The sequence below is a fragment of the Procambarus clarkii genome, chromosome 11, assembly GCF_040958095.1.
Source record: "Procambarus clarkii isolate CNS0578487 chromosome 11, FALCON_Pclarkii_2.0, whole genome shotgun sequence".
Taxonomy (NCBI): Eukaryota; Metazoa; Arthropoda; class Malacostraca; order Decapoda; family Cambaridae; genus Procambarus; species Procambarus clarkii.
The window spans coordinates 33622506-33766684 of NC_091160.1; the positions used below are offsets into that span (position 1 = coordinate 33622506).

At 42.9% G+C, this 144179-nt stretch overlaps 2 protein-coding genes and 2 non-coding genes across 5 annotated transcripts in view; 2 read left to right on the forward strand and 2 right to left on the reverse strand.

Moving 5' to 3' along the window:
* Window positions 1–4109: 4109 nt before the first annotated feature.
* On the reverse strand, window positions 4110–61831 carry LOC123758286 (ovaries absent). 2 transcript variants are annotated; one of them, XM_045742478.2, is made up of 10 exons: window positions 61699–61831; window positions 54415–54671; window positions 48984–49142; window positions 46470–46652; window positions 19991–20179; window positions 18286–18384; window positions 17515–17675; window positions 14814–14933; window positions 13075–13190; window positions 4110–9305 (listed from the first exon to the last, which is right to left on the reverse strand). In XM_045742478.2, exons 2-10 carry the CDS (start codon window positions 54523–54525, stop codon window positions 5302–5304), a joined length of 5142 nt encoding a protein of 1713 aa, XP_045598434.2. In that variant the 5' UTR covers window positions 54526–54671; window positions 61699–61831; the 3' UTR covers window positions 4110–5301. The 2 variants fall into 2 exon arrangements, with proteins under 2 accessions (XP_045598434.2, XP_069178639.1); XM_069322538.1 differs by lacking the exons at window positions 46470–46652; window positions 48984–49142; window positions 54415–54671; window positions 61699–61831 and adding an exon at window positions 29565–30431.
* A 24670-nt stretch (window positions 61832–86501) lies between these two features.
* Window positions 86502–86572, forward strand: TRNAG-GCC (transfer RNA glycine (anticodon GCC)). Its single transcript has one exon. It is a non-coding gene; the product is annotated as a tRNA-Gly (tRNA).
* Window positions 86573–87711: 1139 nt separating this feature from the next.
* TRNAG-GCC (transfer RNA glycine (anticodon GCC)) lies at window positions 87712–87782 on the forward strand. The gene has a single exon. It is a non-coding gene; the product is annotated as a tRNA-Gly (tRNA).
* An 8621-nt stretch (window positions 87783–96403) lies between these two features.
* LOC123758285 (serine/threonine-protein phosphatase PP1-gamma catalytic subunit B) overlaps window positions 96404–144179 on the reverse strand; it is a 52498-nt gene continuing 4722 nt past the window's right edge. The window contains exons 2-7 of the mRNA XM_045742477.2: window positions 141097–141228; window positions 100544–100774; window positions 100006–100220; window positions 98946–99059; window positions 98511–98654; window positions 96404–98164 (exon numbers count right to left, since the gene is read on the reverse strand). Of these exons, the coding sequence (XP_045598433.1) occupies window positions 98066–98164; window positions 98511–98654; window positions 98946–99059; window positions 100006–100220; window positions 100544–100774; window positions 141097–141228 (935 nt within the window). The 3' untranslated portion in view covers window positions 96404–98065. The remainder of the gene's footprint in view (window positions 98165–98510; window positions 98655–98945; window positions 99060–100005; window positions 100221–100543; window positions 100775–141096; window positions 141229–144179) is intronic.

Genomic DNA, 144179 nt, shown 5'->3' on the forward strand with positions numbered 1-144179 from the left:
AAATTCCATGCCAAATTTTCACGTAACAGTTTGCAGGAAGAAGCAAGTGTGATAATTGAAAGTGAAGAACATTTACAAGCTCTTATCAATGGTGAATTGATGGATCATCAGCTGTAACAAATGTAAATTGTGTGTGGGGTATATAGGCTATGGGAGTGTGTTTCAAAGACACTCATACCACACTAAAACTAAAAGTTCTGAAGCATAACATAAGTAATTCTCAAATGACACCAAGCCCAGGAAACTACAAAGCACTGTCTGCATCTCAGAATATTCAAGTCCCTAGATATCATGCAGATGTGAGAGCAGAAAGATAAGATGACATTAAAATTAAGATGAGCATTGCCCAAGGAATCACATTCACCGAAGATTTCACCAATGGACAAAGGAACATTGGTAAAGCAAAATTTTTGAGGCAGAAAGTAAAATGCTTAAATGTGTAAAGCCATGTTTATAAATATATTGTATCATTCACTAATAACACACTGTTTTTGCAAGATTAATGAGACAACCTGTTTCTGTGCATCAGTCTTCTTGTCTGTAAGTGTCCACACACTCATTGCATAATACACTCCACTAAATAATTGCCTTAAATTGTTTCCTACTTTACTTTTGTGTGCAGATCCACTATTTCGTAACGAAAGTTCTGCACATGGCTGACAGAGGAACTCTCCACAGTACTAAGATGGCATAAATCAATGCCAAGAAGAAAATGGGTTCACACTTTAACAGTCATTAAAACAAATCTGCCCAACTCTTCAAGTGCCATGCATCATATTATATAAATTACTTTTATTACAAATTGGTAGATCTGAATTCAAAAGTATGGAAAATAAACAAAAAATCTTATATCTAACCTTATATTTTGGCCAGGGTGGTTGGTGGTCAACATTCCTCCTGGCATTGGTCAGCAATATGCCGTAATAAGCGCCAGGGGACCAAACAAAAATCATATTTTTTTGCATGAAATATATTAAAAAATAAGGGATCTGTAAGCAAAAGTAAAAAAAAAAAAAGAATACCTAAATCAATATATATACAGTGATAACGGGAGAACATTTACTCCACATTATTGGATATCCTCCCATGACTGCTGGGAGAGACCACTGTGGTATTGCAACCATATGGTTAATATCAGTCTTCAAGCTAACAAAATGTAGAATCATCATATGAGGATGACCACACTTTGAGGGGGTTAAAAGATTGCCGTGACACTGTGTATAGTATGAAGTGCATGTAGCTGTACATTATGTAGAGAAGAGGCTTTTCAATATATTAATGTACTAACAACAAATAAAAATTCCAAGACAATACAATAAGTTCGAAGAAACAAAGACTGGCATCAAGACTTGGTAATATGCTATGTTATGCCCTGACGTGGCAAGTAGCCATGCTGGCCTAATTTGGGAACTGTCTAGGAATTTGTTAGGCCTTGCTGCGACCATGACAGTGCTAGGAATACACAGCAGAAAGGTCTGTTCTATTTCTTTGTGACTGGAACAAGGCATTGTATAAAGACAAGTTATGCCGGTGATGTGAATGATCTATTACTAAAACTTTGTATGTGATGGCCATAACAGTGATACTTATATGTACAGTAATGTGTTGAAACTCAAGATATAAAAATAAAGTTTAGTTTGTTGTGAACCGTTTGAATTGCCACAACGACAGTGTACAGGTCACGGCAAAATACTTTTGTACACATGTACATCACGGCAAAAGACTTTTGTACACGTGGAGATGTAAATGACTTGTGCATGTACATGTCATTTACATCTCCACCTCCAGCAATAGGAACCTGCACAAACGTGCTCTCGTACCTTAACGACACTCATCACTCAACCTGCCCCCTCTAGCTCCATTATAATAGTGCAAAGCATAAGATGCAGCAAAGATGGACACATAGATGAACATTTAACATAATCAGTAATAAACAATAATAACCATTATATGTACTTCATACATTTCATTCCCATCTATCAAAATTCTAATTACATATGGAGAACCCTCGACAACCTACTTCTGTTACTTGAGGACGTAACAAATTACACATGACTTAATAATTATATCTTTTATTATAAAACATGAGTAACAGCAAAATACTCACTCAATTACTCAGACAAGCCAGTGCAGTCCATAAAAGTATAAATATTCCATTTATACAAAGTTTGCATAATGTCCATTCTTCATTGTCAATGACTACAAATTGCATCTCAAAAATTCTCAGACCTTGCAGATTCCTTAGGCCCCCCCATACAAACACGACTAAAAAAAATCTTGACTTGTGACGTATTAGCCAATGTGAGCAGTGGTGGCGGTGCATGTTTGTTCTCCAGTGTGAGCACGATCTCTCCCCAGTGTCCACACCACCACCGAGGCCATGCTTGACCCATGCAAAACCAAAATCATGGAGAAGTAACTATATTTCCTCTTGCATTATATAGTACAGTACCAATATTATTCTGCCAGCACACAGGATTACTCAGAAAACTAGTATTCAATTTAATTTGGGTAGAATATTTAGCTCCTGCTAGAAAATGTCTATAAATTTCTTTCCATACCCGAGCAGCATAATCGCTCAGAACACTGATGACATACAAGCCAATAAAAAATGTAAAAATGGTATGATTTATCTATGAAGTTTATAATGGCATTACAGTACGTTCCATTACTACATTTTGGCTAAGTAAATGCTCTTTAGCAAAATGTTTCTGCTACTTGATCAAAAAAAAAAAAAAAAAAAATCGTACCTAGCCCCATTTACATTATATCAAGACATTTAAGGAAACAATCCAAGAAATCTTTTGTCTATAAATTTCCTTGATAAAAACAAGGATAATTTCTGGTTGAAATATCGGAAAAAATACTACAATTTGTTCGTCATAAATGAAAATGTATGTCATGCATTTTAGGCAGTTACAACAAACCAAATTTTCTCGCAAAATTAAGTTTTCAAAATGTTCTCATGCATTAATAAGAAATATTCAGCTCAAAAAACATGTTTCAAATTTTTTTTTTATTTAAACTAAAACTAACTTAGCAACCTTGTCTAACCTTAATATGCCTATTAACTCCTAACACTGCCAAATGTATGTACATATAATTTATAAAAATGGCATCATTAAAATGCTGAGTTTAAAAATGAAATCAGCGTTAGAACAAAATATTAACCTGCCTATTTTGGCATGTAGATGCTTGATAACTAGACCAAGTTGGGCCTACAAGGCCCCATTATATCTACAATGCAGTATACAGCAATGTATGTATACACAGTATATATGCTGTCTGTTCACAGTATAATTAAGTGAGAAGTACAGTTATAAAAAAATAAAGTAATACTGTTTAACCAAAATATTATCAATTTGTTGCAGTGGCGTTCAATACCAGAAGATTGAGGGAAACCTGAACATGTCTGCCGTTTCTTCCAAGCAGACACAAGGAAGAGTACATCAGCAAGAGTTTCTTCCAAGCAGACACAAGGAGGAGTACATCAGCAAGAGTTTCTTCCAAGCAGACACAAGGAAGAATACATCAGCAAGAGTTTCTTCCAAGCAGACACAAGGAAGAATACATCAGCAAGAGTTTCTTCCAAGCAGACACAAGGAAGAATACATCAGCCAGAGAAAAGATTAAGGCTTTAGGTAACCGTTAAGCAGTTATTGTTTTTATTCAGCACTTAATAGCCAAATACAATTATAGTTATAATTTGTTTGTTTCTTTACCACAGGAAAAACTCTTGTAAACTGACGATCAAGGAAAAAGAAAAGCACTAAAATTAACGACCAATATCTACATACCTGAATCACAGATGGTCTTTGAATACTGGACCACCAGCCCTCGTAATGTTACCTTACAAGTAACCGCTGTCATCCACACATTCTTTATTCATTTAAAAACATTATATTGAAACAATTTTATTTCCACTCTCCAGGAAATCAGACAATTGTTTACAATAAACAAAAGTAATTGGTTTTCCCTATCTGATAAAATCTTCTACCACCCTGAGGAACCTGATCATACTACTTGTGGTAATCTGGTTTTATGCGTCACAGAACCCTCATACGCACTCCAATACCTCAAATAATTAAGAGATTTGAATGAAGTACAAATATTTACTGTGCCTACCTATTTACACATTAATTTTATCACACTGCATAATACTCTTTTCCAACTGATTTACTGCTCTCTTTAATAATTATTTCAAATTTTTGTACACACACGGACAAAAATACCGAGCTATTCATCCAACGCCCATGTTAAGATTCAGACAACAAATCCCTTCAGAATCCTAATGATCAACACTTTGTTGACAAACTCCACACCTTACCAAGTATAAATACTATCATCAATATTCCTCCACATTATGAAGAGTGCCAACAGCACCAAAACATTACTCAATAATCAGACGTAGCCAGCTGCTAAGTGTGTGAAGTTCACTTGTAAATATCTTGATATGTGAACATTGTTGCATGACATGCCTTCTCCCTCCACTCGCATACCATACAACTATTTAAAAATGTAGCCACATTTAGTCATTGCCAGAAAACTGTAGACACTATTTAAGTATAGAAATGCATCCTGAACAGAAGCAGGTGGCGGCGTGGTGCCCACAACACGGACCGCACCATTATCATCATCTTATTCTCCAAAGAGGGAAAAATAACGTCTCCCAATATTACGTAGAAGAAAAAGCTCGTAAAAGTACTCTCTTCCTGTAATGTAGTTGCCATCAAAATTATACTGTAAATAAATATTTTCATTTCATTCTAAAGACTGGTCACTCAAAAACTGCACGATGATTAAACTCATTACAATATACATAATGACTGCCATTGTTGTTCTCAAATGTTATCTTTGGTTGCTGCTCAACAAAATGAAACCAAAATGGAAACAACATAATTACAGCTCTAAAGACAAAAAAAATTACAATAATTATAAAGAGTATACATTAAACTTAGATTAAATTTTTCATATACCAAGTTTCTTTTACCCACGTACACCACATTGTTTCTTATTGTTATACACAACAAAAAAAAAACTGCGGTTGTAAGTTTTACAATAAATGAAAGAAGGGGCAAGTTACTGAAGAACATGTATACAAACCTTTCAAATTCTATGAAATATCCCAATACATTTCAGTAAATATTATGAAATGATCAATAAAATATTTTGTCAACCGTATCAGACAAAATGGAGATTGGTAATTTTGTAGCGCATATCACTTTACTTGAAACAAGTCCTCATAATAAAAGCTTACAAGAAAGTTGATACAACACATATACCCTTCTAATAAAATCATATTCAATTTATGACTGGCAGGTTAAAGTTCAACACGCACATAGCTCTCTCGGCGAGCAATATTTGTCGATGGGAACTCCGAGGGGTGAACACTTCCAAGTTACTAACAACATTAGTTTGTGACCGTGTATTTCGTACCTGGCACCGCATGCGTGTTTTCGTGGGGCTATTTGTCATGCCAGACTTAAGCAACACAGATGGAAAATTTATTGAAGGGGTTGGTAAAGCACTTCGGGTAGTTCTGTAGCTTCCATCTCCACTTTGCGTCCTGATATTTCCCACATGGCTGGCTCTCCTGAGCTGTGATACAGATTTTAATAAGTGTCTTCCCACTCTGAGCTCCTTGCATTCATCACTCAAAAGTCCAGAAAGTTCACGGTTCATTTTAATTGACAATTTTTCTTTTTTTCTTCTCACATCTGAACTCTTTATCTCACCTGTCCTGTGTCCATTTATTGACTGTCCTTTAGAATGATATAATGGCACGTCATCTTCATCCGAACTGGCATTTAGATATTTAACATCTTCCGAACCAAGATAATCAGATGGATGGAAGCCCGTTCCACGAAGTTCTTTGTATTCGTCTTTCCCTAGATTGTTTAATTCCCGACATAGAGATTTAAATATCGATCTCTTTTTCTTTGGGTTTGGGGCCTGTGGTTGTACAGTTGACCCAGCCACTTGTGTACAATCCAAAACTATTGACTTGGAAGTTCCAGAATCTGACACCAGTATGCTTTCTAACTTATTTGAGTATCTGTTTTCTTGTGGTTCTTCAGGTGTTGGAATTCGAGCCTGTAATGCCCCACTTTCTTCTGCAGTCTCGCCCATAAACCCAGACTTTGCATCCGTCACAAATGTGGGCGAAACATCCACATTATCTCCAACAGGAGATTTAATTCCACAGTGTGTCTGTCTTAATTCTTTTCTTTTAATCTCCGATATAACAAATTGTGAAGGATTAAAACCCATCCGAATGATTTCCTTACATTCATCCTGAGCAAGAGATTTCAACTCTCTTACCATTTTTACACTATTTTTCTTAAGGTTCTTTATCTGTTCATCTATCTCACTTGACTCAAGTACAGTATTGAGACAGGCTGCAGATCCCTCCAGTCTTGGAAATTGTTTTTTTAAATGCCCTACATTCAACAGACCAGGTTTAATATTTGTAACAGGATGAAATCCTCTATGCTGCATTTCCTTCCACTCATCACTAGTTAGATTTACAAGTTCTCGAGTACTTACACTAAACCTCTTTCTTTCAGTATTTGTTACGTCAAATATGCCTCTTGCCGCAACACTATTTTCACTACTTAATAAAACACTATCTTTTATAACTGGTTCACTGTGTACTGTACATCTAATTTCTTTATTACTATAATTATCAGTAAGCTGTTTTTCATTATTTACATCTAAAGGTCCCTTTCCATGAAACATATTTTCAGTTATTATAGATTCTCTGTATTCTTTAGAGTTTTCTGAATATAACCCAAAACTTCCCCGTTGCGCAACACCACAATTCGAAGAACTATCGACTGATTTACCGTCGAGTGTCAAGTACGAGGCTGAATTTCCATTTTCATCCGTACACGATATATAATCTTCTGGCATCACCGAAGGACGTGAGGGACGAGAATTACGAGTGCCAATTATTTCCGATTGTGTCCTGGTTCTTGAATTAAAATGATCTGTGGCACCCACCGCTGATGTATTACCAGATTCACTCTTTGCTGCAGTATTTCTGCGGTAATTTAAGCCGTCACTATTTTTTCTTCTCGCTTTGCTAGGTAAAAATTTTTCTAGAGATCTTCTTGTTAATCGGGTCTCTTGCACATCTAAATGTCTCAGTTCCCCTAACCCTTTACACTTAAGTTCCCGACACTCATCCTTAAAAAGTTGAACTATTTCAGATTTCCTTATCTTGTAGCTAGTATATTGAAAAGATGAAATTTTTTCAGTTTGTTCAGCACCATTTTTGTCTTTTAAAGGTTTTCCTATACCTAACATTTCACTGTGTAATCTATTTGAAGTCAAACTGCTCATACAGTTGTGCCTTACATCTTGACTTGCATCAGTTCCTACCCAAGATTTGAAGAATTCCACACCTTTATTAACAGTATTCACAATAGTACTAATAATTCCACCAACTTGAGTGCCCACAGTAGGAAGGTGTTTATTCTGGGTCTCTGTTACTTTCAAAGGGGTCACACCCTCTGTGTTGTGCTCACTCTCTCTCAAGTTCACAGTTGGAACACGGAAGGAGATATCTTCATCTACACGAAAAGGAGACTTAAAGCTAATGTCTTCATCTACGATAAATGACTTGTTAGTTGCATGTGAATATTTCCTTCTTTCAAGGGCACCACTCTGATCTGATACCTTCAGGAGTGTGGCTTCTGTCAATGGTGTTAAGTGAGCATTATTTAACTCTTCAGGAGTAACAGGAACAACCTCTTCAGGGATTACAGTTACTTGGTTGTCTTCTTTACTAAGCAGAAATTCTTTCGAGGGTCGAGACTCTTCTGCAATATTCCCCTCCGAGGAGATCACTCCTTTATTGGATATGTCTAAAATTATCATCTTTCCACCACCACAAGGAGGTTCCTTACTTTTTCGCTTCCGGCTATTGCCCTTCATCTCTGGTCCTTGGGTGGCCGGTGGTGGAACTGTGTCATTAGGTAGGAACAAAACATGTGGGACGGGTGAAGTTGCTAAACTGGGCGGGACATTCGGCGGCTGGCCATTGGTCGCCAAGTCCCCTACGTGTCCGGCTCCACAGTGGGACTTCTGTTCCGACGACCAATGGCTACTCCCATTTTTTGGCAAGGAATAATCAGATGAATCTGGCACTTTAGCACCAGTGTGAGGATAGCAGGCAAGGCCATCAAGCTGTTGAGGGGCATTGTCTGCTTCACTCTGGCCACGAGCCCGAACAACATCGTCATCGTCACTAGAGAGATCAATTATTTCAATAGAAGAGTTTGTTGTCGGATGTGATATACTTGAGAGAGTAATGCTGGTATTGTTCAGTGACACTGCACTACTGTCCCTCTCTGACATACGAGGCACTATTTGGGAATAAATGCTCTGACTGCCTTTTGGCATGCTTTCACTTTGCATATGTGTAAGGTGTCTGTTTTGTTCTTGTTGGTGACCTGTTACACTTATTCTTGAATCATTGTTACTTTGTTCACTGGCATTTATTTGCTGAACATTTGACCGAGAATCACAAAAAGCATATTTTTTTCTCGATAATGGCTTCAAAATATCACTATTTAATTGTCTATTACTTCTATCATGTTTAACTGATGTCTTTAGTGGAATTAGAGATATGTCTGCAGTAGAAGAAGCATTCATCTTCAAGGATAAGCTCGTTCCATCAACAGAATATGAGGTCATTTGGCCTAACTGATTCTTACTACCAAACTGACCTATTTGAGATTTCTGGATGAAAGCAGATTGGAAAGCATGCTGTTGATTCGTGAGCAAGTGCTGACTCCCGAGCGGTAACGGAATAAATTTTAAAGAACCCTGCTGAATGGCCTTATTTGAATTTAGTTCACTTATGCCTAATTGAGCAGTACGATTTGAAGTAAGGATACTGCTGAGTAACCCTCCAGAGTTTAAAATTCCACTGCCCCCAGGAACACTCACATTGTCAGACATCTCAGGCAGGCCATCCAGCCACTGTATAGTACCAGCAAGTGTGCCAGATGATGATGATGCTTTAGGGCTAAATGGGTCCTCATTTGTGCAAAACTGTGTTTCTCTACTGCTCCAGGGTGCTGGTCTTGAATTAAGCAACATACTGTTGTCCGCTAAAGCTGGGTATCTATCAAATGCCCACATGTTATCCACTTGACACTCGTCAGTTAAATCAATGCATGGAGCAGTAGGCCCTCCCAATCGCATAATTCTATCCACCATTCTTTTCTGTAGACGTTTCATTTCAATCTTCAGTGGTCGACACAATCTCAGTAGTCGTCTGCTTCTCCAGTTCAGCCCTGGAGAAGATTAAGAGGAAGAAATAAATAACAGCCTAAAAACAGGAATGTCTGATGCTCACAACCGATAGTAAGGGGCACCAAGGGGCTGCTTCAAGAGTGGCAGTGACTGCCTTATGTACAGACCAAGAGAGACCAAGAGATGCTGGTTTAGTATAAATGTGAAGACCCAAGAATTATTAAACCAGTAGAAATGGATAATCTAAGAAGCATGAGTGCTGTTATTTTGACCAGACAACACACTAGAAGGTGAAGGGACGACGACATTTCGGTCCGTCCTGGACCATTCTCAAGTCGATTGTGACTCATTCGACTTGAGAATGGTCCAGGACGGACCGAAACGTCGTCATCCCTTCACCTTCTAGTGTGTGGTCTGGTCAACATACTTTAGCCACCTGATTGTGACTCATCGCCTGCATAAGTGCTGTTATAATGTGCTCCAAAAGGGTTTAGTCACAATGAATGGATGTTGATAGGCTGGTGAAAGGAATAATCAAATAAATTAGAGAGGACGAGACAGAGATAAAAGCAGAAGAGAAAGTGCAGACATGGTGACTGTGTGGGCACAAGCAGAGATTGAACGAATAACATACAAAGTATGATATACTGGAGGTGTCGTGCTGTTAGTTATCCATGATACCCGCCATGTGTTATACAAGACATGATTAATGCATGAGTGCCATACAGTCCAGTCCTGCTCCCTTTACCTCTTGAGGCTCATGCCATGAGAGGCGAGATACACGGTAACAGTGATGATGACACTTCGAATAAAGCAGCTATAGAGATAATTAGCACTTACTGGACATTTATAATTAATGATGTTTAAGACAAATAACTTGTTGTATTTAGTGCATTTAAAACCTACAATTTGAATTTAGAGACTTTGTGCTATAAAATGACAGACTTGCCCCGAGTCAACACAGTAAAATCTGGCTCAATCTCCATAAAATACACAGTTCTGAGGGCAGTGTAACTGATCCAGTACTCTTCCACATCCTCATATCCGACAGAGACAAAGACTTGGGCTACGATGTTTATCAACTTCTGCAGATGACGCTGCCATTTTTATGAGAGTACAATCTACAGAGGACACAACACACCTCCAAGTTAAAGTAAACCAGAACACTCAATGGCTCGTGGAAAACAGCACATCTCCCGCACTTCAAAGCGTTATATGACAAAGAGTGCTGGGAAGATGGAACACCACGAGCATAGCTCTCATCCTGTAACTACACTTAGGTAATTACTATGGTAAGAATGAACAAATCAAAACTCAAAATACATATACAGTGTTGTCAAACCACACAACAGAAATACAGAAAGCAAAAATAACAAACCTGGAAGTAATCATGATGAAAGTCCTCATTTTTACAAAATACTGTACAATAAAGTAGCTGGCACAAATACAACAAAAATAAATGATGGGCTGCATAATAAGAATCTTTCAAACAAGAGATGCCAGACCAATGACGGTACATTTCAAGACAGCAGTAATATCTAAGGTGGAAGATTTTGCACACTAATTCTCCCATTCAAACGTGCTGATAGAGATCGTGTAGAAAACACTCACTGCTCAAATAAATTCAGTAAAATATTCATAATTGGAATTTTTTAAAATTCCTCAATCCTGGAATGCAAGTGCGAGAGATACATCATAATTTACACCTAAAAAATACTGAAAAGACTGGTTCCAAATCAGGACACCGAAATACTTCCTTAGACCAGAGAAATGGTAGAATAGATAAAATTACCCAGTTGATAATTAGGGACGCAATAGGTATTAAAAAGAAATAACTATAAATATTAACAGCACAAGAATTTAAAACTCCATCTCTAAAGAGGCTCAACTAAACAACCTTTTGGCATTCAAGAGGAAACTTAATAAAACCTCCAAAGAGGCTGATCAACCAGGCTGTGACTCATACGTCAGGCTGCGAGCAGCCGCGTCCAACAGCCTGGTTGATCAGTCCAGCAACCAGGCGGCCTGGTCAACGACCGGGCCGCGGGGACGCTAAGCCCCGGAAGCACCTCAAGGTAGGCCCTAATCATCTGGACTGTGATTCATATGTCAGACTGCATGCAATGCCATCCAACGGCCTGGTTGACCAGATCATCAAACACGAGGTGCTGATCAGAGACTGGCTCGTGAGGATACCGATCCTCGGAACCAATTCAAGGTGCTCTCTACCTTTTCTTTTCCGTTTTCTCATGTGTATATTCGCAGACCAAAGAGCCAGAGCTCAACCCCCAGAAGCACAACTAGGCAAGTACACTGTGGCAGTCCTCATTTTTAACACACGTTCATGTATAACAGTGAAATTGTTCAAACTTTACTTAGTCAATTACCAAGCCAGGACTCATCAAACATTTACACAATATACAAAGTCTGTAAATGTTTTCTCAATCATGGTGGCTGTTTATATTTATTAACTATTTTACAAGCTTGGAAAAAAGGTAACTATTGTTATAAACAACCCTAGTATTGCTTTGAAGTTCCTCAACTGCTTAATATATGTAAACAAAGCTGCCATGACTGAGGACAGACCTGCAGGTGTTGTAAGTGGAAACATGTATGCTTGAGTAATGCTGGCCCACAACCTGCAAGTCTTAACAAAATATGTTAAGTATAGTACTCGTTTTAAATCTTCAACGGAACCCCTTTAAGGTACGTGTTGTTTGGAACATTAAGTTACGTAAAGCCACCCCCTTGAGGCAGGAGAGTTTCGAGAGGAAAGAAGTGTCACACACACACACAAGAGATCTCGTGGTACAGTTGGCTTCATTCTTGACCCTCAATCCGAGATCCTGGGTTCAATTCCCAGGAATTGGAACAGAAATGGCTGGCCACTTTTCTTTCACCTCATGCCTCTGCTCACCTATCAGTAAGTAGGTACCTGGGAGTTAGGCAACTGTTGAGGGTTGCATCCTAGGAGAGGTCAGTAGTTTGACTTACAGGGGACCTCGATACAAGCCTAAAGAATACATATACACAGGCTTCCTCTCCTTGACAAAATTAGTATTATTCAAATAAATATGTATAGCTCCGGGTTCTCAAATTTTTATGCCATTTGTCATTTTTCTTTCTAAGATATAAGTAATGAAGTTTTAAGTTCTAGTAACATTTAGTTTAGCAAAATTGCAAACAAATTTCTAAATATATTTAGTTTATACTTTACATAACAGGATCAGCTTTCATATTTTGTTGCAACAACAGTGATTCAATATTTGTTTAGCATGTGTCGTGACATCATAACGTTCAACAGCTCGGCCTGTTCATGTATGCATTCCAGTACTGTTGTTCATCAACAAATAATACCATGGGGCACAAGGGCACTACTCAATAGTGAATAAACGATGGCTCCTGAATCTTAATTAAAAAAATAAACTTATGCTGAAATATACTATAAACGTAAATAATATACTATAAACGTAACAAAATGCAATTGGGATCTGACTAACAAAAATGATCGATAATGGGAGATATAGGGAGAAAGTGCGATAAGAAAAGGAATCTGGTACCTATAAGTGAGGAGGTGGAATTATAAATTAAAATGTGTTGTATCCTGAGCAGTTTGAGTCTACAGCCTCACCTGAAAAATATGAAAAATGGTAATTGTTACAATGAACATCATACTGCAATAGTTTATTAACTTGTACATGAACTGTTATACTAGTTTTTTTACTTCCCCTGATCCCAATTTCTCAAAGTGACTATTGATACAAGTCATCATTGCCAAAATGTCCTTTGAAAATACTCAAATCCTCCTACCTGAGTTGATGGTGATTCTACGATCTCGCCGCTGTCCGCTAGTGAAGCAGTAGAGATGGACCCACGGTTGCTCTTCCTTCCTGTCCCGCCATACAACAATCCATCGACTGTTACATCTGTTGATAATTATAGCGTACTGAATTGTGCTACACTATACCTTATTATTTTGAGGTTATCTTGAGATGATTTCGGGGCTTTAGTGTCCCCGCGGCCCGGTCCTCGACCAGGCCTCCACCCCCCAGGAAGCAGCCCGTGACAGCTGACTAACACCCAGGTACCTATTTTACTGCTAGGTAACAGGGACATAGGGTGAAAGAAACTGGCCATCGTTTCTCGCCGGCGCCCAGGATCGAACCCGGGACCATAGGATCACAAGTCCAGCGTGCTGTCCGCTCGGCCAACCGGCTCCCGTCATGGCAACGTTGACAAAAACAACAGTTACAAAGGAAATGGTGGATTTTAAACATAAAATTAAAAACTTCTGTTTAGGTAGATAGAGAACAGATGTACGTAAGGTATGAGGTAAAGAAATTTTAAAAATACAAAACTGGTATAAAACACAGTAGATAAAAGCAAACCAATAATTTTGGGGGGAATGTAAAAGGAAGGAAGTTGAAAAGAAGTTGAAAAGTTGAAAGAAAAAGTTGAAGAAAGAAAAAATATATGTTTACAATATACAACATACGAGACTGAAGCTGGTGTATGCAGCACAGCTGTGAAGAATCTACTTCAAAAAAAGTTATACAATATAAACAATTTAATGATCAGAATTCTGCAGCAAAATGACTACCAGAACTACAGGGAAGAATTATAGGAACTTGAGCTACAGAAATTTATAGATAGAAGAGAGAGAAAGGAGACATGATAAAGACAAATTAGATAATGTATATGATGGAGAAGCTAGAGAGGGACGAGACCCCTATGATCAGTACTGAACAGAATCAGGTTTTAGATACAGTTGAAACAATAAGAAAGCCACAAATACTCTTTTACAAATAGCAGACGAACAGAATGTACTACAGGATTCAGTAGTCACTTCTAAAGTGACACAGCAGTCATAGTACAAGATAAGATGTGTTGACCAGACCACACACTAGAAGGTGAAGGGACGACGACGTTTCGGTCCGTCCTGGACCATTCTCAAGTCAACAATCGACTTGAGAATGGTCCAGGACGGATCGAAACGTCGTCGTCCCTTCACCTTCTAGTGTGTGGTCTGGTCAACATACTTTAGCCACGTTATTGTGACTCATCGTCTGCAAGATAAGGTGTGTAAAGATGGGTCACCACTACTACAGATAATCCTGAAATAATACTTAAGTAAATTACACCCTCCCTGCTCCTGTGCCTGTCTAACACTATATAGCTTTTACTCTAAAATCTCTAAGTTCTTACCAAATTGTAACATTATAAAAACATCACATTCTTAGTTGCAATTGCAGGCGATGAGTCACAATAACGTGGCTAAAGTATGTTGACCAGACCCCACACTAGAAGGTGAAGGGATGATGACGTTTCGGTCCGTCCTGAACCATGGAGAATGGTCCAGGACGGACCGAAACGTCGTCATCCCTTCACCTAGTGTGTGGTCTGGTCAACTTAGTTGCAATTATTTGAACTTATTTTATCGAGGGGGGTATACTACTTATAGGGGGGGTATACTGCTTATTATATAAATATTATAAGGAGAGTAACTATAGAATTATGAATTTAGGCCCAATATTTCAAGCATGACCCACCTATCTCTGCTCAAGTTGAAGTCAGTGTTCGGGGTAGCATGAAGGTGGCGTTCATACCGCATCACGTTGTGCTGCGATGGCTGATATTTGTTACGAAACTTGGAGTGCGAAAACAAAAACCTGTGGAGAGTCATATACACAACTGCTGGTTTTATTCATCTAGACTGTCACATAAAATACTTGTGCATTTAAAATAAGGATGTATATTCAATACCTGTAACAAGATGTATGGCTTCCTTCAGTTCTTCATTGAAGTTTTCTAAATCAAACTGCAATGCTTTAAATACACAGAAGAAAATGTCTAAATTCTTGCTGTTCTACCAATAAACTAACTAAACAAGGTTCCCTGATCAAGAAATACATCTCCAGTTCAGCACATACACGTAGTACCATGATACAGACAGGGGTCGTTAAGTACAGGTTCACTTTACAATCTTAATGAGTAGAGCCATATATAATGAATATATGGGGTATCGTGAGTTCAGACTGCTGTAATGAATACAAGCTGATTGTATGTATGGCACCTTTAGTCTTCACTGGATCTATCCTGCATTTCCTACCATATCTTTCACTGCAATAAGTTGCTATTCTATTTTGCATTTTTGTGATCTGTTCTTCAAGTATTTTACATGCATATGTGACATCTCTCGTTTCTTTTCCATAGATTTCATTCCAAGTGCTTCGAGACAGTCCCGTTATTTTAGGAGAGTTACTGCAGGTATGTCTGTATATTCCCCATACTCCCTCTTTTTTCAGATATTTCTTCTACATGCGAAGGGGAGGTGACTATCGAACAGTATTTAATGCAGGAGAGTACAAGTGACTTGAAAAATAGGAGTATTGTTGAGGCATCCCATAATTTAGAAGAATCTTTTACTTCACCCTTATTATTTTCCCCCGACTGATGCTATGTTTGCCTTATTATGCTCACTGAACATTAGGTCATCCCACATCATTGTTTCGAATTCCTTTATGTCATTTTCCGTCTTGTTAAGATATTTAATTGGGTCTTGTAACCTGAATCCAATTCAAGTCCTTATTTGTTTCCTCTAAATACTGTACCTGGTATTTATCACTACTGTATTGAAAATCATGTTGTCCGTCACCCAGTGAATACATCAACTAGCTTTATTATATTAGCTTGTACAGTATGTACTGCAGTGCACCAGTTGCTCCCAACTGGTGCACTGGTCGTGCACCCCAAAGAGGGTCATGACCCCAAAGAGAGGTCACGAAATGTTTGTGGTGGGGTCACGGGACCTAATTTCTGAGTACAGTACTAGTATATCTGAATCACGTAGAAATAGTAAGTGGCGAGTATCCTGATTAGGAAATTTGTTCAATTAAAGTGGCAGGGAGGGGGGGGAGGTGGGAGGGTTGCAAGTCTTTTGAGTGTCTTAAATAGGACTGTACAAAAAGATTGGGAACCACTGCACTACACTTATGATTCTTGCCAATATTGTTTCTGAAATTAAAATGTGAGGAAGCAGATTTGTTAAGTCATTCTATTATTCCCATTTATTTACATTACTCATATAGAGTTCATTACTGCTGCGGTGTTGTGTCCCCGAGGAGAGTGGCGAGGGTCCAACACTGTTTGGGATGTGCTAGTGAAAGAGGCAAGTAGTGGGGAGTCGGGGGTAATAGGTGGGTGGCCTGATTTGATACCTGGTTGATGGGGTTCTGTGAGTTCTTCTACTCCCCAAGCCCGGCCCAAGGCCAGGCTTGACTTGTGAGAGTTTGGTCCACTACGCTGTTGCTTGGAGCGGCCCGCAGGCCCACGTACCCACCACAGCCCGGTTGGTCCGGCACTCCTTGGAGGAATAAATCTAGTTTCCTCTTGAAGATGTCCACGGTTGTTCCGGCAATATTTCTTATGCTCGCTGGGAGGGTGTTGAGCAACCGTGGACCTCTGATGTTTATACAGTGTTCTCTGATTGTGCCTATGGCACCCCTATGGCACCTCTGCTCTTCACTGGTTCTATTCTGCATTTTCTTCCATATCGTTCACTCCAGTACGTTGTTATTTTACTGTGTAGATTGACATATTGGCGGCATGACATACTAAAAGGACTGAAGAAGAGGCAGAAGTGGCACAAGGTTGAGGGGATGGGGGGTAAGGAGATCAATAACTGCTGTATCTGACACAGTAACAAGGTCATTAGGGTAGCTGGGAAATGAACTCGAGCTGAACTAAGATGGGAGGTAGAATGACATCACGTTACATTTGATACCAGATGCTGCCAATTGTCTATATAGCATGCAGATAATTGTCAAATGCTACCATTTAGTCTGAAGGCTGAAAATAAATATGGTTAATTACACGACATTAAGAAATGTACAAGAATTCTCCAAACAAGACTCAATTCTGCAGTGCATATTCTGAGATACTAATCACAGATTCAAAACCATTGATTACTGTAACAGTATAATTTTGCTATAATTGCAAAACAGAAATGGTTGCAGTGGCAGTGATAACAATTTACAAAATAAACTTAATTGCAATTTTTAAGAAGTATGAGGAAATTGAATCTATAAAAATAATATTAAAATTGTGAAAATATATATACTGTTCATTACTGCTCTAAATAGTATAGTCAAGACATTCACTGTACAAATTTGAAAGGAATATTAAAAAACACAGGAATCACACATTGGAAAGCGAGTTCTGACCCATCATACCACACGTTTAACCACTCACCTTCCTAGAGGGGAGCTGATTGCTATAGAGTCATAGCGAGGGTACATAGGCCCTGGGATTTTTCGGGGAGGGCTGGATGAACTTCTCTTTCTAGGAGACATATATGGTTCAACTCCAGTATGTTTTGCTGGTTGTAGGTTGAAGTATGCAAGGAATGGTACCTGCAAATATTAATTACAGCAATAAAACTTTGCATTTCTTATAATGGAGCTTAGCAAAATTTGTGTATTTTAACTTCCTCGTCAACAGCTTCGACACCTTTGCCAATATTTGTTTTGCCCCACTGCCTGGATAGCTGGTAGACTTTGCATGAAAATCATTCTTTGGTCCTGAGATATGTTATCCAGGAATTTTATGATAATTTTATACTTTATGAATTTTATGATTTATCTGAGATGTTGCAAGCTGGCATGCCATTCCTACACACCCAGAGTTACACACACAGCCTTCTCACAGACCTTTAATTTGTATACACACCTGCACAAGAAATGTAAAACCTATTTTTACCCTTTTAATTTTCAATCCACTCCTGGTCTTAATAACAAATCCTCTTAAACCCTCCTACCACCGACTCATCATTCTGCCACGTACCTCAAAGCTTTTAGCAACCAACCACACAATACAGTACGAGTGTTAGCTATGCCAGTAGCAAACTCTTAACCTCACTGATTACGGAACCACCAGTTAAAGAAAATGCTTTAGTGTCAAATGTCCTCTCCAATAAAGCTTCTCTTTCCAGGTTTGAACTATTGGGCAGGAGATGGCTATTACCTGTCCAGCAGGTTCAGGCTCATCGTCGACCAGGTCAAGCTCTGGCGAGGGAGCAACGGGCGACGATGGCATGTCTCCACGACACTGCTTTTCATGTGTCTGAAAATGCATACAACATTGAAGTTCACATCGAACAGATTAACTTTTTCAGAGTATGAACTCCAATCCACGATGTTACTGAAGTAATAGTTACAGATTTTAATAAAATACAATATTTTTACATTTACATGGGTAATTTAAACATCCACTCATGTACAGTATACATATATTAGTTATAAAGCAGCAACTAATCATTTCTTTTAACTATTCCGATAAAATCAATGTTAATAATGATAACAACGGCAATTGGAATAATAATTGACATTATTATTCTTATCCACTGGCTTACAATTTGTGAGGCTGCACATTAAAGAATACTGTACACAGTAGCACGTGCAGATCTTAGAGTGACTAATCTACTTCCCATGTTGGATGGCCCCGACTGGACCTGGGGCCAGAATCACGAAAGCACTTACGCAAGCACTTACGAACGTGTACATCTTTCCTCAATCTTTGACAGCATTGGTTACATTTATTAAACAGTTTACAAGCATGAAAACTTCCCATTCAACTGTTGTTGTTATAAACAGCCTCCTGGTGCTTCGGAGCTCATTAACTATTTAATAACTGGAAACAAAGCCGCCAAAGATTGAGAAAAGATGTACAGGTTCGCAAGTGCTTGCGTAAGTGCTTTTGTGAATCTGGCCCCTGGTAACTCAACTAGGCATGACTTATATAATGGGGTCCCAACCAGAAACTGTAAACAAACTGGTTCACTAACTGCAAACAAAATATCTAAACTAAATTAATTATTAAGGATACGGTATTGAAAATTAACTGTAATTTTGGACTGTATTGTGGTGTTTATTATCTGGCATATTACCTATAACTCAGTTGTAACATGATTAACTTGATAGGTAACTAACTGATGGATAAGAAATCGGTCATTAATCAAATACAGTACTGTATATTGTCTTCTGATCTAAATAATGAAAAACATTCTGAACCCTTCGGGGTTCATAGAATTTTCAACTACATCTAATACAGTATTTACTTTTTTTGTTTTGCAATAAATATAGAAGTGATGTGTTTAAGTACTGTTGTGGTAATAATCTAACATGCCCTTGCACATACAGAACATTATATTTACACACAACATCAAAAGGTAATGGGACTTTACTGCAGTTCAGTGCTATGCATATTAAAAAAAAATCCATCTTATGCAAAACTTATAAATATATAACTATTTTTTTGTCCCTGGGGTAGCAAGTGCTCTTTTCTATGATGTCTTGAAGGTGTCTGATGGCTGCCGACAAAGCAAAGTTTGAGGGGGAAATAATTAGCCATTTTTCTATACTTTGGAGGTACATACCTGGATAAGCCATTATAAAATAACGCTTACTGCCCGAGGGATACAAACTGTGTTACACCGTGTTCAAGAATGTTGTGCTTCCAGAAATGAACATACACACACAAACTGTAGGAGCTGTACCAAACTGGAAGTCATGTACAGTACTATATATTAGAATTTAAGAATGTAAGCCATATAATGCAATTGTCTAAAAGGAAGGAAGGAAAGTACTAGTACAAGAAAACGCTAGATAAAATGCACATCTTCAATACATGGAGTGAATATTTTTCTCATAATTAAAACTTTGAACAGCACCTGAACTTCTCGCAGACTATAGAATTCACTTTCACATTTGTCGCAGAGGTAAATGTCTGTAGCGGGAGGCTGGAACATCGCTGTAGTGCCGCCACCAGACCCTTTGCGTTCGCCAGTGTGAGGGGAGGGTGATAGAAGCAGCTTCTTCGTGGTGTCTCGACTGCGTCCATGGCTATATTTGTCATAATCCTGGAAAAAAAAATTGAATAATCTGATACATACTTCTAATTTTGATATTCCTGTATTGCTATGTTTGATATATTAATTAACTACTGTACATTATATATCCAGGTGTGCATAAAAGAGATTTGAGAACCAATTAGGTTCAATCACATATAGTGAATTGAACACATGGGATCATAGCTAGTGAGTGGAATAGAGTATGGGTTAAATAACAAAAATTGCTAATTGACTGATCATTAACACCTAATTAAATATGTTTACAAGTAGGATTTTCAAAATCATTCACTATAAACCTACATAACAAATTTTACACAGTATATCATGAAAGCCTGTACCAATTTTTTGTTTTTTTATTACAGTATCACATGGAAACATACCAAAGATGCTATGGAACCATGATAGGAATATGTGAAAAATAGAGTGCAGAATACAACCAACCAATCCTGCAAAATGTGGTATAGTTCCCCTTACCTCACATGATTCCTTTCATACTGATCCCAAATTAAAATTACTGTACTAGGCAGAGAGAGATTTCCATAAAGTATTCGGAGAAGCATCTGGGGAATATTACAGTATTCCCTTAAATGGGCCCACTTGTCAAATTTTTCTGATGCTATTAGAGATCTAAAAGATGAAACAAATGTCGTTACGAGTGAATTCAATCATCTTGATACCTGGTCGAATGGAAAGCTATTTAATAGTCTTGAGATTTCTTGAAGTTATCTTGAGATGATTCTGGGGGCTTTAGTATCCCCGTGACCCGGTCCTCGACCAGGCCTCCACCCCCAGGAAGCAGCCCGTGACAGCTGACTAACTCCCAGGTACCTATTTACTGCTAGGTAACAGGAGCATTAGGGTGAAAAACTCTGCCCATTGTTTCTCGCCGGCGCCCGGGATCGAACCCAGAACCACAGGATCACGAGTCCAGTGTTCTGTCCGCTCAGCCGCCGGCTCTGTCCCTGTCAATGTCTAATTCTGAGTGGATGTGAACTATGGAACCTTATGGTATGATTTGATGCATTTTATATATGGTTTCTGTTTTGATATTTTAATTTTTCAATGGCACAGGAGCTGGAACTTCATTAAATGTTTCTCTTATCTTCAAATTATTTTTCTGTGGGACATTGAAAGACCTAATTTACACCAGTTTTAAGGTTTGCCGAGTCCTCTATATTGTCTACTCTCATAACAATCAGTGTTATCTGCAAAGGCTACAGTACTATAGTTTGTTTCTATTTCCAATATGAGGATGAGAAAAAGTACTAGGGCAAGCACAGTAACTTGGGGAACTGAGCTTTTCACAGTGGATGATATGGATTTTACTTTTGTTGACTATTACACGCCGAGTTCTGATTGTTAGGAAATTAAAGATCCATTTTTCTACTTTGTCAGCAATTCCCTTTGTGCACATTTTGTGTATAATAATGCAATGGTCACATTTGTCAAAAGCTTTAGTGAAATTTGTGTACATTACATCAGCATTTTGTTTGTCTCCCCATGACATCTAAGGCCATGGACATAGTAGTCCAGCAATTGTGAGAGGCAGGAGCGCCCTATTCTGAATCCGTTGTCTAGGGTTAGGTAGGTTTAGTTTAGTTCATTTATTATGCACCCCATACTCGTCTTGTGGGCGGTAGTGGAAAGGGTTACAGAGGCAAATAATGGGCTCAGGGACTGAACCCCACAGTTCATTTAGCTAAGCAAGTTAGGTAGGCACTGTGAATCCGTGTGTTTTGTGTTCTTACTTCTTAACATCATTTCAAAGTTTTTATGATGTGTGATATTAGTGCTATCAGGCTAAAATTTGTTTCCTCTACTTTATTTCCTCCTTTGTGAAGTGGCACTATCTCTGCTGTTTTAAGTGTGTCAGAGATAACACCATTATCTAGGCTCCTCCTCCAAATAATGATAAAGGAATGTGATAGTGGTTTTTGCAACTTTTACCAAGAAATGTATTACAAAGATGAGTGTGGTTCCGCCCTGCCTCCCTAACACTGAGATCACAACAAGTCTTCTCGCGTTGCCACAATGGATAAACACCAGTGTGTGTAAAATACGCAAACCCAAGCCACTGGCTTAACCTAACTGACCTAACACCGGGCGGGTTATCTTCGAGTGACGGCGGAAGCGTCAACACCAAATCAAGGGCCAACCCTCCCACCCCGTCAGTATAACAACAAATCAACAGCTGACTTATCAGCTGATATGACAGGCAAGGGAAGTGATATCTGGACCAAACAAGTACAGAACTGACTTCACGAGACTCAACCTTCAATCCCGTTGATACGCGCACACTAACATTCCAAGCATATGTAGTCTAAGAAAGGACACCAAGGTCTTCTGTATTATAAATTCAAATATCCATTTTAAGCAAATATGAAATAAGGTTTGCAGCTGAAAAAATAATATATGTGAATTTCATTCAACATATTCTGGTGAAGGAGTACAGTAATCATACCCACACATCACAATAACGTGATATTGTCCGTGTGTAGGTTCGAACCCTCATCACGGCCCTTGTGGAGTTGTACAGTAATCATAGCTGGGTGGAGTCTCAAGTGGAACAAGCTGAAGCTCTTCCTCGTCCTCACTCCCCTTTTCATAAAAAAGAAGGCTGTGTAGGGGAAGTGGGAAGACAGTAAGCCTGGAAACTATGTGGTGGGAGTGGGCCGTGGTGGGAGTGGGGCATGGTGGTGGTGGTGGGAGTGGGGCATGGTGGTGGTGGTGGTGGTGGTGGTGGGCGTGGGGCATGGTGGTGGTCCACACCGAGACACGTGCAGTGGAACAAGCAATGAGGCACCCACTGGCAGCAAGATGTAATCCATTGACCACTACGAATTCTTCCATGAAGGAGACAGTACAAGCAGGAGAGCGTACAAATTAGGAACCAAAGAGCAGAAGCAGAACCCCTCCAGCAAGAGCAATTAGCAGAGTACGTCCCCACTGGGGGAATATCTCATAAATGGTTTACGGGCTCACCATAGCCGGTGCTACATGGACACTTCGTTCTGAGTAGCTAAATCTGAAACATCATAAATGGTCATAAAGGCATGGAAAGTGGAGGCAATTGACCGCACTCGTCAATTCACATCGGCTTACTTCCCATTTTCAAGTAGTTGTTAACACCTAACACCCAAACTCCTACAAATATTGAAAGACAAAACTTGCTCCTTCCCAAATCAACTTTCCCGCGCAATGATGTCAAGTGGTATAAGGGTCGTACGTCAGCGGGTGAGGCCCGGATGTCAGTGGGTAAGGGGGCGGATGTCAGTGGGTAAGGGGGCGGATGTCAGTGGGTAAGGGGGCGGATGTCACTGGGCAAGGGCCCGGATGTCACTGGGCAAGGGCCCGGATGTCACTGGGCAAGGGCCCGGATGTCAGTGGGAAGGGCCCGGATGTCAGTGGGTGCGGGCCCGGATGCCAGCGAACCCCGGGAAAGACCCCAACGTGAGGGTCGGTGAGGCCCGGATGTCAATGAGTAAGGGGGCGGATGTCAGCGGACCCCGGGAAAGACCCCAACGTGCGGGCGGGTCTTTGTTCCCATAACCCGCCGCCCTCCGCCCACCACGGGAGCATTCTCCCTACACGCCCCTCTACCTTAAACCACCTTCACAACTCTACTTACAAACCATTCACTATTGACATTAATCTTAAATTGAGTATCACGCGCCGAGAACAACAAATGTCTTTGACCAAATGTGAAGCGACGGGCTCTTCAAGTCTTTAATTAATTAAACGCACACTAAAAATTTCCCGGAGGTTGAATGCGCCAGAACAGAGGAAGAAGAAGGGAACAAAGCCAATTTCCCCTCAAAGTTCTCCCCCGAAATCCCGTTTTCTATTGTTAATAACCTTTTGTCCATTTAATTTTTGAACAATTATTAGATTAGATTGGAGACTTTATTCGTAGATTGGATTTATTAGATTAGATTGGAAACTTTATTCGTAGCCACTTATAACAAATGTTACTGAGTAAATCAGGCTTGAATCTTTAGACATAAAACACAGTTAACATACAATTTGAGCGGTGTAAAGTACTGACAATAGTTGTACTGAAACACACATAGTAGGCAGTAGAATAATCTACAACAAAAAATTGTTTACTATACACTAGCTTCACAACATTGTCACTTGCCTAGCTAAATGAACTATGGGGTTCAGTTTCTGAATCCATTACATGCCTTTGTAACCCTTGTAACCCCGTGTCAGGCGCACCTATACACCAGATGTCACCCCATCTGTGACATGATACGTGTGGTGTCTGCCACTCCAGACCGACAAGCAGAGTGCAACTCCATAGTCTCCTGAGACTTGTATATACCTACTACAACAGGCTAAAACGCCTCTAAGTTCACATCCATAACATACCTGTCATTTAAAAGTCAACGACCTCAGGCTCTCAAAATCATTTGGGGTGGAGGTGGGAGAGAGGGGCTGGGAGAGTGGGGAGAAGGGGGAGGAGAGAAGGGGAAGGGGGAGGAGAGAGGGGGGAGGAGATAGAAAAGGAGGGGAAGGAGGGGATAAAGAAGGGAAGAGGGGAGGAAAAATAGGAGTGGAATGCAGGGGAGGGGGGGGGGTGTTGGAGGCGAGATTACCCCGGGCACCCCTCTTAATATATCTATAAGAGAGAATGTCTGTCTGTCTGTCCAAAAGTTGAAGGCCAGATGTTTAGGGCTAGCCTCACTCAAATCCGCAGGGGGGATAATGGCCTGGGATATGGGACGAATATAGGCTGGTAAAGGTTCGCCCAAGTTAAATGTTTTAAGAAATATTACATTGTACAGAGATCCCCCCCCCCCCCCCCCATGTTATTTTCACAGTCAACGTGTGAAATACTTGCAAGGTTTTACCAAGAGTTCTTAGTAAGAATAATAAAATAATATTATTATTATTATTAAGATGTTGGAGGCGTCTGACCTCCAACCTAGAGATGGTTCCCAGAATTAGCGCTCACGAGGGCAGACTTCTTTCTGAACAAATCCACAAGGGCCGTGACGAGGATTCGAACCTGCGTCCGGTTCGTCCGTCTTTTTGGCCAGGACTCTTGATTGGAGGTCAGGGGTCAGATTCACGAAGCAGTTACGCACGCACTTATGAACCAATACATCTTTTCTCAACCTTTGGCAGCTTTGTTTACAATTATTAAACAGTTAATGAGCTCCGAAGCACCAGGAGGCTGTTTATAACAATAGCAACAGTTGATTGGAAAATTTTCATGCTTGTAAACTGTTTAATAAATGTAACCAAAGCCGTCAAAGATTCAAGAAAGATGTACACGTTCGTAAGTACTTGCGTGTAACTGCTGCGTGAATCTGTCCCCTGGTCAAGCAGGCTGTGACGCCCCTGTTCGTAGTCTGACATATGAATTACATCGTGGTTCATCAGGGGAAGTTCTTTGGAGACGACTAATACAAAACATGACTAAGGGAACATGTGGTGAAGGTGACGACCACCACCTAACGTGGTCGTCGTCACCCCCTGGTCGTATGTGAGAGGCAGCCATCGTCTCCTGGCTTGGTCAAGTGGCTATAGGTCGATACTCAGAGCTTCCTCTCACTTGGGAGGCCTCTACAACCTCCAGGGAATTGATTTCAGCCGAGGCTTACACGTGGGGTCAAGTTCACCTTAAGGTGTGCTCTTACTGCGCATGCGTACTGAGACAACACAGAGAAATGGACTGATGGGGGGGAGGGGTGTTACAGAGGTTACAGGGGGTGGCCTTCAAAGGTCCCACTTGTCACACCGTCAAAGGTCCCGCTTGTCACACCATCAAAGGTCCCGCTTGTAACACCGTCAAAGGCCCCACTTGTCACACCGTCAAAGGCCCCACTTGTCACACCGTCAAAGGTCCCACTTGTCACACCGTCAAAGGTCCCACTTGTCACACCGTCAAAGGTCCCACTTGTCACACCAGCAAAGGTCCCACTTGTCACACCAGCAAAGGTCCCACTTGTCACACCAGCAAAGGTCCCACTTGTCACACCAGCAAAGGTCCCACTTGTCACACCAGCAAAGGTCCCACTTGTCACACCAGCAAAGGTCCCACTTGTCACACCGTCAAAGGTCCCACTTGTCACACCGTCAAAGGTCCCACTTGTCACACCGTCAAAGGTCCCACTTGTCACACCGTCAAAGGTCCCACTTGTCACACCGTCAAAGGTCCCACTTGTCACACCGTCAAAGGTCCCACTTGTCACACCGTCAAAGGTCCCACTTGTCACACCGTCAAAGGTCCCACTTGTCACACCATCAAAGGTTCCAGTTGTTACCAACACACAAAGGTACAAACAGTGTGGTGTGTGCATGGATAAAGGTCGAGCGGCAATTATTCATTGGGACAAGTTTTGGCTAAGTGGCACTCACTGATGCTGGGGGGGGAGAAGGGGGGGGGAGAAGGGGGGGGGAGAAGGGGGGGAAGGAGGAGAAGGGGGGGGGGAAGGAGGAGAAGGGGGGGGGGAAGGAGGAGAAGGGGGGGAAGGGGGAGAAGGGGGGGGGGGAAGGGATGTCCTGGAATATTCATACCATTAACTACCCTCTACTGCTTTGACTACCCCCCTTGCGTCTTGGCGCCTCGGACACGTTCCTCCAGGAGGTGCCGGAGCAACCGGTTGGTAATGGTTGGAATTTATGCCCTATTCTTCCCCCCATTTATGCCCTATTCTTCCTATTCTAAAGCAACAACCTTTTAGATCAGGGGAGCCCAGATTTACCAAGCAGTTACACGCAAAGACTTACGAAAGTGTACATCTTTCCTCAATCTTTGACGGCTTTGGTTTACATTTATTAAACAGTTTACAAGCATGAAAACTTGCCAATCAACTGTTGTTGTTGTAAACAGCCTCCTGGTGCTTCGGAGCTCATTAACTGTTTAATAATTGTAAACAAATCCGCCAAAGATTGAGAAAAGATGGACAGGTTCGAAAGATGTACTGCTTCGTGAATCTGTCTCCAGGTTACCACACGACAAGGGTGACCCCAGGCCGGGCTTGGAGTAGTAGTAGTACTCAGAACCTACTCCAGGGGCCAGGATTCCCATCTGAAGATACTTCAAGATACCGACATAGAAGATACTGCTCAACATACCGGAGCCAAGGTAGCAGAAGGAAGATCCACTTCCTTCTGCTTCTGTGTTAGTCTTGTTTTAGTGGTCCGACTATATATATATGTCAGATATATAATTTATATGGTCTGACATTATATATATATATATATATATATATATATATATATATATATATATATATATATATATATATATATATATATATATATATATATACATCTTCAGAAGGAGTGAAGTATTCTGAAGATGTATAAATATACGAAAGTACTTAAGAAAATTCCTGTTTCAATTTTCCTCCGTGGTCTGACTCATATTTTTAATCACGTGTTTATTTTCCTGATATACACACACACACACACATATATATACATATACATACACACACACACACATAATATACACAACACATCAAGTACTACAGGAACTAGTAGTACCACTCTTATCACCACTACGGGACATCCGCTCATTATACACATCACTTTTACACAACTCCCAACACGCATTATCAAATCATTGGCACACTTGGGGATTATAAATACTCCAAGTACCAGGATCGATCTCCCAGCCCTCAGACGTCATCTTTGCCCACTACTGGTTGCTTCATTACCGACTCCTGGCTTATTTGGGTTCGTTTCCCATATTTGTTTCCGTCCATCCATCCTTGAGGTTATCTTGAGATGATTTCGGGGCTTTAGTGTCCCCGCGGCCCGGTCCTCGACCAGGCCTCCACCCCTCAGGAAGCAGCCCGTGACAGCTGACTAACTCCCAGGTACCTATTTACTGCTAGGTAACAGGGGCATTTAGGGTGAAAGAAACTTTTGCCCATTTGTTTCTGCCTCGTGCGGGAAGCGAACCCGCGCCACAGAATTACGAGTCCTGCGCGCTATCCACCAGGCTAAGAGGCCCCCCTGCGAGTGGTAGTGGACCGGTTTACACTGAAGGAACACTATGTACATTACACTATGTAAGGAACATAGCCCGTGCTACTTGCAACTTTGTTTTGAGTAGCCGAATCTAAAAAAAAAATATTTATCAGTGGTTTACCAGCCATAAATGTTGTATTTAAGCAGGCGAGGAGTCACAATAACGTGGCTAAAGTATGTTGACCAGACCACACACACTAGAAGGTGAAGGGACGACGACGTTTCGGTCCGTCCTGGACCATTCTCAAGTCGATTCAAGTCTGTTGTATTCATGCCCGCGCCACCACCTGGGGTGGCGTAATCTTCATCAATCAATCATAGGAGTGGTTACGGGTTATTCATGCCCGTGCCTTATACCAGTGACCCATCATGTACAAATCAAGTCTCCTCTCACCTTGGTGTTTTTGTTTTAGAGACAAGTTAAGTATTTTCATCATACACACGTTTACCTTCGGTCTATCTCAACACACACACACACACACACACACACACACACACACACACACACACACACACACACACACACACACACACGTAAGGAGGCATTTAGGGCGCTTTACACTGCCTACGCGAGGCCAGTCTTAAGAGTATGCCGCCCCATCATGGAGTCCTCACCTGAAGAAGCATATAAGGAAACTGGAAAAGGTTCAGAGGTTTGCAACGAGACTCGTCCCAGAGTTACGAGAGATGGGGGTATGAGGAGCGCCTGAAGGAACTGTGCCTTACGACACTAGAATGAAGAATGGAGAGGGGACATGATAGGAACGTATAAAATACTCAGGGGGATTGACAGTGGACATAGACGAAATGTTCACATGGAATAGTAACAGAACGAGGGGACATGGGTGGAAGCTGGAAACTCAGACGAGTCACAGGGATGTTAGGAAGTTTTCTTTTAGCGTGAGAGTAGTGGGAAAATGGAATGCACTTCAGGAACAGGTTGTGGAAGCAAATACTATTCATAATTTTAAAACCAGGTATGATAGGGAAATGGGACCCTAGTCATTGCTGTAAACAACCGATGGCTCGAAAGGCGGGATCCAAGAGTCAATGCTCGATCCTGCAGGCACAAATAGGCGAGTACAAATAGATGAGTACACACACACACACACACACACACACACACACACACACACACACACACCAGAACCAAACGCCATTCATAATTGTAAAAGTTGAAATGATAGGGAAACAGGCCACACATCATTGCCTATGACAACCTGCGGATGGCAAATCAGGGTCCAAGAGCTAACGCTCGATCCTACAGACACAAATAGGTGACCGCGCACACAGCCCCCCCCCCCTTTTAACTCCCAAACACAAACTTTCAGGGAGACACTAATGAAATCTTTCCATTCACAATAGATTTATTTATTTAACGAAATCTTTCTTTCCGGGGACTCACCTTGACGGCAGTGTCCTGGAGGCCTTGACCGGGGTCAAGTCTCACCACGGGTGAAGGACTCATCATTATCATCACCATCATTATGCTCTCATCATGGTCCTCAACACTTGTAATGCTGTCCAATGATGTAGTGTTGCGTGCATTGTTTACGGGGGGAGCAGCGAGAGCTCGTGTTGCGCGGAGAGTAGCGGTGTTGGACCTCTTAGCGGCGGGTGTTGCGCGGAGAGTAGCGGTGTTGGACCTCTTAGTGGCGGGTGTTGTGTGGAGAGTAGTGGTGTTGGACCTCTTAGTGGCGGGTGTTGTGTGGAGAGTAGTGGTGTTGGACCTCTTAGTGGCGGGTGTTGTGTGGAGAGTAGCGGTGTTGGACCTCTTAGTGGCGGGTGTTGTGTGGAGAGTAGCGGTGTTGGACCTCTTAGTGGCGGGTGTTGCCTGGAGAGTAGCGGTGTTGGACCTCTTAGTGGCGGGTGTTGCCTGGAGAGTAGCGGTGTTGGACCTCTTAGTGGCGGGTGTTGCGTGGAGAGTAGCGGTGTTGGACCTCTTAGTGGCGGGTGTTGCGTGGAGAGTAGCGGTGTTGGACCTCTTAGTGGCGGGTGTTGCGCGGAGAGTAGCGGTGTTGGACCTCTTAGTGGCGGGTCTGATATTCCTTGAGATTAGAATGTCATAAGACATGCTCTTGTCGGAGTCATTTGTGATACTTGTATAATAATAATACAGATTTGTGGCAAAGGTGTTGGTGCCGGATAATGCGTTGTCAGGGGTGGGGGTTGTGGGGCCGGCGGTAAGGGTCATCATGAGATGATTTCAGGGCTTAGCGTCCCCGCGGCCCGGTCATCGACCAGGCCGCCGCCTTTGTTACACATCCCCAGGAAGCAGCCCGTAGCAGTTGTCTAAACTCCCAGGTACCTATTGACTGCTAGGGGCGGGGCCATCAGGGTTAGAGACACTCTGCCCATTTGTTTCCGTCTCCGTCGCGGATCGAACCCGGAACATTAGGACAACGAATCCCGAGCGCCGTCTACTCAGCCGTCAGGCCCGATGGGGGTGCCAGCTTGGCCAGATAGTCCACAGGAGGCGGCGAGAGAGAGGAGCCGGCCTCCAGCCTCTCCGCCAGCATGAAACTAAATCACTGGAACCTGCGGGTTGTCACTGACCTTTGAGGCAGCAGTTTCCTCCCCACGCTAGGCAACATCCTCCCTCACACCCCCAAAACCTCCCCCACCAACTGTCCCACCCGCAGATTGATTGATTGATAAAGATTAAGCCACCCAAGAGGTGGCACGGGCATGAATAGCCCGTAAGTGGTGACCCTTTTGAGCCATTACCAGTATCAAGAGCTGATACTGGAGATCTGTGGAGGTGCGACTGCACCCTGCGTGACGGGAGATGTCTCCCGTGCCACCTGTAGGTTCGCCACCTACCCAGTACCTACCTGCAGGTTATCTTGGTGTTTTCGGGGCTTAGCGTCCCCGCGGCCCCGTCGTCGACCAGGGCCTGATTCACAAAGCAAATACGCAAGCACTTACGAACCTGTCCATATTTTCTCAATCTTTGGCGGTTTGTTTCCAATTATTAACAGTTAATGAGCTCCGAAGCACCAGGAGGCTGTTTATAACAATAACAACAGTTGATTGGCAAGTTTTCATGCTTGTAAACTGTTTAATAAATAAAACCAAAGCCGTCAAAGATGTACAAGTTCCTAAGTGCTTGCGTAACTGCTTCGTGAATCTGGCCCCTGGCCCCCTAGCACGTCGACCTAACACTGGTGTTATATCCGGCTCTCGCATTAATCCAGTTGCCGTCATCACCGTGTCGTAGTCAGATGTGGTCTTGTGCTGTGAACCTTCTCAGATGTGGTGTTAACTCTGCACACATGACGCGCAGGAAGGGCTCATAGTGAAAATAGAAATCCAAAAATGAACTTTTTGTCCAATACAAATCGCCAACATTTGGAAGATCAGCCGATGACAACCGAACCTATTTAGAAAAACCTCACAAACTTCATAGCGGCGACAGAAAATTCTGATGTTAACCACCAGGGAGCCGGTCGGCCGAGCGGACAGCACGCTGTACTCGTGATCCGGTCGTCCCGGGTTCGATCCCGGGCGCCGGCGAGAAACAATGGGCAGAGTTTCTTTCACTCTATGCCCCCTGTTACCTAGCAGTAAAATAGGTACCTGGGTGTTAGTCAGCTGTCACAGGCTGCTTCCTGGGGGGGTGGAGGCCTGGTCGAGGACCGGGCCGCGGGGACACTTAAAAACACCGTGGTGCACTATGCGTACTGTACTCTCAAGGCACAAACCACGCAACTTGGAACAATATCGGCCGCGCTCTCTACATCAGCTACACAAAACATTTCACCGGCGACTACTCCCCCGAGAATGACAAATTAGGTTACGTGCGGAAAACACCACGACGCTCTGTTGTTGTTGATGTCTCAGATTCAGATTAAAAAAAGTTCCAAGTAGCACGGGCTATGGTGAGCCCGTAACAGGAGACAGGGCTGAGGGCTGACTCATGCCACCCACCCAGCGATGAGTCGGGACTCCGGTCCCACTGACTCAGCGGCCCGTGCGGCTACCACGACTATAATTACCATCGTCTGATGACCGCGGCCGAAATGAAACTTTTAAAGCTTTGCCGAGACGGGGGGGGGGGGGGTGTGAGTGTAGTAATAGGTTAAGGGGTGCTGGGCTTGGTCAAGTTTATTGGGCAGCGCCACTCATCCTGTGAGTGGACACACCGCCATAGTGACAGTATTAGGCAGCGTCACTCATCCTGTGAGTGGACACGCCGCCATAGTGACAGTATTGGGCAGCGTCACTCATCCTGTGAGTGGACACACCGCCATAGTGACAGTATTGGGCAGCGCCACTCATCCTGTGAGTAGACACACCACCATAGTGACAGTATTGGGCAGCGTCACTCATCCTGTGAGTGGACACACCGCCATAGTGACAGTATTGGGCAGCGTCACTCATCCTGTGAGTGGACACACCGCCATAGTGACAGTATTGGGCAGCGCCACTCATCCTGTGAGTGGACACACCACCATAGTGACAGTATTGGGCAGCGCCACTCATCTTGTGAGTGGACACACCACCATAGTGACAGTATTGGGCAGCGCCACTCATCCTGTGAGTGGACACACCGCCATAGTGACAGTATTGGGCAGCGCCACCCATCCTGTGAGTGGACACACTGCCATAGTGACAGTATTGGGCAGCGCCACTCATCCTGTGAGTGGACACACCGCCATAGTGACAGTATTGGGCAGCGCCACCCATCCTGTGAGTGGACACATCGCCATAGTGACAGTATTGGGCAGCGCCACCCATCCTGTGAGTGGACACACCGCCATAGCAGCATGTACAACACTCCCCAAAAGGAAGAAAACCCGCTGGGTTGTTCATCCTGTCACTTGTACCCAGACACAGCAGGGACTTGGTGTTACCCGTTACCAGAGTCCAGAGTTCTACTTCCATACCCCGGCGAAGTTACACGAATTGTTTTGGTAAATAATTGGAAAAGCCTAGAGGCACGCCGACGCCCAACGCTTACTGTCTCAACACCTCAAATGTCTTATTCAAAATAATTAAAGTCAATTTATCATAGAAGTAGGATCCCTCGATTGTTTCAAGCGTAGGTTAGACACATATATGCATGAGATTAGGTGGATATAAATATTATACATTACACATACATTTGCATTCTGAAATTCACATCTCCCAAGTCAGTAAGTTTAATTCTATCACCACCATCCGGTCGACGACCGGGCCGCGGGGACGCTAAGCCCCGGAAGCACCTCAAGGTAACCTCAAGGTAACCACCATAGCATTTCTTGAGGCATGCTAACATTATTCTCACGGCTTCGTTTTGTAAATATTCTCCAACTTATTAAGTCTAGGTTTACCATGAGAAGTAGTGAGAGGCGAGGTCCCGCCAAACACACACCGAAACTACGACGTTGGTACAACGTTCCAAGTTTTTAACACCACCTAACCAGTTATAACAACCAATATAGCAAGTTGTAATAACGTAAGGAACACGTTGAGACAAGATGTAACAACTTTATTACACGTTCGTGACAAGCGGAAAATAGAGTTTCGGTTTGTGTTTCCAGGGAAGTGGAAACACCTCACCTCTCACTCCAAGAAGTGAGAGGTGAAGTACTGTATTCCAAGAAGTGAGAGGTGAGGTACTGTATTCCAAGAAGTGAGAGGTGAGGTACTGAATTCCAAGAAGTGAGAGGTGAGGTACTGTATTCCAAGAAGTGAGAGGTGAGGTACTGAATTCCAAGAAGAAACCTCACAGTACTTGAGTATATCCTGCGCTCTCACTGGACGAGACGGGGGAGACATCTCCCGTCACGCAGGGTGCAGTCGCACCTCCACAGTTCTCCAGTATCATCTACTGATACTGGTAATGGCTCAAAAGGGCCACCACTTACGGGCTATACATGCCCGTGCCACCTTTTGGGTGGCTTAATCTTCATCAATCAATCAATCGACTCCCATCCCACAGCACGCCAAGGCTCTCAAACACACTATCTCTTCCCACATTGACGCAACACGAAAAATATTTTGTGAACAATTGTAAAACGGAAAAAAAGTAATTTGTATTATCATCTCTAGTGATTCTCGAGAAGAAGGAATTGGAGTAAACTGGCAGTTTAGCGTTACTTGTTACTCTTATGACACATGTGTGACAGCTTATGTGTCATAAGGGCCTGTCATGTGTGATGAGGGCCTGTCATAGCCACACAACAGATCATCTACACAAGAAGACCACAAGACACACTTGGCAGCTGTTTAAACACCTGTCACATGTGTGCAGTTATTTACACAACCCCAAATTCGTTCGTATATGTGTGTGTGTGTAACCTCCGCTTGAAACAATCAAGGGAGCTATATTATGCTACCCGGCAACTGGTTCCCCACCAATCCTCAACTCGTAACCAAACCCACAATTAATATCAACCCTTGGGATGGAAGGAACATCTGCCGCGGCATCTGCCACTATCAAACACCTTCCGCATACCGCAAAGAGGTGTTATCTTGAGATGATTTCGGGGCTTTAGTGTCCCCGCGGCCCGGTCCTCGACCAGGCCTCCACCCCCAGGAAGCAGCCCGTAGCAGTTGTCTAACGCCCAGGTACCTATTTACTGCTAGGTAACAGGGGGCACATCAAGGTGAAAGCAACATTTTGCCCATTTGTCACCGCCTCCACCGGGGATCGAACCCGGAACCTCAGGACAACGAATCCCCAGTGCCGTCCACCCAGCAGCTGTCAGGCGCCTTTTGGTGTGGTCTAAGGTGTTTACAGGCCCACTAGAGCTACACGTGTCACCGCCACACACGCACACACTTCCCTCTCAGTAGCTAAATCTAAAACAACAACAAAGAGGAAACAATTAGCCAATGGGAAAGACTGCCGCCACGACGCAGCAGCAGAACCCACCAATCAGATCACAGATGCTGATCAACACGTTCAAAGCGACGCAGTATGGCCGCTCCTCTTCACAGAACTGCCCGCAACATCATTTGCTACTTAACATTACAGGACAAACAGATGAAAATCGGTTATCTGAGGCGTAACGACAACAACAGAAGCAAAGGAGAAACACAGAGGAAGGCACAATGTAAATAATGAGAAACAAAATGTGAAGGTTGACTAGTTAGGTCTTATACCCTCTGACACCCCCCTCCCACAGGGACGTACCCTCTGACACCCCCCTCCCACAGGGACGTACCCTCTGACACCCCCCTCCCACAGGGACGTACCCAGTAACCCCTTCCCCCACAGGGACGTACCCAGTAACCCCTCCCCCCACAGGGACGTACCCAGTAACCCCTCCCCCCACAGGGACGTACCCAGTAACCCCTCCCCCCCACAGGGACGTACCCAGTAACCCCTCCCCCCCACAGGGACGTACCCAGTAACCCCTCCCCCCCACAGGGACGTACCCAGTAACCCCTCCCCCAACACAGGGACGTACCCAGTAACCCCTCCCCCAACACAGGGACGTACCCAGTAACCCCTCCCCCAACACAGGGACGTACCCAGTAACCCCTCCCCCAACACAGGGACGTACCCAGTAACCCCTCCCCCAACACAGGGACGTACCCAGTAACCCCTCCCCCCCCCACAGGGACGTACCCAGTAACCCCTCCCCCCCCACAGGGACGTACCCAGTAACCCCTCCCCCAACACAGGGACGTACCCAGTAACCCCTCCCCCAACACAGGGACGTACCCAGTAACCCCTCCCCCAACACAGGGACGTACCCAGTAACCCCTCCCCCAACACAGGGACGTACCCAGTAACCCCTCCCCCAACACAGGGACGTACCCAGTAACCCCTCCCCCCCCACAGGGACGTACCCAGTAACCCCTCCCCCCCACAGGGACGTACCCAGTAACCCCTCCCCCAACACAGGGACGTACCCAGTAACCCCTCCCCCCCACAGGGACGTACCCAGTAACCCCTCCCCCCCACAGGGACGTACCCAGTAACCCCTCCCCCAACACAGGGACGTACCCAGTAACCCCTCCCCCAACACAGGGACGTACCCAGTAACCCCTCCCCCAACACAGGGACGTACCCAGTAACCCCTCCCCCCCCCCACAGGGACGTACCCAGTAACCCCTCCCCCAACACAGGGACGTACCCAGTAACCCCTCCCCCAACACAGGGACGTACCCAGTAACCCCTCCCCCAACACAGGGACGTACCCAGTAACCCCTCCCCCCACAGGGACGTACCCAGTAACCCCTCCCCCCCACAGGGACGTACCCAGTAACCCCTCCCCCAACACAGGGACGTACCCAGTAACCCCTCCCCCAACACAGGGACGTACCCAGTAACCCCTCCCCCCACAGGGACGTACCCAGTAACCCCTCCCCCCCACAGGGACGTACCCAGTAACCCCTCCCCCCCACAGGGACGTACCCAGTAACCCCTCCCCCAACACAGGGACGTACCCAGTAACCCCTCCCCCAACACAGGGACGTACCCAGTAACCCCTCCCCCCCACAGGGACGTACCCAGTAACCCCTCCCCCCACAGGGACGTACCCAGTAACCCCTCCCCCCACAGGGACGTACCCAGTAACCCCTCCCCCCCACAGGGACGTACCCAGTAACCCCTCCCCCCCACAGGGACGTACCCAGTAACCCCTCCCCCAACACAGGGACGTACCCAGTAACCCCTCCCCCAACACAGGGACGTACCCAGTAACCCCTCCCCCAACACAGGGACGTACCCAGTAACCCCTCCCCCAACACAGGGACGTACCCAGTAACCCCTCCCCCAACACAGGGACGTACCCAGTAACCCCCCCCCACAGGGACGTACCCAGTAACCCCTCCCCCAACACAGGGACGTACCCAGTAACCCCTCCCCCCACAGGGACGTACCCAGTAACCCCTCCCCCCCCACAGGGACGTACCCAGTAACCCCTCCCCCCCACAGGGACGTACCCAGTAACCCCTCCCCCAACACAGGGACGTACCCAGTAACCCCTTCCCCCCCCCACAGGGACGTACCCAGTAACCCCTCCCCCAACACAGGGACGTACCCAGTAACCCCTCCCCCAACACAGGGACGTACCCAGTAACCCCTCCCCCAACACAGGGACGTACCCAGTAACCCCTCCCCCAACACAGGGACGTACCCAGTAACCCCCCCCCCACAGGGACGTACCCAGTAACCCCTCCCCCAACACAGGGACGTACCCAGTAACCCCTCCCCCCCACAGGGACGTACCCAGTAACCCCTCCCCCAACACAGGGACGTACCCAGTAACCCCTCCCCCCACAGGGACGTACCCAGTAACCCCTCCCCCCCACAGGGACGTACCCAGTAACCCCTCCCCCCCACAGGGACGTACCCAGTAACCCCTCCCCCAACACAGGGACGTACCCAGTAACCCCTCCCCCCCCCACAGGGACGTACCCAGTAACCCCTCCCCCAACACAGGGACGTACCCAGTAAGCCCTCCCCCAACACAGGGACGTACCCAGTAACCCCTCCCCCAACACAGGGACGTACCCAGTAACCCCTCCCCCAACACAGGGACGTACCCAGTAACCCCTCCCCCAACACAGGGACGTACCCAGTAACCCCCCCCCACAGGGACGTACCCAGTAACCCCCCCCCCACAGGGACGTACCCAGTAACCCCTCCCCCAACACAGGGACGTACCCAGTAACCCCTCCCCCCACAGGGACGTACCCAGTAACCCCACCCCCCACAGGGACGTACCCAGTAACCCCTCCCCCACAGGGACGTACCCAGTAACCCCTCCCCCCACAGGGACGTACCCTGTAACTCCCCCCCCACAGGGACGTACCCTGTAACTCCCCCCCCACAGAGACGTACCCAGTAACCCCTCCCCCCACAGGGACGTACCCAGTAACCCCTCCCCCCACAGGGACGTACCCAGTAACCCCTCCCCCCACAGGGACGTACCCAGTAACCCCTCCCCCCACAGGGACGTACCCCAGTAACCCCTCCCCCCACAGGGACGTACCCAGTAACCCCTCCCCCCACAGGGACGTACCCCAGTAACCCCTCCCCCCACAGGGACGTACCCAGTAACCCCTCCCCCCACAGGGACGTACCCAGTAACCCCTCCCCCCACAGGGACGTACCCAGTAACCCCTCCCCCCACAGGGACGTACCCAGTAACCCTCTCCCCCACAATGACGTACCCAGTAACCCCCCCCCACAGGGACGTACCCTTTAACTCCCCCCCCCCCACAGGGACGTACCCAGTAACCCCTCCCCCCACAGGGACGTACCCAGTAACCCTCCCCCCCACAATGACGTACCCAGTAACCCCCCCCCCACAGGGACGTTCCCAGTAACCCCCCCCCCACAGGGACGTACCCAGTAACCCCCACCCCCACAGGGACGTACCCTGTAACCCCCACCCCCACAGGGACGTACCCTGTAACCCCCCCCCCCCCCACAAGGACGTTCCCAGTAACCCCCCCCCACTAGGACGTTCCCAGTAACCCCCCCCACAGGGACGTACCCTGTACCCCCCCCCCACAGGGACGTACCCTGTAACCCCCCCCACAGGGACGTACCCTGTAACCCCCCCCCCACAGGGACGTACCCTGTAACCCCCCCACAGGGACGTACCAGTAACCCCCCCCACCGGGACGTACCCAGTAACCCCCCCCACACAGGGACGTACCCAGTAACCCCCCCCCCACAGGGACGTACCCAGTAACCCCCCCCCCACAGAAACGTACCCAGTAACCCCCCCCCACAGGGACGTACCCAGTAACTCCCCCCACAGGGACGTCCAGTCTTCCTGGGTATTCTCTTACTGCCACTTTACTTCCTATTCTTATAACAGTCTCCGTCGCCGACCACCAGGGGGACGTAGCCCCCCCTCACCAGGCCCTGGGGTCGGGGATGTAGCCCCCCTCACCAGGCCCTGGGGTCGGGGACGTAGCCCCCCTCACCAGGCCCTGGGGTCGGGGACGTAGCCCCCCCTCACCAGGCCCTGGGGTAGGGGACGTAGCCCCCCTCACCAGGCCCTGGGGTAGGGGACGTAGCCCCCCTCACCAGGCCCTGGGGTAGGGGACGTAGCCCCCCCTCACCAGGCCCTGGGGTCGGGGACGTAGCCCCCCCTCACCACCCTAAACTAAACTAATTATCGTTTCAGAAGTATTAAATCACTCGATTCCTTGTGAGGAGGACGATCAAATGTGAAAGTTAAACCTTGCATCACCTAGGACACCGACACACACACACGTGTGTGTGTGTTAGGGGCCTCGTAGCCTGGTGGATAGCGCGCAGGATTCGTAATTCTGTGGCGCGGGTTCGCTTCCCGCACGAGGCAGAAACAAATGGGCAAAGTTTCTTTCACCCTGAATGCCCCTGTTACCTAGCAGTAAATAGGTACCTGGGAGTTAGTCAGCTGTCACGGGCTGCTTCCTGGTGTGTGTGTGTGGGAGAAAAAAAAAATTAGTAAACAGTTGATTGACAGTTGAGAGGCGGGCCGAAAGAGCAAAGCTCAACCCCCGCAAAAACATAACTAGTAAACACATGTGGGACAGGAGTCATTGCTGTAAACAACCGATGGCTGGAAAGGCGGCATCCAAGAGTCAATGTTCGATTCTGCAAGCACAAATAGGCGAGTACATGTTCTCACAACCCAACACAAAATAAACGCACAAACAAATGACACACGCATAACGCCAGCCAATGGTGGTGGACAGGCCACCATATTTTCAAACCACCTCCCTCTCCCTCCCTCTCACCACCTCCCTCTCCCTCCCTCCCTCCCTCCCTACACCCACATCCTCTTCCAGAATTTCACCTCCCCATCCCTCTACCTCCCCCTTATCCTTTCCAAACCCTTTGGACATCTTAAGCTAAAGCTGTGTCAAACCTTTCCAAACAAAAACTCTCCTTCCGTGGTATAAATGAGTCCAATAGGCTCAGAAATGTGTACACCAGTTGACAAAGTCGAGAGGCGGGACCAAAGAGCCAGAGCTCAACCCCCGCAAGCACAACTAGGCGAGTAATGAAAGCGAACGGGAAATTTGAGCTACGTGTTTTGAAAGGCATCTTTAAGCCCTATTATATGGGGCGTGACGTCACAGTTGGCACGAATTCTGGAGTACACACCACTACAGTCAGCTGGCAGGTAATACCTCAACCCGTTCTCGCACTTTCGTATAGTCAATATTGACTTATTAAATACGTGCATATGTGACATACTAATTTATTGTGAATATTTTAGTTTACCTTGAAAAGCTTCATAGAAAACACCGGCCTTACCTAACCTTCTAAGTATGTTAAGATAAGCATCTTATTGCTTCGTAATTACAATTATTACTTAACCAATTATAGGTATAGGTTAAGTAATAATTGTAATTAGAAAGCAATAAGATGCTTATCTTAACATACTAAGAAGGTTAGGTGAGGTCGGTGTTTTCTATGAAGCTTTTCAAGGTAAACTAAAATATTCACAAAAAATAGTATGTCACATATGCACTTATTTAATAAGTCAATATTGACTGTAAGTGCGAGAACGGGTTGAATACCTACCTCACGCTGGGTACTTAACCGTTATACCTCAGTCCCCTCACTATTAAATATGTTTACCCACCCCGCGAGTCGAACCCTGGAACCCGTAGACACAGGTAAACCTGGGTGAGCATCATACAACCCCGGGGATGGCAACCCGTTCTCGCAAATTCGTAAAGTCAATATTGACTTATTAACTACGTGCATAGGTGATATACTAAACATAATAGATACCCTTAAAAAGATTCATAGAAAACACCGACCTTACCTAACCTTGTTAGTATCTTAAGATAAGCATCTTATTGCTTCGTAATTACAATTATTACTTAACCTATACCTATTATAGGTTAGGTAATAATTGTAATTACGAAGCAATAAGATGCTTATCTTAACATACTAAGTAGGTTAGGTAAGGTCGGTGTTTTCTATGAATCTTTTTAAGGGTATCTATTATGTTAAGTATGTCACCTATGCACATATTTAATAAGTCAATATTGACTTATTAAATTTGCGAGAACGGGTTGGGGATGGGAGCCATGGTGTTGGCCAGCATCCCGATTGATGATCAATCGGCTAGGCCGCTCAAAAGCTGGCACGGGCATGAATAGCCCGTAACCAGCATCCCAAGTTATTAAACTATTGCTGGTTCAGTCCAGTACTTCTCCTTACCACGCTTGCATGTAACCAAGCCCTGCCCTAAACAGTGCCAACCACCACATACACCACTATAGGACCAACTATCACACACCCCCTACAGTGCCAACCACCTCTCACCCCGAGAGCCACCACCACCCTACTGCCAATCCCTCCTGACGGTGTTTCCAGTTTTCAATTAAGCGCTCACCCTGTCACATACATGTTTCACACTATTACGCCCCCTAGTTGGCCTAACAAAAGCTGCTCTGTACACGCGACGCCCTATACTACCTTGGTGTGTACTCCCCACAGCCACCACACCCTTCACATAAGCTGTCATATAAATCCATGACACCTTGCAAATACTCCTTATATTGAGAACACCGTAGGGAGGGGGGCCACATTCACGAAGCACTTACGAACCTGTACATCTTTTCTCAATCTTGGGCGACTTTGTTGACAATTATTAAACAGTGAATGAGCTCCGAAGCACCAGGAGGCTGTTTATAACAATAACAACACTTGATTGGCAAGTTTTCATGCTTGTAAACTGTCTAATATATGTAACCAAAGCCGTCAAAGAGTGAGGAAAGACGTACAGGTTCGTAAGTACAGTACTCCCGTAACTGCTTCGTGAATCTAGCGCCTGGTCCTTGTTCTAACCAACGATGACAAACACGCTAATATAGCAGGCGTCGCTTCATTTAAAAACAAGGCAATTACAGGACGGGCACGAGGGAAGAATTAGGACTGGCGTAGTAAACAAAGATGGTTCCTGTGGTACATGATGCGGCGGATATGTGGCGATACGGGCGAGGGAGAGGCTCACGTGTGGCAACTAAATGACGCAACATTTGGCAAAACCTCCCACGAATTGTGGGGGGGGAGGGTGTGTGGGTGGCAGAGGGTGTGTGGGGGGGAGAGAGAGGGTGTGTATTCACCGAGTTGTGCTTGAAGGGGGTTGAGCTCTGGCTCTTTGGTCCCGACTCTCAACCGTCAACCTGGTGTACAGATTCCTGAGCCTACTGGGCTCTTATCATATCTACATATGAAACTGTGTATGGAGTCAGCCTCCCCCACATCACTTCCTAATGCATTCCATTTATTAACTACTCTGACACTGAAAAAGTTCTTTCTTATGTCTCTTGGCTCATCTGGCTACTAAGTTTCCACCTGTGTCCCCTTGTTCGTGTCCCACCCGTGGTAATGAGTTTGTCTTTGTCCACCTTGTGAATTCCTCTGAGCATTTTGTAGCTGGTTATCATGTCTCCCCTTACTCTTCTGTTTTCCAGGGACGTGAGGTTCAAGCCTTTCCTTGTAGCTCATAACTCAGTTCCGGGACGAGCCTGGTGGCATACCACTGAATCTACTCTAACTTTGCCTTGTGTTTAACTAGGTATGGACTCCAGGCTGGAGCTGCATACTCCAGGATTGGTCAGTTGTATTCACCTAGTTCTGCTTGCGGGGGTTGATCCCTACTCTTTCGGCCCGCCTCTCAACTGTCAATCAATCAACTGTTCAAACACTCAAACGACAAGGCCGACGAGTACTAATCAACTGGGTGCCAAGTCATGTGGGAATAATAGGAAATGACACTGCAGACGAAGCTGCAAAACTTGCAACTAAGAAGAAATGTAGACATTTACATACCACAGAGTCTATCACAGATTAAGAAAGTAATTCTAAACAGAACAATGCAAAAGATGTACAGTGACCACAACACAGCAGTTGCAACATCAGGATCTGCGGGTTGGTACAAGAATTCAACCAACTACGAACCACTTAGTTTGATGAAAGGCAGCAATAGAGCAACAGAAGTGCACTTACATTGCATCAGGCTTAGATATTCATGTGCATGGGAAATAGGCTTATAGGTTTCGGAAGATGAGAGGAAATGTCAACACTGTGGAGAAATGCCCGACACACCACTGGAACATTATCTAACACAGTGCACAGTTACAAACCCATTAAGATTTCAACTTGGATTCTACAGAGAAGTTGTTAAACACGTGGGACAAAATCTTCCTGAAGCGACCATACGAGTCATAAATACTCATACTCCGCCCAAGTAAAACAGAAACAAGCAACACTTAGTGGGCCAGCCAGAGGCTTAGGGCCCACGCAGGAATATCTCTGCAAAAAAAAAAAAAAAAAAATCAACTGTTACTATTTCCCCCCCCCCCTTCCCCCCAGGAAGCAGTCCGAAACAGCTGTCCAACTCCCAGGTACCTATTTACTGCTAGGCAACAGGAGCATCAGGGTAAAAGAAACTGCCCATTTTGTTTCTGCCATAACCGGGGATCGAACCCTAGGATTACGAGACCTGAGCGCTGTCCACTTATCTATCAGGCCCCCCACAAGGCTCCTCAGCCTACAGAGGGTGCGGGGGGGGGGGGGAGGAGTGGGAGCGGGGGGGGGGGGGGAGAGATGAGAGAGGAGGAGGAGACCTGTGACGTAACGTGACGTTACCACCACAGGTGAATCCCTCTCATTACTGGCATGAAGCAGCTAGCGGCGCCAAAACCTTCTCAAGAAGGGATGCTGCTGGAGATGGTGGTGGTGGGGGGGGGGGGGGGGGGATTGTGAGGAGTCCAGTGACCTTACAATCACACGCGGAACCTGGCGACTGACTGCCTTACGCTGGCGAGACCCGTGACGCAGCTAATGACGGAATGGCCTTGATAGGAAGAGATTCATGTACAAGTTTCAGTTCTGAGAGGATAATAGGGAGACTGGTGACCCAGGACACAGACATGTTGGCCTCACTCAACATAACCACCTGCTGTACTTGGACCACCAGCTGGACTAGGGCGAAATATTATGGCCCCCCCCCCCTCTCTCTCTCTCCCTCTCTCACCCCCCCTCCTCTCCCTCTCTCACCCCCTCCCTCTATCCCCCTCTCTCTCTCCCCCTCTCCTCTCTCCTCCTCTCTCCCTCTCTCCTCCTCTCTCTCCTCTCTCCACCTCTCTCCACCTCTCTCTCCCTCTCTCTCTCTCTCTCCCTCTCTCTCCTCCTCTCTCTCCTCCTCTCTCTCCTCCTCTCTCCTCCTCTCTCCTCCTCTCTCTCCTCCTCTCTCTCCTCCTCTCTCTCCCTCTCCTCCTCTCTCTCTCCTCCTCTCTCTCTCCCTCTCCTCCTCTCTCTCCCTCTCTCCTCCTCTCTCTCCCTCTCTCCTCCTCTCTCTCCTCCTCTCTCTCCCTCTCTCCTCCTCTCTCTCCCTCTCTCCTCCTCTCTTTCCCTCTCTCCTCCTCTCTTTCCCTCCCTCCTCCTCTCTTTCCCTCCCCCCTCCTCTCTCTCCCTCCCCCCCCCTCCCTCTGTCCGTCCTTGTTGACCTGGACTTTACACCCTGTGTGTACTGTATGTTGACAGAATCTTGCAAGTACCTGACATGGAATGTTTGCTGCTACTTAAGGAAGCATTTGAGTGAAATCCCGTGTTTAGTTTCACTTGAGAGTTGCAGGGTGACGGCAAGGCGTCTGTCCTGGACGGCTGCCTCAGAACCCAAACGGCGTCTTCCAGACAGCACTCTACACTAACGAGCACCAGTCGAATGTGCCAGTGCTGGGAGTGACTGCAATGACTCCAAAGTGTTGTTCACACCTATCTTGAGGTTATCTTGAGATGATTTCAGGGCTTTAGTGTCCCCGCGGCCCGGTCCTCTACCAGGCCTCCACCCCCAGGAAGCCGCCCGTGACAGCTGACTAACACCCAGGTACTTATTTTACTGCTAGGTAACAGGGGCATAGGGTGAAAGAAACTCTGCCCATTGTTTCTCGCCGGCACCCGGGACCACAGGATCAGAAGTCCAGTGTGCTGTCCGCTCGGTCGACCAGCTCCGTATGTACACAGTGCTCCGACACCCTGCTTCTGTTAGAAGTAGCTTGACGAGGAACTCACTAGAGTGCGGTAGGTTTTTGTCCCGACGAAAGCTACTTTTAACAGTCATGTGGAAGACATCATTAAAAAGGAAGGTGAATTTGCCATTCTATCCCCCCCCCCATCAATGAAAGAGGTCTACTCTACAGAACCTGCCCCACCTATTAATCTCTACAGAAGCTTCTTTTCAATGGTCTACAAGACGGGGAAAAGTCCTGAAAGTTATAATAAAGAGAAACATAACCCCTAACAACACTTAAGATGATACAGCTCACCATATGCCCGGAGAGTGTGAAGAGTACCAACTTGCTCGTAAACTTTCCCCCGACACCGGACAGAAAGCCTCGAGAGATGAACGCCGACTATTTCTTTACGCGCCCACTTGGAAACTCTCTGTTCCAGCAATTCCAATTAAAGTATATATTACTTTTAAGGCACTTGACAGTTCACAAACAACAAGGCACCATCACAGATTACATAATTTCTACATGCAAGACCATCGCCAGTAGCGACATTAAGTAAGTTTATAGTGATCGAGTTATCTATAATAATTTAAATTAATTTTTTTCCCGGATTCAGTATTAAAAATGTTAAAAATCACATTACAAGTTACAAGTAACATCAACGACGAGTTTAAAACCTAAATAAGGATGAGGATAAAGGGGGTATCCTTTCATACTGTAACAAATATAAGAAATCGAAGACAAATTTAACAAAACCTAACAAGTACGAAAACATTATTCCAGTACATATATGTATACGAAAATCTCACGAGTATGTAGAATATTTTATTAATTATATACCAAAACCTTACGAGTATTTTATTATACTGGTACTGTATACATAAACCTCACATGTAAAATATTTTACAATGTAATAAAACCTCAATTATGTAAAGTATTTCATTATCAATTAATACGATACGAACTGCTAGAAATTGATTCCCAACAATGCTAGTTGAAGTTTCCAGCTCGCACAAGACAGTATTCAAAAACACGATTTGTGCTCACCCTTGTACGTCCCTCATCAGGTCAGACCCAACACGTAACGGACGGGAAAATAAAAGTAAAATAACCCCCAACGAAAACAGGAACAAAAACGAATATTCAATAAACTTCATAAGAGACGGCGATGAGTCACAATAACGTGGCTGAAGAATGTTGACCAGACCACCCACTAGAAGGTGAAGGGACGATGACGTTTCAGTCCGTCCTGGACCATTCTCAAGTCGATTGAGACTTGATTGCCTTAAGAATAGTCCAGGACGGACCGAAACGTCGTCGTCCCTTCACCTTCTAGTGTGTGGTCTGGTCAACAGTCTTCATAAAAGGATTAAACTGTACTCACCCTGTTCTCATTCCTGAAGGTAACGAGGAGTTTGCCAGTTGTTCCATGATACATGGAAGTGGTGCCATCCCGATTATCATTAAAGCGGTAACCAGATGCAGGCATCTGCGTTACTAACGAGGCACAAAATTGTAACAGGTACTGACAGCCATGAAACGTGTAACATCGTTCCACGAGGCCCACCTGTAAAACAATAAGAAAAAACACTTGGATAAAAATACGTGCAAAGAGTACCTTAATTTGTGCTTTATAAAACATTTTAAGTAGTACACTAATTGCCAACTCTCATACCTTCAACATGACAGAGTAAGGTACACACAGAAATCACAATAATATGATGCATCAATGAACAAATCCCCAAAGTTAAATGAGGATCAAGCCTGTTTAACCGAACCCCTCCAGCGTCTGGGATGCTCACAGACGTAGGTTCGAATCCTCGTCAAGGCCCTTGTGGATTTGTTTACAGAGTAAGGTGATATTATTGTCCTTCCCTTAGCTCAAAAACTCATTTTCAATGCAACTTTCCAAATCACCTTCAGATGTAGCGGTGTTGATCCCCGGACCCAATAGCAGGTAGGTACACGGCTCTGCCTCTCCTAACCATTACCATATATTTGACAATTAATACTACATCACGGTAAGCATCTACATAGTACTAAGCATCTACATAGTACTAAGCATCTACATAGTACTAAGCATCTACATAGTACTAAGAAATGGCTCAAGCAGCCTCTGGCTCTTAAATGGATGTAAATCTTGACCTATATATCGCCTTTATGCCTAATCTTTTAAATAAATATCTTCTTTATAATAAAATATTAAGGCCAAACAACGAGGATCGAACCTATTTAACCGAACCCTCCTCCCCCCCCCAGGCACACACACTACTGCACCATTGTTGGTCCACTCAGTCGTGTAGATGTTGTCAGGAGAAGGTGGCAAGTGATAGTGGCGAGTGGTAGTGGTGGTAGTGATAGTGGGGATTGGTAGTGGTGGTAGTGATAGTGGGGATTGGTAGTGGTGGTAGAGATAGTGGGGAGTGGTAGTGGTGGTAGAGATAGTGGGGAGTGGTAGTGGTGGTAGAGATAGTGGGGAGTGGTAGTGGTGGTAGAGATAGTGGGGAGTGGTAGTGGTGGTAGAGATAGTGGGGAGTGGTAGTGGTGGTAGTGATAGTGGGGATTGGTAGTGGTGGTAGAGATAGTGGGGAATGGTAGTGGTGGTAGCGATAATAGCAAGTGATAGTGGTGATAATGGCAAGTGATAGTGGTGAGGTGTAGTGACAGTCATGAGTGTGAGTGATAGTGGTAATAATTCATAGCATTAATGTTTGTGTTATTTTGTACATTTCCTGAAAGAAAAAAAATCACATTTACCACCAATCATTAAAACATTCGTAATGTGAGATACTCAAACAGGGAAAAAATGTTTTCCTGGTAAATACAGATTAACTGCATCTGGTGACATTACCCTCTATTGCCACCAAACAGTTGCTGCAGCTATCAGGCTCAAATTCCTTTCAAATGACAGACTTCTAAACAAATGTTTCAGAATGCAGACGATGAGTCACAATAACGTGGCTAAAGTATGTTGACCAGACCACACACTAGAAGGTGAAGGGACGACCACGTTTCGGTCCGTCCTGGACCATTCTCAATTGACTTGAGAATGGTCCAGGACGGACCGAAATGTCGTCGTCCCTTCACCTTCTAGTGTGTGGTCTGGTCAACAATGTTTCAGAATGTTCACACATTTTAAAACGCATTCAGTAAAAACTTTATGTAATGCATCATTTTGTCACCACTCAACCATAGCAGCATATCACAGACAAAGATTAAAATACTGAGTTTGTCTCCAATTTGTCTATTTCCCTCAGCATTTTATATGTAGTTCATCCTCCCTATCCTTTAAGGCTGTGCGATTGAGTTATTTTAACTCTCAAGCTGTGGGGTTTACATCCCACAAGGTTTGCAGTTAACTAGATTCAACATTGATGTTTATTAATAACTGGGTTACTGGATGTCAAATCAGCTGATGTATGGTTCATTAAGAGTCTCTGGAGTATAAGTGACCATGTCATAACAAATTCATCAGTCCCTCAATGCCTACAGAACTACACTGAGGAGTGCATGATGTGTCTCCACCTCGCAATGTTTTTGACTCCCAGCCAGGTACTTTCTTGAGGTTATCTTTAGCATACAAAATAGTCATAGACTATTTCGTAATATCAGTAATGGCAATAGGTTCTCCCTGAATGAACGTGTAAAAATGTAATTGCCTATATGAGGAGAGTGGTGCTCGAGGCACTGGGTGAGGGCACGCGAACTTGCCACCACTACCGCCACCCTCTTCTTCCCACCAACCTTGAGGTTACCTTGAGGTGATTCCGGGGCTTAGCGTCCCTGCGGCCCGGTCGTCGACCAGGCCTCCTTTAACCAAGCAGTTAAAATTTTAATGCATAATTTAAAAATACAATATTCGTACATTCATGCATGTACCGTCAATAATACAACTCACCAGAGCTGAACGAGTAGAATTAGTATTATTTGTTGTTGGCATACGGAATGGGAGTTTCTTTGGCCACCAAGTTGGTCTTGGGAGTTGGGCCCATGGCACTGGCCGTTCTTCTCCAAGACTACAACGCACTACAAACGGAACAAACTCCTCCAATTCCGCCTGAAACAGAATGAGAAAACATTTGAAAATATAAATATTACATACATTCATAAGCCTGACATCATTATAGGAAAAGGTATGAAGAATTTAAGTTATGCATGGCAAATGCAATTCAAAATTACATGAAAATTGTACATATATAATTACAGAACTGTGAATACTTTAAATCACAGGCATTGAAGGAAGGTATCACCTGGTCCCTATGCCAGTCAAGTACATAAATGGCATAAGTGAGACAAACTAACATTTGTAATAGTTAAATGGTGCCTACATTTCAAGAAGTATAGTGTAAGTAAGTTAGTTAAGATGCAAAGACATGCTATCAAATGGCTACAAAACCTAAGACGCTTGAGCTACGATTAGAAATTGGAGGCGTTAGAAATGTATAACCTACTGGGCAAAAAAAAAAAAAATTGTATGTGGTGACATGATCACCACATACAAATTTTATCACAAACTGACAAATCTGTAACAGCAAGACCAAGGGAAAGTACAGTATGCCAAAACTATCAGAAGCTAACAAATGTGGTATGACTTAAGATTATAGGGAAGCTGGAGCATCACACAAGTAGAGTTCTAACATCGTGTATAATGGTAATTATCCGTCATACACTTGGATAATTACTGTTCAGACATAGTACAATATGGACACAGCATTGTGAATGAATGCAAGTGTGTGGCGGTTGGGTAATGTTAGTGGGTACTGTGTGGCCGCAAGTGGGGGTGTGTGAGCAAACCGAGTGTCAGTAGGAAACTTGTATACATAGTGTTGAGCATCGGTGGTTACTGTGTGGATGAGGCGGGTGAGGGGAAGGGAACTATGAGAAGAATGTGCCAAGCCACTATGACTATATAGCACTTGGAAGGGATCAGGATAAGGATTTGGGATGGGACGGAGTAAGGAATGGTATCCAACCACTTGGACGGTCGGGAATTGAATGCAGACCTGCACGGAGCGAAATCTTCGCTCTACCGTCCAGTCCAAGTGGTTGGGCGAGAGAGGGGCGAGTACTGTGTGGTTGAGTGGATAATGTGAATGAGCTTGGAGAGGTTTTTACCTGTAGCTAGTTTCAAAGGTTTGCTCTTGCAGCACAACTGGTGTTCAGCTTTTTCTTGTAATAACTTAGTAAGGTTGTTTGCTTGCAGTAGCCCATAAGCCTACATATCCATTACAACCTGGCCGGACTCGGCACTTCCAGCACTTGCTTATCCACGTCCCACATGCAAATTTCAACTTTTGTTCTCACAATATTTCTTAGAAGTGTTAAAAGGCTAAAAAGCCCTGAGCCTCTGATGTTTATACAGTTCTCTGATTATGCACATGCCACCTCTACTCTTCAATGGCTTTATTCTGCATTTCCTGCCATATCTTTTGCTCTAGTATATATATATTTTATTGTGCATATTTGGTACATGACCTTAATATACCTTCAATATATAAATTATGATAAGCATATATAACAATCTACACAAAAAACCTTGAAAGATGGTTAAGTAAGAACACAAAACACACGTGTCTACATGATGACCAACACGGGTTTACAGCAGGACACTCCTGCCTCTCGCACACGTTAGGACTACCGCCATGGCCTCGGATACCATACATGATAAGCAAAATGATAAGCATAGGTTTTGATAATTGTGTCCATGGTATAATTGCTCACAAAAACTGAGCAAACTGGCAAAGTCAAAAGATGGATCTATAATTTCTAAGAAACAAGACAAAAGAGTAATGACCAATAGAGTAAAATCTGGATCATCCACCCAAGAAAAACGTTATCTCCCAGGGTACAGTACGCTGGCTCCAGCAATCTTCTTCATTCTCCTAATCAACATCTCTTTTACAGATGACAATGAATTTTACAGAGAATGCAGCAAACCTTCAAAGTGGTATAAACAGAGTACAGTACTTCAGTTACAAAAATTAAAAGTTAATGTAGTTCCGTTCCTGCACCATACCTGGAGCATACGCGAGAGGGTTCCGAGACGAAATCACAATTGGACTACCACACACAGAACAGTCAAACCACACAAAGTAAAAGAAAGAAAAGGCAATGTAAGACACGGGAATAATCACATCAAAAGATCTTACCATTTAAAGAAAATAATGACGTAGCTGTCATAATTGCAAGAAAAAAGGATAGGCTGTATTACAAGAACTTTTCAAACCAGAGATGCCAAAAGCAATAATTGTACTTTTAAGACACTAGTATATTGCTATCTAAAGTGGAATATTATTGCAAATTAATTGCCAAATTCAAAGATGATGAAGTTGCTGACTTGGAGATCATAAAGGACTTTTACCGTTTAAATTCATAAAAAAAAAAATACAAACTAGTGACACTGCTTAATAAAATCTCTCAAGAACAACTCCCTGAAATGTAAGTGAGATACATAATAATTAACAAATTGATAAAAAAAAAAGTAGAGAATATGGTTTCATATCTGCACACTGAAATAATTTCTAAAGAGACCACGACACTGGCACAACATGTAAAGCCTCATTGAAAAGTAGTGGTGCAATAAGTACTCTTAAGAGTATTTTATTAACAATAAGGGCCCATGGCTTTTAACACCCTACCCCTAGAAAACACAGGACATAACTAGTCGACCTATTTTGCCATTCAAGGGGAAACTTGATAAACACCTTCAAAAGGTACCTGATCAAGCGAGATGCGATTCCTACATCAGACTGCGTGCAGCGGTGTCCAACAGCCTGGTTGACCCAAACCATCAACCAGGAGGCCTGATCAGAGACTGGGCAGCAGGGACATTGATCCACAGAACCACCTCAAGGTAAGGAAAGGCATAATTTTCCTCCCCCTGAACCTGCATTAATTCTAGGTCATGAATTCTATTTATCCAGATGTTCCACTCATCTATTTAACTTGCTGTCAGGGCATTGACCTGTAATTTAACACATCTTGTCAGACTTTTTTTTTTTGTGATTGGTATCATGTTTGTGCCCTTTTCCATATTTTTGACAGGTCTCCTGTGTGTGTGTGTGTCATTGTATACTGTTCTTTCATCAGTAGCTTGCACAGTATTCCTGGAGTAACCAGCATGTAATCTGAGCTGGCAACTGTCTTTGATACATTCAGATCTAAGAATGTAGAGGCTTAGTCGGCCTTTTCCAACTTTCACTCAAACATTTTCGGCATTTTCCACATTCATGGGATGAGATACCAGCTCAGATAATAAAAATATAACCCATTCATTTACTAAATCATTCGCAATATTTTGTGTCAAAGATAAACAAGCAACGTCACACACCAGTCATTCACAACATCCCCCCACCACTTTACAAGTCTAGGTGTACAGTGTTCCCCCATGAAATGCCATATGCTTTACAGTACGTATATTTAAACTGCTTCTACCAAGCCTTGTCCCATATCACATCTTTTGTGTTGCTCAATAGTGCTAGTGTCCACTGCATTGTGGAGTTGAAAGAGGGAGGCAGACCAGGATATACAAAGTGGAAGGAGAGTGATTAGAGATGAGTTAGCAATAGTAGGGTGAGGCCTTGCTTAGAAAAAGTACAATGGCAGAGAAAATTTGAGTAAAATACAATAAATAATATTATTGAATTTATTATCCCAGAAAAGACACACAAGCAGTTTTAATTCATCACACTAAAGTAAATGGAAGAGAAAAGCAATACAAGACCTGGATTCAATAGGAAATACAGGAAAGAGGAGAGGATCAGGAAAAATATGGAAAACGGACAAAAAACTCAGCATAGATGATAAGAGGGGCATTAAAGTTATAAATGAATAGAGTATACCAAAGTCAGAAGGGAAGCCAAGAGGTACAGAAATATGAAAACAGTGACAAGAACTAGAGACCAAGCAAAGCTGCCTTGCCATATAATTAGCACAATAACAACATACCACATGATCAGCCTAAGGAAACAAGATCACATTTTAAATAAGAGCAACAAAGGGAGTCTAGAGCAACAGTAGATGAAATAGTAGTACAGTACAGCAACTGAGGAAGTAAATCAACAGGATCCAGACCCAACAAAGAAGGACTAGACGTGATATCACCATAGATGCAGCAGTCAATACAAACACTCTGTCAACCCGCTAAAATTTTTTAATTAATACACAGATCTCTCATAATCTGGGAAAAGGGAAAAGTAGTCTCAATATTCAAACCAGGGAACAGACAAGAGGTACAGTACTAAATTATAACCAATGTCACCTACATGCATTCCTTGCAAAGTGCACTAGTAACCAGGATGAGAATAAAGTATATGAAGGAGAGAAGTTTTGTAACGGAAGAGTTTTAGGGATATAGAGAAGTCATGCCTGACGAGTCTGATCACATTTAATGACAAGGTCACCAAAATATGCACTGCAGGCCGCTCCAAGCAACAACCTAGTGGCCCAACCCCCCACAAGTCAAGCCTAGCCTCGTGCCGGGCTTGGGGAGTAGAAGAACTCCCTGAACCCCATCAAGCAGGTATCAAGCAAGCAGGCATGACAAAAAAAAAGGTTGCCTCTTTCTAGATTACCAAAATATTAGAAAATATTTTTGTCCTGCACAAGTGGTCAACAAGTGGGCTGCATTAATAGTAGTACTGTAGTAGTAGTAGTAGTAGTAATGGAAAACAGCTCCATTCACAATTTCAAGAACAAATAACAAAATACCCAAACATCCGGGGGAAAAAAAAAGCACACCAGGTTACAAATGTTAGACAAAAACTATACTTCAATTCTTCACCCTCACACCGCATCACCAGTCTGCCCTTCAAACGCACTCAATCTCCCATAACTTGCCACACCTCATCACACAAACATAGCGTATTTTGTATTTTTATGAAAGGATAAGGATTTGTATTTTTTAGAATATTTCACAACACTGTATTGGAACATGTTTATCATAGAGGTCCAGGAATACCTTCCTTGATCAACTGTGATTAATATATATACATCCAAGAGTTAAATAAATTAATTTCTAATTCAAGGGAGCAAATTCCTATTTAGATATGTCATAAATGTTGAAAAAAAAGCTAGGTACTGTAATAAAAGTATACAAGATTTGAGAAAAATTTCAGTATTCTCTCAGTAGTTAATTTACACCAGTGTGCTGATAACCTATCAACATTTCAAAAAAAATAATACACACAATTTTTATATTCACTCACATTTCACATTCAACCTCCAGTCCTTATGATGTACTGCAGAGTACTTGTATCCATAGGAGCAAATTTCACCTACAAAATCCCCATTTTAAAAAAAAAGCATACAACATGTACCTCTACACTTACCACACTCATTTCATGAAGCGATGAGGGGCTACCCCGGGAAAAAAGGAGGGGGAGGTTGGACACCATCACCCCAGAAGCAGAGTCTACATATTCTTGGTCGTCGGACTCCATTTCTATCGGCCGCAGGCTGAACTAGGAGAACACCCACTACTTTAAAATCATCGGATCGCTGTCCGTTTCTTCTTTTCCTTTCCTTGTAACAAGTGAGAGCCCCCATTAGGCAAGGTGGCTGCACAACACTTCCATGCTCCAATGCACTGGAAATATATGAAAATCATATTAGTAAATGTAAACTATACATATTATGTATTCACCTAGTTGTTCTTGCGGAGGTTGAGCTCTGCTCTTTCTCAACTGTCAATCAATTGTAACAAACTACTAATTTCCTCCCCCCCCACTCACACACATGCACAGGAAGCCACTCCGTAGCAGCTGTCTAACTCCCAGGTACCTATTTACTGCTAGGTAACAGGGTATATCAGGGTGAAAGAAACTTTGCCCATTTGTTTCTGCCTGGTCCGGGAATCGAACCCAGGCCACAGAATTACAAGTCCTGCGTTGTCTGCTCAGCTACCAGACCCGTGTGTGTATGTGCGTGTGTGTATGTATAATTACCTAAGTGTAATTAGGCAAGTGTAGTTACAGGATGAAAACTATGCTCATAGTGTCCCATCTTCCCAGTACTCTTTGTCTGTTTAACACTTTGAAACTGTTGATGGTTTTGGCCTCCATTACTTTCTCACTTAACTAGTTCCAACCATGTATGTATGGTGAGGAACTCTGAACAATCCTACAGGCTAGCCAAAATAGAGAGTTGGGTAAGGATATTCTAATAGAAACTAAATAGCTACCTAAGGAGAGGAAGATACTAAAGGATTGGAAAAGTACAAAGAGGAAATGAAACAAATGCATAAGCTGTAAAACAAATGATCAAAGCAATATGTTTGGAAGTCAAAAAACAGAAATAAACAGCACGAATCTAACATTAGATGGGCAACTAGGAAAGAACAGATTGCCAGCCGTAAATTAGTAAAAAACACTGTAAATAGAATTATGTCCATAATAATTTTTGGGTGTTGAGAAAAGGTAATACCATCTAGAATAAATATAGTAGAAGAGAAAAAAAAAAGAGGAGGATAGGCAAATATGAAAAAGATAAGAATAGTAATCTTTAAGTAATTTACAATCCTGCCAGCAAAGAATAGAAGACCCAAGCAAGAATACGATGACAACAATCAAGCATACTGTATGTATAGATAAACTACAGAAAAAGCACACAAACCGAGAGCTAAATTACTAGTCATGGAGGACCTAAATCATGGAGAATGATCGACTGGGAATCGAGAAATTGTGGAGAGCAAAATTGGTGGATGTTATGGAAAGAAACTTCTTAATGCAATGTGTAAAGGATGACAAGAGAAAGGGGAGGAGATACACCAAGCCTAATGGACCTGATCTTCCTCCAGAATGAGGAAGACAGGGAACTTAGATCATGAAATACCAGTAGGAACCAGTGTTCATTGTGTCAGTCTTTGATTATATGATCAAACTGAAAACAATGACCATAAGTACAAGGGACCATAAGTACAAGGGACCATAAGTCAGGGAAAATAACACAGACTACAGGAAAGATGATTTTACGTGAGGGTTAAAAAGAGTACAGTGTCTGGAAAATGTACAATGTGAGGAAGACCTTAGTTTCTTAATCTTTAAACCTTTGAAATAATTCTGGATATTATAATTCTTCTTTGGATAAGCACACATACGGATTTTATTGTCAATTGAAATGAGAGGATTTGTATTTGCGCCTGATACAGGTAAAATGAGAAAAATAAAACACAAATATGATTAAAAAATAAACTTACATATGATTAGAATTAGCCTACTTATCTCTATTTTTTCTTTTTTTTGCAGAACACCTAGTTACCTTGGGGGATCTGCGGAACCCCTGTTAAGAAACACAGTCTATCAGCATGTGCATTTCAACTCTGGATAACACCTTTGTTGACTTCCGTGTTGCACATCTGGGTGGTGCTGCCGTCCTCGGGGAATCGGCCAAGCCCCGTAGGAACGTACAGATCTGGACCACCATTATAATTTTGTCCCCGTTGCTTCAAACACACTTGGTGCCTGGGGTTAGTGTGCCACTAGTTTTTTTTTTTTTTTTTTAAGGATCTGGGTTCTAAGTTAATTGACATAATAAGAGACCTTGTGTTGAGAAAGTCTGTCTGTACAAATCTGGATGCCAGATGCTTGGGGCTAGCCACAACCTAATTTGTAGGGGTAATGTTCTGCAGTATGGGACAGACAAAAGTTGGTTGAGGTTGGCCCAAATTAAGTGCTTTAAGAAATATTAGCAATTATAAATACCCCTACACAATTTCATTGAGTCTTTCATGGAGTGAATTATGAAATATGCTGTAGTTAACATGGAGTTGTCTGTCATAACAATATAATTTCTTAATACCCATACAGTTGTTTTAGTGGTTCTTAGTAATATATTTTCTGAGAGGGGGGGGGGGGACAGGAATAATTTGGGATAGACAGATGAATACATAGGCGGACGGATGGACAGATACACACAGACATGGGGAATGAGCCTATGTACATCCAGTATGTAGACCAGATCTCCTGCAAATTTGGGTGAGTTTAGCCACATGCATCTGGCATCCTATAGAGAGAGAGAGAGAGACAGAGGCATTTTCTCTTATACATAGAGATTACTAGAATGGTATCCGGCAGTGTCTGGGACCCTGAATCAGTGTCACTCTGCCATGTTGCCCCAAGTCATACGGAATATAGGTGTATTTGTGACAAAACAGTGGCTGAAAGGTATGGCCAGCAAGGTCTGCTCTGCCAAAGCATAGGGTGATGCCACTCAAGACACAGGTTAATGATCATAATATGATTATAAGTGCTTGCATGTTTTGACTAGCTGCGTGGAGGTCTTTTACAAGTTTATAACAATAAACCAGTGCATTTGTATAACATTTGGGAGTTTCATAACACTGAGGCCCCTGGAGCTAAATAATTAGGCCTCTGCTTTGTAGGTTAGAGAAAAGTTGTGTTTTGAGGGAGAGAAAATGGCATTGGCGTGTCAGCAACCTGTGATTCGCAGAACTAATAAAACAATGGTTTGCGTGTTACATGATGTGATAGACCTATAAATATGACAATGATAAGGCTACATGAGATTTTCTTGGTTATTATATATTTGAACAATTTTATAAAACAAAAAGTAGACTTCCTATACAGAGAACAGGAAAACATTTGTTAAAATAATGTAAAACTGTTTATTATACTGAATTTTAATGTCTTTCAAAATATGTAAAGGCCAAAGTGCAATTCATTTCCCAAGAATTTCCTTGTCTATATTTACAGTTCTGAGTACGGTATTAATAAAATATACTGGTACTGTACTCTATATGTTCATAATAAAAAATAAACGCACGTGTGTGTGTGTGTGTGTGCTCACGTGCGGACACTGTGTGGGGTCTCGTAGCCGAGTGGACAGCGCTCTGGGGTCATAGTCCTAAGAGCCCGGGTTCGATCCCTAGCAGAAGCAGAAACAAATCACAGTTTCTTTCGCCCTGGTGCCCATGTTCATCTAGCAGTAAATAAGTACCTGGGAGTTAGACGGCTGCTACAGGCTGCTTCCTGGAAATGTACTCTCCTTGTTGTGTTTGCGGGGGTTGAGCTCTGGCTCTTTGGTCCTGCCTCTCAACTGTCAATCAACAGGTATACAGATTCCTGAGCCTATTGGGCTCTATCATATCTACACTTGAAACTATGTATGGAGTCAGCCTCCACCACATCACCTCCTAATGCAATCGATTTGTCAATCACTCTGACACTAAAAAAAGTTCTTTCTAATATCTCTGTGGCTCATTTGGGCGCTCAGTTTCCACCTGTGTCCCCTTGTGCGTGTGCCCCTTGTGTTAAATAGCCTGTCTTTATCTACCCTATCAATTCCCTTGAGAATCTTGAATGTGGTGATCATGTCCCCCCTAACTCTTCTGTCTTCCAGCAAATGTGTGTGTGTGTGTGCATGTTAAGAGAGAAATATATGTAGCAGACATATTAGAGGAAAAACAAATTGGTTAGAAAGGTGGGGTCCAAGAGCTAATACAGTATCTGGATTCTGCAGATACAAATATTAAATAGTAAGCACACACACACACACACAAAGAGCAGAAGCTCTGTGCCTGCCACTCTCCATGGTGTACAACAAATCACTGGTAATAGGTGAACTGCCAAAAATTTGGAAGACGGCTCATGTAGTCTCGATACTCAAGTAGGGTGAACTACAGGCCAGTGTCCCTAACTTGCATACCATGCATGATGGAGAAAATTGTGCGAAAAAAAGCTAGTGGAACATCTAGAGTGAAAGAACTTTGTAACGCAACATCAGCATGGGTTCAGGGATGGCAAATCATGACTTACAGAATTAATTTAATTCTATGACCAGGCAACAAAAATCAGGCAAGAGAGAGAGGGCTGGGCAGACTGCATATTTTTGTATTGCCAGAAAGCCTTTGACACAGTACCACATAAGAGACTAGTGCACAAACTGGAGATGCAGGGAAGAGTGAAAGGGAAGGTGTACCTAAGCAACAGAAGACAGCGCGTCACTGAGGTAGAGTCCGAGGTGCCAGTAGAGTCCCACAGGGATCAGTCCTTGGACCTATACCGTTTCTGATATATTTAAATGATCTCCCAGAGGGAATAGACTCGTTCCTTTCAATGTTTGCTGATGATGATGAGCAGAAGATTTTGCATTCCATGCAAGATGATGGAGAAGATTGTGGCAAAAAAAAAAAAAACTAGTAGAACATCTGGAACTAAAGAACTTTTGTAACATCAGCATGGGTTCAGAGATGGCAAATCATACCTAACAGGTTTAATTGAGTTCTATGACCAGGCAACAAAAATTAGGCAAGAGAGAGGGCTGGGTAGACTGCATATTTCTGGACTGCCAGAAAGCCTTTGACACAGTATCACATAAGAGACTGTACACAAACTGGAGATGCAGGCAAGAGTGAAAGGGAAAGTACTCCACTGGATAAGGGAGTACAAAAGCAACAGGACACAGCGAGTCACTGAGGGGTGAGGTCTCACTGGCGAGGAGTCACCAGTGGAGTCCCACAGGGGTCAGTTCTTGGACCTATACTGCTTCTGATATACGTAAATGATCTCCCAGAATGAATAGACTCGTTCCTCTCAATGTTTGCTGATGACGCAAAAATTATATCAAGACAGAGGAAGATAGTATGAGGCTATAAGATGACCTAGACAAATTGAAGGAATGGTCTAACAAATGACTACTAAAGTTCAACCCAAGTAAATGTAAGGTAACAAAACTAGGAGGAAATAGGTGGTCAGGCACTGGATACCGAATGGGAGATGAAGTCCTTCACGAAATGGACAGAGAGAAAGATCTCGATATCACACTAAACCTGTTTCCTGAAGCCCACATCAAAAGAATAACATCAGCAGCACACGTGAGGATAGCTAACATCAGAACTGCTTTCAGAAACCTGTGTAAGGAATCCTACAGAACCTTGTATACCACATATGTAAGGCCAATCCTGGAGTATGCGGCCCCAGCATGGAGCCCCGTACCTTGTCAAGCACACGACGAAGCTGGAAAAAGTTCAGAGGTATGCCACCAGACTAGTCCCAGAATTAAGAGGCACGAGTTATGAGGAAAGGCTGCATGAACTGCACTTCACGTCGCTGGAAGACAGGAGATCTGGGAGACATGATCACCACATACAAAATTCTCAGGGGAATTGACAGGGTAGACAAGGATGGATTATTTAACACGAGTGGTACATGGACAAGGGAACAGATGGAAGCCGAGTACCCAAATGAGCCACAGAGACATTAGAAAGAACTTTTTCATTGTCAGTAGTAAGTAAATGGAAAGCATTAGGCAGTGATGTGGTGGAGGCTGACTCCATACACAGTTTCAAATGAAGATATGATAGAACCCAGTAGGCTTAGGAACCTGTGCACCAGTTGATTGACAGTTGAAAGGCAGGACCAAAGAGTCAGAGCTCAACCGTAGACAAGCTACTCAGCAGTAGACAACCTAGGCCTCCACCACCACCACACTGACTCAAAGTTGTCACTGGTCCTGTACATCACTCCTAGACCAATATACACCCACCCACACACACACACATACACCCATATATACACCCACACATACACCCACATATACACCCACACCCAGACACCCACATATACACCCACACCCAGACACACACATACACCCACATATACACCCACACCCAGACACACACATACACCCATATATACACCCACACATACACCCACATATACACCCACACCCAGACACACACATACACCCACATATACACCCACACCCAGACACACACATACTGTACACCCATATATACACCCACACATACACCCACATATACACCCACACCCAGACACACACATAAACCCACATATACACCCACACCCAGACACACACATACACCCACATATACACCCACACCCAGACACACACATACACCCACACCCAGACACACACATACACCCACCTACACATATACACCCATACACCCACCTACACATATACACCCATACACCTACACACACCCCTACACCAACACACACATACACCCCTACACCTACACACACAATGACCAAATATCCAAATATCCCATAGCCCGCGTCCTTACATCCACACACAAGCCCCCCGGGCGACCAACAAGCATCACCATTACTCAAAATATCAAGGCCCTGGAAATTTAAACTTCTCGCCGGAACTAATTAGCGGAGCAATGAGTGAACTTTAAAACAAGAGGAAGAAGAGGAGCCGAGAACCCGGCCAATAGCAGCAACAAGTGAGGAGACCTTTCCTATTACCACATCCCTTAAATTCACCATAAATGGTATTAGTATCCCGAGATTCTTATAGACCTAATTCAAGAGTTTTCGAGTTTACTCTAATACGAGTTTTCTTCCTAGATAATTCCCACAAGGGGTGGCATGGGGGCCCCACGTGCCCAGGTGGTCCTGGCGGCTCTAAGGGGAAGGGTAAGGAAGGTCAGGGTGCCCTTTAAGGGGTCATCTAAGGGGTGTAGTGAGTGACAGGTGCTCAAAGTCACGTCGTGGGTGCGAGTTTTGCCGCTTCTTGGCCGAGTTGGCTGGCTGGGCCCACAGCCACCCCCTCTCTTAAGTCTCTCCCATTACCGCCCTCTCCCGGCCCCCCGCCCGCCTCTCACGCCCACATCGCCCACTTCTTACCTTCAACCAGCTAAAGCATCCGTTTTCGGCGAGCGCGGCACACGACGACGGTCAAAATGAAGGATTTTGACACAAATGCAGAAGTAAATATGTCCACCAGCCGAGCATAACAATGACCAGCTCCCAGATGGCAGCACCGGGCGGAGGCCTCGCGCGCGCGGTAAGTTTGAATGTGACCTTTCTTAGGACATCTTGCCTTTATCCCTTAAGAAATGTTTATGTGTATCTCTCACAATGTGCGGTGATGTGTTTATTGTTTGTGATGAGTGTTTGTATATGTATGAATATGGTGTACTGATCTGGGTGAGAACAGTTTGAGCTATCTCATCCCTTTTGTGTGTATTTTAGCTCAATAAACTTATTTCAATTTCAATCTCTTTACCTTCAATAGTCCTTCCCACCTATACCATTATTTACTGGCTATTATAAATATTATACATACTTTGTTAATACTTTTTTTCACTTAACCTTTTATACAGGGACTCTATGATTTGAAATTGGTTCTTCTATATGCCAGGCCGATTAGTGACTGTTGCTCGATATTGCTCGTTCTGAGAAAAATTATGTTATTATCTAATTAGTTTATATTATGCTGTAAACATTATTTTCGAGTTGTAGCCGCTATTGAGACATCATCGTCTCTTGAATGCACGCTTTCTTTATGCGATATAACAAAACATGCACTTAAAGCAACTCCTTCATGTCATAGTTTATGCGATCGTCTCGTTAATTTCAGGTGAATTTCATCTTATGCAGGCGATGAGTCACAATAACGTGGCTGAAGATTGTGAGACTCACAATCGACTTGAGAATGGTCCAGGACGGACTGAAACGTCGTCGTCCCTTCACCTTCTAGTGTGTGGTCTGGTCAAAATTCCATCTTATGTTGGATTCCAAATGCATTATATAGAGTCGATGAGTTGAACTAAGAATATGCCTTCAAAGAAGCCAATGACTATAACTTTGCATTGCCTATAAGCATTCTGAGAAAAATAATACTCAACACAATTATGTTGAGCTCAGCCAAAATGAAATCTACACTAGCAATTCTGTCTATAATATTACTACCAATACAAAAGAGCCACAGATCTATGGCTCATCCATTGAAATCAGCAAACTCCAAGATTTGACTACTACTACTTAGCACTGATAGCCGCCGTCTTCCTGTCCCCGTCAAGGCCCGCAGAGAGATAGTGGCAAATTCGGGTAAATAAGTATCTTTTGGAGGTTTGCATTGCCTGCCTATGTCAACCTTACAAACGCAAACTATCAGAAAAACTACAGTCACACCCTGTATATATGCGGAAAATCCACAGAGAAATGGAAAAGAGAGATGAACGTTTCGGCCGATGGGCCTTTGTCAACACCGGACTGAAAAAAATCACAAAGGAAGAGTGGAGGCAGACACTAGATCCTGACCACCATCTCCTGGGGAAAGAATTAACTAGAAAAAGGTATAGATTAGCTTAGAGTGGTCAGAAGGATTTAAGCGGTACGAAAAAAAAGATTAAAGAAAAAGCCTCATTGAGCAGACACATAAAATATATTAATATAATATTGTTATGAGACAATGTAACTCTCCCTATCATAGTTTTTTCTTAAACTGTTGTGCAATATTGTAACTTAAAACAGGGGTCAAGTTTGTACATACCAGTACTAACATTGAGAAGATTTGGACGTTGACTAATTAGGGCAGACTCAATTAAATTCCGTTCCACAAAGCCATTTCAATTGGTAATCCTTTTCGCCCCATCCCAATTAATAGTGTGATCACACAAACTTGTGTGCAGATACAAAACATTAGACGTTTGGCCAGTTCTTATACTACAAGCATGTTGGGACATACGTAATTGTAAGGATTTTCCAGTTTGTCCAAGGTACACAGACTCACAATCATTGCAGGGAATCGAATACACACAACCTGCTGTACCAGGGGAGTTTTTTATTATTAAATTAGACTTGATCGTATTATTAGTGAACACCAAATTGATATTAAGGTTCTTAAAAACTGGGGAAAGTTTCTCAAATCCCATCACATAAGGTACCACCAATGAGTTCCTAATTTCTGGTTATTATAAATTAATTATTATTATTATTATTAATTATTATAAAACGTACGTTTTATAATAATTAATAAAAGAGAGAGAGAGAGAGAGAGAGAGAGAGAGAGAGAGAGAGAGAGAGAGAGAGAGAGAGAGAGAGAGAGAGAGAGAGAGAGAGAGAGAGAGAGATAACGGTCGAAAGTGTTAAAGAATAATGCAAGTCTTTCTCTCAAAATTATTTACTACCAGAATGATGCTTCCATAAGCAACTTAGCTGCTGCTGCTGGTAGCATAAACTGGGGGACTGAACTCGGTAATATGACAAGCATCAACATAGCTGTGCAAGCATTTCTTCACAAAACTCTGAGCCTTCATAATACCCATTGTCCACTGCTAACGAAATAACTCACTACCAAAGGGATATATAACGTATATATTACGTATAACTCATGTTATACGTAAAGGTATTCTTACAGCTATCATGATGAATTGCATGAATACGGGGGGCGGTGCGGTATAGGATCGGGGTTATTTCCAAAGACGTGTCTAGAGGTATTCTTCGATGCAGCCTAAGATAATTACATGAGTAGGAGGGTAGAAATAGCTTAAGCTACTCTATCCCTTTGAGATGTATTTCTTTCTTGTCTCAATATACATACTTGAACTTGATTACATGAATCAAAACAAGGTACTATGAAAATAAATTTAATCAAACTGTTTAATTTAATTTAGATCTTGTATTTTTTATTGTAAGTATTTTGTATATTTAGTAATATATTTATCTGTTTCATCCAAACTTTATCTGTCTGTATAGCAAATCAATATTATTAAGTCTGTTATTTCACTTCACTCAGCTACTGAACGCAATCTAGCATAGACCAAAAATTAAACATGTTATCATGTATCTATGACACTCATCACTTTAATTATCAAAAGATGATTAAACGCTATGCGTATTAGTGGCTTTAGGTATTGTATGTACTAGCTCTATCTATAAATCCAACAGTATATTTGTAACTCTGCATCCATGCACGTACTTTTCCTAAATAAAATATTATTATTATTATTATTATAGATCTCTACGCGAACACTTTGATGACATTAGTGTCTTAATCTAATCACAGAACAAACAATTATCCTTAATTATGCTGACGTTAACATGACTAACAGAAAACACAACTCAGCCCTTTAACTTACCAAACTACTCAGAATCTCCAGCTGTAGACGACGCCAAAGAGAAGGCGATACTGTAATCCACTACCACCAGGAACTGTCAATCTCATCTGTTATTAGAATCAGACACACTTGTGGCGAGTATATCTTCAGAGTCCAAGTCAGAGCCATGGGTGCTGAGGCAAACTTAGCTGTGGGAGCAGTGTACAAGATTCCTATCATAGATGTAACTGAATTTAACTCTAACCTGAGAAATTTAATATTGAGTGTTACGACCCTGGGTTCTCCAGTGGAAACCAGAGGTCAAAATTGAGCTATTAAACTTCCTAAGTAGTACAGTTGGCGCATTTCGAATGGAAATTGTTTGTATCTTCCCTGCCAGACGTAAGACTATTATTGTTTCTCAAAGAGCATTTAAAGACTGAGCTGGGGGTTGATTATTAAATAATAACATAGGCACCAACTTTGCTTACTAATACTTTCTAATCATTCATAAAGTAACAATACGTTGCATAGGGGAAGATCTTTAATGTGCTTAGCTGCACGATCAATTAGGCTCCTTCCGGCACCACGACATGAGGGAGGCCAGGTGGTCGCGAGGAGCTCGGTCTTCTCTTGGCTGGTGGCGTGAGGTTAAGACCTACTCTGTGGCTGTATCCCTACTCTCCTTCCTTCTCCTCTTACTTATTTCCCTTACCTGAAGTTCCTGTACCCTTAAGTTAAGTATTATATGGTGTAAGTGTGCCTACTCTGGTAGTAACTATTGGTGAGACCTGGGGTTAGTATTTGCCAGTGTTTTGTTTACCCTAAGTGTTCGTGTTTTGTATTAGGGTCCCACGTGGTCTCACTACCCTAAGCTGCATCCAGCTTCAGGGCTTATCCAGTAGTACTTTACCCTAGCTTGTTATTAGTGTAAACCTTGTATCCTGCCTATGTGGACCAAGGCTTTTAACGTAAGATAGTGTGGTAAAGTTATTATTATTATTGTTATTGGTGTGAGTGTATATGGGGGGTTGTTAACGGGTTAATAAATAAGTACATGAATTACAGAGTATCTCTTCTTCCAAGGTGGGAGCGCAGTGATCAACCCTTAGACTAACATATTTGGTCTTGTAGCAAGTTATTACTACTGTGGATAGTTTATTTTGGGGGCCGGGCCTTTTAGCTCTCCCATATTTGATACTCCTGTCTTCTAACTACCTATACCCCTTAATAGTACCAGTACCCCATAGAGTCCCACTCATATCATTTGTAACAAGTGGTTGGCCAGTCCGGGAGGAACATTATAAGTGTAAAAAATTAGATTCTTGAGTGCCAAAATTAAAATTTTTTATTTCCGCAGAACGGTTGTGTGCTAGCCTAGGGTCCAGCTCATCTAGCAAAGGACATTTTTGCACTGACTTGACACCCAGCTGGATCCCTTCACGATTAAGGTTAGTGTGGCCTTGTGTTAGGGGCCGTGCAAATTTTTGTTTTTTTCCAATTTTTATTTTTTAATTTTTTCTTTGGCTGGGAGCTAAAATTATTAGTGATGTCTTCTGAAATGCAGAAACTGGCAAGGGAGCCTTCAGTGGTAGAGATAAAGAAACTTAAAAAGTCTAATTTAGTATTGTTAGGCCAGGAATTTGGCCTAGAATTAAATGTCGCAGATAAAAAGTGGACTTTGGTAAATGAAATATTAGAACATTGTATTGATGAACAACTATTGGCAAGTGATACACCTTTATGCCAGCCTAGCCAAGCAGAAAGTGCAACTCATAGGGAAAGTGAATTAGCTTTAGAGTTAGCAAAAATAAAATTAGAGGAGCAAAAACTCAAAACCGAGGAGGCTAGAATTAGAGCGAATGCCACTGGAACTCCACCTGCCGGGGATTCAAACCCCAGGCATTATGAGAAAAAGCATAATTTGCCTGAATTTTCCGAGTCTGACCCTGAAAGGTTTTTCAACCATTTTCAGAGAGTGGCCACGTCCATGAACTGGCCAAAGGAAGAGTGGGTGAAAATCCTACAGGGAAGACTTAGGGGTAAAGCACAAGATATTTTTATAAACATGCCTGACGACGAGTGTTTCGAATATGATAAAGTCAGGGAAGGTATTTTGCGGGCATATGAAATTACTCCTGAAGCTCACCGCCAAGTTTATCGTAACCTTAGGCCTACTCACAACCAACCGCTCACTGAATTTGTGAATGATCAAATTCGATTATTTGATAGATGGATTCGCTCGGCGAAAGCCGAAACATACGAGGCTCTCAGGAACTTAATTTTAATGGAGCATTTTATAGATGTTATGCCAGAGAACGTATCACAATACATTAAAGGAAGGATAGAGTTAAATTCTAAAATAGGGGATTTGGCCAAGTTGGCAGAAAACTACCAATTGGCGGGCAAAAGGCCCAATAAAAATAATTATACCCCACAGAGTAGCAAACCTTATACCCACAGCCAGTCCAGACCAGCTCATTCTAACCCTTTACCTAATGCACCTTCTGTTTCAGACATAACTAACCCTGTTAAAGTGTCTAGCCCAACGGCACCTAAAGGTGAACCGAAGGGTAATTCTGTTAGTAATGTCTCTTCTCCCCGACGTTTTTGTGGTCACTGTAATCGTCCAAACCACACTATTAGCCGTTGTTGGCAACTGCACCCTGAAAAAAGACCCAATGCTCTAGTTGTGACACAGGGCTTGAGGCTTTCAGAAGGGTTAGGGAGTAAGACCTCCAACCCACAGTGGTTGGACTTGCTTACCCCATTCTTATCGAAAGGGAGACTACTTTTGTCTGAGGGTTCTTCCTGGAAGGACGTGGTGATCTTCCGAGACACCGGTGCCATCCAGACTTTAATTTTAGAGAGTGCATTGCAAGGTGCCAACACTCTCGACACTGGAGAGGTGGTACTGGTCGAGGGTGTCACTAGTGATACTCGAGCAGTACCCCTCCATAAGGTTACCCTGGAATCTGATTTCCACAAGGGTGTTTGTACAGTCGGAGTCACTTCATACCTACCTTTCCCTAATGTTGATGTAATAGTTGGTAATGATTTAGCAGGGGATAAGGTAGGGGACTCCAGACTGCCTATTATGTTGCCTACCCCTAAGGTTTGCCTGGATCCACTCGCCGCAGAGGATAATGTTGTGTACCCTGCGTGCGCGGTGACCAGGTCTATGGGACTTAAATGTAAGGGCAGCCCTGTGCTTGCCAAGGTGGTAAATCCCGAGGTCACGAGGAGCTTTCCGAGTGGTGAAAACCAAGTGGACCTCGCGGACACATTCATGGCCCGACTCGATGACGTGGCCGAGGACATTGTGGAGAGCCTGCCACCGCCATCTACTGAGAGTAGTGGGGAGGTGGAGAACACTGTTGAGCCTCGGCCAATGGCATCTGACCAAGGCCTAGATGCCTCCTTGAGTGAGTTACAGAAAGCTGACCCCACTCTTGCAGATTGTCATGAAACAGCCGTCTCTATGGAGGAAATTGTAGACGCAGCAACTGGGTACTACTACAATGATCGGATTTTGATGAGAAAATGGAGACCACAGAGTGCTCCCTTGTCAAATGAGTGGGAGGTAGTCCACCAGGTTATGTTGCCGACCTGCTATAGAGAAAGGGTTTTGGCAGCTGCTCATGATGATTCTATGGGGGGACATCAAGGTATTAATATTACGTATCACAAAATTTTAAAGTATTTTTTCTGGCCCAAGCTGAAAAGCGACGTGGCAAAATTTTGTAATGCGTGTATTGTTTGTCAACTGGTTGGGAAACCAAACCAGACTCCACCTAAAGCTCCTCTAAGGCCTATTGTCGTGCCAGAGGAACCATTTTCTCATGTGGTAATGGACTGTGTTGGACCATTACCTAGAACTAAGTCTGGTAATATTTACCTAATCACGATGATGTGTATCACTACTCGTTACCCAGAGGCTTTTGCTGTAAGGAACATCCGAGCAAAAACTGTTGTTGCTCGTATGTTGCAATTTTTTTCCACTTTTGGACTGCCTCGGGTCGTGCAAACTGACAATGGTACTAATTTTAAGTCTGATGTTTTCGAGCAATTTTGTAAGGAACATGGAATAACTCATAAGGTTTCCAGCCCATACCATCCACAGAGTCAGGGGGTAATTGAACGTTTCCATCTAACTCTGAAGCAGATGTTGAAGACATCGTGCGAGAGTTCCCACACCTTCTGGGATGAGAATTTACCGTATGTTTTGTTTGCGGCTAGAGAGGGATTACAAAGTTCACTGGGCTGTTCTCCTTTTGAGTTAGTCTTTGGCCATAAAGTTCGTGGACCCTTGCAAATGTTACAGGAGAATCTGTTAGGGAACGTAACGTTATCCGAAGGTTCGGCTTTCTTTGCGCAACACCACCAGAGACTCAAGGACTGCAAGGCGGCTGCATTAAAGTATCTTGGCAAGGCCCAAGAAAAGATGAAAGAACGTAACGATGCTAAATCTAAGTTACGGGTATTTCAGCCTGGCGACCCTGTCCTGGTATTAAAGCCTCGACTAGGGAACACTATGTCCCACAAGTACGAAGGCCCCTACATTGTGACAGAAAAGACTGGGGACCTCACGTACAAAGTGAGGCACTCTGACAAACGTAACCAGGTAATGCTCATACATGTAAATCGACTGAAGAAGTTCCAGGGCCCCAGGCCCATTGCACTAACCAATGTTTCCATTTCCAGTGAGAGAGGGGATGATTGTTCTGGGGACCCAACTAATCTCATTTTCAATAATTCTAGTTCTGTGAATGCTGTGGAGGAACTGTCCCATTTGCAGATGGCCCAACGTGAAGAGGTGCAGTCGTTGGTTGATGAATTCTCCAGTCTGTTCGGGGAGGTCCCGACCCAGACTGATGCCATTTGCCATGATGTCGAGTTGACGGACTACACTCCCATTCGCCTTCAACCCTATCGGATGAGTCCAGAAAAGAAGGCCATCGTACGGAAGGAGGTCGACTTCTTGCTCCAGCACGGCCTCATCCGGCCGAGCCAGGGCTCTTGGTGCTCGCCCTGCCTTTTGGTCCCCAAACCAGACGGCTCCTGGCGATTATGCACCGACTATCGGCAGCTCAACAAGGTGACCATTGTGGATGCCTATCCGCTGCCCCTCCTCGAGGATTGCATCGACGAGTTGGGAAATGCCAAGTACGTTTCGAAATTCGACCTCTCGAGGGGGTATTATCAAATCCCACTCACTGAACGTGCTAAACAGCTCACTGCGTTCGTGACACCCGAGGGTGTTTTTGAGTATCAAGTGTTACCGTTCGGCTTGCGTAATGCTCCTGCCACGTTCCAGAGACTCATGAACTCTCTACTCGCTAAGGTGCCAAATTGTCGGGCGTATTTAGATGATATCGTGCTGTTCGACAGTAATTGGGCTGACCACATAGCTAGGTTACGCCAGTTGTTTGCCATCTTGAAAAGGGCAAATCTTACCTTAAATGCTAAAAAGTGTCATTTTGGCCAAGGCACAGTGACGTACCTCGGTTATGAAGTGGGCCAAGGAAAAGTGTTACCTCGGCAAGATAAAATCAATGCCATTCTGGAGTATCCAGTACTAAAATCTAAAAAGGACGTTCAAAGATTTATCGGTATGTGTGCGTACTATCGACGTTTTTGTCAGAACTTTTCCAGTGTTGCCACTCCTCTCACAGACTTGTTGCGGAAAGCCGTTAAATTTAAGTGGTCATCAGACTGTGCAGAGGCATTTAAAAATTTGAAATTGATCTTAGCTTCCGCCCCAGTGCTTGCTAGTCCAAGGTTCGACCGACCGTTTAAAATTCATGTTGACGCGTCTGACTCGGGTGCTGGTGCAGTGTTGTTGCAAACTGGGGATGATCAGGTGGAACACCCAGTATATTATTACTCTGTGAAATTCGACAAGGCGCAACGCAATTATTCAGTGGTAGAAAAAGAGGCGTTGGCGCTAGTGTTAACATGTAAAAAGTTCGAAGTTTACCTCACAGGTAATATAGTGGAAGTGTACACGGACCATAACCCACTAGTCTTCCTGACTCAGATGAAGGGTAAGAATAAACGCATCCTCAGGTGGGCGTTGTACCTACAGGACTTCAATCTTTCCATTACCCACCTACCGGGCAGACTCAACGTGATAGCCGACGCTCTGTCCCGGTTGCCTGAATAACATTCATCTGAGCCACAGAAAGCCATTTACCAACTGTCATGCTTTAGTTTTTTTTAGGTTCTCCTGTGACATTAAATATTCCGTGTCCAATTTATTTACTTCCCTGTTCTTTTATTTTTTTGTGTATGTTTTTTTTTTTTCTTTCAGAGAACTCCTTTGTATTTTTTTTTTTTTTTTGCAGAGAAATTGCTTTTGATTGATTTTTTGTTTTTGTCATGTTTTTCTTTTTGTTCTCTGTATACTCTTACAAAAAAAAATATGACTACTATTCTAGTGGTCACATTTTTTTTTTTTCTCTGAAGGGGGGAGGAGTGTTACGACCCTGGGTTCTCCAGTGGAAACCAGAGGTCAAAATTGAGCTATTAAACTTCCTAAGTAGTACAGTTGGCGCATTTCGAATGGAAATTGTTTGTATCTTCCCTGCCAGACGTAAGACTATTATTGTTTCTCAAAGAGCATTTAAAGACTGAGCTGGGGGTTGATTATTAAATAATAACATAGGCACCAACTTTGCTTACTAATACTTTCTAATCATTCATAAAGTAACAATACGTTGCATAGGGGAAGATCTTTAATGTGCTTAGCTGCACGATCAATTAGGCTCCTTCCGGCACCACGACATGAGGGAGGCCAGGTGGTCGCGAGGAGCTCGGTCTTCTCTTGGCTGGTGGCGTGAGGTTAAGACCTACTCTGTGGCTGTATCCCTACTCTCCTTCCTTCTCCTCTTACTTATTTCCCTTACCTGAAGTTCCTGTACCCTTAAGTTAAGTATTATATGGTGTAAGTGTGCCTACTCTGGTAGTAACTATTGGTGAGACCTGGGGTTAGTATTTGCCAGTGTTTTGTTTACCCTAAGTGTTCGTGTTTTGTATTAGGGTCCCACGTGGTCTCACTACCCTAAGCTGCATCCAGCTTCAGGGCTTATCCAGTAGTACTTTACCCTAGCTTGTTATTAGTGTAAACCTTGTATCCTGCCTATGTGGACCAAGGCTTTTAACGTAAGATAGTGTGGTAAAGTTATTATTATTATTGTTATTGGTGTGAGTGTATATGGGGGGTTGTTAACGGGTTAATAAATAAGTACATGAATTACAGAGTATCTCTTCTTCCAAGGTGGGAGCGCAGTGATCAACCCTTAGACTAACATATTTGGTCTTGTAGCAAGTTATTACTACTGTGGATAGTTTATTTTGGGGGCCGGGCCTTTTAGCTCTCCCATATTTGATACTCCTGTCTTCTAACTACCTATACCCCTTAATAGTACCAGTACCCCATAGAGTCCCACTCATATCAGTTGTAACATTGAGCAACGAAAATGTGCAAAAAATTAGCTAATACCATCAAGCTATTTTTAATATTCTGCCAGCCTGATAATATTTGCTAGTTTCATCAACTATGTGAACTCCTACATGCTAATAATACCCATTTTTTTTTTAATACAAGAGTTCTTACATTCTTGTACAGCCACTAGCACGCATAGCGTTTCGGACAGGTCCTTAATCCCATATTCCCTGGAATATGACCCGCCAAATCGTTTAACAACCAGGTACCCATTTACTGCTGGGTGAACAGAGGCTACAGTTAAGGACTGGCGCCCAGTCAATCCTCCCCGGCCAAGATACGAACCCAGGCCAAAGGAGAATAACTGAAACGACTGCCTCTACTCTTGACCACTTCCGGACAAACATAACCTCTCCAATAATCAAGGAATTTTGATTTTTCCCAAGTTTACAATTGGAACAGTATATCATGCAAAATGTGGATTGGTATATTTTGTGCATATGTCTCACCGTCGATATAGATTTATAATATCCATTTGGAAGATTGATTGATAACCAGGAGTATTTATTAGCAACTACATAGGTATAAAGAAAAATATTGCACAGATGTAGATTATATTTATGGTGTGAATGTAAGCCTTGGAGCTGGTATAATCACTCTACCTTATAATCACTAGGAGTAAACAAACACTCACCATATTAAACCTCAGAATTGTCTTACTAAAGCCTATTATATTTCACAGGAATTTAAGTTAGCCTATATAATAAATTCACGATGTAATTATTTTTGACCTTGAAATGATGGAATATTTGGAGGCTCGTAGCCTTCCTTATCAATAACCACGGGCCAGATTCACGAAAGCACTTACGAACCTGTAAATCTTTTCTCAATCTTTGGCGGCTTTGTTTCCAATTATTAAACAGTTTACAAGCATGAAAACTTCCCAATCAACTGTTGTTATTGTTATAAACAGCCTCCTGGTGCTTCGGAGCTCATTAACTGTTTAATAATTGGAGACAAAGCCGCCAAAGATTGTGAAAAGATGTACAGGTTCGTAAGTGCTTGCGTAAGTGCTTTCGTGAATCTGGCCCGCACGACACTTCCTCTTCCTAAGTCTTAACTGCTCTGATACGATTGAAAGTAATGAGCCGCTAAGTAAATTAGTGATTTCCTCAACCACTCCGTGAAATAAAATATAAATATTCCCTTCAATAAAATACATCCGACTGCAAAATTTCCAATAACTGCCATGTTCGCGATCCCAAGTTCTTGATATACTGATACTCACAGAATAAATTTTCTTGCTCAAAGGGGGTTAAATTCGTAAATCCTCGCGATGAATTGTAAATTTGTTAATTTCAATAATTTATTGATAACATGCAAGATTAATTTACCAATACCTAATTAGCATCATTCATCATTCAAGGGCCTTGCGAAACATACATATATAGAAAGGTAGACACGCATGGTACTGAGGTAGTTACCATAATATGAATTAGGCTATGCTTATCTGAAAGCAAACGAGGAGTTATTAATCGTTACAAGTGGATTATCCCAGCCATAGCAAGCAGACGACCTCAAATTGCTGTCAACCTGAGGGGCCACCACATTAGTACCCTCACACCATAACTACGGGCTCACCATAGCCCGTGCTGCTTGGAACTTTTTGTTCCAAGTAGCGAATCTTAAACAACAATTCACACCATAGGCGTGACCAAAGAGCCAGAGCTCAACCCCCGCAAGCACAACTAGGTAAGTGAGTATCAACCACACTCAGCCCCTATTATAACCCCTAGGGGGCGGCGCCCCAACAATCCGATATATCATTCTGATAATCTTATACATATTTTGTAAATTTTAGGGAGCCTATCACCACTACATGATCAATTTTCAGCATAATTCTTACATCGTAAATATCCACGCGTATATATTTTTACACAGCGCCGCTGAGGCACATCATTACAACTCTTTTTACCCTGTCGTAGCTCAGTCGATGTGTCTGGGATGCTCCCGGACGCAGGTTCGAATCCTCGTCACGGCCCTCGTGGATTTGTTCACTGAGACACATATTAGTATACCTGCAGCTCTTGAACACGCTGATATATCTATACTAGGAGGTATATCCGGCGGTGCCCGGGTCTCCGTCTATCCCTACCTCCCTACGCAGGTCTCTCTCTCCCAATCCTGAGTCTCCTTCGCATTCTCCTTCAGCTCTTGTGTTTTCTCTCTCAACGTTGTGTTATCGTTATCATCGTTGTGTTACCGTTATCGACGTTGTGTTACCGTTATCATCGTTGTGTTACCGTTATCGACGTTATGTTATCGTTATCATCGTTGTGTTACTGTTATCAACGTTGTGTTACCGTTATCGAAGTTGATTCTACGTCGGTGATAGCCAAGAAATATGTTGACCAGATCACACACTAGAAGGTGAAGGGACGACGACGTTTCGGTCCGTCCTGGACCGAAATCAAGTCTTGGAGTGACCGAAACGTTGTGGTGTCTCCTTCTCTTTTGACCCAGCCGCTTGGGCTGGACGGTAGAGCGACGGTCTTGCTTCCTGCAGGTCGGCGTTCAATCCCCCGACCGTCCACAAGTGGTTGGGCACCATTTCATCCCATCACAAATTCTTATCCTCTTCCCAGTGTAATATAGTCGTAATGGCTTGGCGCTTTCTCCCCTCCCTGATAGTTCCCTTCCCCATCTTAGGTTTTGATATCTATAAAGCCAAGTTATCTTGATTATGCGTCAGCCAAGAAATAATTTGGAAAATACTTTGTAGACAATGAAACCTCACATTTTAGGCTTTATAGCAGCCGTTGGTTGAAATTTGAATTTGAATTTTTGAATTTAAATAATGTTATTATGTTATTATTTTTGCAATAGGAGGGAGTCCTACTTAACCACCATGGAAAGTTGCCTGAGACTAGCTGCAATCTTCAGGCTTCAAGCTTCGAACAGACAGACAGATATTCTCTTTTTACATATGTATCTATCTATACACACACACAGTTCATTTGAGTACTTGGTGGAGGTAACCTATCCAAGGATAGGATCGGAAGGAAAAAGACTAAATTATCGAAGAGGATATGACACCTGTGCAGGATATGATAGATTACGTCACCCAGAAGTGCCAGGAAGCTGCAGATAAGTTTATCCCAGTCCTAAAGGAGAAAAACGAAAAACAGAAAAACCCATGGTTCAACCAGGAATGTAAGGTAGCGAAGCAACTGAGTAAAAGAACATGGAGAAACTACAGAAATAACAGAACACCAGACAGCAGGGAGAGATACCAGAGGGCCAGGAATGAGTACCTCAGAGTGAGGAGGGAAGCAGAGCGACAGTTTGAAAATGACATCGCGAGTAAAGCCAAGACCCAACCAAAGCTGTTCCACAGCCACATCAGGAGGAAAACAGCAGTGAAGGAACAAGTGATGAAGCTGCGGAAAGGGGAGAACAGATACACAGAGAGTGACAAGGAGGTGTGTGAAGAACTCAACAAGAGATTCCAGGAGGTCTTCACAATAGAACAAGGAGAAGTCCCTGCACTAAATGAGGCAGCAAACCAACCAAGCAAGCTTGGAGGAATTTAACCTCACCAGTGATGAGGTCAAAAGGAATCAGTTGGAACTGAATGTGACAAAGGCTGTTGGCCTAACAGAATCTCACCGTGGATACTAAAAGAAGGTGCAGAAGCACTAAGCGTGCCGCGTGAATAACAGGTCACTGGAAACGGGAGACCTTCCGGAAAGCTGGAAGACAGCTATAATGTAGTCCCACTATACAAAAAGAGTGACAGGCAAGAGGCACTGAACTACAGGCCAGTTTCCCTAACTTGTATACCATGCAAAGTGATGGAGAAGATCGTGAGGAAAAGGCTCGTAGAGCTTTGTAACACACCACCAACATGGGTCCAGAGATGGTAAATCGTGCCTCACAGGTCTAATAGAATTCTATGACCAAAAACACAAATTAGGCAAGAAAGAGAAGGGTGGACAGACTGCATTTTCTTGGACTGCCAGAAAGCCTTTGACACAGTATCCCATAAAAGGCTGTTAAAAGAGTTGGAGCAACAGGCAGGAGTAAAAGGGAAGGTGCTCCAGTGGATAAGGTAGTATTTAAGCAACAGGAAACAGCGAATAACTGTTGAGGGGGGGGGGGGGGCATCAGAGTGGCGGGATGTCACCAGCGGAGTCCCACAGGGCTCAGTACTTGGACCCATCCTGTTTCTAATATATGTAAACGATCTTCCGGAGGGTATAGGTTCATTCCTCTCAATGTTTGCTGATGATGCAAAAATTATGAGAAGAATCAAGAGAGATAAAATTAGACAGAGACTACAGGATGACCTGGACAAACTGGAGGAATGGTCTAGAAAATGGCTGCTAAAGTTCAACTCAGGAAAGTGTAAAGTAATGAAATTAGGCGAAGGAAGCAGAAGGCTGAACACAAGGTATCATCTGGGAGGTGAAATCCTGCAAGAGTCAAGTAGAGAGAAAGATCTGGGGGCTGATATCACACCGAACTTGTCCCCCAAATTCCCACATCAAGAGGATATCATCAGCGGCATATGCTAGACTGGCCAACATATGAACTGCCTTTAGAAACTTGTGTAAGGAATCGTTCAGGACCCTGTATACCACTTATGTCAGACCAATCCTGGAATATGCAGCTCCAGCCTGGAGTTCATACCTAGTTAAACACAAGGCAAAGTTAGAGAAGATTCAGCGGTATGCCACCAGACTCGTCCCGGAACTGAGAGGTATGAGCTACGAGGAAAGGCTAAAGGAGCTGAACCTCACGTCCCTGGAAAACAGAAGAGAAAGGGGAGACATGATCACCACCTACAAAATTCTCAGGGGAATTGACAGGGTGGACAAAGACAAACTCTTCAGCACGGGTGGAACACGAACAAGGGGACACAGGTGGAAACTTAGTACCCACATGAGCCACAGAGACGTTAGAAAGATTTTTTCAGTGTCAGAGTAGTTAACAAATGGAATGCATTAGGAAGTGATGTGGTGGAGGCTGACTCCATACACAGTTTCAAATGATAGAGCCCAGTAGGCTCAGGAATCTGTACACCAGTTGATTGACAGTTGAGAGGCGGGACCAAAGAGACAAAGCTCACATACTATTACCTAGCAGTAAATAGGTACCTGGGAGTTAGACAGCTGTTTTGGAGCTGCTTCTTGTGTGTGTTTGTGGAAAAAAAAGAAATAGTAGTTAGTAACAGTTGAGAGGCGGGCCGAAAGAACCCCCGCAAGCACAACTAGGTGAATACACACACACACACACACACACACATATATATATATATATATATATATATATATATATATATATATATATATATATATATATATATATATATATATATATATATATATATATATATATATTGTTGAATATAACCTTTCTCACGTTTTTCTTCACTGTCGAGGGTAATTGAAAAATTAACTCCAAAATTCATTCTTTACATTTTTTATTTTTGGTTTGACGCCTGAACGCGTTTCGTAAGCTTCTTACATTTTCAAAGATTAGTTTACACATAACATACATCATACTTATACTCGTTTTGGGTGAGGTGATATGGCACAAATGTTTTGGTGGAGGTGATAGAACACGAACCAATGGATATAAAACATAAGAATGGACAGTTGCTAACAGGAAGTCCCCTGCATGTGGGGCTGCTACTGCTGTGAGGCGAGCAATGTCGTGTTGTGTTATTACAGCACCCAGGCACTCTGCAGCAACTTGGTCTACAATGGGGCCATCCCAGCTGGATTGCTTGTGGGCTTTTGGGGATGGTGGTTGAGGTGATGGGCCTGCACGAGAGGCCCACTCTGTGGCACAGCGTGTAAAATTGGGATCGTGTACACATGCCAGCTGATGTAAGTAGGCAGGTAGAATTTCCTTCACAAGGTCGTGTGTATTAATAAATATACAAACATGTATACTTATTAATTATATATGTTTGAATGTATATTTAATCAATAAAATAATTATTATTTGTATCATTATTATATAAGAATAATTAGTAGATGATTATATATATATATATATATGTATATATATATATATATATATATATATATATATATATATATATATATATATATATATATATATATATATATATATATATATAGGAAGGCGGTGAACCACAATTTTACACTCTTGGAGGCCTGGGCGACGACCGGGCCGCGGGGACGCTTAGCCCCGGAAGCCCCTTAATATCTCCCAATACCTTATATCAAGACCTTTATTTACACAATAAAGTGGCTGAATTAATCAAGGAGAGCGGGACACACACACTTTAACAAGCAACAAAAGAGTAGCTATGAGAGAAAGCCTGATATAGTGTAGAAACAGAGCATGGAGATTCAGCAGGGCGGACGAGTACATCAACATGGTGACGTAAGCTGGGTTGGGCAAAAGGTTTCTCTGTGAGTCCATTGGGTACATTGTAGGATTGTCAGACGGTCCCAAGTAGGCAAATATATCTAATGTTCCTGATTCTGAACACATCTAATGTGCGTGGACGCATCCTAACGTAACGTAACCCAGCCTAGCCTAGCGTAACCTAGCCTAACCTAACCTAATCTAGCCTAGCCTAACCTAGCCTAATCTAGCCTAACCTAACCTAATCTAGCCTAGCCTAACCTAGCCTAACCTAACCTAACCTAATCTAACCTAACCTAAAATTAACAAAGTAAGATCCAACGAGGTCCATAATGACAAGAACTGGTTGCCCATTTGTCCAGAAACATCATATACTACTTTGCCTCAGCCCCCATTTCCTCTCCTATATCCACAAATCAATTACATAAATACTTTGTAAACTCAAGTGACCAGTCCATTGTTTAAAGCCATTTCTCGAGTTGATGAAATAGCACATAACATGAATTAATTTGCTGTTGTAGAAAAAGGAATCATTATATTACATTAACCATTCTATACGACACAACTCTAAGAGTAACTACACTCAATGCAGATGATGAGTCACAATAACAATTATACACCCAATTATGTTCCAAAATAATCGAGCTTATATATATGGAACGAAAGTGGCGACGTTTCGATCTGTCCAAGAAGCCAGATTCACCAAGCAGTTACGCAAGCACTTACGAACCTGTACATCTTTTTTCAATTTTTGGTGACTTTGTTTACAATTATTAAACAGTTAATGATCTCGGAAGCACCAGGAGGCTGTCTATAGCAATAACAACAGTTGATTGGCAAGTTTTCAACCTTGCAAACTGTTTAATAAATATAACCAAAGGCGTCAAAAATTAAGGAAAGATGAACACGTTCGTAAGTACTTGCATAACTGCTTCGTGAATTCGTAACCCATGGACCTCTTATCGAGTCGGGACTAGGATGGACCGAAACTTCGTCACTCATTTCATTTGTGTTATTCGTTTGAGCAACGTCATTCTGACGTATTGTCTGCTCACATACGTGTCTTACAACCAAGAAATCCCTGATGACGTCTCAGGATTTTTCCCACGAGAGAAGCTGTTTACTGACAGCCTAGCCACGTCCGCCTCCCCTTCTCATCACTGTATTTTTCTGTGATTCAATAAATCTGAACTGTATGTTTGACAAATCTTTCGCCCTGTCCATGGAGGACAGAAGAAAATGTATATATGCTGGTTAGCATTGTAAATGTGTGGCCACGTCTGTGGTAGAAAATAATAATAATAAATAATAACTGTATTTTTATTTTCACTAATGTGGGATTCAACGTAAATGGTAAATATCATTATTATCCTCGACGAAACCTGTCACCAAACGAGGGGGATAAGAAAGATGAGTTACCGGAATATATAGTTTCTGGTAATTGAGTCGACTTAGTAAGTGAGTTTCTCTGGTCGACTTAGTGAGATTCCCTGGTCGACTTAGTAAGGCAGTTTCTCTGGTCGACTTAGTAAGTGAGTTTCTCTAGTCGACTTAGTAAGTTTCCCTGGTCGACTTAGTGAGTGAGTTTCCCTGGTCGACTTAGTAAGTTTCCCTGGTCGACTTAGTAAGTGAGTTTCCCTGGTCGACTTAGTAAGTTTCCCTGGTCGACTTAGTGAGTTTCCCTGGTCGACTTAGTGAGTTTCCCTGGTCGATTTAGTAAGTTTCTCTGGTCGACTTACTGAGTTTCTATGGTCGACTTAGTAAGTTTCTACGGTCGACTTAGTAAGTTTATATGGTCAACTTAGTAAGTTTCTCTGGTCGACTTAATAAGTTTCTCTGGTCGACTTAGTAAGTTTCTATGGTCGACTTAGTGAGTAAGTTTCCCTGGTCGACTTAGTAAGTTTCCCTGGTCGACTTAGTAAGTGAGTTCCCCTGGTCGACTTAGTAAGTTTCTCTGGTCGACTTAGTAAGTTTCTATGGTCGACTTAGTGAGTGAGTTTCCCTGGTCGACTTAGTAAGTTTCCCTGGTCGACTTAGTAAGTGAGTTCCCCTGGTCGACTTAGTAAGTGAGTTTCTGTGGTCGACTTAGTAAGTGAGTTCCCCTGGTCGACTTAGTAAGTGAGTTTCTGTGGTCGACTTAGTAAGTGAGTTCCCCTGGTCGACTTAGTTAGTAAGTTTCTGTGGTCGACTTAGTAAGTGAGTTTCCCTGGTCGACTTAGTGAGATTCCCTGGTCGACTTAGTAAGTTTCTCTGGTCGACTTAGTGAGATTCCCTGGTCGACTTAGTAAGTTTCTCTGGTCGACTTAGTAAGTTTCTCTGGTCGACTTAGTAAGTTTCTCTGGTCGACTTAGTAAGTTTCTCTGGTCGACTTAGTAAGTTTCTCTGGTCGACTTAGTAAGTTTCTCTGGTCGACTTAGTAAGTTTCTCTGGTCGACTTAGTAAGTTTCTCTGGTAGACTTAGTAAGTTTCTCTGGTCGACTTAGTAAGTTTCTATGGTCGACTTAGTAAGTTTCTCTGGTCGACTTAGTAAGTTTCTCTGGTCGATTTAGTAAGTTTCTCTGGTCGACTTAGTAAGTTTCTCTGGTCGACTTAGTAAGTTTCTATGGTCGACTTAGTAAGTTTCTCTGGTCGACTTAGTAAGTTTCTATGGTCGACTTAGTAAGTTTCTCTGGTCGACTTAGTAAGTTTCTCTGGTCGATTTAGTAAGTTTCTCTGGTCGACTTAGTAAGTTTCTCTGGTCGACTTAGTAAGTTTCTCTGGTCGACTTAGTAAGTTTCTCTGGTCGACTTAGTAAGTTTCTCTGGTCGACTTAGTAAGTTTCTCTGGTCGACTTAGTAAGTTTCTCTGGTCGACTTAGTAAGTTTCTCTGGTCGATTTAGTAAGTTTCTCTGGTCGACTTAGTAAGTTTCTCTGGTCGATTTAGTAAGTTTCTCTGGTCGATTTAGTAAGTTTCTCTGGTCGACTTAGTGAGTTTCTGTAGTCAACTAAGCTGGATAGCGTTGCCCGATGCTCAGAGGTGATGTATTATTCTATTGAAGTCAGCATGTGCTAGGATGTCTGGTGCATGATAAACAAACCAAATAATCCTAATTAAATCAGATTAGCGAAAAAAAACGTTATTTCGGTGCCCGAAACGCTATGGCTTTACAAGAATGTACAAAATACCAATCTTATGTAATCTCACCAACCAAATGTGAGTTGCTTTGCTTATAGACTGTTGTAGTCCTTGAACCCATTGTTTAATAATAGAAGTTTGAAGTTCAGACCTACTGCACCAAGCCACTGACATTTCAAAGGATATAATAATCCTACAATAGTTGCCTAGGTTCTAGGTACATATTTATTTACATATTTACTTACATATTTACTGGTTACTTATAAATCTACGGCCCACTGACCCCCGCTCTCTCGAGAAAGTGTGGTGACGAAATACCTTTTGCTTGTAACAACATTTGTGAATATTATAACATGTAGATTCCTCCCCCCTCCTCCACACACATATATATATATATATATATATATATATATATATATATATATACATAGGGACCTCGCTGCTGAGTGGATAGCGCTCGGGAGTCGTAGTCGTAAGGGCCCGGGTTTGATTCCCGGCCGAGGCGGAAACAAATGGGCAGTTTCTTCCACCTTGATGCATCTGTTCACCTAGTAGTAAATAGGTATCTTGGAGTTAGACAGCTGCTACGGGCAGCTCACACACACACACACACATCGTAGGGATGTGTGTGTGTGCTCACCTATTTGTGCTTGCGGGGGTTGAGCTTTGGCTCAACCCCCGCAGGAGGAGGACGCAGGACGCAGGAGCCTCGCAGGACGAGAAGCTGTGATCTAAGGACAAGGAGCTGGGGTACGAGAACAAGGAGCTGGGATATAAGGACAAGGAGCTGGGATATGAGACGGAGCTGGGATTGAGGACAAGTAGCTGGGACATGAAGACAAGGAGCTGAGACACGAGCACGGAGTGCAAGAGTGCTAGCCAACCACTATCATAGAACTATCGGGGGATCGAGCTACGGCCCTGCAGAAAGGGCGAAGACCTCCCTGTACCCACCAGTGGAAGAGGATGAACAATATACTATGAGAAGTCATTGCTGGGCCAGTTGTGAGGTAACCTGGTACTGTACCCAAGCCTGGAGACCTCATCTTCAACACAGCTGCTCCGGAGAACGCTCAACACAGGCCGACAAAAACCACCCTAGAACTGAACGCTTGAGGGCCACAGGACGAACAACACGGCGGACCAAATAATATTTTATTTAGGAAAAGGACATATATAGATGCAGAGTTACAAACGTACTGTTGGATTTATAGATAGAGCTAGTACATACAATACCTAAAGCCACTAATATGCATAGCGTTTCGGGTTTCCGTTTTCGACTAGACATGACAGGGTTAATATTTGTTTTTTGTTTAATACTGAAATATTTGGAGGATATTAACCCCCCAGACCACTTCTTCAAAAGGTCAGATGTAGCACGAACCAGGAGCAACGGCTTCAAGCTCAAGCAAGCCACTATGTAGAACACAAAACAGAGGTTTGTTTGTTTGTTTTTACCCACCAAGCTTTCTTATACCTTTTAAACACCCATTGGGTTATAAACCCATAAAATCGCCTACCCGCCGAAGTCGTAAATGCCCCCCCAAAAAAAATCAAATTTCAAAATCCAGCTGGATAAAATGGGGGGAAGCTGTGACAAGCCGCCGGCTATCCTCGCCGAGGCCACTAGATACCATTGTGTCAGGACACACTAGGCAGCCAGTACATCCAGTACATGTTAGGCTTATATCCAGATCCCCAACCCCTCCCCAGAGGGTCGAATTACTGACCCTCCCCCCAGGATGTAGCCCCGCAAGAGCTGACTAACCCCCTGGCAGCATTTGGTGATAGGAAACGCGCCCAACCGTATCTGTCATGCCCAGGATTCGAAACCGGAATTCTCGACTGTGAGTCAGGAAATGTAGATGTTTATCTCTCACAATGTTTGGCAATATGTTTATTGTTCGTGATGTGTGTGTGTGTATATGTATGTATTAATACGATGTACTGAACGGGGTGAGAATAGCTTGAGCTACCTCATCCCTTTGTGTGTATTTTACCTCAATAAACTTATTTCTATTTCAATTTCAACCGTAACTGTCCTGCCCAGGATTCGCAACCGGAATTCTCGATTGTGAGTCGAGAACGACTACCTCAAATAAGATGGCCCTCGGGTAAATATCTAATATATTCCAATCGAGGCGCAGCGCATTACTCCACACGGCGCAGTGACCTCCAGGAACCTACAGATTTCCACACAATTCGGACACAAAGTCCAACCACCGTGTCCTTGTAGCCTCACGCTGCCGGATCCCCCCTACCAGCGTCCAAACATATCGTACCGGGTCTTAACAACATCCCAAATCAACGTCAAAAGCACTATATACTCGTTTACGTCTTGAAACAGTCCTAATCCAAGCTAACAGAGCCTTAATTAACCGATCTTAACTCAAGCAGATCCAACTTAACCTAAACAAACAAAAATAAGAGATAAAATGTGTTTTGATACGAGGTGTGTGACGTCATTATTACGTCATAGGTTTTATGCCGGTAAGTGTTTTAGGCTCTACTATTATTTTCATAGATAAGAATACTAAATATATATAATAAGAATAGCAGAAACACTGCAGTAGGCTTTCTACGCATGAGACGTAGGTCCTATACAGTATTTACACCTGATATTACTTAACCACGTATATGGGTGGACACCACAGCAGGAGAGGGGCCGTGACGTCATGGAGGTTGGCGCCAACATTCACACGTGAGAGTATTGGCAAAACATTGGCGCTGGTACACAGCTGAGGGATTAGTTGTTGTACATAAATATACACGACTTTTACCTGGTGTCTTGTTGTGTGCCAAACAGTTCTCACCTAGTTGTGCTTGTGGGGGTTGAGCTCTGGCTCTTTGAACCTGCCTCTCAACTGTCAATCAACTGGTGCACAGGTTCCTGAGCCTACTGGGCTCTATCATATCTTCATTTGAAACTGTGTACTAGTACCACCACATCACTGCCTAGTGCATTCCATTTGTTAACTACTCTGACACTGACAAAATTATTTCTAACGTCTCTGTGGCTAATTTGGGTACTAAGTTTCCACCTGTGTCCCCTTGTTCGTGTCCCACCCGTGCTGAAGAGTTTGTCTTTGTCCACTCTGTCAATTCCCCTGAGAATTTTGTAGATGGTGATCATGTCTCCCCTTACTCTTCTGTTTTCCAGGGACGTGAGGTTTAGCTCCCTTAGCCTTTCATCGTAGCTCAGACCTCTCAGTTCTGGGACTAGTCTGGTGGCATACCTCTGAATCTTTTCTAACTTTGTCTTGTGTTTAACTAGGTATGGCCTCCAGGCTGGAGCTGCATACTCCAGGATTGGTCTGAGTTCTTAATTCACAGTGAGTATAGGCAAGTGAGGTCTAGTGCTTCATCTTGAAGTAGTCCTCGTGGCGCAGTGGTAAGACAGTCGCCAGGCGCTTCGCAAATGCTTTGGCCTGGGTTCGTATCTTGGCCGGGGAGGATTGACTGGGCGCCAATCCTTAACTGTAGCCTCTGTTCACCCAGCAGAAACGATTTGGCGGGTCGTATTCCAAGGAAAATTAGGTTTAAGGATTTACCCGAAAACGCTATGCGTGCTAGTGGCTGTACAAGAATGTAAGAACTGTTGTATAATTAAATAATAATAAAAAACATGGCTAAGGTTAGTTAGTTTAGTTCATTTATTATACACCCCATACCCATCTTGTAGGCGGTGGTGGAAAGGGTTACAGAGGCACATAATGGGCTCAGGGACTGAACCCCACAATTTATTTAGCTAAACAAGCAATTACAGCTTGATAATAACCTAGTTACACAGGTTAATGACCCATTATATCAACAATGGGTCCGAGAGCGACCACGAGCCAGTGTCAGTCTTGAAGCTAAGCAACTTAATTAAATATGCAGTGATGTAGTTTCATAATTGATTTGCCTGTTATACACAATCCCTTACATTAGGCTACTTCCCGGTGAAGGTTAATTAATTATGCATTATTTATAGGGCATACATTATCATTTACTTCAGTTAATTCGATATAATGTCACTTATTGTAAGCCTTATAATTTACTTATTACCTACTTTCAATTTTATTACTAATTTTGACTTTTACTTATGTAAAATAAATATGTAGCCTAGCGCGAGTATCAATCGCCATCCTGAAAATATTGTGTTGTATGAGGGACTTGTATAGGAGATAAGTGTGGTGTATGAGGGACTTGTATAGGAGATAAGTGTGGTGTATGAGGGACTTGTATAGGAGATAAGTGTGGTGTATGAGGGACTTGTATAGGAGATATGTGTGTTGTATGAAGGACTTGTAGAGAAGATAATTGCGTTGTATGTCGGTATATTGTACTATGGACCACATCCTACTTATAAGTACTACCAAAACAGGAGGATGGGCTGTACTGTGGTGCAGCACTTAGCTGTGTGGTGTGGTGGTACAGTGGTACAACACTCAGCTGTGTGGTGTGGTGGTACAGTGGTACAACACTCAGCTGTGTGGTGTGGTGGTACAGTGGTACAACACTCAGCTGTGTGGTGTGGTGGTACAGTGGTACAACCCTCATTCCTGTCTCAGCCTCATATCACTGCTAATCATGATTCCAAGTCTCACAATTGATATTGTTTAAATTTTAATAAAATTTTCGTTTCATAACACACGTAGCATCGGTGGTTCAGTGGTAGAATTCTCGCCTGCCACGCGGGAGGCCCGGGTTCGATTCCCGGCCGATGCATCCTTTATATTTTCATTTTATCGGGGGACAGGTAGCCAGTGGATATATATACGTGTTAGACTTATACTGAGGTATCTTTCAAGGTCGAATTACTGACCCTTCCACAGACTGCTACCCCACAACAAGCTGACTAACTCCTTGGTCCCTATTTACTGCTAGGTGAACAAGCCATTATATAGGTGACAAGAAACACGCCCAACCGCTTCTGTCCTGGCCGGGATTCGAACCAGGATTTCCCGATTGTGAATCGAGAACGAACTGCACGTACTTAATTAAATCAGTTCATTTGAGTCTTCGTAAAAAGATTTATGTATAATAATTATGTACAATAATTATGTATAATAATTTATGTATAATAATTTATGTATAATAATTATGTATAATAATTATGTTATATCATATATACACACATACCAAAAGAATAAGGGTGGTAGAAGAAAATATCAAAGTGTTCAGTGAGGATCCACAAAGTCTTCTCTGAGTACTCTTTATTTTAATAAATAAATAAATAAATAAATAAATGTTTATTCTGGTAAGGTACATACATACAAGAGATTTTACAAAAATTGATGGATTTATAGATAGAGCTAGTACATACAATGCCTAAAGCTACTATTATGCAAAGCGTTTCGGGCAGGAAAAACATTATAATGACTAAAACTTAATACTAATTGAATATAAAGAATAAAATGTGTGAGAACAAATAAAAATAAAAATATAAAAGGGGGGAACATGGCTGAAAAAGCAGCACAAATACAATTTTCTTCTCCGAGGCTATGAGTCCCTACACTTGCACCAGAGGTGGTACCCCCTCATAATTATGTATAATGATTTATGTATAATGATTTATGTATAATGATTATGTATTTATGTATTGCAGCAAGCCGAGAGAAAGGGCTTGAAACTTTTTGTTCCAGGTAGCGAATCTTGAACAACAACAACAACAGTGAAAGGATTGTACACTGTATAAAGGACTTCAATCCATAAAGTACACAAATTATACATAAGATTTTACACTACAAATACATTAATTCAATAGCTGTCATAAAGTACATATTCCGGTATAAATGAAAAGAATTTTAATAATACATTCTTGATGCAAAATGTTTGATCCTTACATTGTCTCTCATATACATGTAGCATCGGTGGTTCAGTGGTAGAATTCTCGCCTGCCACGCGGGAGGCCCGGGTTCGATTCCCGGCCGATGCATTTTTAATATAGGGGCCGGTGGCTGACTGGACAGCACGCTGGACGCGTGATCCTGTGGTCCCGGGTTCGATTCCGGTGGAGAAATCGAGAAACAATGGGCATTGAGTTTCTTTCACCCTGATGCCCTTGTTACCTAGCAGAAAATAGGTACCTGGGAGTTAATCAGCTGTCACGGGCTGCTTCCTGGTGTGTGTTGGGGAAAAAAAAGTAGTAACAGTTGATTGACAGTTGAGAGGCGGGCCGAAAGAGCAGAGCTCAACCCCCCCAAGCACAACTAGGTGAATACATTATTATACTGATGTATAATCATACATGATGTATAATCACTGATGTATAATCATATGGACATCATACTGATTTATGATGTCCGGTCCGTTCTCTCAAGTTGCAACAATACCGATTCATAGAAAACGAGAACTTTTGTGCTTCGCAACTTCATTCCTTTTCAGGCAAGGAAGCTACTATGGGAAATCATAACTACGTATCAGTTGAGACGGCTTGGTATGGGTCATGATGGGTTGGGTTTAATTCAAGTTTGGCAACAACGAATTGTGATTGTTTTCAGATCTTAGACCCTGAACAGTACGCACATTTTATACATAATGTCATCAAGACCCCCATACAAGCTGAACTACCAGAGATACTAATTGTAGCCAAGTCGTATTCGAGCTGTGACAACATCTATTAGTCTTGTCAGTTTGTTACTTCTCCCATACAAGTGCTATTTAATACACATGGAGCCGGTCGGCCGAGCGGACAGCACGCTGGACTTGTGATCCTGGGTTCGATCCCAGGCGCCGGCATTTGTGTAGGGATAGATTTTTTGATTGTTGCTGCCGGAGGCGGCTAGTTTATTGTGCACCCCATACCCATCCTGTGAGCGGTAGCGCAAAAAGCATTACAGAGGGCACAAAAGGTCTTTTTCAGACCTCATCTTAGATTATTACATAAACAATTTCATCTATCCTTCACACCTTATAGTTACAATGTCAGCTAGTTACAGAGAAAGTGCTATTTCAAGAGCTATATATAACCTAAAAAAGGATAGAGGGATCAGACCAATAGCTGTGGGCAATTCCCCCAGCGTCTCGTCGCAAAGGTTGCTGCGAGAACATTCTTTGTGGAGGGAGCTGTTGTAGTTCCTGGATACCATACACAACCAGGTTATGACCTACCATCCAGGCTAACGGGATGGTGGAACGGTTTTACAGCGAACTGAAGGCGGCGCTGAGGACACAAGACCTGACCCCGTGGATCGACAACCTTCCTTTGGTACTAATTGGTATCCGTGCAACTAGGGGGCGACATTTTTTTTTTTTTTTTTGTCTCTCTCTCAGAAGCTGACTTTGCATATGGTTCCGATTTTCGTCTTTCTTGCGAGCTGGTCACTCCGACGCAATATAAGCTGTTGAACACGCCAGCCTTCATGGAGTGACTGCGGAGGACGATGCCGTAATTTCTGAAGGCGGCGAATTTGTCCAAAAGCGGCCCATCATCCATCTACATGTCTGGCCTAAATACTCCAGGACGTTCTCTCTGATAGCTATGATTTTGTGAGAGTTGACGCTGTGCGTTAGTCACTACAGTAGCCACTACGAAGGACATTTCCGGGTGCTGTCGATAATTCCGAAGACCATCGTTATCGGCCGTCGGGGTGCTCAAGTGGTTTTCTTGATTGATCGGGTGAAAGCTGTGCATTTCAAATCAAGCCAAATCAAATCAAATGTTTATTTAACTAAGGTACATACATACAAGAGATTTTGCAGAGTGATGGATTTATAGATAGAGCTAGTACATACAATGCCTAAAACCACTATTACACAAAGCGTTTCGGGCATGAAAAACTTAAATGACTAAAGCTTAATACTAATTGAGCATAAAGAATAAAATGAGTTGAGAACAAATAAAAAATGAGATAAAAAGGGGGGAACATGGCTGAAAAAGCAGTACAAATACAATTCTGTCGACAAACAGCGTCATTTAAAAAAACAAAAAAAAACAGACATTGGTTCGATGCCACTTCAGCCCTGTCTGCCCCAGCTGCAGAATTCTTGTACTCACGGAAGCAAAATAACCCCCCACCACCTCAGATTCAGATTCAGATGTTTATTCAGGTAAGGTATATACATACAAGTGATGTTACATTAATGGATTGATATATAGATAGAGCTAGTACATACAATGCCTAAAGCCACTATTACGCAATGCGTTTCGGGCAAAAGGTTTCGGGACCTCTTCCTGAAGGAGTGGCTACTGATTTCTTTCACCTACCAGTACCTTCTCCAGATCCCAGCCCTCCACACCAAGACACGGACGCCGCCACTGGAGCTAACATACCTCCCTGCGGCGAGTGTGGTCACTCTTGACTTTGTTGGTAGAGTGCGGCCGCGTCAGTTGGCTCCCGTCAGCTCCTCTGACCTCCGCCATCGTGCAAATCTCTGCACTGAAGTCGCTATAAATCTATTAATTCCTATTTGGATTTAAATAATTTAAGCTTGGGCTTAGGACGGCGTTTGTGTGGGTAGTGGAGGTGTGTTCTGAGGGAGACGGCGCCTTGTCCACGGCTGGTCCCTCGGAGTCAGTGTCAGGTTAACTAACTGGCAATGTTTTGCGAGCAATAAGTTTTGAGTATTTTATATTTTTACATGGATTAAAAATAGTTGTATTATTTTTAAATACTACAACTTTTTTCGGGTTTTCTATTTTGCTTTGTCCTACCTATATATATTTATGCTCCCAAGAGCTTAGCTGTATAGTTGATTCAATCTGTATACATTAATTCATCCTACATTTAGCGTCCTTTTGGATTCCCGTGAATAAATAATAAGTTTTTATGTTTAGTGGGTGACGACAGCCAGTGTGAGCTAAAGGTCGTTTTTCTACCTTTTTAATATACAACAAGCCACAGCAAATTCAAAGTTGAACAGAAATTCTTTATAGGTTCATAAATCGCTACAATTCTGCGTTTCTGCCCGAAACGTTGCGCGTACTAGTGGCTTTACAAGATTGTAATTACCATATTATGTATCCTCACATTCCCAGTGTACCTTCTTGTATATGCATAAATAAATAAATAAAATAAATAAATAAATAAATAAAACAATGGAGGATATACTTGTTTATATTCCCAGCTGTATTTTAAAGTCTTCGTTTCTCACATTCGTTTTCTATGTCAAATTTTGGCATGATAAAAGAAAATGTTATTTTGAAGGGATACAGTTATATTCCGTAAATTATATACTTCGCCTAATTAAGTAATAAATAATGAGGAAGGTACATTGGGTTGTGAGAATACAACTCAATTCTGTATCCTGTATCTAGTTTCCTGTATCCACTGCCCAGTTTCATTACCTTACATTTACTCGGGTTGAACTTTAGCAGCTAATTGTTGGACCGAGGGAGCCGAGCGGACAGCACGCGGGACTTGTGATCCTGGGTTCGATCCCAGGCGCCGGCGAGAAACAATGGGCAGAGTTTCTTTCACCCTATGCCCCTGTTACCTAGCAGTAAAATAGGTACCTGGGTGTTAGTCAGCTGTCACGGGCTGCTTCCTGGGGGTGGAGGCCTGGTCGAGGACCGGGCCGCGGGGACACTAAAAAGCCCCGAAATCATCTCAAGATAACCATTCATTCAGTCTAGGTCATCTTGTAGCCTCACACTGTCTTCCTCAGTCTTAATCCTCCTCATAATTTTTGTATCATCAGCAAACAATGAGAGGAATGATTCTATACCATCTGGAAGATCATTTACATATATAAGAAACAGTATGGGTCCAAGGACTGAACCCTGCGGGACCCCACTGGTGACGTCTCGCCAATCTGAGACCTCACCCCTCACAGTGACTCGCTGTTTTCTGTTACTTAGGTTCTCCCTTATCCAATGGAGAACCTTCCCTTTCACTCCTGCCTGCATCTCCAGCTTTCGCACTAGTCTTGTGTGGCACTGTCAAAGGATTTTTGGAAAGGCTTTCAAAGGTTTTAATGTATTCACCTAGTTGTGCTTGCAGGGGTTGAGCTCTGCTCTTTCGGCCCGCCTCAACTTTTATTAAACTAAACCCCCCCCCCCAAGGAAGCAGCCCGTAACAGCTTTCTATCAAGGCCCTATTTACTGCTGGGTAACAGGGGCATCAGGGTGAAAGAAACTATTCATTTTTTATTCTACCATCACCGGGGATCGAGCCCGGACCCTAGGATGGAGAGTCCAGAGCGCTCTCTACACAGCTATCAGGCCCCACGTAGACGAATCTAATTACTATAAATGACTACAGACCTAGAATTATATAATTAAAACTCGTCAAACCCTTCTGTGCCTACTTAAGAGAACAGGTGTGCTGCTGCTACGAAATAATCTTGGAAAATTATTCAATAGCCCGAGCCTGGCCTCGGGCCGGGTTTGGGGAGTAGAAGAACTCTCAGAACCCCATCAACCAGGTATCAACCAGGTAATATTAGTGACTATTTTGACAAATGGGCCTCCATTAATAAATTTGTGGAAATAGTGAACAATGTAATATCAAGGGAGGGTAGTGACAGCGTTGGCTTGCCACAATTATATTATATATATATATATATATATATATATATATATATATATATATATATATATATATATATATATATATATTATATATATATATATATATATATATATATATATAATGTCGTACCTAGTAGCCAGAACGCTCTTCTCGGCCTACTATGCAAGGCCCGATTTGCTTAATAAGCCAAGTTTTCATGAATTAATGTTTTTTCGACTACCTAACCCACCTAACCTAACCTAACCTAACTTTTTCGGCTACCTAACCGAACCTAACCTACAAAGATAGGTTAGGTTAGGTTAGGTAGGGTTGGTTAGGTTCGGTCATATATCTATGTTAATTTTAACTCCAATAAAAAAAAATTGACCTCATATATAATGAAATGGGTAGCTTTATCATTTCATAAGAAAAAAATTAGAGAAAATATATTAATTCAGGAAAACTTGGCTTATTAGGCAAATTGGGCCTTGCATAGTAGAAGAAGTGCGTTCTGGCTACTAGGTACAACATATATATATATATATATATATATATATATATATATATATATATATATATATATATATATATATATATATAATATATATATATATATTATAGGAGGGGTACCACCTCTGGTGCAAATGTAGGGACCCATAGCCTCGGAGAAGAAAATAAAGAGTACTCAGAGAAGACCTTGTGGATCCTCACTGAACACTTTGATATTTTCTTCTCCTACCACCCCTATTCTTTTGTTAAGTGTGTATATTTATCTAACTATTTATTATTTTTATCTATTTATTATATATTTATCTAAATATATATTATATACCTGTATATATATATATAACATTTATTTTACATAAAAAAGAAGGTACATTGGGATTGTGAGGAGACATAGCATAGTAATGACATTCTGGTAAAGCCAATAATACGCGCAGCGTTTCGGGCAAGTAATTATCAAAAGAAGGCACCAAACCGACGCGTTTCGGGCAAAATTTCTATTATTTCCAGTATGAAAACTAAACTTGTAAGTAATTTTCCCATAACCTATATATAATTTAAAACTAATAAACTAGTTCTATTAATTTTACAAGTGCTTCTTAGGAAAGGGTACGAACAGGCATAACTTCTTTAAAATGCCACATATAAATTAAGACATTCTGACATTTCCCCACAATCACATTTGTCTAAAGAAAATGGTTATTAGATGGTTTGAATAGTTTTGTTTTCCTGATTGGGAACCCTGAGGGGCAAGTTCGTTTCTCAGCTCAGCACAGCCACACTTTACCACTTAGAATATTTTGCTTAGTTTCCCAAACTTGTTTGCTTAACAAAAAAATCTGAGCAAGAAACTGTCACCAATGGTATTTATACAGGGCAAAGGCTAAGAATAGAAAATTACTGACTTAGAGAATATATGTCACCTTTACACGTGATAAAATGTCAGTTATCATGGATACTTAAAATCCTTCAAAGTATACTCCTGAAACACATGAAACTCTACATCTGGTTTTTTTTTTTTTTTTTTTAGAGGGACTGGTTTCAAATCAGTACACTGAACTAGTTTCGTACGAAATCAGGATGTGCAAAATAGCCTAAACAAAAATGAAGGATAGAACACTTAATACCCAAATGGTCCAGTTTTTAAAACCGTGAACCACTAATTCGCCTACATGTTCATTCAAAAAGAAAGGCAAGATAATTTGTCAGAAAGCAACAAGCCAGTATAACTGTATATCATTTGGAAAGTATACGCGGTTGGAGTGAAGGAATAATAGTGATAGACAGTTTCAAAAATAGCCACGAAGGACACATGCTTAACTGAGCTATTATACTTTGGACATGCTACAGCTGGCTACCATCCAGGCGTCCTGATCAGACCTTATATTGCAACTCTTCATAGAATGCCTTGCTCTACACGAGGCCATTGGCATCCCCCCCTTTTAATCACAGACTTAATATTGTAATGCGATTTCACCGCTTCTCGCCATCTCGAGTACAATCACTTTCAGCTCTAATCTGTTTACCTATTAATTTACAGGGGGAGAGATAATTATCCTTCTTAATATTGTTTGCACATTTTTATTTTTATTTGGGGGGGGGGGGGGAAGGAATTGACTTCAATAACCTCTTCCTTCAATGCACTCTTTCCTACCACCCATACAGGAAGGGGAGAAGAAAAAAAAAAACCTTCCTTGCATATCTTGAACTACTACACATCCAGATTCCACCTGTCTCATATCATTTCAAGTAAACTTCCTTTGTCCATTTTATTCCCCCCCCCCCCAAAAAAAAATACCTAATACATATATCTCAAGTTCCTTCTCTCCTCTGCACCTCCATGCTGTCCTATCACACTTCAGTGTTAAACTTCAATGATACAAAAGATCTTCCAAATATTGTGTGGACAAAGTAGTCTTCCCAATTCGTTGAAACTTGGTAAACTATCATAACAAATAATTGGCATGTTCTTGGGTATCATCTCTGGCCCATGTCAAGAGTAAGATACAAAGAAATTGAAAGTTCTGCAACTCTCAAGAAATTTCTAGCTATTTTTTTTAACCATGTTCTCATATGGTTCTATTAAACTTCCATTGTTGACACTTTTGTACTGAAGTAGTTAGACTACAAATAGTCTTACTGTGATGAAATACTGTGAAAAATCATTCACATCAACAAAGGCAAAAACCAAATCACTAGAAAAAGGGCTTTCTGGTTCTAGTTTTTATTCAAGGTTTGGTCAAGATATTTAAAGCAACTTTTGGAGGATACAGAAAATAGTTAACTATTCATTCATGGAGGTAAAATATATTGGTTCCCTTCACAAACGTCTTTTTTCCCCCACACATTAAATGGCTTGGAAATGCGTTGCAGAACTTAAATCACCATACATAGCGCTTCCATAGTACTTTCTAGTTAATGTTCATTTAGCTCATTTCTTGCACTGGTTAAATAATAGAGCAATAATTGGGGCATTAGCCAACAATTATACAGCTTCATGGATCTAATGTTAGCCTTATAGTCGTTTAAATAAACTTTGCTTGGAGCCGCCCTTTTTAATGTACCATATTAATGTTTTAGTTTTCTGGAAAAAGATAGTATAACAGTTTGCTTTTCAACACTACAGTATTTATAGAAAACATTCTTCCATCTTCTACATCATTTAAATCGCACAAGTCATCCACCAGCATTACCCAAATTATACTTTTACTTATTTCCGACGTGCAGGTATTTGGAGGCTTCAAAGATGAACAATCACATATTATACTGTACAAGTGATAAAAAAAAAACTAAGTTACTGGACAGAACTAAACATCCACCAGACAGCGAGACATAGTAATTGCCAGGATCAAATTGGGCTAGTTACCTGTGGCAGGTGATTGCAAAGTGACAAATCTCCCAATCCTGAGCAATCCAGGTGTAAATTGAGCAGGAAGCGAGTCATGATTTTATACACTACAATGAACATTTTGTCCTGTGACCATTCATCCTTGCTGGCATGAGGTATTTGGAGCTCCACAATTACTGCATCCACATCTGTGTTCTAGAGGATATGTTCATAATGCACCAAAAGTTTGCAAGTGCAAGCATTATCACACATGATGCTGAAGACTTGCATCACGATGATGCAAGTCATCGTCATTAAGACTCAAGACCATATGACTAACCATTAGCGAGACGGAGATCTTAAGGTTGACACTAGCTCTTGACAAACTAACCCTTCATATAGTCATGGGCAGCAGCATAAATGTAGATGTACCCTTGTAGATTAAAAAAAAAGCCACAATTAACACATACTATTGCATAATGGAAACGGACCAGGCTTTATTAACAATAAATTACGATATTTTTAGTTATTCTACTGCATCAGTTACATGAATCAAAGTCTCTGCATCCATTCAACAATCAAGTTACTACACGGGTACAATATTCATATTCACAATCATCTTATTGTCTATTTCACAATACTAACTTTTTCTAAATGTAACGTTTTTCAATTATATATTTCAAGACATATTTGGAGATGCAATCCACATGCATAGCAATTATATATTTTGGTGACCACATTTGTTCCTTTCTAAATGAAAAGAAAATACCCAAATATTTTTCATTTTTTATTTTCCTATTGTTTGTGGACCATTATTTGGTTATATGATCTAGTGATTTTCAATGTAGCTTACAAATTATGTGGTCAAGCTCCCCCTAACTTACAGTTCACAATTTAACTTGTGGTTAAGAGCTAAATGACCAAAGATGTAAAACCAGAGTAAACCAATCTATGATAACCTTTATTGCAATTAAGAGTAGTGGAATTTATAACCTCTGTAAAAGTAGGCAAGTGCGGAGATGAGCAAGCCGTTCCCAGCTCCCTCAGAAGGACCAAGATGAATGCCAACGGTAACACAACACTATGTATAACTTTACAAGTATAGGATAGTTCATAGAAGAAATAATTACAAAACAAAAATGAACAATCATATTTATCTAGAAAAATGTCAAGTAAAGTAACAGCCGACGTAGTTCTAGCAGAAGTCACGCCAGTTCTCAGCCTTCGGTTATAGCATCTTACGTTCATCATAAATAAAACTTTACTCAATAAAAAAAAAAGCAGAAAACTGCCACTGATCACAAATGCCTGTTCCAACAAATCATACATAATAAAAAATATATTCAAGGGAGAAAACATTGGATATGGAGGAGTCCTAATTTCCACCTTTCCAAATCTCATAGCTCGCCAGACCATTTGGGAATAAGGATCTGGCAGACAGCATGCAGTGGTAGGTCAGCTGGCATCCTCTGTCATTTGCACTGATATCAAGAAATCAAGGGCATTTACAAATCAAAAAGATTTTATACAACAGTCAGTACCAATATGTACCAAGACCTTTATCAAATGGTCCAAAACTTATGTGCAATGCATATACTGTAATACCTAACTGCCAAGTGCAGTGAATTTCCTGAAATGCCCGTGCTTTCTGAATTGAGTATCCCATGACACTTGCCAATGTATGATAATCCATGGGGTTGGGCTCTGACATACCACTGGCAGTGGTCTTGGGTTGTTCCGGGATGATACAAGCAACAGCAATAGCCAGATGCTCGTGCTCCTGCTACTACGGCAACTGGACATTTGTACATGAACCTAAGGAGCAGCCACTAACTATTCTCAGGCTGCTTTCACTCCAGTCATCTTTGGGCCCTACGTGTTTATACAAGAACAATGGTAAATGCTTATACGCGATTAAATACCATGGCTATTTACACACCGAAATAGTATATATTAATGCAAGTCAAACTTTCCACCTTACAAAATTTTTTACCAATACTGAACTTTATAATCACAGTTGCAGGGTAACAATTTTAAACTCCTCAATTCTGACAAAAGTTAACAATAGGATTGCATGACCAGTACTGTAGATAAAACCTACCTAGATTTTCAAAGTTTGACGATGCCCCTCTAGGAAAAATAAATAGTTCTCTGACCCATTTTAGGGTATTGCATCAATACAATTACACCATATTATAGCAACTGAACTTTGAAATGCTGTCTTGTTAATTTTGTCCTTGGAGGCAAAGGATGGCACCCCTCGCTAATCCAGGGATGCCCTATCCTGTTCTTACAGTAAATGAATTAGTTATTAAAAATCTGTCTAAATTGTAAATGGAAATAATATTCTTCTTAAAGAATATATTTGACAGGATGAGCGTGGGCTGACCACGTACAAAATTGCCAGCCCTATGAGTGATTGAAACAACAGGCCTCCTATTTCTTTTTGTTTTTCTGATTGGCAGCTCCTCTTGGTGGCGTAACAGGTCGGCCGGTATTCAAACCTCCATAAGGAAACTTCTTTTTGTCAGCAGGCTGTTAATAAGGAAAAAGTGTGTAAAATATACAAGAAAAAAACAGATACTCTCCTAACCTAAAACATGACGCCCAACATTATGCAACAATATCGACGAGTTTTAATGAAGAAAACTATTATATAACACACAAATTTAAGAGCATCTGATAGACTTGAAATTAGATAATTAGATTAGAAAAATTGTACACTGGTACATTTGCACTCAAATTTTGAGTCTTGGATACCACAAGTGAAAAGGTTACTGTCATGGAGAAACTCTTATAAATTGCACAATTACTTATCAAAAGGTGAAATATTAAGCAACAAATAATCTGTAAATTGGCCTAAAAAATATGGAGGGCTTACCTTAAGTATCTGGAAAGAACACATGAGTGTTTCATCTACAGACATCATTGCTCCAGCATTATCAAACTCTCCACAATAGTTTGGTGCCGAGAAGAGTGTCACTAACTGTCTCTTTGCGAAGAACTCGTAGCCATCTTCAACAACCTACAAAGTTATATATTTTTAAAATTCATGCATTGTTTGCCATCAAATCAATATGGAATTACAATCATTATACAGTATCAAGTTATAATAAGGTGTTGACCAGACCACACACTAGAAGTTGAAGGGACGACGACGTATCGACTTGAGAATGGTCCAGGACGGACCGAAACGTCGTCGTCCCTTCAACGTCTAGTGTGTGGTCTGGTCAACATACTTCAGCCACGTTATTGTGACTCATCGCCTGCTTATAATAAGGTACTCTCCGGGAGTAGCAAGCACGAAACCACATACCTGATGAGCACGACAAATGAGGTCAAAGTCGTGTTTGTGAAGGAATTTGGCAACAACTTCTGCACCAAATGTGAAAGAGACCCCTCGATCATTTTCCCCCCATCCCATAGTGTCCTGGAAAAAAAAAAAAAAATTGTAGTGATTAAAATGTTGTTGCTGTGGAAGAGAAAGTTCTTTGCAGTTCCTCGAGTTCCCCAGTAATTAATGTACAGTACAGTAAGTGCAATAATCCCCACTAATTAGGCTTGACACCAGTTGACAATATAGTTCATAAATATCTCGTTTTCCCTTCCTTAGGAAAACTCACAATCTTTCACTATTCATACAATCAAGTCATTACGCTCACATTTTCACTCCCTACCAAAATACATTCAACAACAGGGGTGAGTCCTTTCGTTCCTACAAAGGCCACAATTTACTTAGAATATTAAATATATTAGTACATTGCCATATTAAAAAAGACTGCACATTGATTTTCTTAAGGTCACAATGTTTAGAGTACAATACTGTAAAGATCCTTTTATAACACTCACAGTTAGTTAAAAATTAATTTACTTTTGCACAAATACATTAATACAGCAAAAAGTGAAGAGAAAAATATTTTCTGTATAGGGTGATAACATTTTCTTGTTTGTTTTAATTTGGACTATTTTGATAAGACTGGATGTTCCTCGCCCCCCCCCCCCATGCTCTACACGAACATCTTATTTCTTCACGAGTTAATCTCAAGTGTACAATTCCCACTTACACCCTCCACCAGTCTTTCTACAACACATAACCCCCATCCCCAATCAAGCCTTATTTGCTCTTTTTCCTCAGTTGAGAGTTAAGACATGTTTGTTTTATTCACTTTATATCCATAAAATCAGTTTTTTTGTATTAACTGCTCTTGCCACTTTCTCTTAAATTCTGTCTTTGCCAATTTGGCAAAAAGTACTGTCCAGCATTTCCTGGAACTGTGGACAGCAGCAATTTTGTACAACAAACAATTTGAACCTCTACACTTAAATTCTTAATAAACCTACTTAAATGCTAAATGCTTAATTGAAACAAATATTACCTTGTCTGGGTCAGACCACAAGAGATCACAGAGTAACCCTTGGTCGGGGACGTCAGTGGGCCTCATAATGCGACGAATCTGTTCCATACTTTGTAAGTCGGGGCTCAGCCCACCATGACAACAAAAGATCTTTTCATCAACAATCGCTGCAACTGGTAAGCAATTGAAACAGTCTGTGAAGGTTTTCCACAATTTGATGTTGTACCGTCGTTTGCCTGGAGGAAACAAACATACTTTGAACCATTTCATCTTCCTTGAATCAAGAATTTTGACAATTCCACATATGACATGTTGAATACTACTAGACTACTAACTAATACGGCTGTTGTCAGCCCAGGTGTCAATACAATTTAACATTTACATTAACTACATGGGTTACACAAATATATACAGGTACTGTAATACAAATGCATTCACAAGTTCTATAAATAAAAATTTTATACTTGATAAACACACATTGAACGGCATTAAATGTTTTAAGAAACTGTACTCTTAAGCACTTCTTCACACCAGCCTACCCTCAAAGTCTACCACTTACACTCATCATAGAAGCCATAGATTCTGTTGATTGAAGCACACTCATGGTTGCCTCTGAGAAGGAAGAAGTTCTCAGGATACTTTATTTTGTAGGCCAGTAGCAGACATATCGTTTCAAGTGACTGTTTACCACGGTCCACGTAGTCTCCCAAGAAAAGGTAGTTTGACTCTGGTGGGAACCCTCCATATTCAAATAGTCGCAACAAATCATAATACTGTCCGTGAATGTCACCTGAAAAAGAAAGAATTACATCAGTTTCATATCAACATATAAAACAAGTGTATTAAATTATGATGTAATTAAATATGGAATCTAATGCTACCAATTTTCAAAAAACAGATACTGTACGTAAATTTCTTGTCATCCTGGATGATGGGCGGCACATCACAAGCATGAATGACAAAGTCTACACCATAACACCAGAACAATTTGGAATAAAGCCTATAAATATGCTGCATTGTATAACTGCATCCAACTCCCAGTATATCAGTGGGAAGAAAACAATTTAAATAATGACTTACCAAACAAGTAATTTATTTTGGCTTTTACTACCCGTTTTAAGAATAGGCTTGCACACACGGGTGATATTCAAACCATTGTTGCTAAACTGTTAAGGGTTAATTCACGATTCCTTACCATACTACTTGTGTAAAGGAGGAAATGTAGCTCTCAGAATGTTTGGTAATATGTTTATTGTTTGTGATGTGTGTATATGTATGTACTGCATTAACACGCTGTACTGAACGGAGTGAGAATATCTTTAGCCACCTCATCCCTTTGTATGTATTTTACCTCAATAAACTTATTTCAATTTCAACTCACGAGGCAAGCGATTCACTTGTGAGGGTATGGTGACATCAGGGAACACAACATGGTGCACAGAATAGGGCAAAGCTTGACCAAGAGCAGATTAAAACTGGGTCAAAATAATGTTAAACCTTAAATTGAAGGGTGTAACCACCACTGAAAATTTGCTCCCTCCCCCCCAAAAATTAAATTTTGAAAATTTAATTTAAAAAATTTAAAAATTTAAAATTTATTTAAAAATGTTTAAAATTTATTTAAAATAAATTTTAAATATAATTATTATTATATATTGTTTTATCACCTCTCGTGTCACCTTCATTTTTCCTGGCTATATAATTCAAGTATTGTATTGTTTATGCTTTTGATAACGTGATGATTTACACAAGAGCTCAAGTCATTTATTTATTTCATTTCCCCTTCGTAATTAAAAGTTTCATATTTATTAGTGTCATTTTCTTACATATATGCACAATAATTTATAAGGTTTGTGCATGTAAAGAGAGCACTTCCCACATCGTTACTGGTTAAGCGGTTTTGCGTGTAGTCATGTTTCAGTATTGATATACCCATTATAAAAGAGGGGGGGGGGAGGGGGGGGGAAGGCAGGGTCAAGAGGGGAAACAAAAAGGAGAAATAATGGGAAGGGGGGGGGAAAGGATGACAAAAAAAAGGGTAACATGGGGAAAAGAAAGTAGACAGTAATAAAAGAAAAAAGTGTAACATCCCCTTACTGGCCTTCCTACAGTATTACAAACACGGGGTGACCCAACGCTGGCACCTTCACGGGGACCTCCCCCACCCCACCTCCCCTACGTTGTATTACAGTTAGGTTGGTGGCCTGCCAGAAACCCACGCCCACCACCCCTACCCAAGCCTACACCACTACCACCACCCCTACCCAAGCCTACACCACCACCAGCCTCATACCACAGTAGCCTAACCCCCTTCTTTTCAAGCTTTTGTTCCGTGCTGTCATCGTGCCTATTTACAGATTTTTAAAAAGCTTAACTGTGCCTTTTCCCGATCAGATTTAGCCTAAGAGTTACTCTGGGCCGCGCACCTCGCGTCCACTCTGCGTGAGGAAGCTGTCACGACAGTGATAAAATAAATTTAATTGCCTCTTGACGCTTGGCGGCTGGACTGCGGTTGCAAAATCAAATACCTGATATAATATTAAAGTAATGAACACGTTTCTGGCAAAGAATCTTCACAGTTCAGCGCTCTACCCACTATATTTTTGCAATCTCATCTGACGCAGCCTATCGGAAGTAAACATACAACTCTAATGTGGAAAAAAAAAGTAATTTTGCAAGATCTAAGGAAGCCTCTCCAGCAAGTCGGTCCTCAGGGTCATGTTTTTACTGTTAAGCATTATGAATGTTAGTCGTTCAATTCTTGCCCCCATTAGACATGAGCAAAATACTTACCATGACACCAACCAGAAGTGACAAGTGGTTACATGTCGCTGGTGGCAGTAGAGTTCACTAAACTCACAATTACTATTTCTAATATGCACAAAGTTTCCGCCGAGGCAACCATCCATCCTATTCGACCTCCTGTAAATCACCGGCTGAAACTGACCGCCTACAACCTCGTCAAGCTTTTTAAATACATCAATATGAAGTAGAAATCTCAGGCTATGGTAAATTAAACAAAACCTTACAAATTATTTAACGTAACCCAGCCAGCAACATTGGTAGTAAGGAGCTGCCTTTTAACTTAAGATTTATCGGCTACAACTAAAACAGCGTACTTTTTCAACTCAATTATTTGGTGTGAAAGTTTCCTCTGGAAAATATTAAAGTTCTTAAAAGTAAATAAATATTAGCCACTGCCTCGCACAAATTATCGATGCATTAACGTTATCACCACCTTCCACAACCCAAACACCATCACCAACAAGGAAAAAAAAAATAATCGAGAAACATTAAATCAAGAGGATCAACGACAACTGTTACATCAAAATTGTTCGGCCAGTTTTGTCAGGGTGGACACTAATACCCTTCACCTTCAGCATAAAAAAAGGTGAGAGGAAGCGTTAAAGACTTCCTTTGGTCTTGCCCTTGATGGCACTAGGTTATTGTTCTTCCTGGACACCCATCTTGTCTCCACTTTACCTCCCCACTTTCATCTTAAACTCGCGAATTCGAGTTTAAGATGAAAAGTGTACTAATTCGGTACACTCGTGTACCGAATTAGGAAAGCACATTTGTAGCATAGCTTAACAGTACTTCATATAATAAAGAAGAATAATGTCAGCATTGGCAGGCACGTGGGCTCAAAGTTCTCATTTTTAAAGTCACGGGTGAGGGGAAAAAAACTTGGCAAGATGGCCGCCACCACCAGCCTACCATAATTACCGGTCTCTGCATACTCGCCCTCTCAGTTCCTGCTTGACAACGTAATTAAAATTATAAATTAGTGCTAGCAAAGACCTTATATGTTGTCTGCACATTTTCCTTGGTTATATTTTCAACACATTTTGTACAGCTCTCTACTTAAATGGCATGCATTTTACAAGGGACCTTTCAGCTTATTTTCACAACAAAACACCTATTTTCCTCTTATCTTCCAAGCAATTTTCTTCTCTACCTTGTGCCTTTTATAAACTAACACTAGTGAGATCACCGTATTTGTGTTAAACGTAGTTTATAAAGTTTTTTTACTAAGCTAATCGGGTCAAATATAGAACTCTAAAAATTTCAAGAACACCCGAACAAAATGCTATAAATAAGTACATTCCAACTTTCTCTTCCCTGCGTGTTTGCCCCACACGCCATGCACTCGCCAAGATACGAATCCCAGTGTCAACAAGATCCTCAGCCAAAGTGTACATTTACAGTTTAATAATACGGGAGCCATTTTCATTACCAGCCAGAAAAAAAAGTGGCTGGTTTGGAAAAGACGAGTTGACGAGGCACAATACTTCTTCGGCCCAGTTTACTCAAGACTTAAGCCGAACTCTGAGAAGGATAAACTAATATTGCTAAGTCAAAAGGCATCTACTACGCGGTAACTATATAGGCCACTGTTTTGTCAATGTTATAGAATAGCTTAAAATACACCATCTTAATGAAGTGTATCATCTTGGACTCAAATATTGTACAAAATTCAACTTCAATGTTTTCGGTATTATGCTGCCCAATAAACTCGCCCCTCGGGGCAAAATTTAAAAAAAATTAATTTGATTTGCGAAAGAAAACTAACTGCTGTATCAAAAAGGCAACACGATGAACCTAATGAACTGCAATATTTTCACTGGCGAGTAACCGTATTGTCAACTTTAATCCTCACGTATTATTCCGCATTTGCTATCACATCAGCGTGCGTCCACGGCGATTTCCAATATAGTATCTTTGTTTAGAACTTAGTACACGCCATTCCTTTAGATTTTGAAGTGAACACTTACCCTAAGTGATCCCGGTAATATACTTCACCTTTGAAGAGCAATTGCTTTTGAGCTTAGAAGTTATGAGATTCATTGTACACGCAATTGTACCATGTCAACAAGGTCGTGGGCTTGGTGAGGCGATCATCCAGATGGCGCGTCAACTGAGCACCTGGTTTCAGTCCCAAACTCCCTCTCTTAACACACACCTTTAAAGTGAACATGTCAACAAATTTATTAAACACGTGTCCGCTCAACAAAATCACACTTAATTCCGTTGACATTTAACGTTTTTCAGAGTCGCAACAACGAGGTCATTAGAGCCATAAAAATATTCATCTAACCTTTGATTCACCGTCTACTCCCAAACAGGAAGTCATATCGGAAGGGAGAGGTTCTGTAATCCAACACGATAACGGAGCCTAACGTATGCAACACCTTTTAATCTGTCGTCTCTCCTTTGGCTAGAAGAGTAAGGATTCACAAGCCCCACTCCTATCCCTCTATTCCTTTCCAACACAAAGGTAGTGTTCCAAGGAGAGCCATTCTGACAACACAGTACCTATATGCCATGTAATAATAGGCTACCGATTAATTGATTATAATGCTAATGATTTTAACATAAAAAAATCAGATGATTTTCGTCAGTCAATAAATAAAACATTCTGATAACGAGAATAACAAAACTAAAGCGGCAGGAAGCTTTCTCTAGCAAGTTCACATGTCTGTACTAATGTACTCCATGTGTGACGTACTGCGGTAAGGGCTGCCTTAGGCCTACGTTAAGAGCGCCTCTTGCATAGTACCCCCTCTCACCCACAGCCACCCTACTAGCAAGACGTAATGCGTATCGATCTTTTCTGTCCTCTCTCTTCCTCCCCCTTCCCTGTGCGCGCGCATGCCATGGTCAAGGTCGGGTTGGTGTAGGGCAAGAAAGCGCTCCCTTCGGGATACACATCCACGTAATCAAAATTGGCACATGTTCAAACTATTACATTGCTTTTGTAAAAAGCAGTACACGAGCCGATTATAAAACAGGGGATTTAGTTAAGGACAAGTATAATTTGTCTTATGTAATGTCAGGCCAACAGCAGACTTGTTGGCACACCAAACAAATCCAGCCTGGTTCGTAAGCTATACTGTACATGGCTTTGCTCAAACTAGTGAAGCAAGCTGCATTATCCAGTCACAGTATTACTCAATGTTCCAGTCTACAGTAAAGAACATGGGAAATGTAACTACTATATCAGTTAGTTACTATATATACACGTTACTATATACCTACTAACCTACTATAACAGTTTGCACATGCCAATTTTGGATGGATTAGGACACCTTCAAGTAGAGACTGAATAAAGTAATTTCAGAATTCTAGCTAGGTACCTGACGCTGATCCGAGCAGCACAGGCCACGCACCCGAGGAGGGGAAGGTGTGAGGCACCACTGGAGCAGATCTCCACCTAGTCATACACTAACTTTGGCCAGTGGTGGTCGTCACCGCCAACATGAACTTCACACACACACACACACACACACACACACACACACACACACACACACACACACACACACACACACACACACACACACACACACACACACACACACACACACCACACACACTCCGGCGGTAGAGTGGGCGTGTCGGTGTTTGCAGTAGACAGAACGAAGGTCAGTGTTAGCTGGGTGTGGACCACACCGCCTTCTTAACCACTTTTCTGACAGCTTCCCTCAAAGTTATTCCTAAATATACTACTGAATGTGTAGATGACTTCTCCCAACTATCCTCACATATTATATTGCCTACGAATAAAGACAAATTCGTGAAGCATTTGAAGCAAACAGGAAGTTCCTTCTACCTAGACATGCAAGACACCTTGGCAGTGTCCTTCAATAAATATAAAAGAAACATCCACTATGTATCTTGTCAGGGAGGAGGAGGAGGGAGAGTGGGAATGAGGGCATAGCTTGAAACCTTTCTCCTCTAGACTTATCAGGTCAAAAACCCTAGGCCTAAAGATATTCAACCAACCAGTATACCTCACAATTATCGCAAGACCTGGGGTTGGAGTAGGAATAATGTAATTTGTACTCTCCACTTGTTACAAATTTACTCTTGAACTGCATAGTAAAAAAATTGGTTAGAAGTGTGTCCTGCTCATGCTAAGAGATCTAAAATTAAATAATTTCACATATAGTTGAATTTGTTGGTGATGCCGTGAGATTTTACCCATGAGGTGAGCAAGCCGAGGTGTGCAGCCAGTGGAAGCGGTGGTGACGTTATTGATTAGCAGCTTGGCTACCTACCCAGGGTCTCCACCTGTAACTCTGCCCCCCCCCCCCTCCTCCCACCACCCATCCTTATCATACACCTTTCCACGAATCTCATGCCCCCCCCCCCCATCCCCGTCCCCAGTACCGCCCTGTAGACCTCTCACACCCCCAAGCATCCCGCCCCCGCCCCCCTCGCGCTTTACGGGCTAATTCATGCCCGTGCCTCCTTTCGGCCGGCTTAATCTTTATAGCGATATAATTTACCTGGACCTCTGTACTAACTCCGCAACCACCCTCGCCAGAATTAACATAACCTTTACACGTCATTATAAATCGGAAGCATATTAAAGGTTTCTATGGATTCCATGGTGTTAATAAAAGTTAAAAAAAAAAAAAAAAATTATGTCTAGGAAGTTTGCAAACAAAGCCTTCACCCCCCAAGGTATTAAATCTCTACAGTGTAGCACACCCCCCCCCCCCCGACCTACAACTCGACTGCTTTCTGACGAGCACGTGCCGACAACCCTCCCATTTTGTCAGAGACGCCGTAGGTACGGTCTGGTAAGTCGGCGACAGCGCGTACAACTTCCACTCCTCTCACACGTGCTTAGACAAGCATACAGATGTGTGTATGTGCCAGATGGAATCTAAAATACCACGGCTTAACAGAATATCAGTATTTTCAAAATGTTCTTCCCTATACCACACAGAACACGGAAAATCTGCTACAGAAGCCACGAAACACTGAAGGAACTACAGTGTGACTACATTCAGCGCCGACCGTCTGAAGCTTAGCTGGAACAGCTAGCTAGGCTTAGAGAAAACCTTCTTTCCAGCCATGGGTAAGAAGCCGTTAGAACAAACAAAGAAATACACAACAAAAAAACAAAAGAAAGTCAGACGGCTTACAATGCCATCTGGTAGGCTTGTGTAGACGAGCATAAGCACGACCCGGTGAAGTATTGCACTATCATACACAAGTTTCTTACTTGAACCAACGTCTCATTCACCCCTATTTGTTTAAAAAGCTAAGAAATACAGAATGAATAGTAGTGATGACAAACGATACCCATGTTAATAAACACAACCCCTTATGACAGTGATCACACTTGGGAGCTTCACAAACACCACTTCTATTTTGAGATGACAACGTCTGTGTTGCCATGACTACAGAGTACGGCTTTATTCTTCGTTACCATGACAACCTTTCAGCTGGCGTCGAAGGGCAGCAAAAGCATGAAAGGGATGGTGGTATGTTTGTGTGTGTGTACGAAGGATCAGGTGTTGCGAGACATGATACAGACAGCTGAACAACAGTATAGAGGACACAGGAGTCCCACTACATCCCCTCACTCACCCGGCGGAGTCCCACTACATCCCCTCACTCACCCGGCGGAGTCCCACTACATCCCCTCACTCACCCGGCGGAGTCCCACTACATCCCCTCACTCACCCGGCGGAGTCCCACTACATCCCCTCACTCACCCGGCGGAGTCCCACTACATCCCCTCACTCACCCGGCGGAGTCCCACTACATCCCCTCACTCACCCGGCGGAGTCCCACTACATCCCCTCACTCACCCGGCGGCGTCCCACTACATCCCCTCACTCACCCGGCGGCGTCCCACTACATCCCCTCACTCACCCGGCGGTCTAGTCATTTCGTCATGGGTGTGACCTTGTCTCCGCAACCATAAGAACCAACACCACCACCGCGGCCAGGAAGGAAGGAAGACCTTGCAACAAAATTACGGGAAGGAAAGTACCATCCCACCGTCAATGGCTAACCTGCCAGTGCTTCCCGCCTTTCAGAGTATTGTTCACCACTGGATTATTCTATGAAGCAAATCCATTAACCGTGTCCTCCTGAAAAAAAATTCTATTCACCCGCATATAAATACATTCATGTGAATTATTTTAGTTTTTACATATTTGCGCATTTTTTCATAAAATTGCTATTGTGGGAATTAGCGATAATAATAGTTGAACGCTGACGAGAGCTTTAGTTGCATCTGCCAGTGATGCAATCATTATATTTGTTCAATATATCCATTCGTTGCCCTTGCGTGTCTGCTTTCCCATAAAGGTGGAACTATACCCAGTAACATCGACCAGGTATAGTCTGATGAGGGACGTGTCAGACCCGTGTGTTCGCGCAATTATTTTATCTTTCTATAACTTTTGTAGTTTACTAGTGTAGGCTGTGATGACATGTACAGTGTGTCTAAGTGTTCCCTGCTCTAGCTAGTATACAACTTCAATTCTACTGATCACTATTTGACTAGCGACCCTATCTTGAAGTTATCTTGAGATGATTTCGGGGATTTTTAGTTTCCCCGCGGCCCGGTCCTCGACCAGGCCTCCACCCCTAGGAAGCAGCCCGTGACAGCTGACTAACACCCAGGTACCTATTTTACTGCTACGTAACAGGGGCATAGGGTGAAAAACTTTGCCCATTGTTTCTCGCCGGCGCCCGAGATCGAACAAGACCACAGGATCACAAGTCCAGCGTGCTGTCCGCTCAAAAGTACGTGATACTGTATATATACCGAGACAACCCCTCACAGGTCCTTAAGCGTTTAAAACGGAGACCAGCCCACTGGGAGTGTTTCCTGGCATCTGAATTAATGTGAAGTATGTTTATGGAGTCGCTCTTGTTCGTTCTCCAGATATCGCACAAGTTCACCGTCACCAATAAATAAACATTAAAAGTAAATTGTAATGTCTTTGGAATACCAATTTCACATTTAAGACAATATGTACAATGTTACATACTGGGCTCCCCCCCCCCACACCCCCAATATCAACAATCACTAAAGCCATCCAATTCGAACCAGTGCAATGACCTACATCATAATTCCCATCCAGTGCAAGCTGCAATTGAATAACGAGCATGTACTCCACACACTACCAATAAATATACAAAGTGAGTGTCTGAACTCGGGGAGCGAGAGCGTGGCGGCTGGATGCGGTCGTAGTCTGCTGTCTGCTCTGTGTCGAAGCTGCAGCGTCTTGGGTGGATTACAACTGCCTATGCCGAGTACTACATTCTTGACTGGAGATTGTACTGTTCGCTATTGCTCATATCGCTTGCTTATATGATGATTACACCTCAGCTCCCTCCAACAAGATGAGACGAGTATTACCTGTAATTGGTGAAAGGATTGTAGCTTCTATAAGACATTCTGCAGGAATGATAAGCAATGACCTTGCTACCAGCTATTATAATATTTGCCGGACCAACCGGGCTGTGGTGGGTATGTGGGCCTGCGGGCCGCTCCAAGCAACAGCCTGGTGGACCAAACTCTCACAAGTCAAGCCTGGCCTCGGGCCAGGCTTGGGGAGTAGAACAACTCCCAGAACCCCATCAACCAGGTATGTCTTGTGCAGAGATGCCACTCGGTTCATGGCATCAGGCTCCTCACTCCCTGCGGACGCCCACTGACATCACCTCAAACAGCCCTAGGCCATTTTTCGCCTGTTAAAATTAATAGTCCTTCACTTGCTTGAATACATTCCGTGTCCGTCACATTTATAAATATCGGCAACTATTGCACTGAAGCTGCACGTAGAGTTGAGCCAATATAAACGTCAAGCAAAAGGCTCAGTCAGCCTGGCTGGTCACGTCACCTGCAGGTTTTCCCGTGCCTTGAGGCCACTCAAAAGGCTTCAAGGAAGTCACGACAAAACTTTCCAAACAAATATTTAGTCATTTTGTCACTGCTCGTTTTTCCATTTAAATATTTCACAAACGTGTCAAATTATATCTTTTGATTTTGTCAAGTATTGTCTGGTATTCTACAAGACCAAAAAGGCATGGCAGGATGTGCAAAAATAGCCCCGTTGAAATACAGAGGTGCAAATAGGCACGCCGACTGTTAACACTATTAACATTGAAGGCCCAAGACTTTTCAAAACTCTCCCTCAACATACAAGAGGACGTAACTGACCGACCTCTCGCTCTTCAAAAGAACTATAAACCCTTCCAAAGAAAGGATACCTGATCAACCAATTACACACACAAATCACAATTGCGTGATGCATCAAATGAACAAGTCCACAAGGGTCGTGACGAGGATTCGAACCTTTTGACCATTTAGCTCAGTCGATTAAGGCAGCGTCTGGGATGCTCTCGGACGCAGGTTTGAATCCTCGTCACGGCCCTTGTGGATGTGTTCACCTGATCAACCAAGTTGTGATTCATAGGCCAGGGTGCAAGCAGCTGTGTTCAATAGTCTGGTCACCAGCCATATATCGCACAACATACCAACCCAATATTCACCAACCAAAAAGTTGGTGAATATCAGTTTTCCAACGTCAAACTGTCGAACTAACGTGCCCTTATCCTAACCTACCAGAGGAGCAAAAAAAAAAAAAAAAAAAAAAAAAAAAAAAAAAAAAAAAAAAAAAAAAAAAAAAAAAAAAAAAAAAACGGGACAATGTCAATTGCCCGTGACAGCTGACTAACACCCAGGTACCTATTTACTGCTAGGTAACAGGGGCATAGGGTGAAAAACTCTGACCATCGTTTCTTGCCGGCGCCCGGGATCGAACCCGGGACCACAGGATCACGTGTGCAGTGTGCTGTCCGCTCGGCTGGCCGGCTCTCCACTGTCACCAGCTCTGCGACACACTTCGTCACCACTGATGCATCACTTCTCAATACTCTTATATACTTTCTTATATACTTCCTCCTTTACACTTTGTAATTTAAATACTACAGAACAATATTTAGTAAAACTAGTGGCAAACTAAGAAAATGTTATTTCTACTAAAGTGATTTAACCATAAAATTGTTTAAGCTCTAAGGACTTACGGGAGATTTAGATTAGCCTTTGTTATCTTCTGGTTATCTAATGACATCGTGAATAACACCCCCCCCCCACCTGTCACACCAAGCTGCTCCGCTGCACACATTCAGACCACACGATGCCATACACAAGCATTACAGTTAGCGTGATCCGCACAAACCCAAGTCACTTCCAGCAACAACAACAAAAAGATTCAAGATGCGGTTTCCTAAGCAAGAACAGAGGCCGGGAACCCGGAAACGACAATTATTCACCATTTCGTATTTTAGTTACAACAGAAACTTACGAACTGGCCAGACGTGGTAGAGAGCCAGGGAGGGGGTGGTTGAGGGACGGGGAGGGGGGTGGTTGAGGGCCAGGGAGGGGGGTGGTAGCGGGTTACCGAGAGGCCGATCTTGAGGAGTAGAAGAACTCCCAGAACCCCATCAACCAGGTATCAACCAGATGGTTACTTCACAATCAATTCTCTTGTCTATTGGGTACAACCAGCCAGCAAAGTCCCCCCCCCCCCACCTCCTTTCCGCAATACAATGTCAGGTGTTCCAAGGAAGGGGACTGATGCAATCTCTCACCATCTTTTTGGATATACCTGGAGGGAATTGATTGATTGATGAAAATTAAGCCACCCAAAAGGTGGCACGGGCATGAATAGCCCGTAAGTAATGGCCCTTTTGAGCCATTGCCAGCATCAAGAGCCGATACTGGAGATCTGTGGAGATGCGACTGTACCCTGCATGACGGGAGATGACCTGGAGGGGGGGGGGGGGGGGGTTCTGCGAGTAGGTCTACTCCTGAGCCCAGCCTGAGGCCAGATTTGGAACACTGGGACATATATTAAGTCATATACAATAGTGCGCTCTAGTATTTCAACACTAAATGATAGAATAATATTACTTATTCGTTAGAACAGATCCCGAATCCAACCCGTTCTCGCAAATTTAATAAGTCAATATTGACTTATTAAATATGTGCATAGGTGACATACTTAACATAATAGTTTCCCTTGAAAAGCTTCATAGAAAACACCGACCTTACCTAACCTACTTAGTATGTTAAGATAAGCATCATATTGCTTAGTATGTTAAAATAAGCATCTTATAGCTTCGTAATTACAATTGTTACTTAACCTATTATAGGTATAGGTTAGGTAATAATTGTAATTACGAAGCTATAAGATGCTTATTTTAACATACTAAGTAGGTTAGGTAAGGTCGATGTTTTCTATGAAGCTTTTCAAGGGAAACTATTATGTTAAGTATGTCACCTATGCACGCAACTAATAAGTCAATATTGACTTATTAAATTTGCAAGAACGGGTTGCCCGAATCTATATGATCAAATAAAACATTAAACTATAAATACGGAAACAAGTTTCAAGAAGCAATTATGTCACACAGGGCAGCCACCCACATCACAACTACAACGAGAGAAATTACAACCTTCGTCAGTTTGTGCTGTCAAGGAGCTTATGGTAACACAACCTTGAGTCGCCAGGAAACTTAACCAAGAATTCAAGGCACGGACGCTGCAGTTAGTCGTCGTATTCTCTTGCAATCCTTGCCGCCCCCCCCTCTCCCACTAATGATTCATAAGAACATAAGAACAAAGGCAACTGCAGAAGGCCTATTGGCCCATACGAGGCAGCTCCTATTTATAACCACCCAATCCCACTCGTATACATGTCCAACCAATGCTTGAAACAATCGAGGGACCCCATCTCCACAATGTTACGCGGCAATTGGTTCCACAAATCAACAACCCTGTTACTGAACCAGTATTTACCCAAGTCTTTCCTAAATCTAAACTTAGGAAATCTATCTAAAATCTAAATTCCCAACGTGCAGTTTCCAACTACCGACAAAGTGGTGGGGTGTGGCAAGGGTGGCAAGTCCATGAACACTTAGATCTCTAATTATCCTAGTAACTATCCCCCATTTACGAAAGACCCTAAATAGGTCCATAATCCCTAGTTACTAGACCTGCCGTGGCACCCCGGCCGCGGAAACCATTCAAAGAGGCGGGGACGTCCCAGTGCTACACTTGAGGTTATCTTGGTTATCTTGAGATGATTTCGGGGCTTTAGTGTCCCCGCGGCCCGGTCCTCGACCAGGCCTCCACCCTCCAGGAAGCAGCCCGTGACAGCTGACTAACACCCAGGTACCTATTTTACTGCTAGGTAACAGGGGCATAGGGTGAAAAACTCTGCCCATTGTTTCTCGCCGGCGCCTGGGATCGAACCCAGGACCACTGAGATCATGCCCGAGGCTGCGGAAGAACGAGGGGAGAAGGTGATCATTCCACACAAGCCTCGTCAGACGTACTATGCCTAGAAGACTCAATTTGAATGAACATACAACAAAAATTTGCCAAGACCAAAACTTGCGTTAATAAAAGACTGGCCACTAGACAATATCCAATAAAAGCCAAGAAAAGATTTAGTCGCAACAACAATTAAAAAGACAGAAGCGAAATATGCGAGAAAGGAGGGTTGAGAAAATATTTGTAAGATATCAACAATACTGGGACTGAGCTCCACTTGACGTGGGCTTCCCCACACTTCAGTTCACACTCAACCCCCCCCCCCATCCCCCTCCCCACGACACCAGTGGCACAGACATCCCCTCCCCCCCTTAAGACCTGTTCTCACCGACCTTATAACAAACGATAATACATAACGCCGCGTCGCTGACTGTGTGATGGTTCGCGATGCCACTCGACCTGATAACTCACTCACATCACACTGAAGACTTCTACTGTCCACCAACAAACTATCTTGTCATGCCAGCCAGTGTTGCAGCGGTAGGAACAACCTTGTGATTTGCCATCCAAGTATTCAGCCAGATACTCACACACATGAACATTGCGCAACCACCGCATTTGAGATTATGTCAAGTATAAAACCATACACGCACACCAAAGATAAATGTGTATCAAGCAACAAGGTAATAATAGGAGCAACACTAAGTCATGGCAGCTATCGGTATTCACTCGCTGAAGAAAAAAAAAAACATTGTACACATTTGCATGTACGGTGCGTGCTCAAGAGCCACGCCTACATTTCCGATTAAAAACTTATTTCTGGTTAAGAGGACGGGAATTTTTTTCCCCCACATCATCCCAAGAGTTGTACATGACACAACAGCCCACTCTGGCCCTCGCGAAAACTACTCGCTCTTGCAAGTCGTTGCTATTTCAGTGTAGGGTAGCAGCGTACCTGCTAGTCTTACGCTGCCTTTAGTGCGCAGTATCATTCACGCGGCAAGTGAAGGGTGAGGCGACATGACTAGGTCAACCACTACGGCCACTGACCCTTCTGGTAAAAGTTACCTCTCATACCACTACTTTCGTCTATTCCCCTCAACCTCTTATTTTACTATACAAACAATTCCAACTCAAAACCACTTATACATAGTGTTTAACATGCAAAAGTTGAACAAATCCACAAGGGCCGTGACGAGGATTCGAACCTGCGTCCTGGGAGCATCCCAGACACTGCCTTAATCGACTGAACTACGACAGGGTTAAAAAAAAAAAAAAGAGTTGAAACCGAAGTTCTACTGAACTTACTGGATCCCGCAGCCTCTCCGAGGCACAAACCTGTGCGTAATGAAGGGCGAAGAGGGAGAACAGCCTATTGACATAGCTCGAGTGCAGGGGGGAGTTTTGTAAAACCCTGGTTTATGCCTCGGAGAGGCTGCAGGATCCAGTAAGTTCAGTAGACCTTCGATTTCAACTCTTTTTAACCCTGTCGTAGCTCAGTCGATTAAGGCAGTGTCTGGGATGATTCCCGGACGCAGGTTCGAATCCTCGTCACGGCCCTTGTGGATTTGTTCATTGGATGCATCACGTTAGTGTGATCTCTGTGTGTAATGCAAAAGTTCCCATCGAAACTGACTGCGTCCACAATCCTAAAGTTGAGCAAATTACTTAAAACTCCTCAAGGAGAAAACCTGTATACTATAAACCCAACTATATAAAAAAACTAGCCGACTTTCCTACCATACAAATAAATGTAGAGTGTAGCTCCGGCTATCTTGCCAATATAGACCGCTGACACTAGTTTTCACACAAAAGTCTTGTGACCTTTCATGAAAACTAATGTTGACATCTGAACTAATGTATGACATTTCCTGTGTAAATGTGTAATGAACCGAACGGCTTTCTTCACTGTCCTCCACCCGATGACTTACGTGTGCCAATGAACTTGTATACCGTACTTTTAATTGACAATTATAAACACTGATTTAGAGATTTAAAACAAGTTTACGAAATTTGTCTTTAAAGTTACGAAAATTCAGAAGTTTTTAATTATATAAAGCTTATTGCAATTTATATTTAATATAAAAAGATAAATTGTATTTTATATCTATGAACGGACCCAGGTGAGGGGAAGTAACTATTTTCTGTCTATTGACTTTGCCAACTAATAAAATACCGTATAATACCGTGAACAATAATCAATGTCACGCTATAAATGCTTGAGTTGGACCACAATAAAAGCCGATTAGATTGTACTTATCACAGACGTTAGTCACCCAGGTCCTTCTCAAGAGCTCCGAGGCCAGTGTCAGAACCAAACAGTGCCATCAAACAAGCCCATGTAAACACCTTCCAGGTATGCAGGCGATGAGTCACAATAACGTGGCTAAAGTATGTTGACCAGACCACACACTAGAAGGTGAAAGGACGACGACGTTTCGGTCCGTCCTGGACCATTCTCAAGTCGAAACGTCGTCGTCCCTTCACCTTCTAGTGTGTGTGGTCTAGTAAACACCTTCCAGGTAACTGACACTGGAAAAAAAACTTCAGTCTGGCGTGTAATGGTCACTCAATTAAAACAGTCATCATTACTGAATTTGACTTTAGATCAAGATAGCATTGATAATTGACAGGATTTGTTTTTAATTCTTACAAGAGTTACGTAAAACGTTAACAAAAATGTCACCACGTGGCCAGCAGAAATAGGCCGGGGGTTAGGCCTACCCATATAGGCCTTAACACCCTGACGTTGACTTCACGTCCGGAAGGGACTTCCCACTCCGGGGATTAGTTTTCCCCGACACTTTCAAATTCTCGAAGTTATCTCTGTGATACTTTTATGACCATATTCTCTGCACGCTTGTGACCAAGCGAAGAGGATCTAAAGGTTTTAAGAGTAAACCCATAGTCTACAGGAGTGAAGGTCAACGACTATAAGAAATATTGCCGGAACAACCGTGGACATTTTCAAGAGAAAACTGGACTGTTTTCTAAGAGAAGTTCCGGACCAACCGGGCTGTGGTGGGTATGTGGCATTGCGGGCCGCTCCAACCAACAGCCTGGTGGACCAAACTCTCAAAAAGTCGAGCCTGGCCTCTGGCCGTGCTTGGGGAGTAGAGCAACTCCCAGAACCCTATCAACCAGGTAACGAAATATCTATGGAGGAAAAAAAATACAGCCAATTTTGGCACAGCATCAAACTCTATAATTATATTGACATTTGCAACACTAATTTTGACAGACGTAAGGTTTAAGAACCATTCAAAATACTGTGCACAAATTTACAAGAGAGAGGACAGGTTGTGTGACATGACCTCTTTGCTTCGGACGGACGCTAGTAACCAGGGACCAGGGGGCAGATTCACGAAGCAGTTACACGCAAGCACTTACCAACGTGTACATCTTTCGTCAATCTTTGACGGCTTTGGTTACATTTATTAAGCGGTTTACAAGCATGAAAACTTCCCAATCAAATGTTGGTATTGTTATAAACAGCCTCCTGGTACTTCGGAGCTCATTAACTGTTTAATAATTGTAAACAAAGCCGCCAAAGATTGAGAAAACATGTACAGGTTCGTAAGTGTTTGGGTAACTGCTTCGTGAATCTGGCCCCGTATCACTAGCCGACGGACACGAGAGCACAACTGATCCAAAAATGTACATGGCGATGTAATTTCAAGCCCAGATCAAGGAGCGTCTACGATACATGCTTGAAGGACACGATCTCGACACGTATGTCACAGCGAGCAAAATTTATCACATCAACACTTGTTAAAATTTCCCTTACACTAGCAGGGAGCCGGTCGGCCGAGCGGACAGCACGCTGGACGTGTGATCCTGTGGTCCCGAGTTCGATCCCGGGCGCCGGCGAGAAACAATGGGCAGAGTTTCTTTCACCCTATGCCCCTGTTACCTAGCAGTAAAATAGACACCTGGGTGTTAGTCAGCTGTCACGGGCTGCTTCCTGAGGGGGGGGGGGGTTTGGAAGCCTGGTCGAGAACCGGGCCACGGGGACACTAAAGACCCGAAATCATCTCAAGATAGCAGTGAGTAGGCAACAGGTCCTTTGTTGCCAAGCCTACCTACTGTATACATAGTAATTACTGCCAACTGTAACACACGAGACAATTATACCAGCTCTCAATATTACAGACATCCGTACCACAAGCAGTATACAGCCCTAGAACAGATCTCACCAATAAGAAGGCACCCCACTATACACAAGCAAGATCAGGGGCCAGATTCACGTAGCAGTTACGCAAGTACTTACGAACCTGCAGGCGATGAGTCACAATAACGTGGCTGAAGTATGTTGACCAGACCACACACTAGAAGAGTTCTACTTACGTAACCTGGACATCTTTTCTGAATCTTTGGACAGCTTTGTTTACAATTATTAAACAGTTAATGAGCGCCGAAGCACCAGGAGGATGTTTATAACAATAACAACAGTTGATTGAAAAGTTTTCATGCTTGTAGACCGTTTAATAAATGTAAACAAAGCCGTCAAAGATTGACGAAAGACGTACACGTTCCTAAGTATTTGCGTAACAGCTTCCTGAATCTGGCCCCAGACGCGTGGGGGGGGGGGGGGGAGACGCTTTAATTTAACAAATACTGCACGACAGACACGGCCCAACAGCGTCAGTCCCCCCCACCACCACCACCACCACCACCACAGCCTGGGTGGGAAGGGGAGAGGGAGGGAGGCATCGCCCTCCACTCCAACACCGCCCCTTTAAGTGCACATTTGGATTCTGGTATTGTACATTCACACTTGAAATATCAAAGTTACTACATGCATTTTTAGCCACCAAGTTGGAAAAGGCCACTCTAATCAAAAGTTTAACTTGTCCACTCGCAAAATAAACAGTTGTAGCACCTTCATGACAAAATACATGCGTGTGCATTTTGGATGAATTGAAGGAGGACGAGCGAGGGAGAGACGCGGAAGTTGGCACAATAACATTTATATATATTTATTTAATATATGTGCGAACAAGCCTGAATGGTCCCCAGGACTATATGCGACTAAAAACTCACACCCCATACTGACTAACCCATACTGCCAGGAGCAACGCAACTGGTATTTACAGGACGCCTTAATCCTTAATATATGTATATAAAGGGGGGGGGGGGTGGTAGGAGACAATATGCAAGTTACACATGGGAGCCTCGCAATGTTTCTCCGTCTGTAGGGGAAAGTAAATTTGAAATACAAATTTCTCTAATGTTTTTTAGAAATAACTAGTGGTGGTGGTATCCCAATATATATATATATATATATATATATATATATATATATATATATATATATATATATATATTTATATATATATTTATATTATAATCTCAATAATAAGGTAGGCTAATAATAAGGTAATAAGGATCAGGCAGCCAGCAAGGAAGCCCGGTTAAAAAGCCCAGACACAAACTAGAAACCGACCATAATAGGACTTTTATTCGTCTCTCTCTCCTCTTGGAGCGTACATTCGCCCCGTATAAAATGGTCCACCAACACTCAAGGTTCACTAAATTATAACCATATTAATTATCAAATTACTACACAACTTTTATGTTTTTACTGCAATAAAACATCATACACGATACAAAATATGTAATCACTGCCCCAGATTATACATGTATCAAATAAATTACTGCAGATAATTACAACATACTAAATTTCAACAGAAATTAAAAGAAACTAGTGAGTTTTGTTATTTTTCCGTGCTCGACCTACGAAAAGGCAAGATAAAATGAGAGGAGGGGGAGGAAGAGGGGGCAAGAAAGGTAGGGGGCATGGAATATTGATGACCACCGCTCAACCCCGGGGGTTCACATCAATAATCCACTACCACCACCACCACTACTACCACCACCACATCAGCCTCCTTCCTCGCACACTGCCACCATCTGCCCCGCCCCAAATCTTTTCACCCCCCCACCACTTCAAATACTTCTATATTTGTAAATGACTTGAAAGTTTTTAAAGTTCCCAGGTCCTAACGCTTCGATTAATAAATCCCAGTGTCCTTCCTATTTGTCCTTATTACGAACTTTATGCATTGATTTTTTTGGTTTTAAATTCTTACCAATAACTCCCAGATCCCTTTCGCAATCCGACTTCGCAATCTCAACACCATCCAGCTCGTATGTTGTAACTATCATCACTACCTAGCTTCAAATCTTTACATTTATCAGCATTAAACTGCATCTGCCAATCCTTTGACCATTTCAAAACCCTATTTAGATCAACTTGAAGTGATAGCGAGTCTTCTTCCGTGTTAATTTCCCTACTGATTTTTGTATCATTGGCAAATTTGCAAATGTTGCTACTTAAAACCTGAATTTAAATCATTTATATATATTATAAACAACAGAGGTCCCAAGACAGAGCCTTGAGGCACTCCACTTACAACATTTTCCCACTCTGACTTGACTCCACTTATACCAACTCTGTTTCCTTTGGTATAGCCATACCCTAATCCAACTTAATACCATGAGGCCTCTATTTTTTTAATCAGTCTTTCATGTGGCACTGTATCAAAAGCTTTGCTAAAGGCAAGGTACACAACATCACAATCCTTACCACTATCAACTGCCTCAACTATGCTGGAATAAAAAGATAGCAAATTTGTTAAACATGAACGGCCATTTGTAAAACCATGGTGCGACTCATTAATTTATGTTTCTCAAGGTGAAGACGAATTGTATTTGCAATTATCGATTCAAGTAACTTTCCCACAATAGACGTTAGGCTAATTGGTCGATAGTTTGACGCAAGTCATCTATCTCCTTAAAAATTGGTACCACATTAGCTACTATGACTGGCACCCTGCCTAACTCTATTGATTTATTAAATATGGTAGACAGTGGCTCGGAAAGCTCCCCTTTGCATTCTTTAAGCACCCTGGCAAACACTTCATCCGGCCCTGGGGAAGTAAGAAGCAGCGCCAAGAGAATACAGCAGCTCGTCTGGCTACTAAAATGGAATACTGAATAGTAGTAACTGTCGGTGGCTGTTTTCCTGGGAGATTCTGTGGGTATTCCTGGGACGGCTGCCATCTGGGCTCTGCCACTACAAGAGCCCAGTGGGTAACAACGCTCCCCGGCCAATGGGCAAACTTATCAAACAAACGTCTTTGATGCACTTAAGGGTGCAGTATAAATTCTGTCAAAAGACCAACTATCATTTTTCCCCATGCTGTTTTTTTGCTCTGCTTAATTTGACCAGGAGAAGCACACGATGCGGGCCACTTTGTGGAGACCGCAACGGAAGATTATGAAGACAACTCTTCAAATTCACAGAAAAATACATTTCAGTAAAAGAGTGAAAGTAGGGAAGTGAAGGGAAAGTTGGGGGGGGGGTTAGGGGGGGGGTCGCCTCGCTATGATACACTGGTACTTTAGTGTTCTTATTCACCCTCCGTCAACCATCCTGGTCGAGCTTGACACCATAAACTTCACTCCAACTCACTCACTCGCTCGCTCTCACAATCAACGCTCCTGTGCCAGGTAAGTCCACTACTGGCTCACCATAGCCCGTGCTACTTGGAACTTGTTCAGAGTAGCTGAATCTATAACAGCAGCAGCTCTCACAATACACACGCTTGCGCAACACTGCGCAACACACACACGCGCACACACGCAGGCGGGATCCAAGAGTCAATGCTCGATCCTGCAAGCACAAATAGGTGAGTACACACACACACACACACACACTAGTATGCTCAACTTCACAGGCACTGACGAGCAAGCTCTCCCACACGTGACTTGTCAACTCCCGTCAGCAGACAAATTTTCGTTCTAGTCAGGGAGCGCGCAACAGTATGTCGGGTGGCGAAGAAACCAAAATTATTCCAAGGCAAAACTTCACTTCCAAACAAATAAATCAACGTCGCATTAAACTCGTTTCCCACGGCGTCATAACTAGCGCGTCACAAACTGGTGCATCTCAGTGTAGAGGGGGATGAGTGGAGGTTATCTTGGGGGTTATCTTGTGGGAGGTATGCACCATACAGTGTTGCAGCCAGGCCATCGTTAGTACTCTTGTAGCGGCAGAGCACAGATGACAACATTCCCAGGAATACCTACAGAATCACCCAGGAAAACATACCAGTTACTACCATTCAGTACTGCCAGTACCTTGGCTGCTGTCTAGTATACAACTAAAGTTACCATTAGTTAGTTATTAACGTTACCATTAGTTAGTTATTAACGTTACCATTAGTTAGCGTTATTAACACTACAGCGTGCCTCACAGTTGGAGTTCTACATCGATATTCAACTAAATAAACCAAGAAGCAGACGCCCTGCACCTTAAGACGTTGGATCACACAATTTCCTTATATCTTGAAAATTAAATTTCAAGATATAAGGCATGTGGGCATGTTTCATGTGGGAAAGTGGGCATGTTTCAATTTTCATTGACACATGCCAACTTTCAAATACACCAAGTTCTACAAGCCACAACTTTCAAACAGGAAAATTCACGCATTATAATATGTTAGTACAAGCAAAAGTTATTACAAAGATCCCCCGTTAACATATCCATGATGACGCCGCCATATTTTAGCGCTCAAAGTGTAAGTGAAAACGTCTCGAGAAGCTAAGAGTAATTAAAACAAAAAAAATAAAGAAAGCGCGTCGTTCGAGCCGAATATCAACTGGCTAACCTCAATTACACGCCACGTGAAAATGACCAAGATTTCACCCTCATTATAATAATACGGAGATTACTTATTTTTATATGAAAAACTGTAGAGAAGTAACAGACGACATCGCCGCCACTAGTTGGCAAGACCCTGACTGTAAACACTTTCTAGTACAGTACACACAAATCTAATAAGAGCTCACTTCACAGCAGGCAAATCATACGAACCTAACTACATAAGAACAAAGGTAACTGCAGAAGGCCTATTGGCCCATACGAGGCAGAACTACCAACTATATGAGGTACCAACTACCAACAATGTGCCAACTACCTGCAGAAAGTTGGCACAGTGATTACTCCTCACTCCTGTTACATAAATTTCCGAAGCACTAACTTTGCCAACTTCAAATTTCACGACAGGAATGTATGGCTTCATACTGAGGAACCTGAGGTTATCAGTCTCCAACAAAACGTGACATCCCTTGCCCCGCTACACCACCTTTCCGAAAAAAATGTTGATCCGTAACAACAAGTGTAGTAAAAATCACAACTGTTGGTAACACTAGCCCCCTGTGTTACAGCGATCACATTACACAGTACACTCACTCTGCCAGAGAAAGTTTCTCTTCACACGTACCCGCTAGAAGGCGAAAAGTTGTTCAATTACACACACGTAAAGTAATATCAAGGCATCTGGAAGCAAATCTCCAGTGTTTCCAACCCATTGTCTGAATATCCACACAGGGAAACCATTTAAAAAACTGCGCAACAACATTAACCGCCACCATCCAATACAAATACAATTATATTTGCCTTTCCAGTGCCCTATCAATTAAAGAAAAATGACCAGGAATCAATGAAACTTTACACGTTCTTCAAACTAGTCCGTATCAGCCCGGATGTGGTATTAAAGCTAGGTAAAGCCTAAATGAAACCTAGAGAAGTAGTCAAAAGACCAGGACGAGGTTGGTGGGGATTCAGGGAGGAGGAAGATCCCAGGAACCACTGCAAGCATGGCCGCACTCCACCCCCTCCCTGTCCCAACTTCACAATGATGGATACCAATGTGGATACCTTCCCCTGGGTATCCACTCAATGTTGAGTGGATACCCAGGGAAGAGGAAACCACTGTTACGCCCAGGAGGGAAGTCGAGCTTCATGTTACGGAAGATAAACTAGGGCGATTGGCACTTTACGGGCTGCAGTTCTGAAATAGGCACCTCGACCGCCGGCCTCACCAACACCGCTTCCATCCCCCTCCACGCCACGCCTGCCCGCTCAAGGATATTCATGCCTCTCCCCACCACCACCACCAGGGAGGGAGGGAGGGAGGGAGGCGGGAGAAGACCAAGGTTCACCACCAATACCATCCCCGCATGTCCTCATGCAGCCACAACTTTCTCCCGCTCGTCTATATCCAACTACTAATTACGCATCAAAATCCCCGGACACTTGGGGAACGATATCGGGAAGTGAAGGGTACAGGGGGGTCTTAAAGCAATTCTACTTTCTCTACGAAATAAAAGAGATAAAAGTGGTTTAAGCCGCTTGTTATCAAAAACGCAGCGCTTGAAGAGGACCAACAGCAAGCACACTACCTACCTTGTGGAGGTCCTTGGTATCAATGTCCCCGCGGCCCGGACCGGGTAGGTAGTCTGGTCAGACTGTTAGACGCGGCCGCACTAGTGTATAGAGTACGAACGGCGAGTTATCAAGAGCTCCAGCTCCCGGGTTCCCCCCTCTTAACCAATTATCTGGTACGACGAATTTTATTCCCAGAGGTTGTTACATTTTTAGATGGTACCTTGAGGTTGCCTAGAAGTGATTTCGGGGCTCGGCGACCCCCGCAGCCCGATCATCAACCAGGTCTCCTGAAGGTAGTGGAGGAAAACTCCACTACCATCTTCGCACTGTATAAATTTTACATCCAATCATTCAACATTCCATGTGTTTTCTCAATTTAGTCCCAGCCCATGTATCCACCAATGACCAATGTCTGTATTCGTGCGTGAGCATGCATTCATGCGTGCCTGACTGTGCAGGCGCGCACACTGCGGCCTTGTGGGAGGGATGCGACAAACTTGCACCGAGGAAGGTGGACCAAACAGGTCCCTCTCCTCCTAAGACCAGGCATGCGGCCAGTGTGGGGGGCCCTACTACTTCATTACTTTACCTGGGTAAAAATAACCATGGCATCCTCTTGAGAGCCCGGCCTCTGTCCAAAAGATACTCGCCCCTATTAAACTATCGCAACACGTAATGCAGCCACTCTGGCGAGCCTATATTGCACAAGGTTGTCTTGGACAAAAAAAAAAAAAGTACGTGATAACTTAATTTCCAAGAGTTTCCGCACCAAGTTCATTACTGGCTGGCGATAACAACGGTACGTACAGGAAGAGAACTAGTTCAGTATTCTCAAGTCACAATCGACTTGACAATGGTCCAGGACGGACCGAAACGTCGTCGTCCCTTCACCTTCTAGTGTGGTCTGGTCAACATACTTTAGCCACGTTATTGTAACTCCTCGCCTGCAACTAGTTCAGTATCACCGACATGTAGATGGGGAAGAGGGGGAGGCAGAGGGGAGGGTCGTCTTATTTTGTTGCCAAAACACTGGGCTACGGAGTGGCATGTGATAGAGGGGGAGGAGAAGAGGGGGAGGAGAAGGAGAGGGGGAGACCAGATATGGGCCTGCTGCCAACAGCCCACATCACACCCTCCCGGTTTTTCACACCACAATTAACTCTGAGCTAGTTAACCCGTATATTACATTAACTAGCATGAAGTAACACCTTTAAAACGACAAATTACAAGCTTCACCTTCCTTACGAAGTCGCACATACAACCATCTTCGAGCAAATACTGGAACAAAATTCGCGCCTGCATGTTATCTATATTTTCAGGTCAAGGCCGATGAGAGCAATCAACATTTTTCTGTCGGTAAAGAAATACTTTGTTTAATACGATCCGTCAACTGTTAGAGGTATAATTACTCTCGAGTCAGCGCCATCAACAGTTTTGCCTACTGTGGGACATCACACAACTCCACATCAATTTCAACCACAAATGCTGAAGATGTATTCAATTATTAACACATTTCAACGTCGAGCCGTATATCTTATACATTGATTCAATGAGTGCAAACATCACAAGCTGGTTAAACTAGCATAATATTTGCATCCTGCTCAAGGACAAGTTTCTGGTGTGCAAGAACATAAGAATAAAGGCAACTGCAGAAGGCCTATTGGCCCATACGAGGCAGCTCCTATTTATAACCACCCAATCCCACTCGTATACATGTCCAACCCGCGCTTGAAACAATCGAGGGACCCCACCACGTTACGCGGCAATTGGTTCCACAAATCAACAACCCTGTTACTGAACCAATGTATCGTTACGTTAAGTTAAAAGGACCTTCTAAGGTGCCTTAATTACCACCAGTTAAGGTTAATATTGCTACACCTACCTCTTAATACCTTCAATCTTACCCCACACCCTCTTCCACCCCCTGACAGGACTATCTCCCCCAATATATTTCAACATACTGCAACGAACGGAATATCCAAATACCCCCAATAATTCTGTGTACTAAAACTATGCCTCTTCCCAAGCGAAACATCCTTCCAGTGAAGGAAACTTGGGGCAAAACAGGTTTGATGGAGGCTCACAAGGCTGGCCCCGCGCCACCACTCGTCTCATGTGGTGATGGCCGCCGGATATTACATCACACAAACACACCAACTCGTAATCAACTACTTGTACAGTCTCTACGCTGCGCAATTCCTAATTTTCAACCATTTACCATAAATATTCATAGTCTTTGAAATGTGTGGAATAGCTTTAAAGTAAATTAAATTAACTATTCACACTATTTAGCCGCAATGGCTTCACGTGAAACCATTAAATTATACATTTCACTGTAAAAGTTACAACCTTACACTATCAACATGACTAGCAATATAACATTTAAAATAGCATCACCTGAAATTTAAATCAAACTCCATATTGTTGCTGTTTTACATTTAGCTACTCAGAACGAAGTGTCCATGTAGCACGGGCTATGGTGAGACCGTAAGTCAAACTCCAATTTCCATGCTCTTATATGCCACCTCGTTCAGCCACCTCATGGAATGCTACAGCCGTAACAAACAGCCAATTGTTGCTCACAAACACTAGTGCAAACACTAGTGCAAACACTACTATACTATATAGAAACCGCCCAGATACCCCGTTCTAAAACTTTTCTAGTTCACTACAGGATCGGGAACGGTGGTATAATGTGTGAAAAAGCCCTACTGAAAAGGACAGGTGTACAAATCCACAAGGGCCGTGACGAGGATTCGAACCTGCGTCCGGGAGCATCCCAGACACTGCCTTAATCGACTGAGCTACGACAGGGTAAAAGGGTTGAAACCGAAGTTCTACTGAACTTACTGGATCCCGTAGCCTCTCCGTGACACAAACCAGGCTTTTTACACAACCCCCCCCCCCTGCACCCGAGCTATGCCAATAGGCCATTCTCCCTCTTCGCCCTTACATCACACATCATTGATGCATCACGTTAGTGGGATCTCTGTGTGTGATGACAGGTGTACACCAACAGAAAAGTTTGTGGTAGTGTTTGTTGGAACAGAAGTATATAAGATTCCAGCATTCCAGTAAATACTGTCTAAGGGAAATGACAAATCTCAGTGAAGGATTTTATTTATATATATAAAAAAGTGATTACCCAGGCCGTTGTGGCCAGAAACTCGTGTGTATCTGAAATCGGGGTCAGCTTTACACACGTGCGAGAAACGCCAGCTGACTAATGCCACCGACACACCTGCATTGAGCATTTAACGCATATGTCGTTAAAGTCTAGTAAAAATTACCATTACTCTCACTGATCGCCCGTCAAGCTCCCAGCGTCCGTTAGGAGCGAATCACACATTATTAACCTCAGTCAATAATGTCTAATAATATTTGTTTTGATGTTCAAACATCACAATCAAGGAGGAGACTGCAATTAAGAAATGAATACGTTTCTGAGCACATTCTCACCCAGTATAAACAAATGGTGAGCCATATACCGGGTCCGCATCTCTCAAGATAAATGTATTAATTAATCACGGGCGACTATTGTTGGGAAGCGGCAGAACTGACGCCAGTAATGGTGGATGTTTGTGGTGACTGGTGTGTCAAGTATTTTCGGGGCTTTAGTGTCCCCGCGGCCCGGTCCTCGACCAGGCCTCCATCCCCAGGAAGCAGCCCGTGACAGCTGACTAACACCCAGGTACCTATTTTACTGCTAGGTAACAGGGGCATAGGGTGAAAGAAACTTTGCCCATTGTTTCTTGCCGGCGTCTGGGATAGAACCCAGGATCACAAGTGCAGTGTGCTGTCCGCTCGGCCGACCGGCTCCCCAGGTGCCACATTATTACTATTCACTCAAGGCAATGACGACCCAAACACATTAAACAGTCACTTGTCCCAATGACGAGTGATGGCCGCCACGATAATCCGGAACCAGCAGCCAGCCAGATGTCACGCCAGGCTTCCCATGCTCCTCCACACACCATCAATTAATATTTAAAAAGATGTATAGAGTACAAATAAAACCCACAAAACTGTTTTAAATGAATTTATTAAGCAATGCGTAACGAAAAGTTCAAGTGTCAAAAATATAAACAAAATATAAACACACTATTCTCGGCGTGCCACACTGGAAGTCTGCGACTTTTATAGTTCCCACGTGTTGGCAAGTGTACGAGGCTGGAGCCGCTGCCACCAGTGAAGCCTCTCTTTATGGCGCAGGTGCCGCCGCCACGAGTGAAGCCTCTCACTATGGCGCAGGTGCCGCCGCAGCCACGAGTGAAGCCTCTCACTATGGCGCAGGTGCCGCCGCAGCCACGAGTGAAGCCTCTCACTATGGCGCAGGTGCCGCCGCAGCCACGTGATCCACTAACCAGCACCCTTTAAAACTCTCCTTCACTCGCCCACAAACTCAATAGAATTTCCAAAGATCCTACCATCAATTTCTAAATATTGACGTTAAAAACCTACAATTCTACATCGTCATCTGCATAGTGATTTAGAGCATTTGCACCGAGCAGTACGATAGCAAATTATTTCTTTGACTGATACTACTCTCCTCTGGGGGTTTGACCCCCCCCCCTGGCCCTGATACACCCTCCTACCCTCATCATGAGCATCATCATGATCACTATCCTCCTTGCCATGAGAATCATCACACACAGGTAACCCCACATGCCAACAGTTATCGACACTGCATGCTCCTAACACAACGAACCTCAGTTCCCCTTGAATGAATACATGCCATTCATTGCTCACTATACGAATCATATCCAAGAAAAGCCAAGCCATCTTCAACCTCATTGAGGTGGACTGTAATCTTGTCGATCAGCCCAACTCGAGACGAGAATCCTCCTGGATCCGTCTTCGAGGCCTTAAGCACCAGAACAATCTAGAAGTCTACTTACCTATAATGTCAGTCATCTCCCTCTTACACTTGATATTCTAAACCACTACAATGTAAAAATGATCCCTTGACGGTATAATTTTCGTGCCATTAATACTGACTACAATAGTTCTATCGACAGGAATAACAAGCTAAACGTTGACCAAACTACACACTGGAAAGTGAAGGGACGACGACGTTTTTGGTCCGTCCTGGACCATTCTCAAGTTGATTGTCCACACAATCAACTTGAGAATAGTCCAGGACGGACCGAAACGTCGTCGTCCCTTCACTTTCAGTGTGTGGTTTGGTCAACATATTTCAGCCACGTTATTGTGACTCCTCGTCTGCAACAATCTAAACATTTGCAAGGTAATCAAACCATTGACAACGTTATCTTGAGGTTATCTTGAGATGATTTCGGGGCTTTTAGTGTCCCCGCGGCCCGGTCCTCGACCAGGCCTCCACCCCCAGGAAGCAGCCCGTGACATCTGACTAACTCCCAGGTACCTATTTACTGCTAGGTAACAGGGGCATTCAGGGTGAAAGAAACTTTGCCCATTTGTTTCTGCCTCGTGCGGGAATCGAACCCGCGCCACAGAATTACGAGTCCTGTGCGCTATCCACCAGGCTACGAGGCCCCCGTTCAACACTAAATAATTTTGGTTTTTACGTCGCCGCATCATTTCTACACTGCACCAAGTGCCAATCTCAATAAAAAATGGGCCACACTATTGTCTGTCATGAACAACGTGTGCAGCTACAGGTCTTTCGGGAAAAAAACAAAATGAACGCTGCACTCCAACATTAAAACATCAATTGGAGGGCAAGGTAATTCAACAATTTGTTAATGTAGGTTATTACCGCTAATCAAATGTATAGCCTACAGCCAAGTTTGGCCTGCAGATCGAGCCACTAGTCGACCTGCAGCTGACCCCGCCCTTTTCCCCCCCAGCAGCTGACAACGGTGACGCCTGCCCCTTTTCCCCAGCAGCTGACAACGGTGACGCCTGCCCCTTTTCCCCAGCAGCTGACAACGGTGACGCCTGCCCCTTTTCCCCAGCAGCTGACAACGGTGACGCCTGCCCCTTTTCCCCAGCAGCTGACAACGGTGACGCCTGCCCCTTTTCCCCAGCAGCTGACAACGGTGACGCCCACCCCTTTCCCCCAGCAGCTGACAACGGTGACGCCCGCCCCTTTCCCCAACAGTTGACAACGGTGACACCCGCCCCTTTCCCCAATAGTTGACAACGGTGACACCCGCCCCTTTCCCCAACAGTTGACAACGGTGACACCCGCCCCTTTCCCCAACAGTTGACAACGGTGACACCTGCCCCTTTCCCCAACAGTTGACAACGGTGACACACGCCCCTTTCCCCAACAGTTGACAACGGTGACACCCGCCCCTTTCCCCAACAGTTGACAACGGTGACACCTGCCCCTTTCCCCAACAGTTGACAACGGTGACACACGCCCCTTTCCCCAGCAGCTGACAACGGTGACGCCTGCCCCTTTTCCCCAGCAGCTGACAACGGTGACGCCTGCCCCTTTTCCCCAGCAGCTGACAACGGTGACGCCTGCCCCTTTTCCCCAGCAGCTGACAACGGTGACGCCCGCCCCTTTTCCCCAGCAGCTGACAACGGTGACGCCCGCCCCTTTTCCCCAGCAGCTGACAACGGTGACGCCTGCCCCTTTTCCCCAGCAGCTGACAACGGTGACGCCTGCCCCTTTTCCCCAGCAGCTGACAACGGTGACACCCGCCCCTTTCCCCAACAGTTGACAACGGTGACACCCGCCCCTTTCCCCAACAGTTGACAACGGTGACACCCGCCCCTTTCCCCAACAGCTGACAACGGTGACGCCTGCCCCTTTTCCCCAACAGTTGACAACGGTGACACCGCCCTTTTCCCAGTAACGACAGTCATCAAATCCAACAACTGCCTCCATGACCAACTACTACAAACCCCGTAGAACAAAATGATAAACAAAGACCAAAGGAGTATCCGTGGGTATTTCACTAGTTTCCGAGATGGGTTTCCCAGAGCGATGATCCGAGGTGACCCACAACACTATTTCAAAGACTTCCAACAAAATTTAGTTACTGCTCGCTCTCTCTCTCTCAGACGTCAAGACACGTCAACAGTAACTGTTGCTTCTTGTAATCTAACCAACATTCCTGGCAGCCTTCCAAAATGTCCGTTCAACCGATATTTATTTTGTCTTCTATATATTTACACACACATTAACGCAGAAAGTATATCCCTTCGCGTTACAATGACTCAAATATCACGGCCCTTAAAAAATATTTGCCATAAAGTTTAAGGAGTGCTGAGCCCCTCTCCCAGAATGGTGGTACAATTATATAAATTTTTATATATTTTATTATAAAAATATCTTGTAAACCGACTGCTTAAATCACTAGAAGAATAAGATGGAGGCCGTGGCGAGGGCGGGAGATTCTGCCCATTTTCGTAATACATGCTGGAAGAAACCATACATATAGCATGTATCCTGGTAAGGACGACTATTCACACCTTATTTCCGTTCAGGTAATTAGTCTATGTTTGGGAGTCCAATAAGCTTAACCAAAGGTTTACGGCTTCGCCTGCCTCCCTCCCTCCGCCCCGTCCCCCATTCCACACGCCTTGTCCCCATTTCCCCAGAGTTTCAGGGGCTTCATCCAGCCAGACAGGGATTGACAAGGCTTCAAGTGCCCCGTCATGTTGCCGAAGGGTCGGTCATCAAGCACTATTCTGTTAAGCCACTGAAGGCTTAACCGAAGCTTTGTCACTAGTGTCCCGGGGAGACTAGTGTTACTATTGACTAGTGAGACTATTTGTCAGTCTCTCCAGCACCCTTAAAGTTGACAACGTTCACATGCTGGAAATGCGAGGGGCTCCAATTCCCGAGGACTTTCCCCCCGCGCCGCCACTGCTCGCCACTTTCACCAGAAATGGCCACTTCCAGCGCCCTCAAGCGCTGCCGCCACGCATTTCTTCCCTCACGCTCATTACTTAAAAAAAAAACAATACATGTTACCTATATTGAGAGAACTGTAAGGAAATATCCAAATAAGTTTATCTTTACGATAACGGCTGACAGTATTAAATTTTCTTCAGTTTCTTTGTAGCTGTAAAACATCTATCACTTTTCCTTCGCTATCTATCACAACACGCTTCCGCTACACATAAGGGACATAACTGACAATCCCCTCACAGTGTTCAAAGAGAGAACTGGATAAGCACCTCCAAAGGATACCTGATCAACCAGGAGGCCTGGTCGACGACCGGGCCGCGGGGACGCTAAGCCCCGGAAGCACCTCAAGGTAACCTCAAGGTTGACAAATACTCGCCTCATTTTGTTCCATCTCCACAATGAGGGAGGGGACATGCCAGCAAGGCTCGCGAGCCACGATTTCCGACGCCAGTCAACTTATCCCTCAGACAAGTGAGAGGATGAACAACCCAGCGGGTTTTCTTCCTATTAGGGAGTGTTGTACATGCTGCTATGGCGGCGGTATGTCCACTCACAAGACGAGTGGCGCTGCCCAATAAAACTCGCCCCTCGGGGCAAAATTTAAAAATTTAAACTATGCTCGTCCAAGTTGTAGTCGCCCTCAAGGTCGCACTAGTCAATTGATACACATTATGTAACCTATGAGGGTAGTCTCTACAAAATAAAGATTAATGTACATTAAAATTATGTATAGGTAGGTGGTTTGGTTCTATTGGTAATAACTTACTTCCAGTACGTTAGTGAAGCATTTAGAGGTGTGATTCCAACACAGGAGAAAGCTGTGTCATGAAAGTCATGTGTGAAGTGTTTTTTTTCCCCATTCATAAATAATGGTGGTGGCGGGTGAATTAAAAATCATTTGGCCAATGTTTATGAAAATTTGGAGAAAGCACGTGACATCTATAGCGAAGGAGTACGCTAATCAGCTTGTTCACTTCCACAACCCACCCAAGCTCCCATTAAGATAGGATCCTCGCGCGCCTCTCCAACGCTAGCAGAATCATAACAGGACATCTGCCAGCAGCCAGATTATGATTCAGCCAGATGACATCACGCACGACAACGCTGCATTTCCTATGCAGTGTTACTACTATCCCCTACACCTTACTTTCCTCCTCGGCTCTCTCTTGCCTATTTATTGCCTGTCTCTACCTCCTCATCACAATCGACTTCGAGAATGGTCCACGACAGACCGAAACGTCGTCGTCCCTTCAACTTCTAGTGTGTGGTCTGGTCAACATACTTCAGCCACGTTATTGTGACTCATCGCCTGCATTTCCTATGGATCAACATCCTACATCTAACACGATGAGTAATGAGCGCCTCTGATCCCTCCATGACGCAATCTCAGGGTGTAGATGGACAAACCCTTGACCCATAAACAAGGTTTCGGATACGCGTCCACAAATTAAATGACGACGATCTAGTTCTTACCAGACGGTAAACTTGCACCATGTATGATGCATCAGACATCTTCATTACTGAACATTGTATATTATAAAGAAAACTAGTTCTACCCTGTATTATCACTAAACATACCAGTACAATACGTTCGCTGCCTTCAGTATACAACGATATCATTTTAAAAACACACAAATCTTATTAGAAGTTAATCTGTCATCGGAGCACTTTTTGAGATTGTTAGCTCACTTTAGGTTTAGAAACTACCATAACACGAATTGTTCAGGAATGACGAACATTCCTTCATTCCTTTCCACATATTAACCCGGGGTAGCAAGCAGCAACACACGGAGAGCATGGCAATGCGGGCAGAGGCTGCTGGTGGTGGTGGGGGGGGTGGGGGGGCTGGTGGTGGGGTACTGGTGGTGCTGGTGGTGGGGGTACTGGTGGTGCTGGTGGTGGTGCTGGTGGTGGTGCTGGTGGTGGTGCTGGTGGGGGGGGGGTACTGGTGGTGGGGGTGGGGGTACTGGTGGTGGGGGTGGTGCTGCTTGTCTCGTGGCTACGCTACAAACGCCGGCAACACACCAAAGACCAGCTCTTAACCTGGGACACTGCCAATACCAGCCCACATGACCAATGTGGGCTACCTTGTCACGGACATTACTTACAACATTTTGGTTTACCTCCACCTCAAAATTTGCGCACAACCTCAAAAACATATATATATTGCAGGCGAGGAGTCACAATAACGTGGCTGAAGTATGTTGACCACACCACACACTAGAAGTTGAAGGGACGACGACGTTTCGGTCCGTCCTGGATCATTCTCAAGTCGATTGTGAGATATATATATATTTTTTGTCGATATATATATTTTTTTTGCGAGACTGACAAGATATGTAGATGGCAACAGAACGAAAGATAATCATTTTGGGAGAAGTGGAAAAGGATGAATGATCATCCGAAGCAGGCATAACTAGGGGGGGGGGGGGAGGGGGAGATAAATAAGGTACTGTATTGTGTATAAAAAAAACAATACACGCAACAATGGATATAAATTGGATATATACTGGCTTGGAAACAAGGCTGTTTATTTGTGGAATAGATTAGCGGAACACGTGCGATCGCTTGATTGTTTCAAGCGTAGGTTATATTATATTATAAATATATGTATTATAAATATATGTATTATAAATATATGTATTATATATATATACAGTATATATATAAACGAGTTTGGGGGATATAAATAGGAGCTGCCACGAATGGGTCAATAGGTCTTCTGTAGCTTCCTTAATGTTTCTTCGTGTTGGGTTTAAGAGCTTAGTCTCAAACCTCCAAAATTTTCATACTATTCAAATCAATTGTGCTATCCTGCCTCGAGTACATACTCAATACCCGCTTCCCTCTTCAGAGGGAGCAGAAGATTGCTACACGGCAGGCAGATACGATAAAACACCTAAATTACTGGGGCCGTCTGAAAGCTTTCAAAAATATATATGGAAAAGAGAGATGAGAGAAGCTTCGCACAATATATACATGGAAAATACTGTGGGGGGGGGGGGCGCCAGGTCCCAAATTTGCACAATAGAATAACATACCAGAGCGAACGATATGGTAGAAAATACAGAATAGAACCAGTTGAGATAAGAGGTGCCAGAGGCACAATAGAACACATCACGAACATAAAAATATCCACGATTATTCAATATGCTACCAGCATATTGAAGTGTAAAATATTGCCGCAGCAAAAGTCGACTTCAAGAAGTAATTAGAAAAGTTTCTACAGTAAGTGAAGAACCAGCGTGTAGTGGACATATAAGAACAAAGGCAACTGCAGAAGGCCTATTGGCCCATACGAGACAGCTCCTATCTATAACCACCCAATCCCACTCATGTACACACGGGAGACATCTCCCGTCACGCAGGGTGCAGTCGCACCTCCACAGATCTCCAGTATCAGCTCTTGATACTGGTAATGGCTCAAAAGGGCCACCACTTACGGGCTATTCATGCCCGTGCCACCTCTTTGATTGATTGATAAAGATTAAGCCACCGATCAATCAATCTCATATACATTAGTCCATGTAAGCCCATGGACCACCCTAAGCAACAGACTGTAGGATCAAGCTCTCAAGTTCAGCCTGGCCCTACGCCGGATTTGGGAGTAGAACAACTCCCAGCACCGTTTCCGGTACAATCCAGGTATCTTAACGCACGTCCAGCATATGTTGGTGTCGCCGACATTACGCCAGAAATGTGCGCGAGTGGAAATTTACGGCTTCATTATGCACCATATATATGAAAATGCCAACACTGCCTCGACTGTTCTCATCTCCCCCGGACCACCCCCCACCCTCCGGATACCACAACCAGCACTTCCACAAACATTTTTATTTTCCAACATTCAGGGTATAAAAACACGCAAATTTAAATGTTTCAATGTTTTCCTATACCTATATATCTCATACCACTACCTATATATCGACACTTCCATTCCATTTGAATTTTTGCTAAATTGTTAATAAATCATTAAATAGTCACGTTTCAGAGCTGCCAATGATGTTATTTTATCTTAAGAATAAACAGACTCGTGGGTTTAAAAGTGATCACAAGCCGATATCCGCCTTCATTAAGAGGTAAAGTAGTTAAGCTTGGACGGGTGCAATAGCCGGCCTTAACTTAACTAGCCCAGCAAAAAATTATTGGCTGAATCTTAGCCCTATCGTACCAGGATAGGATCTATCTATCGTACGATAGATCTCAAAATTCATGTTACCCTGACAATTTTTATGACACTTGATTATCAAGTTTTGTATACTAAAACACTACACGAAAATTATGATAAAACTTCGCACATTCTGTTGTAAATTTAAGATTTAAAAACGAGCGTCTGGCAAGTTAAGAAAGCGTCGAGTCCCTCAACATCACGTCTCCTTCCACAAGCACACTTTCTCACAGCTGTCATTGTTATCAGAATGCGGAAACTGGTGGCCCAGCGATAAGGGTGGTCGTGTACATGAAGTGGGTAATAAGGTACATTAATGTGGCGGGTGGTGATGAGGGCGAGCCGTCTCCCCCTACCCCTCACCTACCTACCATCCTCCTCTACCCCCTGGAGGGTCTACCCATCCTCCTCTCCACGAGCACTGTCCAGCAAGATAAATATTCCTCTCTCTAGCTACCCTTTTTTCCACCTTGCCATGGATATCGTCAGCAACTTTCACACTTCCGTTCCGCATTTGTCGAATATGCTTTAGCATTGGCAACGAGCAGAGAGAACTGGGTACTGTGTACGAGAGGGGGTTAGTGTTGAATAAGAGGGTCAGTAGCCAACTCATTACCTCGACCTTCTCTCTCTCTCCCCAACACCCTTACACTACACTTCCTCTTCCCCTCACACCCACCTCCGGTTACCACTCCTCCCTATCCAACGCAATTTCACCTTCCGGTTTGATATATACAATTCAAGCCCCACTTTTGTGCTCAAAAGTTTCTTCCAAGCAGTTGTTCTCTCATACTCATATAACCTACGTCATTATCACTAGTGCACACAGCCTTAGTAGTGAAGAGACTTGGAGTCTAGACAGTGACCTGCTGGCTCCCGGCAGCTCTACGCCAACATTAATAATGCCAAGGTTAACCACTTGTATCTAAGGTTATTGCTAACTCGCATCAGACCCACCCCCCCAAGGAGGAAGTTCAAGAAAGGAATAGGAAAGGGTATAAACGGTATACTGTGAATCTTTTGCCCTACAAATGTCTTATCTTAACTTCGCCATCGCAGACTGCCCAGCGTACTCTTACCAACCTTATAAAGATGATTCACCAGTTCCCTTAGTCCTAAACGCCATAGTCAGCTCCGCTACTGTTTGAATTCACATGAGCGAGTACAGTTTAACAATGACGTTGGACCAAGAAAGTTTGAAAATTGAGAGAGAACACAGATAAGAGAGTACAGACATGTGGACTACAGGAAATGAGAGAATTTATGTCCAGGAAGTGTTCAAAAGTTCATCCTACTCAGGAAGGAAGTTGAAGAGAAGAGCAAGGTAAACCAATGGTTAATAGACAAAGCAAAAAGGCCAAAGAGACTTGGGAGAAAGCACAGACTACTGGGAATAAGTAAATAGAGAAGCACTAGCCCCCCCCAAAAAAAAAAAAAACAAAAAAAAAAAACAATGAGTGCAGGAGTCAAGAGCCTTGCAGAGCACCAATTTGAAAATGAAAAAGAAAACCAAAGAATTTAAAAACTTGCAGTTACATGACAAATGAGTACATGATGGGGTCGAGGAGACGCACACTTATGGAGTGACAGTGAGATTTGGTAAGCAAAGGTATGAAAAGAATATGAAAGACTCAAATGGAAGTAGAGTGATTCTAACACCAGAATCACACACAAAACAGGTTAACATCAGTAGCAGATGGGAAAGTGGTAAATATAACAACAGCAAGGCAATTTTCACTTGCACTTTTTCAATAGTGCTCATACAGTGTTGCAACCCATCCTCTTGTTTAGATAGTACCTATTGTGACAATTGTCATGTCAGAATTTATACATTTTCTTAATATACCGACTAGTAAAGAATTTGTAAAATGAAGCTATAACACAAACAAATATTCCTAGGCCTAGTACAGCATACACATGTACTATATTAGGCCTCATATCATGTATTAGGCCTAGGGAGGTTAGGATAGGTTAGTTTAGTTTGTCAAAGCAACACAAGTAAAAAATAATTTTCCCCAGTTTGTCCAAATTTGTTCAGACTTCTACATTCTAATTTTGTTGTACGTCGGTATATATATACTATGGTGCTCATCGTTACTATGCCGGACCAACCGGGCTGTGGTGGGTATGTGGGCCTGCGGGCCGCTCCAAGCAACAGCCTGGTGGACCAAACTCGCACAAGTCAAGCCTGGCCTCGGGCCGGGCTTGGGGAGTAGAACAACTCCCAGAACCCCATCAACCAGGTATCAACCAGGTACTACAAGTACAGTACTACCAAAACAGGAGGACGGGCTGCATTATTCTGATGCTGTATGCTCGTCCAACAAATCAGGGGAGAGTTCCCGCTTGTTTTACCTAACCGTGGCCTAAACCCAAGCACAAACACACGAGTGCACCCTCATGAAGCCTCAAAGTATGACTTGAGGAAACATGGAAGGAGAGAGATGGTTCCCCCTCTCAGCAAAGCCAGAAATGTTGGCACCTCTCAAAGAGTTATGACGACTGCTGTTACCTAGCAGTAAAATAGGTACCTGGGAGTTAGTCAGCTGTCACGGGCTGCTTCCTGGGGGTGGAGGCCTGGTCGAGGACCGGGCCGCAGGGGACACTAAACAAAAGCCCCAAAATCATCTCAAGATAACCAAGATAACCCTGATCAGACACTGGGCCACAGGGACGCTGATCTCAATAGATCTTTGTATGCAATATTACGATACACAAAACTAATAAAGTGTCGCATCAAAACTGATGTGTTCAGCACCACACAAACACATATTGCAAACAAAACCAATGGAGCAGGTTTTAGGCAGTCGAGGAAAAAAAAAACATTAACTGTGATGTCATGATTATGAAATGCTGGAGCTGAGAAAATGGCCCCGAGGTAGATGCGAGTGATGGTGTGAATGTGTGTGCAACTTTTTTATTTTTTTATCCTGTGACCAATAAAGATGACAAGTCTCTTTGTAACCCCCCCCCCTCCCCAGCCATTTCAAATTGAAGGTAACCTAACAAATCAATACTGCACTTATAAACGAAAACAAATTTTATCACACACACAATTCACTTATTAAAATGCTTTCAACATTGTTATTAACCACTTTACATCAATACCAACACAACACCCAATCTCACACAGCAACAAATCCTCATCCTTGAAAATATGCAAGTTCACAATATCTCGCATGATCATTACCCAACAGTAACTCTGCAATGCCACCAACAGTTTAACAGGGCCATATAGCAACCAACAATCAGAATTATTGTTCACTTATGGCAACTATAACAAATACAGTCACAAGCCTACCTATAATTAGGTTCCTTAACACAGATTTTTTCCTTCAGATTTCCAAATCAGATTAAAAAAATATAAACTAGTAATGAAGCAAATATGAAGAAACAGAAAATATTACTTATCATTCTGTCAAGAGACAATAAGAAGAGGGACGTGATATGACTGACACTACCTCAATGTGACAGACAAGCGTAAACAATCCAGTCCATAAAAGAACCTGTACAAATATATACAACTTGACTATAGTTTTAAGGACCAACACAACACTTTATGAGGTAGGCTAAGCCTATGTTTACAAAATATCCGATTAAAGAACATGAAGTGGTACAATGGTGGGACGGCATGCAATATGGGAGGGGAAGGGGTGGGGTGCCAGGCACTAGGAAAAGGAGAGGCCAGGAAGGTAGGAACTGAGGGGGGAGGGGGAAGGGAGGAGGCAGGCAGGCACTTGAGGGGTAAAGAGAGGGGGGAGGCAGGAGCTCAAGGGATAAAAGGGGAGAGGCAGACAGGCATCAAGGGTAAAGGGTGAAAAACCACACAGGCACTGAGGGGTAAAAGGGAAAAAAAATATGCAGGCGCCAAATGGTAAAAGGGAGGCAGGCTGGCGCAGAGGATGGAAAGAGGGGAAGACGACGGACACTGAGGAGGGAAAGAGGGAAGGAAGGGGAGGTAGGGGGGTGGGAGGGGGGAGAAAAATGCAGCAAAAGACTAAGTAAGGATGCATGTAGAAGGGGTTTTGTACAGAAGTGATGTAAACCATGTTATGTTCAGACTTCAAAAAAGTCCATCCTGATTAGGAAAGTCAACAAGAACTCTTGCCCCTGAGAAACATTTATTGCATCTTATCAGTAGGGGCGAAATAAAAATGACGAAAACTTCTGAACAATGATTATTCAACCTCTCGGCAGAAAAAGAAAAAAAAGTCGGAACCAAGGTTGAGGTCGCCAAAGAAAATTAGACCAGTTCCAAGACATGCCTGATAGCCGGGTCGTTTGCAGGCCTGCAGGCAACAACCAGAAACACGAAACTAATCAAGGTATCGTTACTGTCGCCTGCCCTTGGGCAGGGTTGCGAGAGTATGCAAACTTTTTTTTTTTTAAACTAACCAGTCAAACCAGTTAAGCAATTACCCTATGTCTAAGAATGTACTTCAGAATCTCATTAGCTTTACAGTAGACAGTCACATCCAAGACTTAAAAGATAAATTACAAGTAGTACAGTATTGGTCTAGGTAATGCGTTGAGCTTAAGCTGAAAGGACGCAAAGCAAATATAACCCGGTATTAAGCATGATGCTTATAATCAATTAAGCAGGTCTACACTATCTTCTTCAGGAGTCCATTTACCGTACTTACCAGTTCACCCAACCTGCAGATTGTTCATTACAGTAAATCTACCCTTCATAGTGTCTTTCTTTCCTTACGTACCAACAAAACTACAGGTATACCGAGTGCAAGTACAGTACTCACCACAAATTTTAAGAGGAGCTTCCAATTCCAATAGGATAGGTTGAGAGAGAAAGATTTCTCTGGATTTTAAGCAGAGACCACGAATTTCATTTTCTGTCAACTGGACATTCTTTCCAGGCCGAGATCCTCGCACTGAAAAGAAAAGACAAGAGAAAACTTAAAATTCCACAATTATTCTGTCATTTATGCAAGTTAGTAAATTGCTAACAGCCTCAACTTGCACAATATAAAATGAAGATGCGCTCAAAAGTTAAGTTTACTTATGCAGGTGCAACACAGCTTCGTACAATAACCTAAAGGCAAATATCTATTTTTTAAATACACAGTACCTGTATTGGCTTAGTGCCTTTTCATAAATTACCTCAACTTCCCTGTCTTAATCCCATTGTGCAAGTCTTACTCGACCATGGAGGCCTGGTCAAGGACCGGGCCGCAGGGACACTAAGCCCCGAAATAAAAAAAAACTCATCAAGATACCCTCCCATACTAACATTCATGCCTTTCCCTTGTTCTTATTCACCTCCCTTATCATGGGTCTCTTAAACATCACTGATTTCACCTTCCATACTCCCATTTGTACCAAATACTCCCCTCCCCCCCCCAAAGGCTTTATAATTTCCCAATTCAAACATCTCTTTCTAAATCATTATCTTACAATTCAAATTGGTAAATCTTGCTACTCTTTAGTGATCTACATAATTACAGTATCACATTCCATTTTCTCAAACACCACAACCCTACTTTTTTTACATTTTTCATTATACAGTACTGTAATTCCTTCTCTGGCACACATTACCAAACTCGCACACTATCTTCTGCAGTGCTTCCTCACACTCTACATGGACGTATCAATTAATCCCAGTTACAATCTACTCACTCCGATTGTTATTTTTGCTTCCCTAACTAATCCATATAAATATTAAGAACCAGGGAGACATCCCTGATTCTTACAACAGTAAAATCCTCTACTATAGTCATAGTCTCATTCATGCTTTGCTATTCATATTAAATCATTTAATTGCACTTAACCCTTAAACGACGCAAAACATACATATACGATTTGACACAACATCAATTTTTAAAACTTGCACACTTTCCAATTTTTTGTGCATAATCAACTCTGCAAATGCTCCAACTTTGTCACTTGATCGCCAACATAACTTGAAAAACCAAGAAAAAAAAATCTAAAATTGAATATTGAAAACTTCACATTTTCAAATCCGATTAAAAAATATATAAACTATCACCAATTGTTCATTTGGTGTTATGCTCTCAGAATAGCATATGATCTTCATCAAATTAGAATATAGGTTGTCGGTATACTTAACTATAAAAAAATAGTCAAAACGGCATTTGAAATATGCGGCAAATTTAGACAAAGAAAAAATGTACAACTGCAAACATTTGAAGTTTATGAAAAATCCATTCTCAAGGGACTGTAAAACAGACAGCTGAGCACACTGTCAAAATGGTAAGAATTGGTCAGAAACTGGAATTTTAAAAGCCACTCCGAGTTGAAACTCTAGTTTTAGAGATAACCGAAGTTGAAGTTATCGACAATGAATAAAGGTAGTTCGAATTCGTTAATTTACTTTTATATTTTATTAAATTTTAACTAAAGATAATGTCTAACTACTCAGTACTTTGCTATATTACTGCATCAAGATAATGCACAAAAACTTGAACATGGCTTATTGGATGGAGTAAATTGTTAATATGGAAACTCAGTTGTAAATAATGATACATACTAACACAGCATTATCACTGACAACACCATGAGTTACCATTTTTACAACACAGTATTACAGAAGCGTTATATATCAATCCAGCTAGCTTTTGTCAATAGGTTGGGTACCACAAAATCATTCAAATTAACCTAAAAGTATAAAAAAAAATAGTGAAACTATGTTATTAAAAGTTGGCTCTACTTGTATGCCAGTACTGTACTTTTTTTAACGGGATTGTTCTGGGAAACTATTTGCATAAAACGTTTACAAATGTTGTGCATCATCATTTCTTTGCACATCTCACCCAAAGTATTATGAACCTAAAGAACCTTTACCCATGTCTTGCCTTCAGCTACTTCTAACATTCTTGGCATACTGTATATAATTTGTTCAAGAGTTCAAACCATGTCATCCAGCAAGAGTGGTATTAGTGGACAGGGTAGGTAGGGATTTTGAGAAACTACCTGACCATTCATAAAAAGTTAGTCGTAGAAAAACTAGAATGTAGAATAGCGGGCAAGTGACAGGATTATGACACCGGCAGTAGTAGTTTTATGTACAGTAAATAAAAAAGAAACAAGAAATCACTGAATTTGTCTGCAAGAGGTAGAGGGCTTATCGGTAAAGGTTCTGTCTGCCATCGATCACCACGCTTCTTTGGTCGTTCATCACTGTCAGTATCACTTAACTCTCTGCACAGAGCTGTGGTGGTGGGCGACAAACATTGAAGCTTCATCTAAATATGAGCAGTTGGACGATGAAGTGTAGGGTTCACACACACACACACACACATATGTATATGGTGGGGATGCCTCTTTTTGACCCACAAATTGAGTAGTGAAAAAAATGACATTTACCATTGGCACCGAGGATTTCAGTCAGTGCATAATGGCCCCAGAAATTTAACACAGCTTTACAGGAGACTATTATAATCACTGAAAATTATTTTCAAATATTGTACTTAAAAGATCTCTAAGAGGTCACAACCCACCAGCTGGGAACCATTGCTCTATATATCTTAGAACAAATAACAGTACCCTTTATTTGGCAGCATGATACAAAGAGAACAACAGTACGAATTGACAGTACGTCTTAATACCTAGTGTAATAAGTACATTTCCTGACTGTTATACTGTACATAGTACATAATTGCATTTATGGGGCTGTCACATTTACCTCCCCATTTTTAGAGGACGGGCTGCATTTTTTATTTAATAATAATAATAAGATTTTATTTAGGAAAAGTACATACATACATAGATGCAGAGTTACAAACATTTTGATTAATTTATAAATAGAGCTAGTACATACAATACCTAAGGCCATTAGTACGAATAGCGTTTCGAGCAACCGAAA

What these genes read in the sequence shown, in the direction of transcription:
- LOC123758286 (XM_069322538.1), bottom strand. Translation starts at nt 30,356, where the DNA reads ATGATGACCCTTACCGCCGGCCCCACAACCCCCACCCCTGACAACGCA. An exon ending in ATAGTCTGCGAGAAGTTCAG is followed by an intron (nt 18,385 to 19,990) that starts GTGCTGTTCAAA and finishes ATGCATTTTCAG; the next exon opens with ACACATGAAAAGCAGTGTCG. An exon ending in ATCAGCTCCCCTCTAGGAAG is followed by an intron (nt 14,934 to 17,514) that starts GTGAGTGGTTAA and finishes GACTCTCCACAG; the next exon opens with GTTTTTGTTTTCGCACTCCA.